Source organism: Mus caroli, unplaced genomic scaffold, assembly GCF_978045245.1.
Source record: "Mus caroli unplaced genomic scaffold, Mus_caroli_1 scaffold_6, whole genome shotgun sequence".
Lineage (NCBI taxonomy): Eukaryota > Metazoa > Chordata > Mammalia > Rodentia > Muridae > Mus > Mus caroli.
This window is the reverse complement of record NW_028227261.1, coordinates 31,459,042-31,569,553: the sequence shown is the minus strand read 5'-3', so window position 1 is coordinate 31,569,553 and position 110,512 is coordinate 31,459,042. Positions and strand designations below refer to the sequence as shown.

The 110,512-nt window shown below is 47.0% G+C and overlaps 4 protein-coding genes and 1 pseudogene across 19 annotated transcripts in view; 1 reads left to right on the top strand and 4 right to left on the bottom strand.

Annotated features, from left to right (window-relative positions):
* Positions 1–8,976: 8,976 nt before the first annotated feature.
* Eva1b (eva-1 homolog B) lies at positions 8,977–10,477 on the top strand. 2 transcript variants are annotated; one of them, XM_021161188.3, is made up of 3 exons: positions 8,977–9,227; positions 9,484–9,645; positions 9,838–10,477. In XM_021161188.3, the coding sequence occupies exons 2-3, from the start codon at positions 9,579–9,581 to the stop codon at positions 10,263–10,265; spliced, it is 495 nt and encodes a 164-aa protein (XP_021016847.1). In that variant the 5' UTR covers positions 8,977–9,227; positions 9,484–9,578; the 3' UTR covers positions 10,266–10,477. The 2 variants fall into 2 exon arrangements, with proteins under 2 accessions (XP_021016847.1, XP_021016846.1); XM_021161187.3 differs by having other exon boundaries at positions 9,051–9,227; positions 9,551–9,645.
* Positions 10,478–11,190: 713 nt separating this feature from the next.
* Positions 11,191–24,125, bottom strand: Mnmip1 (manchette microtubule inner protein 1). 2 transcript variants are annotated; one of them, XM_029475999.2, is made up of 16 exons: positions 24,056–24,125; positions 23,794–23,951; positions 23,630–23,693; positions 23,281–23,399; positions 23,004–23,094; positions 22,796–22,851; positions 22,561–22,606; positions 22,349–22,449; positions 22,161–22,247; positions 21,334–21,376; positions 12,927–13,020; positions 12,792–12,844; positions 12,610–12,704; positions 11,610–12,454; positions 11,459–11,516; positions 11,191–11,381 (listed from the first exon to the last, which is right to left on the bottom strand). In XM_029475999.2, the coding sequence occupies exons 1-16, from the start codon at positions 24,057–24,059 to the stop codon at positions 11,310–11,312; spliced, it is 1,986 nt and encodes a 661-aa protein (XP_029331859.1). In that variant the 5' UTR covers positions 24,060–24,125; the 3' UTR covers positions 11,191–11,309. The 2 variants fall into 2 exon arrangements, with proteins under 2 accessions (XP_029331859.1, XP_021015548.1); XM_021159889.2 differs by lacking the exons at positions 23,004–23,094; positions 23,630–23,693; positions 23,794–23,951; positions 24,056–24,125 and having other exon boundaries at positions 23,281–23,491.
* An 800-nt stretch (positions 24,126–24,925) lies between these two features.
* Thrap3 (thyroid hormone receptor associated protein 3) lies at positions 24,926–64,127 on the bottom strand. Of its 7 annotated transcripts, XM_085838958.1 has the most exons (13): positions 63,245–63,536; positions 62,965–63,079; positions 55,670–55,758; positions 47,310–47,463; positions 40,717–41,619; positions 38,679–39,374; positions 36,989–37,161; positions 36,146–36,257; positions 34,078–34,162; positions 32,310–32,497; positions 28,264–28,459; positions 27,728–27,871; positions 24,926–26,437 (listed from the first exon to the last, which is right to left on the bottom strand). In XM_085838958.1, the coding sequence occupies exons 4-13, from the start codon at positions 47,444–47,446 to the stop codon at positions 26,216–26,218; spliced, it is 2,856 nt and encodes a 951-aa protein (XP_085695084.1). In that variant the 5' UTR covers positions 47,447–47,463; positions 55,670–55,758; positions 62,965–63,079; positions 63,245–63,536; the 3' UTR covers positions 24,926–26,215. The 7 variants fall into 7 exon arrangements, with proteins under 7 accessions (XP_085695084.1, XP_085695081.1, XP_085695087.1 ...); XM_085838955.1 differs by lacking the exons at positions 62,965–63,079; positions 63,245–63,536 and adding an exon at positions 64,010–64,113; XM_085838961.1 differs by lacking the exons at positions 62,965–63,079; positions 63,245–63,536 and adding an exon at positions 64,010–64,113 and having other exon boundaries at positions 39,192–39,374.
* Positions 62,630–62,724, bottom strand: LOC115030908 (U6 spliceosomal RNA; annotated as a pseudogene).
* A 32,884-nt stretch (positions 64,128–97,011) lies between the features above and the next one.
* Map7d1 (MAP7 domain containing 1) overlaps positions 97,012–110,512 on the bottom strand; it is a 24,423-nt gene continuing 10,922 nt past the window's right edge. The window contains exons 2-18 of one of the 8 annotated variants that reach the window (XM_021160763.3): positions 107,080–107,430; positions 106,838–106,906; positions 105,773–105,936; positions 105,087–105,201; positions 103,610–103,720; positions 102,240–102,362; positions 101,980–102,143; positions 101,664–101,803; positions 99,621–99,949; positions 99,177–99,372; positions 98,952–99,090; positions 98,747–98,851; positions 98,431–98,484; positions 98,203–98,245; positions 98,014–98,104; positions 97,706–97,899; positions 97,012–97,604 (exon numbers count right to left, since the gene is read on the bottom strand). In XM_021160763.3, coding sequence (XP_021016422.1) covers positions 97,594–97,604; positions 97,706–97,899; positions 98,014–98,104; positions 98,203–98,245; positions 98,431–98,484; positions 98,747–98,851; positions 98,952–99,090; positions 99,177–99,372; positions 99,621–99,949; positions 101,664–101,803; positions 101,980–102,143; positions 102,240–102,362; positions 103,610–103,720; positions 105,087–105,201; positions 105,773–105,936; positions 106,838–106,906; positions 107,080–107,430 — 2,399 coding nt within the window. In that variant the 3' untranslated portion in view covers positions 97,012–97,593. Of the gene's footprint in view, positions 97,605–97,705; positions 97,900–98,013; positions 98,105–98,202; positions 98,246–98,430; positions 98,485–98,746; positions 98,852–98,951; positions 99,091–99,176; positions 99,373–99,620; positions 99,950–101,663; positions 101,804–101,979; positions 102,363–103,609; positions 103,721–105,086; positions 105,202–105,772; positions 105,937–106,837; positions 106,907–107,079; positions 107,431–110,512 lie in introns of all 8 variants that reach the window. The other 7 variants (XM_085838953.1, XM_021160761.3, XM_021160762.3 and 4 more) reach the window with 7 other exon arrangements.

Genomic DNA, 110,512 nt, shown 5'->3' with positions numbered 1-110,512 from the left:
CAGAAGAGGGCATCAGATCCCATTATTGAACTCAGGACCTCTGGAAGAGCAGTCAGTGCGCTTAAAAGCTGAGCCAGCCCCAGCCATCGTAATCTTGTTAGGTTTTTTGTTGCTATAAAAAAGACCGCCGGGCGTGGTGGCGCACGCCTTTAATCCCAGCACTCGGGAGGCAGAGGCAGGCGGATTTCTGAGTTCGGGGCCAGCCTGGTCTACAGAGTGAGTTCCAGGACAGCCAGGGCTATACAGAGAAACCCTGTCTCGAAAAACCAAAAAAAAAAAAAAAAAAAAAAGACCATGGGGTGGGGGTGGGGGGGAGTGTATTGGGGACTTTTTGGATGGCATTGGAAATGTAATTGAGGAAAATACCTAATTAAAAAAAAAAAATTGCCGGGCGTGGTGGCGCATGCCTTTAATCCCAGCACTCAGGAGGCAGAGGCAGGCGGATTTCTGAGTTCGAGGCCAGCCTGGTCTACAAAGTGAGTGCCAGGACAGCCAGGGCTACACAGAGAAACCCTGTCTCGAAAAACCAAAAAAAAAAAAAAAAAAGACCATGACTGGCCTGGCGTGGTGGCCCATGCCTTTAATCCCAGCACTCGAGGCAGAGGCAGGAGGATTTCTGAGTTCGAGGCCAGCCTGGTCTACAGAGTGAGTTCCAGGACAGCCAAGGCTACACAGAGAAACCCTGTCTCGAAAAAACAAAAAAAGAAAAAAAGACCATGACCAAAGCAACTTGGGGACAAGGGGGTATTATTTTTACCCATCACCAAGGGAAGTCACGGCAGGAACCTGGAGGCAGTCTGATGGAGACATTTTCTCAGTTGAGGCTCTTCAGATGGCTCCAACTTTTGTCAAGTCAACAACAACCTAACCAGTGTAACCGGCCCCTTGTCAGCTTGGCACAAAAAGACATCACAAACCATAACCTCTGTTGTTTATCTCCAGAATCTCAAGCTAACATAATCCATACTTGGTTGGTTTTGTTGCTTGTTTTGTTATTTCAAAACAGAGTCTACCCCTGTATGTAGGTCTGCTCTCCTGGAACTCTCTATGGAGACTGATCTAGCCTTGAGCCCACAGAGGTCTGCCTGCCTCTCCTTCCCACATGCAGGGATGAAAGGCATGGATACCCATACCTGGCTGTTGTTTTTGAGACAGTTTCACTATGGAGCCCTAGCTGTCTTGGAACACACAGAGAATCACCTAATCTGCCTCCTGCGTGCTAGGTCTAAAGACTTGAGCCACCACACCTAACCCAACTGTACAGCAGGGTCTTTTTGTTGTTTTTTGTTTGTTTGTTTCTGAGACAGGGATTCTCTGTGTAGCCCTGGCTGTCCTGGAACTCACTTTGTAGACCAGGCTGGCCTTGAACTCAGAAATCTGCCTGCCTCTGCCTCCCGAGTGCTGGGATTAATGGCGTGCACCACCACTGCCCGGCCAGTGTTTTTGTTTTGTTTTGTCTTGTTTTGTTTTTAAGTCCTACAGTCTTTGCAATTTTCAAGAGTTTTAAAAGTTCATCTCTTTAAAATATCCATTTCTTTTTTAAATGCCCTAAGTCTCTGTGAACTGTGGGCTCCTGTAAAAATCAAAAATAAATACTTGATTACTCCTAGAAAGAGGAGCAAGGGCGTAGTCATGGTCAAATAAACAGAAACCAAAAACCAGACATTCAATGATTACTACCTCAAATCCACTCACGATCCTGAAGGGCCCTGGTAGCTCCATTCCCCAGCAGGATACACAGCTTGTCTGACAGGTTCAGGCCGCTCCACTACACATCTGCTATCCTTGGTGAGTGTCCCCATGATCCTGGTATCTCCAGTATGCTGTGGGGGGGTCTCCTCAGGCTCCACCTTCACCACCACCCCCAACTCTATTCAGGGACTATGATCCTGTCACACAGTGCCAAGGCTCAGCATCTAGGACCCCTTCAATTCTGGGGTCCTCACTGTAACGGAAGCTGAATGCTTGCCAATGGCCTTGCCTGGCCTTGCTCAGGCCAAGCCTCAGCTGCGCTTCATGACCACTACCTCATTCCTTCAGAGCCATACCACCTGAGAGACCCTTCCACATTACCAAGTTCAGCCTCCATTGTGAAGTACAGCCCTGGGTTCCTCTGGACCACAGTTCTGGCGGGCTGACCCTGAGGTAACCTTCCCAGAAGGTCTTGCCTCAGTGACACCAATTTCCTCTTAATCACAGCTGCTTCCCCAGCTCTGACTGAGCGACATCAACTGTCTTAGTAAAACAAAGGTTTCAAATAGGTGGTTCTCTTCTCTTGTTAACTGTGGCTGATTCTTCAGCTCTGGCTGACCAGAAACCACAGATTCCTAGTTCAAAACAGCCCACAAGCCGGGCGTGGTGACGCACGCCTAAAGGTGTAATCCCAGCACTCGGGAGGCAGAGGCAGGCAGATTTCTGAGTTCGAGGCCAGCCTGGTCTATAAAGTGAGTTCCAGGACAGCCAGGGCTACACAAAGAACCCCTGTCTCAAAAAACAAACAAGGGGCTGGAGAGATGGCTCAGTGGGTAAGAGCACCCGACTGTTCTTCCGAAGGTCCAGAGTTCAAATCCCAGCAACCACATGGTGGCTCACAACCATCCGTAACGAGATCTGGTGCCCTCTTCTGGAGTGTCTGAAGACAGCTACAGTGTACTTACATAAAATAAATAAATAAATCTTAAAAAAAAAACAAAAAAAACAAAAAAAAAAAAAAAAACAAAACAGCCCACGAAGAGCCCCAATGTTAGGAACTCTCAAATCTCCCTCTAAAACATCGCACGCTGGGCCTCTGTTGTCTGCATTGCCTTCAGTACTACCTTCCGAGTTCCTAAGCCTGAACGCTCAACAGCGTTTCCAGTTCGGCGTTCTGAAACCCTTCACAATCGTCCCTGTATAACATGGGCAGGTCTGTCACAGCAGTACCTACTAGCCTGGCACCAATTTCTCTCCTACGTTGCTTTCCATTGCTGTGATAAAGGCCATGACCAAAGGCAAAATGGGCCCTGGGGGTGTGGGGGAAGGGAAAATTGGCTTACACATTCTGCTCATAATCTGCCCCGAAGGAGGATATGAACATGGAGGCAGCCGCTGAAGCTAAGGCTTTGGAGGAATGCTGCTCACTGCCTTGCTTCCCTCTGGCACCCTCAGATTGCTTTAAAGCCCACAGTAGATTGGGCCCTTCCACACAAATCTTCAATTAAGAAAATGTTAAAAAAAAAAAACCAAAAAACAAAAAAGAGAGAGAGAAAGAAAATGTCCTACTGGCCAGGCTGCTAGGCAGATTTTTCCACCTGAGGGTTCTCTCTTCGAGGATTGCCTCCAGCTTGTGCGAGATCGACAGAAAACTAAGCAACAAGTGTGATACACACCTGCATGCATTCTCAGGTGGGTGAGGCAGGAGGATTGTCACAAGTTCCAGGCTAGTGTGATTTACACAACAAACTATGCCAGTCTGGGCCACATAGTGAGAGACACTGTCTTAAAAATAGGACGGCGGCTGGAGAGATGGCTCAGTGGTTAAGAGCACTGACTGTTCTTCCAAAGGTCCTGAGTTCAATTCCCAGCAACCACATGGTGGCTCACAACCATCTGTAATGGGATCTGATGCCCTCTTCTGGTGTGTCTGAAGACAGCTACAGTGGACTCATACACATTAAATAAATAAATAAATAAATAAATAAATAAATAAATAAATCTTTAAAACAAAAAACAAACAAACAAACAAAACAAGGAGAGGGCAGTGAGATCGTGCCAGGTAAAGGTGCACATGAGAAAAAGGGAAGACCACGCTCACCAAAGGCCTCTGACTTCACTCCACTGCATGTGTGCATGCACACATACCAATATGTAATTTAAATAACAGAAACAGCAGGCCCGGTGGAACAGGTTTGAGGTCTTAGCTGTGTGTAGGGTGCTGAGGCAGAAGGAGCTCAAGCTAAGCTTGGGGCACCTAGTGAAAGTGTCTCAAAGTAAGAGTAAAGGGTGGGGCTGGAGAGATGGCTCAAAGGCTAAGTGCACTGACTGCTCTTCTAGAGGTCCTGAGTTCAATTCCCAGCAACCACATGGTGACTCACAACCAACTATAATGAGATCTGGTGCTCTCTTCTGGCTTGCAGGAATACAAGGGTGGCTTGCAGCTATGCTCAGTTGTGGAATGCCTGCCTAAGAGGCCCCAGTACTGAAAAAAATAACAGAATTCATATGTGCACCCACTTTCCTGATCAGAACCATGGATGCGCTCTGGTCCCTGTCTTAGTTAGGGTTCCCATTTGCCGAGAGAGACACCATGACCGAGGCAACTCTTTTTTTTTTTTCTCCAAGGCAACTCTTTTTTTTTTTTAAAGATTTATTTATTTATTATATGTAAGTACACTGTAGCTGTCTTCAGACACTCCAGAAGAGGGCGCCAGATCTCATTACGGATGGTTGTTAGCCACCATGTGGTTGCTGGGATTTGGACTCTGGACCTTTGGAAGAACAGTCGGGTGCTCTTACCCACTGAGCTATCTCACCAGCCCCCAAGGCAACTCTTATAAAGGACAACATTTAATTGGGGGTTCCAGGCAGGTAGGAGGAGGGTCTCAAAGCCCACCCCCACAGTGACACACTTTCTTCAACAAGGACACCCCTGGGCCAAGCATATTCAAACCACCACTTGAAGTGCAGAGGCCTAAGTTCTCCTCTGCTTACCCTCACCCAGTCCCCGCTGCTGCAGCCTCCCCTAACACTTTTCCTGTTATATTCTCCCCTCAAAGCCTTCAGTCCATGTCCACTGCTCTTCTGGAACTCTTCCTGGCTCCTGCTCACCATCCACCCATATGTTCAGTTAGTGACTACTCAAATGTCACAATAAATGTTGGTCAGATCCTTTTTCTGTTGTAACCACTGTGGAGTAGCAGGTGGTGTTTGTCCCAATTGGGTGTTGCCGTTAGCATTTAGAGAGTAGGGGCCAGGGACCCCAGACAACCCATAAGCAGGCACATTCTACATCCTGCACAACAAAGATTAGAAAGGATTTATCAGAGTCTGGAATCTAACTCCATTTCATAGGCAAACTGAAGGGATTTGGGTCTACATGGTACATGGTGAATTTTCTGAGATTTGTTTGTTTGTTTGTTTTTCTGTTTTTTTGTTTGTTTGTTTTTGAGACAGGGTTTCTCTGTATAGCCCTGGCTGTCCTGGAACTCACTCTGTAGACCAGGCTGGCCTCGAACTCAGAAATCCACCTGCCTCTGCTTCCCAAGTACTGAGATTAAAGGCGTGCGCCACCACCGCTCAGCTTGTTTTGTTTTTTGAGACAGGCTTTTTCTCTGTATAACAATCCTTGCTGTCCTGGAACTCATTTTGTAGACCAGGTTGGCATCAAACTCACAGAGATCCACCTGCTTCTGCCTCCTACAAGCTGGAATGGTGTGCCACCAGGGCCAGCTGTTTCCTGGGACTGTTCACTGCTGTGTTACGTGGATGGAATTTGTACTTCATGTTGTTCTGAGCTTTACCAATCACAGCACACATCACCCTTACTGTGGTGTTCTAGCATCAGTCACACATGACTCTCACCTTCCTGGCAATGAGCCGCAGATACATGCAATTTCTATATCATAGGACAAAATGACACATTTTACTTAGATGTGAAAGTTGGTACTGGCTAAGTTTCATTTCCAGAGCATGAATAGCAAGCACAGTGGGACACACCAAGAAAGGCAGCTGAGTGGGTTTTTTTTTTTCATAACAAACTCCTCTATGGGACTCTGACTCTACAGAAGTTCAAATCCAGGCCCTACTACTTGTACCTCTGTGAGCCTAAAAGCAAAATGCTAAGCCTCATTCTCCTCTGTCAAATGGGAGCCACATTACAAACTACACAGGGAATGCCTGGAACAGAAGGCAGTTCATATTTGTTACAATTACACTTACCCGAGCAAATTTTACCTGGGACCCCCTTCTTAGCCAGTGTACTAGTGCTGGGGTCATGGGGACACTGAGAGACTTGACAAGCCACAGGAGGCCCTTTTCCCTTCTGGCTAAGCCAGGGCCCTGAGGCCTCTTCCAGTCTGGATCTCTCAAACCCACCCGCCCCCATCCCCCGCTGTGACCTGCCAAGACCTGCCTTTCCTGTTTCCTCCCTGGGCCTTTCCAAGATGACCAATTCCTGATCTCACACACAGGAGGACAGAGATGGGCCAGCCAAAGGACAAGTGGCCAGGCATGCAGAGGAGCCCTGGTGGAACAAGCAGAGATCTGCAGGTGGATGCAGGATGCAGACTGTGGATGAGAGTCCAGCCACCAGCAAGAAACAAGAGGCTGGACAAAACTATAGCTGGCAGGTGCAGGCAGCTGGCCACAGTGGACAGTCATCTCAGCCGAAGAAGACTTTAGGGTACCTTCTCCAGAACTTTGAATAGTTCTCTGCTTCTGAGTCATCAGGGCCACGGAGTCACTTCTCATGCTTAGCCACGAGCAGCCGGCTGAAGAAGGTAGCACTCTATTAGTGCGCGTCTGTCTGCATAGTCCAGTACTCTGCATATTCCCTTTGTCTCAGCCTGTCTCCCCGAGCATGGGTCCCATCAGATCCAGAGGTGGACACAGAGATGTTAGGTTGGCGATGCAGACTGCATGGTGAAATCCCATCTCAAACCCCACAGGATAGTCATGCGGACGTCACAGAGAACAGGAATGTGCCACACAAAGTCAGGTTCGGTCTCCTCACTACATACAGTTGTACAAGCTAAACCGCAGCACACAGTAATATTTAAGTGGCTGGCAGGCCATGTTTGTCAACACATTCCCAGTACTAGTTATTCTGTATGTGTTTAAGTCACACATGCCTTGGAGGGACAGGGCTGGCCATGTTCACCCACAGGCATCACTGATGATGTTGAAATGTTGACCTTGCCTGGGTATTGATTCTGGTACCTCTCAGCCTGCTAGAACCCAGAGGGTCCCATCCTTGCTCCTGCCTGGTTTTCCTCTCATCTTGCTGGTCTGCTGTAGAGGAGATCCCTTAATGTATGGGTTCAGGGGCTGAGGCTTTAGACAGACTCCCTTCTCCCTGTTCTCTGGAACTGGGTGACCCACCTATTTCCAGGATGCTAATCTCATCTTGTCTAGCCTGCCTGGAAAACTATCTTCCCTCAAAACTATGTCCACACAGCAACTCCCTTCAGACTACCAGCTCCTCCTCCTCCTCCTTCACCACCATCACCACCACCCCATACCACTCCTTTCCTGAATATTTGCAACACTGTTCTCTCTTCTTCCACTCATTTGTTTGTTTTGTTTTGTTTTGAGACAGGAAGGGATTTGGGTCTACATGGTGCATGGTGAATTTTCTGAGATTTTTTTGTAGACCAGGCTGGCCTCCACCTCAGAAATCCACCTGCCTCTGCCTCCCAAGTTCTGGGATTCAAAGGCGTGCACCACCACTGCCAGGCCCTCTGCTTCCACTCTTGCCCTGCTGTGGCCAAGCCTGTCTTTCCAATGTGTGGCGTGGGGAAGGACACTCCCTAATGTAAGCCTCCAGGGGTTTATCAATTCACTGCCAATGAAATCCAAGATCCTTAGTGATCTGCAAATCCTGTGTGGTCTCCGATCATCAATTACTTTCCCCTCGAACCTCTCGTGCTAGCTCCATCTCTGCAAGCCAGAAACGCCACCCATGCTCCCATCCTACCCTTTGATCCTGCCTTAGACAAGCTCCCCGAGATCCTGGTATGGCTGCCCTCTCCTCAGGACTGAGCTCTTACCTGGGGCGTCTCTGTGAGAGTTACCCAAGATGTTCTCCATCACATTAATGCATTCCACTACTTTCATGACACCTCACAGCCCCTTGAAGATGCCTGCCTCCCAAGGGCTTGTAACCTCTGACCTCTGCAATTCCAATTCCTTTTTTTTTTTTTTTTTTTTTGGTTTTTGGTTTTTCGAGACAGGGTTTCTCTGTATAGCCCTGGCTGTCCTGGAACTTATCCCACACTAAAATGCTGAGGCAGCATTATATGCAAATAGGTAAGTACGCATGGGCCAACGCATGCTTACAAAGCAGACTAAACACAAAAATACCCAGGTCTCAGCCAGCTTGGTCCTTTCTCCATCTCCTCTTGACCCCTACTTGAACCCAGGCGGGCTTGGGGGAGTCGGGGTCTGCAGCTTGAACAGGGAAGGGGTTAATGGCCTCCAGGCTTCAGGCAGCGCCTACAGCTATGCCTGCAATTTCCTCTGGCCATTCTTTTCCCTCCTCCTTCCCAAGATTCCCGCCAAGAAGGCCTCCCCCTCACCCCAGCTCCAGCGTAGGGAGGGGAAGGGGGTTGGCCAGGAGAGTAAGCAGAAAGAAGAGGCCAGCTGCAGATCCCCCCCAAGCGCACTTCTGTCCCAGCCTTGAGCCCAGGTGGAAGCACACGTGTGACTGGGCAGGTCCGGCGAGCAAAGCAAGCGAGGCTGTTCCCTAGCGCCGAGGCCCCCGCTGGGGTCTGCAATATGCTGGGACCTGGCTCACCGCCGAGTCCGACAATCATTAACCTTGGGTGACCACAGCAGCTGGACACACTCAGCCAGGGCCCTGGGAGGAGGGGCTGAGAGATCCCTTCTCCGAGGAAAACCAATAAGGACGCGGGGGTGCCGGCTGCCTCTACTAGGTCTAGGAAGGGCTAGAAGGATGAAGGAGTTTGGACCCGCCCCATCCCAGGAGGAGCCATGCACAGGAAAGTAGTTTGGAGCCTGCGCGCTAGAGTCAGAGCGTTGTGGGTTCAAATCCTGACCGTGTGGCAAAGGTCTTCAAGATCTTTGACTCAGTTTACTTCATTTGCAAATTGGAGATTTAATGGTAGCCACATTCCAGGGTTGGCAGGCTTAAATGAAGGGATGTCTACGGGGAGCGGGAGGGGGGGTAACCTGCGGCCAGGGGCCCCAGGCCCCAGGGATGTTTAGTAACTAATGTTGTTGTTAGTACTGGCGGGGGCGGACCCTGTGAGCGCCCTCCCCAGCGGCTTCCTGTAGGGGAGCAGGGGCCGCCCCCTCTCCCCTTCCTCCAGGCGCTCTTCCTCCCGCCTCTCCTCCCCGCCCCGCCCCGTCCCTCCTCTTTCCTCGGAGGAAACTTTCCGCCGGCTGGTCGGTCGCGGTGTCCGGCCGCACCGCCGTGCGAACCTGGTAAGGCGGACGGGGCGGCCCGGCCTGGGTGTATGCGGCCACCGGGGAGACGCCACTGCCGGGGCGAAGCTGCGGGACGCTGACGGGTGAGCGAGCCGGGCCGGCCGAGGCCCCGCGGGTGGAGGGGTGCAGGAGGGAGGTGGAAGGGGAGCCCGAGGCACCGCCTCGCCCTTCCTGCGCTGGGCCTCGCCTGGGGACCCCACGAGGGGGCGGAGCGTGTGCGCCCTCTCCGCCGCTCCCGGGGATGGAGAGGCGTCTGCGGGGGGACGAGGACTAGCAGAGTCCAGATCTGCGATCCAGTGAGGCGAACCGCTCCCTCCCCCCAACCCCCCACCACCCCAGGGTGGAGGAGCTACGCGAGGAGCGAGCGCCTTGGGCTCTGGAGGACCTGACCTGGGTGACCTCGCAGGCTGACAGGCGAGCTGCATCCCAGCAGCATGGATGCCCCGAGAAGGGACATGGAGCTACTCAGCAACAGCCTGGCAGCCTATGCGCACATCAGAGGTGAGGGCCAGGCCTGGGGGCACGGAGCCCGTCCATCATAACCCAGGCAGCCCTCCACTCCCAGCTGCTCACCCTCAGTCCTTGCAGCCCTTCCGTTCCTTGCCCCAAGACTAGCTAAACCCTGGATCTCTCCCATATGGGACGACTCTAGCCTGTCAGGGCCCCCTGTGACCTCCGCTCCCTGCTCCCTAGCTAACCCTGAGAGCTTCGGCCTCTACTTCGTGCTTGGCGTCTGCTTCGGCCTGCTGCTGACCCTATGCCTGCTGGTCATCAGCATCTCCTGCGCGCCTCGCTCGCGACCCCGGACCCCTGCTCCGCGCCGGGACCCCCGGAGCAGCACCCTAGAGCCGGAAGACGAGGACGACGAGGAAGATGAGGACACCATGACGAGGCTGGGTCCTGATGACACGCTGCAGGGCCAGGAGCTGTCCACAGAACCCGACGGGCCCCTTAACGTCAATGTCTTCACGTCAGCAGAGGAGCTAGAGCGGGCACAGCGGCTGGAGGAGCGTGAACGAATCCTGCGGGAGATCTGGCGCACTGGGCAGCCAGACCTGCTGGGCAGCGGCACGCTTGGGCCCGGAGCCACGGCCACGCTGGGACGAATGCACTATTACTGACACCCGGCCCCTCAGCGTGGGGCCAGAGTACTGGATATGGGACTGCCTCAGGGCCTTCAAAAAACTGCCTCTGCCCCCAACTCTCTTTGGTGCTATTGGGCGTCACATCGCTGCCTGCTAAGCACTCTTCATAGGGCAGGTGTGGGTGGGAAAAAAATGCCAGCTCCCACCTTCTCCCGATAATAATGACCAATGAAAGGTAGTCTCGGCGACTCAGTCTCTCACTGGTTACTACTGCTTTCAGCAGGCCCCCAGGCTCCAGCCCTGCTGCAGGGGAGTTCCGGGGCTGTGGGAGTAGCGGATTGCACCCCCTCTGGGGGTGCACCCAGTGCATGCTTGTGATCACTTCACAGATCAAAGGAACAGACCCAGACACGCCTCTTGCACACAGGGCGGATACTATGAGCATTCCTCACAAATACGGTAGCCGGTGGCTGGAACCAGGAGGTGTTTGGACAAATGTCACCTAGTCCCCTGCCCCTATGACCTGCCCTGGGATCTCATCATTGCAATCACAGGGAGTCCTAAGGCTCCAACTTTGATGCAAATTCTATTAGACTTAGTGACTGAGCAGATACTTCTAGGCCAGAAATCATTCCAAGTAACTGGGCACAGGAGTCCCTTTGCTCAGAGGCTAATTGGGAGGAGCTGGGCCCAGAGACGGCTGGCTCCACCCCTTTAGCACACAGCTGGCTCCCTGAATCCAGCCCAGAGTCCAGGTCCCTCCACCCTGCCTCTAGCATAGGGCTGGCCTCCGAAGGAGACTACCCCCGCCCCCAACCATCCGGTGGATAAAAATAGCCTTGCACAGGCCTTGAGAATGGTAATGGGAGCCACATGTTGGCCAGATGTGCCCGAGAGAGACTGCCAGGAATGCAGAAGGCGGTGTGCTGGCTGGCCCCGCCCCCCAAGGACCAGGCTGGTCTGAGTGTTCAGAGTTTTTTACTTCCATGGAGTTTGTCAAAGTTGTGTGCAAGGACCGGGGTGGCCCAAGCAGGATAGATGTCCCTCCAGGTTGGGTTGAGGTTCGGCCTGAACCTGCTCTCATTCTGTCTGTGTTTCCGTCTGTGTCTCTGCGTGTTTGAAGGATTTCCGGTTTCTCTGCATCATCTGAACCTAGGTGGGAGAGGGTCATCATGGACCAGGGCCTCCAGCTACTTCCCTCCTCCCTCCTGCGTCCCCATTCCACCCACCTCCGGCGACAGGAGCGCCTCAGTCTTCAGCTCCTCCCGGACATCCCCCATCTTCTGTCTGTGTACAGGGGGTTCAGGGTGAAACGCCGGACCCTTCCCTCCCTCTCCCGCCCCGCCCCGCCCCACTCCGAGTTAGTTACTGCCCACTTACTCCAGCTTCAACTCCAGAAGCTCCAGCCGGCTCCTTAGCAACCCCACCTCTTCCTTTAACGATTCCAACACATCCATGCTGTCATTCTTGCTCTTGGGAGAGGTTAGTGGGGCCAAGGGATGAAGTGTGGGAGCTTCTTCAGGGCCTGGCATCTGCTCGATAGTGTGTGGCACTTGGGGGATGGGGGTTGACTCTTTGGGAAGCACCTGCTTTTGGGGACCCGCCCTTTCAGAAGGCAGCTTTTTGGGGAGTGCCTTGTTTAGGGTCCTCTCATCTTTGGCTAGTGGCTCCTCAAAAAAATTGGCCTCCTCCATGGCAGACACATCCTCAGCCTTGGACTGGGCTGGGAAGGAGCCGTTCACCTGTCTCAGGCAACAGCAGGAGTCAGGTGGTGGGGAGGACTCTCCTGGCACCTGGATGTCATTTGAGGGTGCAGGAGACTCAGGCCTCTGTGTGGATCCTCCCTGAGGCAAGTGCTGGCACTGACTGTTGTCTCTAGAAGGCTCCTTTTTAAAAATCATGTGCTCTGGAGTCAAGATCTTTACTAATGCAGGGGCAGTGTCCTCATGGAGGACCATCTTCAGGTCAAGGGCTTCATCCTTAGCTGGCTTATTCCCAGAAAGGGTGCTCTCTGGAGTGCCAGCCTTGTCCAGAGTGGTATCCTCTGTAGCAGGAATTTTGTCAGAATCTGGGTATTTCTTTGGAATGGGGTCCTTTGGAATGGAGTCTTTGTCAGGAGCCGGGATCTTCTCTGGGTCAAGGACCTTATCTGGAAGTCGAGACTTCTCTGGAGTCGGGGTTTTACTCCTGGAGGGACCCTTTCCTGGGCTTTTCTGTTCATCCTCCTGTGGTGATGGTGGGATGGGGTCTCGGTTGGAAGCTGGGTTCCCCGGAGGAGCTTCCTTGTTCCCTTGGGGTCTTTCACCCTTCCACCACACACCTGTGGGAGCCATCTCCTCCCAGGAATGCCCTCTCCCACGGAGCTGGCCCCTCCCCTCACCTGACTGGATGCAGAGTGCTCTTGGGAAGCCTGGGTTCTGGATCCCTTTCTCCCAGGCTGCCTGGGTCCCCCATTGAGGCAGCTGCCATTGAAGCCTATGAGAGAAGAGCTTCGGGTACCCACGCTCATCTCTATCCCTCAACACGACCACCCAACCTTCCACTTGGATAGGAAGCCCTTACCAGAGTTCCGGGAGGGGCGTTTCTGGCTGTCTCCACTGGGTGTTGAAAGTGTCCTGGAACACAGGAGCAACTTGTGAGTCGGGCAGGAGGAGTGTCTCTGCCTCTCCTCCAGCCTCAATGCCCCATCCTCCTTACTTGGCTCTGCCTGGTGCAGAGGCTGCTGCTGCCAGCTTCTTTACAGTAGGTAGAGATGATTTAGGCATGAGTTTCTTTGTTTCCTTAATAGGAGCTGAGAAGAGAAAAAGGAGTTGTGTCCATCTGTCCAAGTCCCTGGCTGTGTGTCTCTGTCTCGTGCCGTGCACAGAAGACTCAATTGGTGATGATTTCTACCAGGCTTGGGAGATCACCTTTAGGGAACTGCGAAGCACCCCATCCGAACACAGCAGGCAGCAGGAGAGGCTGTGTGTGCGGGAGAGAGCACTCTGTGGACAGGCTTTAATTCAGTGTTTGAAGTTTAGTCCTTATTTTTTTATGGATCACCAACAATCCCCATATCTGCAACAAAGCTGTTTTTCCCTAAGACAGGGTCTCACAATGTAGCTCTGCCATTCTGGAACTCACTATGTAGACCAGGGTGGCCTCTCTCCACCTGCCTCTGTCTCCCAAGTGCCCCTTAGGAGTAAAGCCTGCACCACTGCACCCAGCCTGAATCCCCACTTTTTGATCGCACTTCAGCCTCTCTTGCCGTCTCACGCCTTTTTAAATGATCTCACCCAGTTTCATCATCATCAGTAAACCAACAACGATGCCCAGCCACCGTGGCCACTGAGACCTCAGTCATGTTCAGCTGCCCTCTCGCCAGTCATTTCAAAGGATGACGAGATTACACTCAGTCTCAAGAACAGAAACCAAGCTCCTCCTGGAGAGCCACCAGCAGCTACACCGTGGCATCCAGATGCAGGTTCCAGCTTCCCAGACCCTGCTCCCCCACCCCCCCACCACACAGCCTTCCCCATTTCTATTGTTCTCAAGTCCCACTTTGCAAGGATAAGACAAGTCTCACTTTTCTCAATCCTTGTACTTCTAAAAAATTCAGCAAGAGGGCTAGGTAGATGGCTCAGGGGATAAGGGTACCACTTACAATTCTAGAGGACCTGGGTTCAAGTCTCATCACCCACGTGGCAGCGAGCCACTGTGGGTTTGCCACTGAAATCCGTGGATTGCTCTTGCAGAGGATACAAGTTCAATACCCAGCACCGACCTAAGGGGAGGGGCATCTTCTAACCTCCAGCACTCTAGCACTAGGGTGATTCAAGGCCTCATGGGTACCAGTATCACACAAAATATACCAAGAAAACGTGTTGTGTGCACACATGCATGCGCATATATGTATAGGAATGGTTGCTTTTTAGCTTCCACACTCCCCCAGAGAGGATCTCTACATAGCCCTGGCTGTTCTAGAACTGTGTAGATGAGGCTGGCTTCAAAGTCACAGAGATCCACCTTCTTATGCTTCTTAAGTGTTGGGATTAAAGGTGTGTGTACCACACCCACATATACATACACACACACATACATATATATATATATATATATATACACACACACACAGAGATATACATATATGTACACATATACACACACAGATATAGATATCAAACAGGGTCTCATTATAGCTACCCAGGTTGGGCTCAGGTGGCCTCCTAAGTAGTAACTATTGGTGTAACCACCATGGTCAGCAACAGTGGACTTTTTTTTTCCTTTTTCTTTTTAAGACTGGGTTTCTCTGTGTATCCCTGGTTGTCCTGGAACTCACTCTGTAGACCAGGCTGGCCCTCAAACTCAAAAGAGATCCATCTGCCTCTACCTCCTGAGTGCTGGGATTAAAAGTGTGTGCCACCACTCAGCAATTTTTAACTTAGTAACGTGCTAAATATCTGTGTGTATGCTGATGTGCATACATGGGAATTTATTTGCCTAGGTGTGGAGGGCAGAGGACAACTGGGGGAAGTCATTTCTGTCCTTCCTCCGAGTGAGTAATGGAGATTAAAGCCAAGGCCATCAGCCTAGGTAAGCCATCTTCCCAGCCCTGCAGTGTACAGTCCTAAGTGAGATGATCTGGATTCGGTAACCCCAGCCCCTGGAGGTAGAGCTAGTTCGAATGTTGGGAATTCAAGGCCAGCCGGGCTATGCTGTAACACCTTGTCTCAAAATAAGTATTCAAAAAATCCCAAACAAAATGGTCAGAGCAGGCCACATAAAGGTGACAATGACGTTAGTAGGAGCTCTGAAGGCAGCCACACACACAGTGGCATCCGCATTGGCAGACAAAGTCATTCCATACATGCATACACACTGACATAAGTCCACTGACGGCAAGCTCTTATAAGTACAGGCTCCGATCGCCAGCTTTGTTTCTTGCTACTGGCGTAAGAACTCGGGCAGGGGAACTCTGTACCACAGTGCCTTCATCTGCGAGACCTGGAGACCTGCATACATGCAGTATACAGCGGTGTGTTGAGGCCTGAGTGACCCAACACCTATGTGCCCAGCTGCCTGCCATGCAGAACTCAATATAGTTAACCCTGAATGCTGCTGCTTATTATTTGACTAAGGGCTCTGTAGGGCCCTCCCACTAGGCAGCAATCATATACTCCTTGGGATGATTTTCCTAAAAGAGGAAAAGAGGCTAGGAGAGGGTCTGGAGACATGGCTCAGGAGTTAAGAGCACTGGCTGCTCTTCCAAAGGATCTGAGTTTGATTCCCAGCACCCACATGACAGCTCACAACCATCTGTAATTCCACTTTTTTTTTTTAAAGATTTATTTATTTATTATATATAAGTACACTGTAGCTGTCTTCAGACACTCCAGAAGAGGGCGCCAGATCTCGTTGTGGATGGTTGTGAGCCACCATGTGGTTGCTGGGATTTGAACTCTGGACCTTCGGAAGAGCAGTCGGGTGCTCTTACCCACTGAGCCATCTCACCAGCCCTGTAATTCCACTTCTAAGGGATCCAACACCCTCTTCTGGCCTCATGTACCAGACACAAACATGGTGCAAAGATATACACGCAAAGAAAACACTTGCAAAATAAAATCATTGAAGCAATTAAAAAAAGGACAGTAGACATGCACAGATAGAGCTGGGTGCCTTTAACTCCAGCACTCAGGAGGCAGAGGCAGGGGGATCTCGGAGGTCGAGGTCACCCTGGTCTACAGAGCGAGTCCCAAAACAACCAGAGCTACATATTGAGACCCTGTCATGAAAAAAAAAAAAGTCCATAAATAGAGGAGGAAGGCCAGAGAGTGGCATCCTGCTTTCGTTTCTGTCACTGTGACAAATGCCTTGATAAAGAACACAAGCAACGGGGGAAGGGCTTGTTCAGTTTCCCATTCCAGGTTACAGTTTATTACTGCGAGGAAGTTAAAGCAGGAAACGTCAATCTGCAGACAAGAGCAGAGAGAAAATAAACACACAGATCCTTCTTGCTGTCAGCCAGCTCTGTTCTTAGGCTGTTCCCAGCTCCCATGCCTAGGAACAGCGTTACCCACAATGCACTGGGTCTTTCTATGTTAATTAACAGTGAAGACCCAGCACAGGTAGGAAAATGGGTAACTCTGCTCGGGCTCCTGAGCTTGGGGCCAGTGATGTGGGGCAGGGTCCCAGGTTCTGCTCCCTCCGCTTAACAACACAGGCTGCAAGCTCAGTCACCCCGTGTCACCTTTCCTTGAGATGGCCAGGTGGCTGGGAGGAGTTGGTGTCCTCTGGTTGCTGGCAGAAACAAAATCAAATCCTACTGGAAGCCTTTCTTTCCTAAGGCCTACAAGGTTCCCACAGCTAAGCTGAAGTCATAAGCTCAAAGGAAGGAGACACACACACAGAGGCAGCCCACCGTGAGCAGAGGCACACACACAGAGCAGAGCACACACACAGAGCAGAGCACACACACAGAGGCAGCCTACACAGTCCACAGGCCCAGCTCAACACACACTGAAATCATCGGAGGGGCCGTCAGGAAGAGCCATCAAAGCAAAGCAAACAAAGAGACTGACTACAGAAGACAGCATTCCTGGAAAAATACACAGTGCAAGCCCATGACCTGCTTGTGTATAGACAGATTTATGCACACATCATACGCATTAAACATTAGAGTAAACATTACAGCTAGAAGCTAGAGAGAGAATTACTAAATGAGAAGTCAGGGAGCAGGAAGGCTGGGGGGCAGGGGCAGGGAAGGGGAAGATGGCAGACATTCGAACCAATATTCTCAGTGAAGTAGTACCTAAGTCCTCTCCCAGAAAGGCAGCTAAGAGGAAAAGACAAGAAGAACATATCCGTGTTCCAGACACCATCCAGGGCATAACTGGAGAAGAGTCTGAGCTTGATATTCCTCCCTATGAATGCATCCCTTCCCCTGGCTTGGTCCACAGAATGGATATGCAGTGCAAGGTGGGGGTGGGGGTGGGGCGTGAGAAACAGCAACTTCACAGCAGCAAAGGCAGCCACTCATGTGACACCCCAAACACAGCCAACACAAGAGTAGAAATATGGTACACTTCACCGGAACACAAAACTCTATGCATCAAAGGACAGCTTTAACAAAGGATGACGAGGGGCTGGAGAGATGGCTCTGCAGTTACAAGCACCAGCAGCGGCTGCTCTGCCAGAGGAAAAGGCTTCAATTCCCAGCATCTCCGTGGTGGCTCACAATCACCTGTAACTCCAGTTGCAGGGGGAAATCCAACGCCCTCTTGTGGCCTCCAGCGGTACTGCATGCATGTGCTGCGCAGATATACAGACACATTACCAGCACGCTGGGAGGCAGAGGCAGGAGGATCTCTGTGAATTCGAGGCCAGCCTGGAATAGAGCAAGTTCCAGGACAGCCAGGGCTACATAGTGAGGCCCTGTCTCAGAAGAAGAATGACAATAAAATGAAAAGACATTTCACTGGCTAGGAAAGTTTTACACGATGATCAATGTATTTATCACAGTCACCATCACATCACCACCATTATCATCACCATCATCACCTTTGGTGTTCTGGGGGTTGAAGCTAAGGCCTGCCTCATGCTTGCCAGGCATGGGCTCTATCACACGGCTATAGGTCCAGCTACCGTCTCATCTAGAACATAAAGAACTCCTGTACCTCAGTAGTAAAGAACACCGTCCAACTGGACAGAGGCAGAAAACATGGAAAACTTTCTGACACCTCTTAAGCTCCAAAGGAGCACAAAGCAAAACCACAATATGCCCTCCCACCTGCCTGCCTGGTTCTAATGAAGGCATTAACAAGTACCAGGAGATAGTGGGGAATCTAAGATCTTCATGCACTGCTGGGGGAAGGCAGGAGGACCATGAGTTCAAGGCTATCCTGGCCTCTGTGAGACCCTGTCTCAAAGATTCAAAGACTAGAGATGTAGCTCAGTGTCAGAGCACTTGTTAAGCATGTGCAAAGACCCTCTTAGCCAGGTGGTGATAGCACACACCTTTAATCCCAGCACTCGGGAGGCAGAGGTTAGATCTCTACAAATTGAGTTCCAGGTCAGCCAGGGCTACATAAAGAAATCCTGTGTCCAGAGGGAACAAAAGTTGGACAGTCTATCACCTCTCTGTTTTCTGGCTATGATCAGGTGCGACACTGAACACTCAGGGCTGGGGAGCTAGGACACTGGTTAAGAGCACTGGCTGGCCGGGCGGTGGTGGCGCACGCCTTTAATCCCAGCACTTGGGAGGCAGAGGCAGGCGGATTTCTGAGTTCGAGGCCAGCCTGGTCTACAAAGTGAGTTCCAGGACAGCCAGGGCTATACAGAGAAACCCTGTCTCGAAAAACCAAAAAAAAAAAAAAAAAAAAAAAAAAAAAGAGCACTGGCTGTCCTTCTAGAGGACCAGGTACAGTTTCTAGTATACACATAGTGGTTCACAACCATCTGTAACTACAGTAGCAGGGGATCTGATGCCCTCTTATGGCCTCTGTGGGCACTGCATGCATGTGTCACACAGACATACATTTGGTGTAAATAAAACTAAGTATTGAGTCATGTTTTCAAATACTAGATAATGGCCATTTAGGGTAATCGTCCCAACTTATAAAAATCTTACCTTATAAATTTTTTTTCTATCCAAGAATTCTATTTTACTTGATATCCTTTGGTCTTGCTTATTAAACAATAGCTTTGTATTGCTAATATTGAGATAAATATTCAAAGTTTATTATATGTGGAAGCAAAGACTATCAAGGAGATACTCTGTTCAGAGTCCTTGGATGTGGACTTTGACGTCTTTTACAAAGCTTCTCGGCGCTTGTCCTTTATCCAGGAGTCTGACAGAACAAACAGCTAACTAACTATAGTGGCCTTATCAAGTTCTACAGAGCTCTGGCTGATACGTGGTCCAGCCAGTTGTACAGCTGCATGTAGCTCATGTTCATACCGATGGAAACATCACATCAATGTCCTTGCAGAGGACCCAGGCTTGGGTTCCAGCACCAACATACTGTCTTAAGCTCCAGTGGATCTAGTACCCTTTTTGGCTACCAAAAGGACCAGGTACACAGGTGACACAGACATACATGAGGTAAGACATTCATACACATAAAATAAAAACAGGTAAGCCTACAAAAGAAAGTTTCTGTCATGTAACTGTCTCTTAATGTTCCCCACAAAGTTGCACAGTTATTACCCCCTGTGTTCTAGATCTTTGCCAACTATTACGTTTTACCATGACCCCTTAGATGAATCCTCTTCTGAGACAATCTAACTGCTGCTCACCCTTCGGTCAGCCTTAAAGCGTTAACGGAGGGCGACTCCCAAACTCCTGTATGTCATTTGGGTGACCTCTAAAAGAGGGCTGGACATTGTTTTGGGGCCTAGAACTGAAACGGCTAGACAGCCTTGTAGACATCAGTTAACAGAGCAACATGTCTGGAAAGAGCCGCAGAGGGTGTTCCACTCAGCTTCAGCTCCCTGGCTGCTACAGTGTGACATCTGGGCCCTCCTCCCGCAAGGATGCTGCATCCACACCAGCAAACCCTAACTGGTATAAGATGGAGCCCAGAGACAGGGACCAGGACAAATTCAACCACAAGCTTCCTCCTGTGTGTGGGCTTCTGATTTCTCCCCTCCTTCAACTCTCCCTTTGAATTCCTTGTTATTCTCATCCTGTGCTTTTACCCTTTTTTTAAAAAGATTTATTTATTTATTTATTTATTTATTTATTTATTTATTTATTTATTTATTATGTAAGTACACTGTAGCTGTCTTCAGACACTCCAGAAGAGGGCATGAGATTTCATTATGGATGGTTGTGAGCCACCATGTGGTTGCTGGGATTTGAACTCAGAACCCTCAGAAGAGCAGTCAGCGCTCTTAACCACTGAGCCATCTTGCCAGCCCTACCCTATCTTTTAAAGGTTTTACTCACTGGCTTTTACCCTATGCCCAAACTTCTATGTGAACTCCCCAAAGAGCTCTCTGCAACAGCTCCATTTGTTCCCAACACAGCTGCAAAAAATATACAGCATCTAAAAAATCTGGGCAGAAACTCTGGCTGACAGGGACCTTCATCCCTTTCCCCTCCGGCCAGATACAGTTCTCTCCATTTATCTCTTGGAAGCTCTCTGCTACCGGTGAGAGCCCATTTGGGTGCAGCAGTCCTGGCGATGGGACCTGCCCCCGTCACTCTGAATCCATTCCATGCCCACTTCCTAAGAACTGCTCTGTCTCCCCCACCTCAGCTCCTCCCGTCCTCAACAGTGCCAGAAAATCTCTCAGTCCCACTCTGTAACCGACCGCTCTGCTTCTGGCTCCCTGAGAGTCATTTTCCAAGTCTCTTCAGAAACACAGTCTGGCAGTTGCCCAATTCGTCAAAGCTGATGAGCAAGCTAAGATTCTCCTGCTGCCATAAGACCAGAGGACCGACGCCCCTCTTCAGTGGACCCAGACTACCCCCTCCGACAAAGACCCTTGCTGTGGATGAACATGGTCCTGGGATCTGGAGAAATGGCTCATTGGTTAAGAGCACAGATCCAGAGGACCTGGGTTCAATTCCTAGTACCTACATGGCAGCCTAACACCCTTATACAGACGCACATACAGTCAAAACCACCAATGCACATAAAACTAAAAATAAATGATGAAATATGCCCTGTGGTCCTGCATAATCTCTTTCTCTCTACCTTCCGTCTTTCCACAGCTGCCTTTAAATAATCTAACAACAGCAAGCAGCTTCCTCACCTAGCCATCTCTTCACCCTAGAATTTATCCTTAGGGACTTCAAATCTGGAGCTCAGTGGTAGAGCAATTGCCTTCTTTGTGCAAAGCTCTGGGTTTGATCCTTGACGTCACCACTGCCACCACCAGGCATACCCCCAGGGACTCTGTGACAGTCACAATCCCAAGAGCCCTACGGCATATGAACTTGATCTGACTCACATAGGACTCACACAGTTCTTACAAGGGCCTTTGCCTTGACCTTTCCCTCCCCCAGAGGAAGATCCTATGGTGTATTGGACCACTTGGGGACTACAAGTGTTTATGTTCAACTAGAAATGATGGATCGCCCATAGAACAGCCCCTCCACCCCATGCTCCCAGGCACCCACCTGATTCCCGAGAAATAATTTTCCGAGGGATCAGCTTCCTGATCTACATAAAAAAAGAAATATTAGACTCCAAGGACAAGTCCCACCAGTTCTAAGTCCAGTCTCATCTTAGGGGTGACCCTCTAGCTGGGTCCAAGGAGTTCCATAACCCCTGTTTTTTTGGTGTGTGTGTGTAAAATGGGTATACTCATGTGTCCACAGGAGGTTGATATAGGAAATCTCTTTTGATCCCTCTTCTAATTCTTTTTTGTTTGTTTGTTTTACATGACATAGTTTCGCTGTGTAGCCCTGGTGGTTCTGGTACTCACTGTAGACCAGGTTGATCGTGAACTCAAGATATTCACCGTCCTCTGCCTCCTGAGTGCTAGGATTAAAGGCCACCACAGCCCACTTTCTACCAATCTCCCAATCAAACACAGCTCACCACTATGGTCTGTTTTGCTGAGACACAGAGGAGCTGTCACACCCATTTGCCATTTTTATGGGCACTAGGGCCCTGTCTGAAGAAGCACTGTAACCCGGAGCCGTATCTCCTCAGCTTATCCCTAGATGTTTTGAGAGTATTTTGTGTCCCAGCAAATCCATGATCCCCGAGTTTTCTTTTTCCTACTCTTCTGAGACAGGGTTTCTCTGTGTAACTCTGGTTCTCCTGAACTTGCTCTATAGACCAGGCTGGGCTCAAACTCAGGGATCCACTGGTCTCTGTGTCCCAAATGCTGGGTCTAAAGGCATGTACCACCATACTCGGTTTCCTGTTTTTTTTTTTTTTTTTTTTTTTTTTTAAATTGCCTTTCCTTTCTCCTCCCCATACCTGGTTCCATACTCACTGGGGGCGGTGGGATGACAAAGTTGTCAGGAAAAACTCCTCTTCTGCCTTGGCATTCTCCTTCCCACCAGCCCTTATCCTCGGTTGTCTGGTTAGGAAACAAGCCAGTGGGGGGAGGTGAGCATCGCTCAAGTTCTTCTTGCCTGGGCCCCACTCCTTACTCTTCTGTACCCCCTAATCCTCTCATACCTTTCTCAGAACTTTCACCAGGTCCCCCTTCTGCAGTGCCAGCTCATCTGGGGCCTCGGGTTGGTAGTCAAATAGGACCCTGCAGGTCTCAGGGCAGGAGACTAAAAGAAGGTCACTCTAATGTGTAGCCCTTCCCTCCGCAGCCAGTGACTCCCTCCAACAACCTAGCCAGTTCACCTCCCACATAGACCTGGTACCGAGGGAGGGCTCACCTGTCCGCAGGTAGTCTGGAGGGCTGTCATATGTCAAGTTGCTCAACTATTGGGGGCAGAGAAAGGGGGGAATGAGACGAGTGTCAAGCCATTTTAAGAATTCGCTGGGGGTTGGAGATTTAGTTCAGTGGTAGAACGCTTGCCTAGCAAGCCCAAGGCCCTGGGTTCGATCCTCAGCTCTGGGGAAAAAAAAAAAAAAGAATTCGCTGGCTGTGCCCACCATGACCCAATTTACCTTAGGAGGTCTCTGTGAATTAGGGGTAATTGGCGGCATGTCTGTATTTCCAAGGCCTGCAGAAGAAGAATCGATGGTGTTAGGGAGGTGCTAATTTAGCTAGGTCAAGGGAGTGGGCCAAAGGGGTCACAAGGTCAGGAGGGTCACTGGGAAGATCACTGAAGATTGCTGAGTCTGGTCCCAGGGGATCACAGGGTCACGGTCTCACTTGGGGGCCCACTGTCCAGCAATTCCACAAAGTTGGATGGGAAGGCTCCCAACTGCCCGTTCTTCTCTCCCAGCCACCAGCCGTCCTCAATCTGGGGAAGGGGAAGGATGCGGGAGCATCTGGTTCTGTCCAAGAGTAACTGAGGTGTCCATCCTTGGTTCTACCCAAGGACTACATCCTCCCCAGCTGCCTCCCTTCCCATTGCCCCCACCCTTACTTCACTCTCTTCTGTGTGAATAGCTCCAGCATCTCCCCAAGTCCCCCCAGGACCCCTCACCTCCTTTATCACTTCCAAAATCTCCCCAGTTTGAAGCGTCAGCTCGTCTGCCTGCTCTGGGCTGTAGTTGAAGTTCACTCTGCACCATCTTTGGGGGTCCCGAGAGTTGATGGGGTGACCTAGGCCAGACAAGCAGGGAAGCAGCTCTGAGCAGGGAGCCCCGTCTGCAGCACTGGGGAAGAGGTGGACCCCAGAACTCCCTTTAGTAGCTTCAGGCCCCGCCCTCGAGCGGAGCATTGTACTTCGAGCCAATCAGGGGGCTGCAAAATAGCCGCGGGTGCCCCACCCACAGCCGTCAGGTTCCACGCGGGCAGTGAGCCCCCACCCGCCAGCCCAGCGCTCGACTCACGGCGACGACGGCGCGGAAAGCGCGGTCTGGACTCGGTGACGCCCCGCAGGGCCTCGGGAATCTCCTGGGAAAATCACATAGGGGCGGCACTTAGCACAAGGCCCGAGGCTGAGGCCAGGGCCGCTCCTGCTCCCCCGCGCGGCCATATCCGCACCAGGCCTCACCTGCACCAGGCGCTTGGGGAAGCGACCGCGGCGGCCCCGCAACTCCCCAAGCAGCCAGCCCCGAGCGGGCCCTGCACACACCTGCCGGATCACGTCCCCCGGAGCCAGACTCAGCTCGTCCTCCGTCTGCGCTCGGTATCTGGCCAGGACCAGGACCTCTGCGGGCGGAAGCGGGCTAAGAAAGGCTGTGGGGACGTCCGTGGTCTTTGCCCTTCGGAAAGTGTCGTTTACAAGAACCCACCCCGAACCCCCACACACATACCCATGACTTTTGGGGCTCCCTGCGCAGCCTGACCGTCAGGCTGGGTATTGGGTGCTCGGAGAGCGGGCGAAGCCGCCAGGCGGTAGACTGGTTGTGGATGAGGCGGAGACTCGAGTCATAGGTCAGGATCCAGGTAGTAGGAGTGGGCGGCCTGGCTCAGCAGGTTGGGCCCCAATTCTTGAAGGAAGAGTCCAGGGTCTCAGCCCAGGGCTGGGGTAACAGCTTCCCCAAGAGCTCTACTTTAGCCAAGTCTCCCAACCTAGGCCAGACTCTATGTCTTTTATAACATTTCCTGGCCCACCCTCTTCTGGCTTGCAAGTTCTTAGCTGCAGGGGAAGGTGGAAGAGGTACATACCAGGGTGGGGCCATTCCTGGGAAAGTGGCCCCAGATGGAGATACTAGCTCCTGTCTCTGAAAAGCTATGGCGGGTATATTCCAAACTTCAAAACCCTCACTGATGAAGCTTTGACTCATTTGGGGGTCTAGTTGGATTTCTGATAACTACTGCAGATTCTCCTTGGGGAAAGGCAGCAAGAATCAACTTTTAATAAAGGCTGGCAAGAGTCTGAAGGTTAGGGTCCACCCACACTTTACCAGTTGGGCTAGGCTCACCTCTTCCTTGTGGGTTAACATACAAAGGCTGGGCCAGCTCACTGCAGCCTTGACCCCTGCCCCAGAACGAAGGAATTCAAAGTCCTGGCTTCTGGCATGGTAGTTAGGTTTGGTTCTTGGAGGAGTCAAAAACACAATGCACCGACTCCACTGAGAACAAGAGGTACTTCTTCCCAGAGACGACGACTATGGTATATTCTATGGGACCTATTAACCCAGGGTCACTCACACAAGCAACAAACACAGTCTGTTTACATCTGCCACTTCATTTATTGTTTTTATTTGCAGGAGGAGTTGAAACAAAAATTTAAGGGTGTTTTTCTCCCCTAAACATGAATCATTCAAGTAAAACCAACATAACTATTAAAATTAGCAAAGTAAAGGGAAGTATGCACAACAACCCAAGAGCGAAGGCTGGGGAGGGAGGAGGGTGCAGTCGGTGTTCAACAGATGTGCACAGGCAGTGGTTCACCTGCTGGGGACCGCCGCCCCAGAAGGCAAGCACAAGGACCCTTTAATGAGGATGCCCCCCAACATCTGAAAATGTTTCAACCCAAAACGTAAGGTTAAAGAGAAAAAAAAGGAAAAACCCAAAAACACACAACCCCACAGACCACCCAGCCATAACCACCATCCTTAATCATAGGCGTTTCTTTTCATTTTATAAAAAGATTAATAAAAAATATTGAAAAAATTATTTTCTCATCTTGTATTTGTAAAGATAATAGAATTCAGAAGTTTCTTAGAAAACCGTCCAGAAACTGCCCTCCAGTTTCCACTCCTCTTGCTGAAGACCAGCAGGACTACAAAGGTTGGGACACTGGAGCTGCTGGTGGAGAATGGGAAGCCCAGCCCAGGAGAAATTAGACAGAGCAGGGTGCATGGGGAGGCTGGGAGCAACTCCACGGGATACATGGCTGTGTAGAAAGGGGAACACGAGGTGGTCAGAAAGGCCTTAAACTCCTCCTTAACATACAAAACCCGGTTTGTACAAGATCCAAGCAGTTTGGTCCCAAACTGAGGTGAACACTTCAATTTTTATTCACATGCTTTGTTTTCTCTTAAGAGTCAAAGTTGCCCAAATTAAAATCTTTACACTAATATTACTATATATCCCCTAAAAAGAAGAAAAAGAAAAAGGATTTCTTAATAAAACTCAGGACAGGAAGAGACTGAAAACCAAATTCCCATTTAGTTCCAAATGAAATAAAGAAAACTTGGTTTCTAATTGGGGTTGGGTGGGGGTGGGGCAACAAAACCAAAACAAAGTCCAAGCATCAGCATCCTTCTCCCCACCCTGCCCACCCCACACCACCAGCAGCAGGAGCCCAGTGTGTGGTCTGATCTAGGTTCGGTGGCCACGTCCTGTCCTCTATCCAGTGAGACGGATGGCACCAGGGACACACTCTGCTGTCATGGGATGGATTCTGTGTGGCAAGTGGGTTGTGGGGTGGCGTTTTCAGGATCTTCTTGAGGCTCCTTGTTTAGCTCCACCAGCCTCTCCTAGCGCCTTTCTCCCCCGGGCAAGGGCTCCATCAAGAGCGGCCCCTACTCAGCTGAGGGCTGTAAACTGTCCTTCTCTTCTCTGTTCTCTGTCCCACTCTCATCGTCTTCTATCTCTCCCTCCTCCCCACTGAACTTGTCATGGGCCCACTTGGGGCTGGTACTGGACTTCCGGAACATGAACCGGCCTCGCCCCCGAGGAAAGGCTCCTCGGCCGCGGCCTCTGCTCATCCACTTGTCGCTGCCCTCGCCTTCCCGGTCGTCATGCTGCAAGGGAAGAAGACTGGCATTAGTGCTAGCACTCTACCCACCCACAGGCCAGAGCGCCTATGCCTCCCGCAGCCTCCTTTTCTGCTCTTCTCCCACTCAAAGCTCCCACAGGCTCAGACCGAGGAACATCCCTGCTGTACCTAAGGAACTCCAAGAACTATCGCAACAGAGCGAACACTGCACAGTGACAGAACGATACAACACTTTCAAAACGCAGGATGACCAAGAGGCATCATCTCGTTTAACCCCACCTACCCCACCACTACCATTATGTATATACTATTAGTATTTACAATACCATTGTTCAAAAGAATTTTGAAAGTTATCATACTAACGTATGAGATGGAACTGGGCCATTAGATAAAGAAGAGCTGGCAGAGACATACATGAGGTGAAGCACTTTCAAACCTCCCACCCCAGGCTGCCCTTTTGTTGTGCCTCTCTCTTCAGCTGTATTAAGGAGGCAATGTGATCACAGGAGGAAAAGCAGCCTACACCTGTAACAGCCCCAGTTCTGAGGTCTCCTCAGCAGAGATAACAAAAAGGCGAGTACTAACAACCTCATCTAATGACTAGAAACATACTTTACAGTACAAGTACCACACTCAAAACAAAAGCCAAAGTCTTAGCTCCTGAAGGTCAGCCAAGGCCGCAATGTGCCACAACAACCAGACCAGATCAGATGGGCAATGCTCCCTCAGGTGAAAAACAGAAGCAGGGAAGGGCCTTTATAGGGCCCTCCTTTCACAACAACCCCACACCTATGTCTTCTAGAAGCTTCAAACTGGCTCGGAGCAACTGGACACAACCCTCAAGAGTCACACAGGCTTGGATCTAGGCCTGCTGAATCACAACAAGGTCAAGAGTTACTGACTAGGTAACAGTCCAGAGGAGAGAGAGAAGGACCCACAACTTAGGTGAGACAAACTCTCAGCAGCATTTCATGACGGTAACCTCCTTCTCTCCTCAAACATGTCTAGAACTGCCTTTCTTATCAATCCAGTAGCAGAGGGTGACAGAGATTGTGGGTGAGTGAGGAGTCAGAGATCACAGGATAAGGACAGCAACAGTAACATTTCTTTCTTGTTTTGGAATCCATAAACACCTAGAAGAACCAAAACTGACTTAGCCCTCTGGAGAAGGGGCTACACTATACTAACACACCCACAGTGCTCTGAGCCTGTATGCAAATCTAGACACAAGGTCAGACAGACCAATTAAGGCCTTCAAATGAGCACCATGTACAAAAAGGCTTCCTGCCCTTCCTGGTTAGTCCCAGACACCTACCAAGTAATACTTCTTGCTCTTGGGCGTGTACTCTGGATCCCATTCTTCTTCCCGGCTTCTCTTTTGAAAATCATTGTTGCTGTTGTTGTTATTGTTACCAGAATAGTTCCCTCTGCCCCATCCTCTCCCTCTTGCACGAAATTGCTATAGGAATAAAAGAAGCAACAGAACAGAGACTCATGTGAGCAGTAGAATGTCCCTTGCATTTTGTTAGAACATTTTGTGACAGGGAATGGGAAGCTGGTTTTGAGTCACTAGTAATTAAACTAGTTTCTACCCAATCCTTTCTCCACTCCTCCCAAGTAGATAGTCCAGGGGGGTATACATAGCCAGATTTTCCTTCAATCAAGATCTAAGGTGCTGGGGAAAAGTCTGGGAGGGGAAGCTAAAAAGGCTTTGGAAGTGATTAGAAACAGAGAAACAAGTGAATGTAGAAGCTTAGGAAGCCAAAGAATCTACAACCAGCTAGCTCAGACCAGAGGCAAAAGAACTGGTATCCTACTAAGACTTCATTAGGATTAGGAGGAGGCCCTTACAAAGGTTCCCCGAGCTCTGCCGCCTCTTTCATTCGGACCCACGAAGTCTTTGGTCCCCAATCTGGATTTGTCGAAACCCGAGGTGCTCTCCTCCCTCTCTTCTGCCTCCTCAGGGTACTCCTCTGCTTTGTAGGAATGGGAGGACTGGGAGGAGGAGGAGGAGGACCTGGACCGGTCTCTTGCTCTGCGGTGCTTCCTACATTAAAAAAAGAAAGAAAAGCCGGGTGTGGTGACGCACGCCTTTAATCCCAGCACTCGGGAGGCAGAGGCCAGCCTGGTCTACACAGTGAGTTCCAGGACAGCCAGGGCTACACAGAGAAACCCTGTCTTGAAAAAAAAAAAAAAAAGAAAGAAAGAAGGAAAAGAAAGGAAAGGAAAGGAAAGGAAAGGAAAGGAAAGGAAAGGAAAGGAAAGGAAAGGAAAGGAAAGGAAAGGAAAAAACAAAACAAAATCAAGACTGGTCTGGCAGCCAGCCAAACTACCAAACAACCAAGTCAACACCCATCTGTTCACCCCTTTCACCCCTACCTTCCAGTAGACCTGGGGTTTCCTCCCTGTTCCCCAGTCATTTTCAGCGATACAACAGTTTCTAGACCCCTGGTAAGTATGCCTCACACGTAAAGAACACAAAACAACCATGGCCTCCACTATCAGTCTAACACATGAATCAACAGAGAAGCCAAGTAGGCCTGTGAGTCACACTGGCTGGCTCTGGTATTGCAGCAAAGCCCCTTTGTTAGTGTGTTGTCACTAATACTCAAAAGAAAAGCTGTGCTGTGGGTGGGCGGCACACGAAGGATGAAACTCCTTAGTGATAAATCGTGTATTCAGCAAAGTGACCAGAGAATTCCAAATTTCTCAATGTATAGGTGACAGAGCTGAGCAGAGCCTTGATTCCAACTGATTTCTAGTTAGCCCACTCACTCTTGTCCTAACCACCTCAGACTGAGCTCAGACAGGCTGTGCTGTTAAGCCCAGAATAGGCAGCAACTCTTTCTGGAGTGATTTCTCTTCCTCTCCCTTTATCTGGGGAAATTATAGACTAGACAAATGAGATGACGATTGTGACTCATTGTCTATACACTACAAGATGGTGCCAACCCTGCCAAAGGTAACAGAGGACTCTACTAAATGACTCTAAGGTGTCAGAAGGACCAAGCTCCCAGGTAAAGAGACCACAAAGTATTTCTCAGTTCTTCATTTATGTAAAGCACTTTGGGGCTGGAGAGTTGGCCCATCTATTAAGGGCACTTGCTTGACTCCTGGCAAGTGCCAGCTCAAAACCACCGATAATTCCAGTCCCAGGGAGCCAACACCCTTTCCTGGCTTCCTTCAGCACCAGACATACGCATGGTACATAGACATTTGAGAAAAAAACAACACTCATACACACTTTAAAAAAAAAAGGCACTTTGCCCCCTGCACTGGCTGGTTTTGTGCCAACCTGACACAAACTACAGTCATCGCAGAAAGAAGCCTCAGATGCGATCCAAATATAAGGCGTGTTCTCAATCAGTGATCAATGGGGAAAAGGCACAGCCACTGTGGGTGATGCTGTCTCTGGGCTGGTGGTCCTGGGTTCTATAAAAAGGCAGGCTGAGTAAGCCGGGGGAAGCAAGTCAGTAAGCAGCACCCTCCATGGCCTCTGCATCAGCTCTGCCTCCAGGTTCCTGCCCTGCTTGAGTTCCTGTCCCAACTTCCTCTTAGCGACGGACTATAGATCTGGAAGAATAAGCCAAATAAACCTTTTCCTCTCCAACTTGCTTTTTTGTTGTGGTGTTTCATACAAAAATAGAGACCCTTGACTAAGACATCCTCCTACTTCCTTCAGCTTCCCCTTATTTTAATATCTACTTATGAAAAGACTTACCAGTTGTTCTTCTCACGACCAGAATTTGGACCCAACCGCTCCAAAACTCAGTGCAAACTTTACTGCAAGAGTTTTGAGAAGTTAAGCCTCTCAAGAGGTCCCAATTTGAGCCAGGCAGTGGTGATGCACACCTTTCATCCCAGCACTCAAGAGACAAGAGGCAGTAAGTTCAAGACCAATCTATGAAGGCTATACAGAGAAACCCTATCCTTGAAAAACCAAACCCAAACAAAAACAAACAAGTTTTTGCCACCTGTACAGAGACAGAGTAATAAGAATAGTCATATAATCTAATCATTGTCCTTGACTCTGGCACTAAAGCATGCAGTGTCCAACAGTGTCCAAAGGAAGCCAAAAGGGTATTCATTAGCTTGCCAGGGTGGATGGTTACAGCTTGTCATATGGATGCTGGGAATCAAACAACTGCTTTTAATTGCTGACCCAACGGGGCAGGCGCGTGCTCGGGCTGGAGAGTGGCTTAGTGGTTTAAGAGCACAGCACTGGCTGCTCTTCCAGAGGTTCTGGGTTCAATTTCCAGCACCCAAATGGCAGTTCACACATGTCCTCAGCTCGAGTTCCAGGGGATCTGACACCCTCACACAAACACAGGCAGGCAAAATACAAAGGCATATTAGATAGATAGATAGATAGATAGATAGATAGAGCGAGCTGGGCAGTGGTGGCGCACACCTTTAATCCCAGCATTTGAGAGGCAGAAGAGGCAGGAGGATTTCTGAGTTTGAGGCCAGCCTGGTCTACAGAGTGAGTTCCAGGGCAGCCAGAGCTACATAGAAAAACCCTGTCTTAAAACCCACCCACTCCCCCAAAATTAAGAAAGACTGCAGAATATCTTGAGGTGTCTACTTCTGGGAGCTTGGCTCTTCTGACACCTTAGAGTGATTTGGTAGCCCCGTTACCGTTCTTTGGTAGGGCTGGCACTGCCCTATAGAAACCTGCTCAAGCAACTTATTAAAAGTTACACTGCAACTCAGGGGTAGGCGTATTTCAGAAAGAACCAGCAGAATTACCTTTTTACACTCACTCCTAAGGTTCCTGTGGGAATTCCCCCCTCGTCAGCAGTAACAATGCAGTGCACAGTTATCAACCCAACCTTGGGAGGTAAATTAAGGATCAGGCTTTGTTTAAGCCACTCTTAGCTGCTAAATAGAGAATGAAGCTAGCCTGAGACACCTGTGAGAAAAGCCTGCCAGCTTTTTGAGAAGGTAAAGGCTACGACTCTGCTCCACTGAATGAAAGGTGACCAAAGCTGTAGAACCTTCAATGGTGCACTGAAGCTGCGTGTATGTAGTTCAGCTGGAATATACTTGCCCTAGTATGTGGAGGGCGCAGGGCTTACTCTCTAGCACCATCAAAAAAAAGGTAAACAGAAATTCCATGGCACCGACATGCTATGTTGTCCGGCATAATTCAACAATGACTACTTTAAGAAATATTTGGGCCAGGCAGTGGTGGCGCACACCTTTAATCCCAGCACTTGGGAGGCAGAGGCAGGCAGATTTCTGAGTTCAAGGCCAGCCTGGTTAACAAAGTAAGTTCCAGGACAGCCATGGCTACACAGAGAAACCCTGTCTCGAAAACCCAAAACGAAAACAAAAAAAAAAAAAAAAGAGAGAAAGAAAGAAAGATTTGGAACACTTCTTTTGAACTGTCTGTGAAACTAGCTTAAAAGACATTTAACACCAACAATTCTCTCCTATCTAGTTCTAGCTGGTTAGTATTTTTATTCAACAATAATGACTCTCTAAACTATAGGAACATTGAGAAAATGTTCAATGAGAAAGGCCATGCCCATCAACTAACCTTTCCAATGCACCTCCATACCATCCTTACCAGCATTAATTTCTTGCACAAACCTTTCTTTGGACAAAGATAACATTACCTAGATATGAAGTTCTATTTGTAAGTTAGAGATCTTTTCTTTATTACGTGGTATTTAAGACAAAGCTGCTAATGCTTGTGTACCACAAGAGCCCAAAGGAACGTGTGCTCTCTCCTGTAATCTCAATACCAGAGGAGGGGCAGTTTGAGCAGTCTGTTCTACATAGTAACTTCTAAGCCAGCCAGGGTTTTGTGTTCAGACCTACAGCCACCCAAACAGTGTGCTATGGAGAGACTTTACTCCAGAATCTAGGGTAACAGGCACGGCATCACGTACTTCTGCTTCTTTGATCCTTTGTGGGTTTTCTCTGTCTTTTCAGTTGATCTTTCTCTTGAGTGGCTAGAGTCTCTGGAATCCACTGACTCTCTTGATTTACCTCGCTTAAGATCTCTCTCCTTATGTTTTTTACGACGTTCAATATCAAGGCGAAGATCAACAGGATCATCTTTGTATTTTCCCTCAGCCTGCCAAAAAGATGTCAAAATTACGGTTTTGGGATCCAGAACTGCTGACTCACTCATTCTCAATGTGGTTTCTACTAAAGGAAGCCCTGGGGAATCTAAGAGCCTCGCCTCAGCCTTGGTTTGTTGTTGTTATTGTTTTGTTTCGTTTTCCAAAAGAACAATCAAGGTGCTATCTCTTGAAAATGCTGTATGTGAATTTTACTTTGTTTCCCGTGTCCCAGTAATGACTGGCTAAGTGTTCATGCCAAGATGTCCAAATTCAGCTCTGGAAGGTGTTTTTATTAAGTTTATGTATAGGAAATGCTTACTTCTCTCTACCTAAAGCAGCTACCCATTACTGTGTGGAACTATCTTAAGGTATTTTAAGAATAAGAAAAGAAAAGCATCATTGGCCAGATCAACTCTGCAATGGCCTTTAGTAACACCTGGGAAAATTCATGAGGGCAAATGCCTAAGACAGTCTTAGAGACAGCATGCACTGGGACTGATCTAATGGAAACAAGCCCTCCCTAGCTGGAAGCTGTCTACTCTGTATTAACATCTTACATACATGAACCATAGACTTCTCAATGCAATAATATTTCATTGAAATTAATAGGAAGAATGATAGGAAGGTTTATTATCAATCCGTTTCTGAGAGGGTCTAAGCCAATAAATAGACAAATAAATGACAACAAAGAACAAATGCAGCCACCGCTCCTTGGGCCACTAGACAGCATCACTGAGAAACTGGCTGTTGGAGGCATGGAGCACAGACTTCTGCTGCTTCACTAGGGCCAGGCATGTGGAGACAGGAAAAGGGGGAGAAGACCAGAGATTGCACAAGGTGTCTCTCAACACTTTCAACAAAAAAGACAAATTTGTTTGGAAAATTTTAAAACAGCATTTAAAAAAAAAAAAAAAAGGTTTCAGCAGCACAGAACAGCCATCCTCCATCCCAAATTTCAACTGTATATATGAATGATGGTCAATAAATATTAAGATCTTAAAAATTCCATCTATTTATTTTACAGTAAGAGACTGCATGAGTTTAAACCTCTTAATAACAGTGTTATGTGCACATCATTGCAAATATAGCCAGGCCATTTTAAAGTAACAGTAATCGACAGATGATATGGTACAATGTTAGGAAAAAACAAAAAAAAGCGCACCAGCTGTTCAACACAGTCTACTGAGTTAAGATATGAATATTCCACTCTGCTCTGACATGCATGTCTTTCTGAAATCATGGTTGGAAATAGTGCATGTAGACAGTTGATTTGATAATACTTACAAGCAGAAAAATATCACAAAAAGTTTCTTCTCTCATCATGGGCACTTGTTCCAAAACGCCTCTCTTTTTTTTCTCAAGCTCACCTCAATAGACTCTGGGGTCATTTACCATATTCTAACCACTTCACAAAGGTTGTTGATACATTTTAATAAAAATTAACCCTTTGTAGTTCATTTTTAGAATTATGCCCATCCTTAAAAGAAAAACACAAACTTAAGTAGAGAGTAATTTAAACAAACACATTTCTGTCAAGTTCATGCCCAACGCACTCATTTTGTTGAAATTACTGATCAAAGCAACAGTTCACCTTGTAGCCAGGTTCCCGTGGACTTTTCAATTCCTCATGAGTCAAACCATGCTTTCTGAATGTACTGGGGGAAATGTCTATCCTCCTAAAATTAAAAATAAAGAAACTGTATACAATTCTACAGAATATTGGTTAACACTGTAGATCCTAAGGTAGGTAAAGGAGTCATAGATAAGACACAAGTACTTTTTATAGCTTATCTGTTACTATGTAGATATTCTCATTAATTCTCTCTCTCCGCTCCCAGTTTTCTGGTGTTAAGATTAAGTGTAGATGCCTAGCATGCACTTTATCACTGAATTAGACCTGTAATAAAAACATGCCCCTCACCCCACACAAAATAAGTAATTTAAAAGGTAGATAATCTCGGAATTCCAAGTCACCCTGATCTACAGAGGGAGTTCCAGGATTACTAGGGATATATAGAGAAATTGTTTCGAAAAACAAACAAACAAGTCTTCATTCATTTGTATTTGTGTGTGCCTGTGCATTCACATGCTCATCTTTAATGCACAATCCACAGCAAGTGAGGGGGTCAGAGGACAATTTATGCGAATAAGTTGGCAACATGCAGTTTTACTGGCTGAGCCAAGTTCCTTTATTTTATTTAGGGGTGGGGTGGGAGAATACTAACCTCAGAGCTTTGCACAGACCAGGCAAGCACTCTACAACTAAGCTATGATCCCCAGCACACCATTCTTGTTTTTTTTTTTTTTTTTTTTTTTTTTTTGGTTTTTCGAGACAGGGTTTCTCTGTGTAGCCTTGGCTGTCCTGGAACTCACTCTGTAGACCAGGCTGGCCTCGAACTCAGAAATCCGCCTGCCTCTGCCTCCCGAGTGCTGGGATTAAAGGCATGCGCCACCACGCCCGGCTTCTTGTTTTGTTTTTGTAACAGAATCTATGAAGTCCTACACAGCTCTCTTGTAACTCGCTATGTAGACCAGGCTGGCCTCAAACTCAAGAGATCTGCATGCCTCTGCCTCCCAGTGGTGGGATTAAAACTGTGTATTGCTATGCCCAGCCTCTGTTCCTTCCCAATAGTGCTACTAGTTTGCAAGATTAGATTTGCTTATAACCACATTGCCCTGACTACATATTTATGTTCTGCTAAACTCAAAGAGCAATTCCCTTCTTGAGAACCTGATTATTTCCATTATTTCTCTGTAAGACTGGTTCTAGGTAAGAAACTGCCCTAAGCTGACAGACCCCACCAGATGCTGTACCTAAGGATGTTTTTACAAACTTGGTCTTCCCCAGTACTAAGCTGATTGACTACTAAGGACTTACAGGTATGATCAACTTTGTTTCCTTACAAAATCTCCACGTGCAAAACAAATTCCCTAATTACCAGTTTTTTAAAAAAGACCTATTTATGTATAGGAATGCGTACACTGTAGCTGTCTTCAAACACACCAGAGGACAGCATCAGATCCCATTATAGATGGTTGTGAGCCACCATATAGTTGACGGGAATTGAATTTAGGACCTCTGCAAGAGCAGTGTTCTTTACTCCTGAGCCTTCTCTCCAGCTCGTTAATTACAAGTTTTAAACCTGCTGGACCTAACTTAAACCTCTTGAGATAAGTCAATTTTAAGCTTCTCCCTCAACCATCTTCTCCAGCAATTCCTCCTAAGTAAAATACATGAAATATGTAAAGTTGCTTAAAGAAGTCAGTATTTGGCCAGGCAGTGGTAGTGCATGCCTTTAATCCCAGCACTTGGGAGGCAGAGGCAGGCAGATTTCTGAGTTCGAGGCAGCCTGGGCTACAAAGTGAATTCCAGGACAGCCAGGGCTACACAGAGAAACTCTGTCCCAAAAAACCAAAAAAAAAAAGAAGTCAGTATTTATTCTTACTACAGGAACCTCAGGTTCACTGGGCCCAATGTGATAAGAGCCTTCAAAGCATCCTTTCCACCCTCAAATACAAATGTCCCCAAGATATTCAAGAACCCTAGAGAATATTAGCCTAAATGTGGGATCTAAAGTACGTTAGAGAACTCATCAAGGTGAGTTTAGTATCAGATGACAAGAGTTTTATCACAACCCAGTGTAAGGTTGAGGACCCACCTGTGTATCTCTGGACTTTTCTTATTTTTAGCTGCTTCCTGTTCATTTCCTCTCTTTAGGTATTTAGTAAAGCGTTCATGCAATGTCATTCCAGAGGATCCAAAGTGATGCTCTGTTAAGAATCAAAGAAATGCATTAATAGACTACCAAAGGCAGGTACAAGGTTCAACTCTCCCAAGAACCTGTAGCCACAGAGATACAACTCAAGTATTCAAACCCAAGTAAAACACTGAAAAAGAAGGAAAAGTGGCGGGTTCAGAAACAATCCAATGCTGGGTTTCTAGTTTGCTCCTGTATCTTAGGTACATGATACCAGGACAAAGACCCTGACGCTCACCTCCCTCTGGGGTACAGAACCAATTATTACTTGACTTTCACTCTAGACTGAGCCTGTAACCAGCCAAGTTCAGCTTTCTGAATCATTGCTCTTGGCAATTTCTAAACCTGCCCACCTCCATTTTCTCAGGGGACAATAGAACTTGGGAAAGAAAGGTTACTGTCCTCCCAGAGGACACACGTCTGCTTTCCAGCACCCTTCTCAGATAGCTCCAAACCGAATGTAGCGCTCACCTTCTGGCCTCCACGGGAACCGCCCATCCCAGACACATACACAGAAATAAATATAAAACAAACCTTGAAAAAGTCACTCTCCGTACTTTGTGTTGAGAATTTTGTTATCATGATAACAGATTGCTAGCATTTCAAAACACTCATCTCTATTAAAACATGGAAATTTCTCACTGAAGTCTGTTCCTTTACCTAGCCTGTAGCTTTAACGGTCCTAGAGGCTTCATTCCCTAGTCATCCTGTTTTAGAAAGACAAACAGGCAGACATCAACTCACCTTTAACATGATGAACAATGGTCACTATGTGCTGAGCAAACAATTCTGAGGGGCTACGCTGAGACTGAGCTGACTGTATGTGCTGGAAAATGGAACGGAATTCCTGCTCCTTTTTGTTGCTGTGGACTAGATCCCGACAGAGCTTTCGTTCCTGAGCCAATAAACCACTAGGTCTGAAAAACAAATCCATGGAGATTCAGTGTAACAAGAGATACAGAAAGTCAGAATTCTTTAACCGTAAAAATAGAAGCTCTAACTTTCAAGATAGCTTTTTCCCCCAATGTAAATCAAGGCTGGCTGTGAACTTGTGATTTGTTCTGCCTCAGCCTCCTGAGTGCTGGGACTGAATGAATGGTCAGCCTTTACAGGCTTGGGTGAGGGTGTAGAATGCTGGGCATCAAAGCCAGGGCCTGGTATATACTAAGTATCTGAGTCTTCCAGCACTGAACCATAGCTTCCTCTTATTTTGTGCCAGGGAGGGGAGGATGAAAATGTGTGGAATACTCAAGTAAAAGTCAGAAGACAACTTGTAGGAGTCATTTCTGTCCTTCCAGATCACCAGGCTTAGTGGATCTTGCCAGCCCCTCCTTCCTTTTTTTTTCTTTTTGAGACAGTTCCAAGGTTTGTTTTTTTTTCCTTTGTTTGTTTTTTGAGAGAGGGTTTCTGTGTAGCCTTGACTGTCCTGGAACTAGCTCTGTTGATCAAGGTGGCCTCAGACTCAAAGATCCACCTGCCTCTTCCTCCTGAGTGCTGGGATTAAAGGTGTGCAGCACCAACTGCCCGGCATTTCCAAGGAGTTTTAAGCCCACAAATGTTCCTTTTGTTCTCTACTACATTACAACTAAGAAAAGGTTGGTCCAAAATTCACTGAGAATCTTCAAGTGGGGAACTGTTAAACCTTGGTGACTGTACTTGTTTTAACACACAAAAAAAGATACTGTAAAAGACCAACTAACTTGGCTAGGAAGGTCATTCAATGAGGCAACAAAAAGCAGCAAAGAGTGGGCTGGTGAGATAGTTCAGTGGGTATAGGCAACGGCCACCAAGCCAGAGCCCATATGGCAAAAAGAAAAAACTCATTCCCACAAGATGTCCTCTGACCTTCATGTGCATGCTGTGGCATGTCTGCCCCCTCCTTGCTTCTTAAGCAGAAGGGGCAAGAGAGGAACATGTGGCTAGGACACCATTCAGGCAAGAGTTCCAACTGACTGGGTAGATAAGACTATGTCAAAAAGCAGCCAGTCTGGGCTCCACCATACTTTCCTGAAGTTAGAGGAAGAACGGAAGAGGCTGAGTCCATCAATTTGAAGTTTTCTGCTATTTAATGGTGGCAAAAATAATCAGATTCTGGTGACCCACGTCAAATGGAGACACGATTCTCAAGTGTCTTCATAGGTAAAAGAAACAATGTGGGGAGTTGACTTGGAGGGAAAACAGACCAGAATGGCCGCTCCAAGTTCCCAGACACAAAGAAAGGCAGCCAGCAAGGACTGAAAGATTCTTTACCCCAACAACGCTCAGGGGCCACCATCACTGTAAGCCATAATCATCCCTCTGCACTCCAGGGACAGACATAAAGGTACTGGCACTGACGGGTGGCAGCAAAGGAACACTTCCATCCTCAGGAAGACTGGGTAAGGAAACTATTTAGGCCTTAGAGCCCTGAGGGTCAACAAGGAGCACTCCTCACCGTGCAAGGTCCTCATCGAAGGAGTCCATCCGGACATTGACTTGGGCCTCCCGGGTAATGGAAAAGGAAGACTTCCCAGAGGAAAAGTCTCCTTTGCTTCCCAGCTTGTCACGGCTCTCAGAGGTCTTCCTTGGGGGCGGGGATGAACTTTTCTCCTGGACCGCCTTGTATGCAGTCACCCGGAAATTCTTTTCTGGCACAAAGCCCCTGTGCCCACTTTCGCTCCTCTTGGACCCTCCACGCTCCTCCTTTCGGGATCTCTCTGTGAAAGGCTCCTCCTCCAGGTCCTCTGCCTTCCTCTGCTTTTCCTTCCCTGCGTGCAGGCTCTCCCACTTGCCTGACTTCTCCTCCTCCTGGTTTTTGCTTGCACCGGCTATGACTTTAGACATAAATTTGGGCTCATCATCAAACTCGGGTTCCTTCCTTCCCTTACTTTTGTCCTTATCTTGCTCATCCATCTCCTCCTTGTGGAAGTCAGCCATCTTTTTCTCAAAGTCATCCCGAAGCTTATACCTTTTGGGCGACTGGCTGCCTCGGAAGGGCTTCTCAGAGTCCGTCTTGGGAGCAAATGGATCGGATTTCATTTTGACATCAGCATCAGAGAAGCCCCCTTTCTCCTTCAGCTTCTCCTTATCAGCATTTGTTTGTTTCTGCTCCTTATCCTTCCCATTCTCTGTCTTCTGCTCCTCCAGATACCTAGTTATAAAGACACAAGGGAGACACACAGGAGGCCTCCTAAGCGTCCTGCTCCATCACAGCACTGTTCCTGCTCTGGTTTCATAGCTATATTCCAGTTTTATCACAACTGTCTACCTGTTCTAACAATTTATGAACTCAGCATTTAAGAGTCTGTGGAACTGTGCCTTATAAAGCCCAAAAAACCAGACGAACAAGTTATTTAGGATACTGAAATTTTTTTTTTACTTACCTGCATGCAATGTGGTCTAAGGGGAAAACAACTAAAGTCTTACCCCAACTTTCACTCATTCATTTAAAATCTGCTTTCAGCAAAGCAAACAGAATGTTCAACCTTGGACTGTTTTGATTTTATACAACTCAGATTTGGAAATACAAGTCTCAAAAAGAGACTTCAAATTTGCTTCAAGTCACCTAGAAGATCTACATAATGAAACATACTGTGAACACATAAAAACAAAATAATTGTTAATGGGGGAAAGAGTACAAAGGAAGGTGGCAAAATCATTATTCTCCTAATGGAAAAAGCAGGGACTAGACTCAAACACACTCAGTTCTGGAAGGACTAAAACATATACTGCAAAGCAACCTAACTGCAGATTTTGAACATATGTAATTATGGGCAATTAATGAGCAACACTAATAAACATGGCAAAGAACCATAGGACAGCAGCACCTGAGATTCTCCTAGTGAGAGTAAAGAAGAGAAGAATGAACCTCTTGCTGAGTCTCTCTTGACTAAAACAGTTCTGACACCTTTCCTGTAACTTCTGACTTCATCCAATCTACACACAAACAATTCTTTATCAGACTCACTATGCTCCTTCCCCTCTCCCATCACAAAGTGTGGAACTTCTGCTAGGGTGTTCACCCACCTTGCGTTTGTAAATACTGGCTCTCCTGGACTAAACCTTAGCCTTTCCTATTTTGCTCATTCTCTTCAGTGTGACTCTTCTTCAGATGGACTAATGTATATCAAACATAGCAAGATGGTGGATCCTAGAAGTTTATAGCTCCAATGACCAGTCATGTTAGCAAAGAAATGTTTTATTGGTAGCTGACCCTCAAACCTCTACTATTTTCTAGCTTAGATTGGGAGAATCCAAGGCAAGTTTTTAAATGAATAAACATCACTGAAGACTAGTCTAAAGAAACTTGTATTAACATAAATATTCAGGAAAGCTAGAGTTAAGCTAAAGGCTTCCTTGGGCGATGCCTTTAATGAAGTCAAGGGATCAGGTGCTCCTTTATTACTGTTAAGCAGAGCAGTAACTCAGGCATTATCATTACAACTAAGCTGCTGGCTAGTCACCACTTGGGGATGGGGAAATGAGATACTTACCTTTTTGAATATGCTGCTCCTCCCAAAGCAGCACTCTCCTCTTTCTGAGATGAACCATATGCAGAGCCAGTTGCTGGTGGACTCTTACCCACAGGGCTCTTTTTGGATGGACTCAAAGACCCAGAGCCATGGTCGAACTGACCTTGGTGTGCTCCAGACTGATATCCAGCACCCCCTGACATAGATGAGCCCATCTGGGATGCATTAGAAAGTGGAGGACTGGGTTTTGGCACAGGGCTAGGGCGTGGTGACCTTCGCCTAACCACCACAGACTGGAGGGGGCTTTTGAGAGCTGGGCTTCTCTCCCGGGGACTCAGATCAGAAACCGAGGCCCGTGATGCAGAACCAGCGCCATAGGTGGTGGCATCTGGCCATGGCTTTGAGCTCTCAGACCCTTTTATATCTTGAGAGGTGCCTCCAGAGAATGTCTGCTCCTTAGCCTCATCTCCCTGGTTATCACCAGCTGCCTGAGATGGCCGGCTATCCTTGGAAGAGGACTTTTTCTCTTTTGTAGACTTTCGCTTAGACGACTCAACTCTGCTATGGTTGGAGGACGACCGGGAGGATGAGGAGCGTCTTGACCTGTCAGAGGATGACTTGTCAGAGTTCCTAGAATGGCTTCTGGACCGTGGTGAAGGAGACCTTCTCTTTGGGGACCGGGATCGAGAACGGCCCCGACGAGGGCTGTATGCTTGCCGGTAGTTCTGCCAATTGGAACGGTAGTTTCCATAGCCACCTCGGTTATACTGGCCCCATGGATAAAAGCCTCGGTTTCGCCCACGGAAGTAATAGGGCCTCCTGTAGCCTCTGTTGTGACCTCGGAAATCTCGATTCTGATACACTCTGGGGTGATTCCTTTCTCTGTTATGAGCTGGAGAATATGATCTGGAACGAGACCTAGAACTGCAGAGGAAGGGAATGGGGAATGTTCTTTTACACAGCATTCTCGTTAAAAAACAAACAAGCAAACAAAAAAAACTACCAACAAAAGTCAACACTGCAATTTTTACTGTTCTGTATATTTATTTTCAATTTTATTGTGAAAGCAAGGTTATAAACTTCCCCTCACTTTTGTAAACTAACAACACATAGGCACAGGACACTTAGCAGGTGGCTACTGTGTGCAGTGGGTGCAGCTAACTGAGAGAGTCTCTGGTTCCAATACTCTATCCTAGTCTCCTGGTAGATGAAGGTCTCACATATAAGATCTGAGGTGGTAAAGGCACAATTTTAACAGCTTGCTGTCAAAGAAAGATCACAGCTATTAAAAAGCTCAAAAGAATCTGCCAAAATCAGAGCAGAAAAACATGAAACACTACTTTTGTGCTAAAGACTGGAAATGGTTTAACTTAGGTCAGGTTGCTGTGGCTCAGCTTTATGATCTCACGGAAGTGCCACAAGGTGGTGCTATCTGACCATAAGGCACCCAAGCCTAGCGACAGTCACTTTCCCACAGTGTGAACACCTTTCAACTCAACCACAAGGCCGGAATTTCAATACAGAACTGTAATAGAGCCAAGGTCCACTGACAAAAACCACGAGGACTCAAGAACACAATGCTGTGGACAACCAGGAGGGAAAAAAAAAGGCCAAAGCCAGGGCCAGTGTACTGGCTGGTTCATGTCCACTTGACAAAAGGTACAATCAGAGAGGAAAGAGCCTCAATTGCGGAAAATACCTCCCTAATCCCTAAGATTAGGCTGTAGGCAAGGTTGTACTATGTAACACATTTTCTCAATTAGTGATTGATGGAGGAGGGCCTAGCCTGTTGTGGGTGGGCCCATCCCAGAGCTAGCGGTCCTGGGTTCTATAAGAAAACAGGCTGAGAAAACCATGTAGGCAGCACCCCTCCTCCATGGCCTCTGCATCAGTTCCTGCCTCCAGGTCCCTGCCCCGTGTGAGTTTCTGTCCTGATTTCTTTCAATGATGAATAGCAATGGAAGTATAAACCTTTTTGCTTCTCAACTCGCTTTTGGTCATGATGTCTCATCATAGCAATAATAACCCTAACTAAGACAGTGAAGAAGTCAAAGGTCAGGGTAGTCAAAGATAAGAACCCACATGCTGGAGAGAACCAACTCTCACAAGTTGTTCTCTGTTTCCAGATACGTGCTGTAACACACACATACACAACAATAAATATAGTAATCTTAAAAAGTGGTTTGTACAAATTCACTGAGTTCTCTCCCTTCTATCTTCCTTTTTCTTGAGGGGTGGAGGGTGCAGGGTATCTCAGGGTATCTCTGGCTGGCCGAGAATTTGCTATGCAGAATAGGATGGCCTCACACTTCCAGAGAACTGCCTGTCTCTGCCCACTGAGTGCTAGGATTAAGGACACGATGAGGTTCTTAAATACCACTTATTCTGCCAATCATAATATTAATGTTACTAGGGGGTACTAAAAAATATCTCAGGATATAAAATACCTTCAGGAACAATAGCATAATCAAAGTATATGGTACTCATGTATGGAAATCAATAACAAAATTCACTATTTTGCATTAAAGTCTAGCCAGGCACGGTAGTGCACACCTATTAATCCCAGCACTTGCAAGGTAAGGGAGTAGCATCAGGAGAAGGCAGGAATATCCCAAGCTACACAGCAAGTTTGAAGCTACTCTGGTACATGAGATATTGTCTCAATAAACAACAAAAACAACTAGGAAATAGAGAGCAGGTTCAGTGGTTAAAAGGACTTCTGCTCCTCCAGGGGACCAGAATTTGGTTCCCCACACCCACAGCCTGTCACAGCTGTAACTCCAGCTCCAGAAGATTTGATGTCTTCTAGGCTCTACAGGAGCAGGCACAAACACAAAACAAAAGCCTTCAGTCAAGCATGTTAGTAGGCACATGCGATCGTAAGTTATCTGGGAGGCCTGGGCAGGAGAGTTAAGCTAGAGGATGTCTAGGTGATTTAGCAAGACCCAGTTTGAAAACAAAATTTAGATGGGACTAGGAATATAGTTCACTGGTACAGCACTTCAGTTAAAAACATGTTCTAGGGCTGGCAAGATGGCTCAGTGGGTAAGAGCATTTGACTACTCTTCCAAAGGTCCTGAGTTCAAATCCCAGCAACCACATGGTGGCTCACAACCATCCATAACAAGATCTGACTCCCTCTTCTGGAATGTCTAAAGACAGGTACAGTGTACTTATATATAATAAATAAATTAATTAAAAAAAAACAAACAAACATGTTCTAGCTAGCAAACCTGAGTTTCTTTTTTTTTTTTTTTTGGGGGGGGGGCGCGCTCATAACCAAACATAGAACATTACATACACTCAGCAAGCACTCTCCCATGGAGCAACATTGAGCCATGTTTGCTTTAGTTTTGTTGTTGAAACAGGGTCTGACTATGCAGTCTGACTGGCTTCAAACTCAAGAGATCTACCTAACTCTGCCTCCCAAATGCTGGGACTAAAAGAGGACATGTGCCAGAATTTTAAACTGAGTTCCTGAGCTTGCCTGATAGCTCATCAGGTATCCAGGCCTGTCACTAAACATTTCAACCCAGAGGTCAATCCTGGGACACACATGAAAAGAGACTATTTTCTGACCTCACATTAACTGTGGCACTGCCTGCCTATATACATACACACAAATAAAATTAATAAGGAGTTGGAGATGACGGCAGTCAAGAGCATTTGCTCTTGAAGCAGACCTGGGTCAAAGCACTCACAGGCTAGCTCACAGCTATAGCGTGTGGTGCAGGCTAGCTCACAGCTATAGCGTGTGGTGCACACACACACACACACACTCATACGCATAAAATAAAAACAAACCTTTTAAAAAGTAGTAAAATGATAGCCCCCCTTACCTTATTCAAAGTCTTGCTTTGCTTATGACAATTCAGAGTCAAAAATATTAAGTGCTAAATTCCAAAAATAAGCAATTCTTTATTGTCCATTTATTTGTAGTGTGTATACTGGGTGTATTATGCATGCATCAGAGGTCAGAAGACAACTTGAAGTCAGTTCTCTTCTACCTTGAGGATCCCAGTGATCAAACTCATGTCTTCAGGTTGGGCACAAAATTCCTTTATCTACTAAGCCACCGTGCCAGCCTAATTCTTTAGTATTTACCACATTTTACCAGTTTTTATTATAGTAAATTTTTATTAATACTTTGCTTAATTATTCACTGCTGTCAATCTCTTTCTGTAGTTAATATAAATTAAACTTTATCATAGATGTGTATACAGGAAGAAACGTAAAACTATGTATTCGGGATCAGGCCTAGCTGGGACACCAGATACAAAGAATCTTGGAGACAGTAGCTGCCTTTAGGAAGTGCGGTTTTAAGGATCTGGTAACTAAGCAGACAGTGCCTTTAAGGAGAAGCTTAACTTCAGTTTAATCTAAACATAAAACAGAATTGGTTTTCTAATATTGTCCACTGTTCTTAAATCTATCTACACCATAAATAACAACAACTAGCAAAGAATTGCTGAATAACAGTTGCTATCTAAGCAAAATTTAAAATTTAAAAGTCAACTTACCTTCTATAATTTTCATTCAGAAACAGTAACAATTAAAAAAGGAGAGGCAGAGGCAGGCTATGAAAGGGAATCTGACCCCAGTGAAGGAAGAGATCCATCACCAGCACTAAGGAGGATGTATATATAATTCATGTTCCCATCCTTAGGCCTACTGCTGCTTCTGTTACCAATTACTAGAGTAAGGGAAGACCCTGTGGCCCCCTGCAACCAAAGCTGCAGTCACTAAGATGCAGAAGCATGAGGCTCTGCAGACTGCAAAAGACGTTATTTAAGGTCACTGAAAAGGATACAGCCTGAAATAAAGGGGAAAAAAATGAACTTTCTCCAATTCTGTAGAACTCAGTTAATTTAAAGGCATGGTTTCTCAAACTCTCAGGATACTTTCCTTATAGGAGAGGAAAAACAAAAACAACAAAAGCAAAACCATGAAACAGATATAAGCCAGAAGTAAAAAGCTGAGCATACAATGGCAAACTTAATCTGCTTCTTAAAAACAGAAGTCAGGCAACAGTCTAGTCAAAAAGCATGTTTTCTAGGGGAAAATCTTCCAGAGTTTACAATCTCCTAGGTAACAAGATAGCACACTTAAATTGGCTCTAGACCTACCCAACAAATTGCCTGTTTACGACAATGCTCCTTCATTTCTCAAGTCAATCGCCACGCCAAATGTGTAGACCAGGAGACAAGATCTGCCCAGAATTCTCGCTGTTTCAGAGTTGGTTGGCATGTTTCGATTTGGTCTGTATCAGTTCAACTGTTGTTTAGCTTTGGCTGTTCAGTCATGCTTGGCTTTGAACCACTTAATTAGCTTCCATTTACTGAATTAAATTTTAAAATGGTATCTTTCAGAACAAAATGAGCTGAAAATGAAATTTAAGTCACCTAAATCAAGACTGGCTGCTCGGCAGGCAGGACTCTGTTCCAGCCCATGGCCTTTACATTAATCTCTTGAGGGATAAATATAAAATCAGTAGTTTTCCCTTCAGTACTCACACATCCCCTTTGTCTAATCTCTGGTCTAAAATTAATTTTGAGGCTGACTTTTCACAGATTTAACTAAGATTAAACTTAATTTTTTGTTAGGAAAAGGAAGATTTTTTTACCCAATTACACATTTAATGTTTACGTACTATAGAACTACAGAAGTCATCAAGTGTAAGGATTATCTAGAAAAGGTTTAGGTTCATAAATTGTCAAGAAAAAGATTCTAGGTACTACTTATTAGAATATCTAAGAGGGAAAATGATACAGTAATACCTTGCTAGTTCAACTTGGGGGGAAAAGGAACATTACAAAGATCCCCTTGAATATTTACACTAGTGGTTCCCAAAATTCACAAGAAGAAAATTATAAGCATTAAAAGCTTTTAAAATCAATCCTTAGAAAAAAATTGAAACCTTTTAACCCAGAATTCAAGAGGCTAAAAATAAGGATCTCAAATTCAGTGCCACCCTGGACTACAGGATCTGTCATGAAAAGAACAAAACCGCCATGCTTTCAATGAATGAGAAACCTGCCTTAACAAACCATCCAAAGAAGATGCTGGGCATCTATTGGAAACATAACTGAAATGGAGAGGTTTATTGAAGGTTTGAAAACTAAATTTAAAGTATTTGTGAAAACTGAAGAAAAAAACCAATCATTTTCACATTTAGCAAAAAAAACCCTTTTGATGTTTATAACTGCCTTTCAGTTAAGATCTGTTTTGTTAAATTTAACCAACTTGTTAGTGACCAGCACATGAGATACATACCCAGGAGACCTGGTAAACCTCTAAACGTTAACACTTTAGTGGATTATGGTTTCTGCCCAATGCAATGCTGTTAACACTATTAATCCTTAGTTGTCCTTCCATTGATGATAAATACGTTTGGCATAGGCCTTTAAAATCACGTTAGTAAAAGGTAATTGGCTGTATAATTTCAACCAAGGAATTTAGACACAAATAAAATGCTCTCTTCTAAAGTGAGTGGAAGTATGGTACTGTCAAACAGCCTCGAAATCAAAGCCCATCCTACCTGCCATGTGACAGGAATCCTTCAATACCCAAACATCACAATCACCATCTCAATGTACAAAACCATACCCCCTTACCTCAGCCTGCGCTTCCTTGAACGAGAGACAGATCGGCTTCGGGACCGAGACTTTGAAAACGAACGAGACCGAGATCTGGATGCAGATCTTGAGCGAGAAGAGCGAGACCCAGACTTGGATTTGTTTGTTTTTGACATCTTGGAAGAGTTTACACCTAATGTAAGGAGGATACAGTCAAACAAATTCACAAGTTCTGCAAATACCAACTTCTCTAAGCATTGGGGGCAGTAGGGGAAGACACACAATTATTAAAAGCTAAAAAGCCCACAAAAAAACCAAAACAGCCAGACGGTGGTGGCGCACACCTTTAATCCCAGCTCTCGGGAGGCAGAGGCAGGCAGATTTCTGAGTTCGAGGCCAGCCTGGTCTAACAAAAGTGAGTTCCAGGACAGCCAGAGCTATACAGAGAAACCCTGTCTCGAAAAACCAAAAACCAAAAAAAAAAAAAAAAAAAAAAAGACTACTGCTGCTGCTCTAACAGAGGACTTACTTCAGCTTCTACCACATCTAGACCAGCCATGGCTACAAAATGAGACCCTATGTCCCCACCCACTACAAAAAAGAAAAAGACAAAGTGTCAAAAAATAAAAAAATAACTTGCATATTGTGTCTGGCTTCTATGTGGATTTCTAAGTAGCCAATCTTAGGTTGCTAGGCCTGCACTTTTCACAATCAGCACCCTCCTGGCCTCCAATATGTTTTTATGATTTATTGAATGTGCTGGAGTGCATGTCTGTATGTGTGCACTGTACATTCCTGGGTGTCAAGTGCCTTTGAAACTCATGATCTGGGAGTTATGAATATTGTGAGGAAGCCAAACTGGAATCCTTTGCAAAAACAGTAAGTGCCCCTAACCACTCAGCCATCTCTTCAACTCCTCGCTGAGATACTCATTAACAGAACCAAAGCATAAGTGGGTCATGTGATGGCACTCTTCCACTTAGCACAGCCTTTAAGATTCAGCTGTGATCTGGCATAACACAAAAAAGGAGGGAGGGAAGATGGGAACTTTCAATAGCCACACTAATGGCAATACATAGAAATTCTTGTAAAACAACAAGGTAACTGGGACATGCCTGCAGTTTTATCTCAGTCAGTTGGTAGAGTGGCTGCCTAACACATGGGAGGTCCTGGGCTCAATCTGCACCAAATAAAACGGAGTATGGTGATGTATGCTTGTTACCCAGCACTGAGAAGATCAGACAGGCAAGAGGATCAGAAATCAAGTAAAGGTCACAAAACTTGGCTTGTTCCAGAACAAGAATATAAAACTAAGACCCTATCTCCAAAAACTGAAGGGAAGAAATGGAAATAAAAAGGGAAAAACCCACCAGCCATAGAGTTAAAACAACACATTCTATTTGTGTTATTTGCCTCAGGGTAGCTGAGGCAGGAAAGCAGAGCTCAGGTGAAATTTAAACATGTTTACTATTTTCTGTTTCTCCCAAGACTGTACTCTTACTCTCCAGGGTAAAAGGAAGAGGGGAAAGGGGAAACAACAGGAGAAACAGCTGCGGCACCTCTAGGGAACACTTCAAAGACTTGAGACACACTTCTACTCAAGACTCAAGTTACAGACCTCTTTCTGACACATCTGTGATTAAATGGATGCTATTCTGTACTATTAATCATGTACAAACGTTCAATTCTAGGATCTTACAATTTATAATATACACACCTGCATCATTCTTATGGTAATTTTACTGCTTCAATTAAAAAAAAAAACCTACATGTTATAAAAACAAAATCAGAATCTATACCGTGATGGTGCATGACTTTAGCCCCAGCACTCGTGAAGCAGAAGCAGGTAGATCTCTGTATTCTGAGTGAGGAATGTGAGCTTAAGCCAAGTGCCAGCCATCCACTAATAACTGATGTTACTCTGGCCTCTTGTTTAGCTACAAACAAACAAACAAACTTTCCTTCTTTTCTTCTCCCTGAAAAATATCAACACTCATATGGGCAGGTGAAAAAAAATCTTTCTCATTGCTACAAAAGGGCAACTAAAAGCTGAAATCCCTAACTGGTACCAGGGAAGGATCTTGGCTCCCCAGATGAGAGCAATTTTCAGAAACAACTGCTTTGAAATAAGCCAAAACCTTTATTTATAGCCATTCATCTTGCTTGCATTCATCTCTCTGCTTCTGAACTACCTACTATAAACAGACCCAGAGCTCCTGCTGCTACACCTTCCCTGTTTCTGATGGTCTGTATCCCTGAGAACCATGAGCCAAGATAAAGCCATCTGCTTTCTGCAGTTGGTATTCCTTCATATTATTAAAAGTTATTCAAAAATTAAACTAGCCGGGCATGGTGGCACACGCCTTTAATCCCAGCACTCGGGGGGCAGAGGCAGGTGGATGTCTGAGTTCGAGGCCAGCCTGGTCTACATAGTGAGTTCCAGGACAGCCAGGGCTATACAGAGAAACCCTGTCTCGAAAAACCAAAACCAAACAAACAAACAAAGAACTGGAAATGGGCTGGAGGCTGACTGCTCTTCCAGAGGTCCTGAATTTGACTTCCAGCAACCACATGGTGGCTCACAACCATCTGTAATGGGATCTGATGCCCTCTTCCGTACAGTACCCATATAAAAATAAATAAATCTTAAAAAAAAAACACAAAACAAAAAACCCTTGGAAATATATTTTTCAATAAGAGTTCTTGTCTAGTATACTTAGGTCCAATGCCCTGTACTACCAAAAATAATAGTATAGCAACGTATGGTATATTTATAGAGGCCCAGCCTTATTATCTCAACATTCCCAAGACCAAGGCAAGAGGCTTGGGCAAGTTTGAGACCAATCTGAATACAGAGATTATTTTAAACACGAAAAACAAGTCAGGCAGTAGTGGCAGAACCCTTTAGTCTAGCATTTGGGAAGCAGAGGCAGGCAGATCCTGAGTTCAACGCCAGCTCGTCTACATATCTAGTTCCAGACCAGCCAAGAATAGAAATCTCCAAAACAAACCGACAAAACCTAAATTACAGGTAGGAGAGAGTGCTCAACCACTGAGAGCATATTGCTCTTGCAGAGGACCTGGGCTCAGTTTCCAGCACCCACACTAGACATCTCAACTTTACAGCTCAGGGGGATCCAATGCCTCTGATCTCCAACCACCTGTACTCCAGTATATACCCATACACAGGACACACACATAATTAAAAATAAAATACATCTAAGCATTCTTCTCATTAATTTAACCAGACTCACTGAACACTCCTGTCCTATGCATGCCTTATGTTTAAAATAAAACTGGCAAGCTACGTTCCACTGTAATTACAGGTAGAAAATTGGTTTTGGAAATTTATGACTTGTTTTGGTGAACAGTGATTAAAAACACCAGAGATCTTTTCCAAATTGCATCACTTCTTTGGAGTTTTGTTTTTGTTTTTCGAGACAGGGTTTCTCTGTGTTGCCCTACCTGTCCTGGACCTCACTCTGTAGGCCGCCCGCCTCTGCCTCTTCTTGCTGTTAATAAGGATAATACTCATCGGTTCATTGTGACACAGAATACTAATTTATTACTTCCCCAATTACAAGCAAAGATGTTTTTAGTTCCCAGCACCCTATAACGTTCTCTTCACTAGGGTATAATGATATTACTAAGGAATACAGTGATATCTCTGAAACAGAATTTTGGAGACAGATGAATAGGGGCGAGACTGAGCATCCGTAAAGCAAGCAGAGAGCAGATGATTCACTTGCAGCTCTCAGAATGAACCAACAACCTGCCGATACCATGACTTTTACAGAGCCACAGAAAATTCACTATCTCTGTACCACTTCCACAACCTTCTGGGATTTTTTTGTTTCTTTTTTTCTTCTCTTTTTTCTTTTTTTGGTTTTTCAAGACAGGTTCTTTGTTTTTTTTACATTAACTTTTCTGCCTACATATGTCTGTGCACCATGTGCATGCCTAGTGCCTGTGGAGGCCAAGATCAGAAGGAACTAGAATTACAGGTGGCAGTGAGCCACCAAGTGGGTGCTAGGAATTAAACCCAGGTTCCCTGCAAGAGCAACAAAAGCTCTAAACCAAAGTAATCTCTCCAGTCCCTGGCACCCCGTACATCTTAAATTATGTTTTGTCCTGGGGTGGCTAGAGGGCATACTTAGAAACTTCTTTGAATTTCAGAGATCTTATTTTTTTTTTATTTTTTTTTTATTTTTTTTGGTTTTTCGAGGCAGGGTTTCTCTGTGTAGCCTTGGCTGTCCTGGAACTCACTTTGTAGACCAGGCTGGCCTCGAACTCAGAAATCCGCCTGCCTCTGCCTCCCGAGTGCTGGGATTAAAGGCGTGCGCCACCACGCCCGGCCCAGAGATCTTATTTTTAATGTGATTTACTTGTTTAAGTAATAAGTGATCATATATCTTCTTATACAAAGTAAACTGCTATGTTCTTCACTGGCTAGACTGACTAGTATTACACTGAAGAAATATACTAAAAGACCTGTATTACCAAGACAGGACAAAAACACTGATGGCAGCAGTAACCCACACTGTGAATCCCAGCACTTGGGAGGCAGATGAATCACTGTGAGTTCAAGATTATCCTGGTCTACAGAGTGAGTTCCAGGACAGTCAGGGCTATACAGAGAAACCCTGTCTCAAAAAAACAAAAGGTGGTGGGGGTAGCAGGCTGGGAAGCAAAAGCAAGAAAAAAAAAGAAAGATATTCATTTACAACTTCCCTTGTAATATCCCCAGTGTAAGCAACTTGTGATATCTTCTCTCGAGAATTTACTCAAAATAAAGGGTCTACTATGATATATGATCATCTATGCAATTAATTTTTCATCAGTAGGGAAAGAGACTAACTACTGAGCTGGTAGTTTAAACAACCTCTGACTCACCCCAGAGGCTCCTCTGTCCCTCTGAGAGTGATGGTAATTTCAGTGAGTGAGCATTTTAAGTGAGTATGCATTACCATGGGGAGTATTTCCTCACTTCTAAAAAAACCTGAGCTTTTCTGATTTAACTAATGGTCTATGGTATCCTTCCAATTTTCATTATTAAACTAACTTGGCAGACAATTGTTATATGAGCCATTTAAAAAAATTCCCTGTGTATGTGCATACATGCACTTATTGCATGGGTGCCTGCAATTGTTTTCTTTTTTTGATTTTGGTTTTTCGAGACAGGGTTTCTCTGTGAAGCTCTGGCTGTCCTGGAACTCACCCTGTAGACAGGCTGGCCTTGAACTCAGAAATCTGCCTCTGCCTTCCAAGTGCTGGGATTAAAGGCGTGTGCCACCACTGCCCAGCTCTCCATGTTTTCTTAAATAAAACTAGTACTAGATTCAGGCTCAGTGGTGCAAACCCAGAAACCCAGCCTTTGGGGAGGCTAAATTGAAATATTCCAAAGGCTGGTTAGGTCATGCTGTCTACAGTATATAATCATTCCCTGAACACTGATGTACATAGCCATTCACTTCAGTGGGGTTTTATACAAAGCCTATTCACAACTGTTATTAGGAAAGGTAATATAGTAGCTTGAATGAGAATGGGCACCATAGGCAATTTGAACATTTGTTCCCCAACTGGGGGAACTATGTGGGAAAGATTAGGAATGTAAGGCCTTGTTGGAGGAAGTGTCAGATGGACTGGACTTTATGGTTGTAAAAGCCTGAGTCCTGCCCAGTGTTTGTGTCCCTCTGCTTACTGTTTGTGGATCTGGATACGAGCTCTCAGCTACTGTCCCAGTGCCATGCCGGTCTGCTTGCTTGCTTGCTACCATGATAATCATGGAATGTACTCTAAATCCTGTGGAACCTGTGAACCCCAAACTTGTTTTTTAAGTTGCATTTGTCATGGTGACTTGTCATGGCAATAGAAAAGACAATTTTACATCTTTATTTTTGTGTTTGTTTTTCCAGACAGGGTTTTTTCTTTTTTTTTTTTTAAAGATTTATTTATTTATTATATGTAAGTACACTGTAGCTGTCTTCAGACACTCCAGAAGAGGGTGTCAGATCTTGTTAGGATGGTTGTGAGCCACCATGTGGTTGCTGGGATTTGAACTCAGGACCTTTGGAAGAGCAGTCGGTGCTCTTAACCGCTAAGCCATCTCTCCAGCCCCAGACAGGGTTTTTTCTGTGTAGCCCTGGCTGTGGCTGTCCTGGAACTTTGTAGACCTGTTGGCCCTGATCTTGCTGCCTCCACCTCCCAAGCACTGGGATTAAAGGCATGCGTCTCCACATCCAGCACTCACGTTTTGTTTTTAGGACTTTCAGGGTACTGGGATTAGAGACATACGCCACCATACCTGACTACACATTTTAAAATATCAAAAGTTCACCACAGCGATTTAGAACAAGAAAAACACATAAGTATATTTATTTTTATTTTGGTTCTCTGACGCTGGGTCTAATCTATCTAGCTGAAGCTAGCCTTGAAGATCTTGATCCTGCCTACTCCCACCTCCCAAATGCTTGGATTAACAGGCATGTACTACTCTATCTGGTATGAATGTATTTTGTTACATTAATTTTTTATCACTTTGTGTATTGTTTGTAACATCTCAATCATAAACATCTTAATCTGGTCCAATTATATTTTGTCCTTATCCAATTTCTGTACCTCTGTACTGGTCTCCCCTTCCTTCCCAAGCAGGTCTTGCTTTTGTTGTAACCCTGGGGATGAAGGATCTGTATGTGCTAGATATGCGCTCTAACACTAAAATACAGGCTTAATTCCAGCAGTTTGAGTTTGTAAAGTCTTTTTCTAAGATGCATTTTGTGGGGCTTTGTTTTATTTTACTTTTGTCTGCATGTATGTATATGCACCACATGCATCTCAAATTGGAGTTACAAATAATTATGAGACCCATATGGGTCCTGGAAACCAAACCCTAGTTATCTACAAAGAACAGTAAATGCTCTTAACCACTGAGCCATCTCTCCAGCCCCAAAGCAATAGTATAAGCTCTTGGAGCTTACTTGCTACCCAACTTTCTTGTGCTTTCTTTGCTCAAGAAACCAGCACAAAAAGGTGTTCTAAAATCAAAACAAACAAATGAAAAAAAAGAGGGAGAGAAAACAAAAATACCTAGGATAATCAGGAATTGGCAAGGCATGCTGTAAAATTCTATACTCAAAACAGATTGAAGCTGGAAGATAAGAGAGTTCAAGGCCAGCTTGAACTATGAAAGATCCCATCTCAAAGAAATCAGGAGAGAAAAAGAAAACAAAAATGCATCTGGGCTTATAGATTTAGTTTCCTAGTTCTGGTTGACAAAACCAAGTTTCCCCTGCTACCTTTTTGTCGGGGGTGGGGTGGGGTGGGGTGGTGATGAGTGGTGATAGTTTGAAACCCAAACTGACCCCAGAATTTAGTCATTCTGCCTCAGCCTTCTGGGTGCTGGGTGCTAGAATTACAGGTATATATAAGCCACACCTCACTTCAATTTTTCTTTCTTTTTTTTAAAATATTTTTAATTAGGTATTTTCCTCATTTACATTTCCAATGCTATCCCAAAAGTCCCCCATGCCCTCCCCCCAATTTTTCTTTTTCTTATTTTGGGGGAAGAGGAGATTGGGTTTCCAAACCAAACTGTCCTAAAACTCACTATGTAATTCTCCTACTTTCATTTCCCAAGAACTCAGATTATCATTATAAACCTAATCAAAGACTTTTTAAATTACAGGGGTAGGCGTGGTGGTTGATGCCTTTAATTCCAGCACCCAGGAAGCAAAGGTAGACATATCTGAGTTTGAGGACAGACTGGTCTACAAAGAAATTCTAAGCAAACCAGGGCTTCACAGTGTGACACTGTCTCAAAGCAAGCAATAGCTATATAAGCTGGGGGCTAGAGAGCTGATTTAGTGCTTAAGAGTGCTTACACAAATCACGAGGGTCAGAGTTCAGATCCCAGCACCAGTATTAAGGTGAACATCCTACCTGTAATGTCAGTGTTGGGAGAAGGTGACAAAAGAATCTTTGGGGCCTAGTGGGAAAAAAAGAGCTCCACATTCAGAGACTGCGTCACAGGAACAGATCAGAATAAGACAGGAAGATACACAATGCCTTCTCCTGGCCTCCGCAGACACATGTGTACATACATATACACTTACAACACAGAATTGAGACAGAAATCCTATGGATTTAACTCCAAATAATACAACATAACTGGTGTGTGTGTGTTTTGAGACAGGGACTCACTATAAAGCCCTGGCTGGGCTGAACATAAATGTTTCTTAAAATGAGTGTATTCATTAAGATTTTTTTTACCACCAAGCATTTACCTCAGTAGAATCAATGATTCAACTTGAACTGCCTCTGAAAAACTGGGCTGGGCTGAACATAAATGTTTCTTAAAATGAGTGTATTCATTAAGATTTTTTTTACCACCAAGCATTTACCTCAGTAGAATCAATGATTCAACTTGAACTGCCTCTGAAAAACACCAGCAGCACCACTGGCTTCTTCAATTTACAGTCAGGGTATAACTCTGCAATGAGAGGAAGTGGTAAAATGGCTACTATATCTTAAAAATTCTATTATTGTTTAAAACCCACAACAAAAGTTCTACTTTAGAGGCTGGAAAGATGGTTCATTTATCAAGAGAGCTTGCTGTAGTCAGTTGTGGTACGTCTGTCTTTATTCCTAGCACCCGGGAGGAAAAGACAAACAGAACTCTAGGTTTTAGGTTAGCCTAGTCTACATAGTGAGTACCAGGATAGCCAAGGCTATAAATTGAAACTGTCTTAAAAAAAAAAAAAAAAAAATTAAATCCCTATCCCAACTGTTTAACTGTTTGCTATTGAATGGTGAGAACCTGAATTTGAATCACCAGCATGAACATAAGATCTGGGTGTGTGGAACCAGGCGTGGTGGCGCATGCCTTTAATCCCAGCACTCGGGAGGCAAGGGCAGGCGGATTTCTGAGTTCGAGGCCAGCCTGGTCTACAAAGTGAGTTCCAGGACAGCCAGAGCTATACAGAGAAACCCTGTCTCAAAAAAAAAAAAAAAAAAAAAAAAAAAAAAGTGGGAATGCAGCTCAGTAGCCAAGGATGCAAGCAGCAACAGATCCAATCTCCAACAGTTTAATAAGCAAGGTAGATATGCGTACATGCATGGCAGTAATTCCTTCACTATGGAAACAGAGACAGAAGAGATCAAAAGTTCCAGGTCTAGGCTGGTGAGATGGCTCAGAGGTTAAGAGCAAGCACTTGCTGCTCTTCCTGAAAACCCAAATTTGGTGCCCAGTTCTGACACACACACACATTATGTGGTCTGAAACAAGAAAAGTGGTTTAAAAAAAAAAAAAAAAGGGCTGGGCAGTAGTGATGCATGCCTGTAATCCCAGCACTTGGGAGGCAGAGGCAGGCGAATTTGAGTTCGAGGCCAGCCTGGTCTACAGAGTGAGTTCCAGGACAGCCAGGGCTACACAGAGAAACCCTGTCTCAGTTTCTATTATCACACACAATTCTTACCCAGAAAAATCAAAAGCCCATGTGTTGATGGCTATTCCTGGCTATCAACTTGACTACACATATAATTAACTAAAGCACAACAGCTGAGCACACCTGTGAGGGACTTTATATTTTGTATTTAGAGTATGTTGTGGCTCCAGTCACAAACAGTAGTAGCAAGTTACCAAACCATGTATGTAGGTGTGGGGAATTGAACCTGGGTCCCTCTGAAAGAGCAGTCAGTGTTCTTAACTAATGAGCCATCTCTCCAACCCAGAATTTTTTAAAACAATTAAGTCACTTAAGTTATGTAAGTGGGAAGACCCTCTTCTGATCTGATACACTTAAATACACTTTTAATCCAGATCTTTTTTCTAACCCCACCCCCCACCCCCACTCCCAAGACAGTCTCTCACTTGTAGCTGGCTATTCTGGAACCTGATCTGTAGACCAGATTGGCCTTGAACTCACAGAGATCAACATGTCTCTGTCTCCCTAGTGCTGGGAATAAGGGCCTGCACCTCCACTGCTCAGCCCTGGCTGGAAAATTATTCACTGTAATAACTAAAAATCTAAATATAGCACAGCACTAATGCATTTGAGAAGTTTTAGTGTGGCCCACTAGCCCTACTTAGTCCTCTATCAATGTAGTAAAAGTCCTTACTTCCATTTATTATTAAAGACCCAGAATGACTAATAAATGAAATGAGTTAAGTGTGTGGTTGTTTCAATTTTTTATAGTAAAGTTTCACTGAAATATTGATTTTTACAATATTTCATCCTTTTTTTCTATAATTGTCAAATGAATACCATTATTATTCTCAAAATAGACAAGGAATGAAAAAAATTTCTTCTAGAAGTTCCAAGTAATTTGTATTCAAAAGCTTATTAAAAGCCGATGAAGGTCGGTCAGTTTAATCCCAGCACAGAAGAGACAGGAGGCTCTGTTCCAGAACAGTCAAGGCTACACAGAAAAATCTGTCTCTAAATCGATGGTAAAGTGCTTGCCCTGTAAGAAGAGGAAAACCCTTTGAAGCAGTTGTAAGCAGGTGTGAGCAACCAAACACAGGTACTGAGAATCTAACCTGAGTCCTCTGCAATAATAGTGCCTGCCCTTAACCTGAGTCATCTCTCTGGTTCCTTCTTTTAGATACAGGCTTTCACGGCTTAGCTTTGACTAGCCTGGGACTCACTGTATAGCCTAAGATGGCACTGAACTCTAGAAATCCACTTACTTCTCTACCTGCAGAGTGATGGGACCAAAGGCACGGACGGACCTCTCTGATCAGCAGAATCTCATTTGTTCTCAAAGTTTTGTTTCTCAAACACCCACAACACATCAGAAAACAACTTGCAGAAGTCAGTTCTCTCCTTTCACCATCTGGGACTTGGATCAAACTCTGATCATTAGGTTCACTGGCAATAATACTGGTTAAGACTCCAAGATAGCCAGGCAGTGGTGGCGCACACCTTTAATCCCAGCACTTGGGAGGCAGAGGCAGGCGGATTTCTGAGTTCGAGGCCAGCCTGGTCTACAGAGTTCCAAGACAGCCAGGTCTACACAGAGAAACCCTGTCTCGAAAAAACAAAAAAGGTTCCAAGATACTCGTTTTATTATCTTTCCTGCTGTAGGCTGAAAGCCAAGCCTAGGTAACGCTGACTTTCTCACAATGAAATTTCCTGAATGACTTTACTAACACCCTCATCTCAGTGAACTACTCTATCAATTCTCCATAACTCAACCTTTCTACTTAAATAAAGGAAGCCAGTTATTAATCATTAGCCTCAAAAAAAATTTACTAAAAGCAAAGCAATGGCTTTCACAGATGTGTATTAATTTTTTAAAAAAAGATTTACTTATTTATTATATCTAAGTACACTGTAGCTGTCTTCAGACACTCCAGAAGAGAGCATCAGATCTCATTACAGATGGTTGTGAGCCACCATGTGGTTGCTGGGATTTGAACTCAGGACCTTTGGAAGAGCGGCCAGTGCTCTTAACCGCTGAGCCATCTCTCCAGTCCCCATGTGTATTAATTTTAAAAATAAAAATTCTCAGCATCACTTACGGAGTTATCACCACTCTGAGTTTGCCCACTTTTCTTTCATAGAAGCTAACCACTCCTCCTCCGTGTGGTCACTCACAAATGACACCATGTGACTTTCCACTCACAACCCCCTTCCTTTTGACAGTTGCCAAGTCTATAGCTTACCCGCCCAGTCATTTCTCTCATATTAATAAAGAACAGTGTAGCTGGGTAGCAGGGACTCACACCTTTAGCCCCAGGGCTCAGAAGGGTGGCAGATCTCTGAATTTGAGGCCAGCCTGCTCTGTCTACAGAGCCAGGGCTACACAGAGACTTTCTCAAAACAACAACAACAAAATTCAATTAATTCCTGGGTTTTTGTTTTGTTTTCTTTTTTTTTTTTCCTTTAAACATTACTGGAAATTGATGAGAGCCTCTAAATGCTAGGTAGGTTCTCTACATCCCAGAGCCCCTCACATTTTTTGGGTTTTTTTTTTTTGACAGTCTTGCTATGCTTGGCTACCAGGACTTAACTTCGGATTTATCCAGAGAGGCCTTAAAAGTGACCACGACCCTCAGCTTCAGAAGCCACCGGAACTAAAGACAACACCACACAGGGCAAACTCTGGTAAATCTCAGACAACCAGTCCAAACTCTTGGACTTTTCCTTTGTTTGGCCTTCTGTCTTCTGAGACAGACTAAGCTTGTAGTTACATTTCAGATGCTAGACAGAAAAAAAAAGCAAAACAAAAATGGAGACTTTGAACATAAGTCAGCTAAAAAGAGGCAAGGGTAGAAGATTATCTTTTTAAAGGCACTGCCTTCCCAAAACTCCTGCTTCAGTTCCAAAACAAAGTATTTCCGTGTTTTAGAGGACCCTCCCTTAAACAAAACAAAACACTTTCTAAAAAATGTTATCAGGCCAGCCTTTGATCCCAGCACTTAGGAAGAGCAGGCCAGTCTGTTCTACAAAGTGAGCTCTAGGAGAGCCAGGCTTTGTGGAGACCCAGTCTCAAAGGACTCAAGATATATTGTGAAAAAAAATTTTTTTCAATAAAAGAAAAAAAATTTCAGAAAACAAAATTAAGGTAAATAAATAAAGCCCAAATAAATAAATAAAAGCCACCAAGAAAATAAGGCACCAGGATTGCTTTTTTTCTGAAGTGAAGAGGTGGCTGCAGAAAGCAAAATGGTAAGTCTCTAGTAGGCCAGGTTCTCTGAACTCCTCCTGATCATGCCGGCACTTCTGCCAGGATCCAAAGCCAGCCCCATCATGCCCAGTTACAGAACATTCAGAGACCTGCATCACAGATGCAGAATGGGACAGCAAATTAAAATGCCTGCAATAAACAGACAAGCAGGATCCTGCTCCATGTCAGGGATACCCATCAGGCTATGGTGAGGGTTGAGGTCTGTAGCAACCAGGAAAAGACACGTCTCTCACATAGCTAAACTTTTTGATATATATAACTATAATGGAGACATTTCTAAAAATGTGCACATTGCATAAAAATTATACAGAGATCCTGACCGTCTTGAACTGAGTCATACTGTAATACTGTCTTGACTCTGGAGAACATAAAACTCGGTCCCTGAAGTCTATGCTATAATTCTAACCTATACCTCTATCCATTATTCTACACCAGTCAAGTGCTATCTCCAGCCTCTTCATTACCCCCTATAGTGTTTCATTACATCAAGAGTGATCTAATATATGAATCACTTCCCACGACCTAAGTCACAAATCTTTCCTCTCTTCACCTGTGCTAGTGAAAAACTCCCTTCACTAACCCACTGTACCCTCTTATACCTGTCCACCATATTTGGCTTTCTTTAAAAAAAGAAAAAGTGAACAACCAAGAAGGAAATCTAGCCGGGCGGTGGCGGCGCACGCCTTTGATCCCAGCACTCAGGAGGCAGAGGCAGGCGGATTTCTGAGTTCGAGGCCAGCCTGGTCTACAAAGTGAGTTCTAGGACAGCCAGGGCTATACAGAGAAACCATGTCTAGAAAAAAAAAAAAATATCCATTCCTGTCCGAGCACCTACTATTCCTTCCACCTGAGTATTCTCTCTTTAATACCCCACAAAACTGGTTCCTCACTTTTCTCCTTTTAAAAGAACTCTGGCCAGGCATAGTAACACTCTCTGCCCAAGCACTCAGGAGGAAGAAGCAGAGGCCAACACTGTGTACATATCAGCTGCCAGGCAGTCCTTCAACTGGTACTCATACTGGCCTTGGCTTCCTGCACTGTATTCACAGGCCTCAACACATGCTGGGACTGCCTAGGCTACCAGGCACTACTGAATCATTCACCCACTCACAGTCACATCAGTCAGTCAGTTCACTGACCCAGATACGTATGAAGCAATCCACCAAAATCTAGTATTTGACCGATAGATAGCATAATTACATTTCCTTCAATTCAGGATCTCATAATTCTCCAAAGAAGCAAGGTAGCATTTTAAAAATCTATCCAATATAAACTATATAAAAGCATGGTGACTGATGTCTTTGAGATATCATTAGGACAGACTAGTCTCAGAGATCCTGTCTCAAGGGGGTGGGGGGAGACGACTAAAATAAACTTAAGTTTGTGCTCCTCAGGCAGCCTAATACCTCTTTTGTGCAAATCTTGGACACACTCCAAGAGTTTTTTCCAAAAAATAAGCAATACAAAGCAGGTCACTTTCATTATCTATAGTTTTGGATTGTTGGAGGGAGGATCTTTACACAGGCCCAGCTGCCTAGACCAGGCTGACCTTGAACTCAGAGATCCACCTGTCTCTGTCTCTCAAATCCTGGGTAGAGCACACAGGTCTATCTAGCCCAGCTCACCATAGTTTTTCTTTCTTACTTTTGCACTAAGGAAAACCAGTATTCTAAAAAGCTCTCTATCACTGAACTACACCCCAGGAATGTGACCCATAATCTCACTAAATAATCCAAACTCCAAAGTAACCACACTTGATAGCAAAGATACATACTGCATACTGGGGCACTAACAATTACGAGCACCCCTTTCTAACGGGACTGTATTTAGTCTGCAGACTAAAATACCAATCCTACTAAGTGTGACTGTTCACCTCAGCAGTCACCAACACTCAAGAGACAGAGGCAGGAGAGGCCCTACCTACAGGCTAAATCAATCTCTAAAACTAGAGATCCTACATGGGTACTAAAAGAACTGAAAAACAAATGATACTTGTATTAAGTGTGTTCTGTTTGTGTCTCTCTGTCTCTGTGTCTGTCTGTGCCTCTCCCTCTCCCCTCCTCCAACCACCCCCCTCCTTTTTTTTTTTTTTTTTTTTTTTTGGTTTTTCGAGACAGGGTTTCTCTTTATAGCTCTGGCTGTCCTGGAGCTCACTTTGTAGACCAGGCTGGCCTCGAACTCAGAAATCCACCTGCCTCTGCCTCCCGAGTGCTGGGATTAAAGGCGTGCGCCACCACGCCCGGCTTACCACCCCCCTCCTGAGAGAAGTTCTCACTATGTAGTTCTAGCTGGCCTGGAACTCTGAAACCTGCCTACCATTGCCTCAGAGTGTTATGATTAAAGACAAGAACCACCACACCCAGCCATTCAGACATGTAGTAACCTTCAACCAGTTCTTTTTACAAAATGTAATCAAACCAGAGTGGTGGGCTCACCTTTGCCAGGCTGGAATCTTGGGCCAGCCAGACATACACAGTGAGACCCTGTCTTCAAAAAACAAAACAACACACACAAAAAACAAGTTGGGTGTAGAGGCAAAAGCCGCTCTAAGGTAGAGGTAGGAGGCTCAAGAGTTCAAGGCCAGTATCAGCTACATACAGAGTTTAGAGGCCAGCCTGGACTTGTCTTAGGCAAAAAAAAAAAAAAAAAAAAAAAAAGCAATCATGCCAAAATAGCTGCATTACTTTTTTATTTTTACTTGCGCAGGGGCCATGCTAATCTTCTCTGTATCGTTCCAATTTTAGTATATGTGCTGCCGAAGCAAGCTTGCTGCATTACTTTTTGATTCACTAAGTACTAATATTAATTCAAGATACACATCTGCAAATTAACTAAAAAACTACAAAGAACGACTTTTCTCCACAAGTTTCAAGGCACCAGCCGTCTTTAACATTTATACAAAATATATACACCTAAGCTGTCTAAATAGTAGGATTGACTACACACGGACAGTATTTCCACAAACAAAACTAGGAAAGATCTGAAAAGACAGTTTGATACATGCCTTTCGACTTAGGACCCACAATCGAAAACTCCCATACCCGGTAACAAGGGGTTAATCGTCAGTGAATTTCGTTGAATATTTACAATAATCCACTAAAGGTAGCCAGGGTTGTGCACTGCCATTTTAGAAAAAGAAAAAAAAAACTTAAGTACGTTAAAGTAAAAACTGAAATTTAAACGCAAAAGCTGATAAAGCCGTCTTTCTTGGCTCTGTCCTATAACGTCCTTGCCATATTGCTTCTATCCAATTAGCAAGCTCCTCGTTAACATAGTAATCTCACCGATGGCTTTCAACTTCTGGGCCACCAATGTTGCCGCCAACTACCGCCGCCACGCTCCATCCATTAAGAATCACAAGAGCAAAGAAAATAAAAGTTGTTTAAGTGTGGGACACAGCTGCTTCTCACCAGCAGGGCACACGCCAATCACCGAAGGAACGCAAGTCGGCCTCACTTGCAACCAAAGGAAGAAAGTGGGAACTATTTTTCCGATAGGAAGTAAACTTGGAATAGGCCTCTTTTGGCCACGAGAGGAAGAAAACAAAAGAACAAACAAGTTAAAAAAAAAAAAAAAAAAAAAACAGAAGGAAGTACTAACATTTAGTGTGTTAGCAGCCACATGGGCCCTAGAAGACAGAACCAGGCCAATGGAGTCTGGTGGGGGAAGGGCGTGCAAGAGTTCCCGGAAAAAAAAAAAATTCAAATAACGAGGTTCGTCCAAACAGGATTTGGGGAGCGGGGGGAGATGGAGTTGGTGGAAGCCGTCGTTCCCGCACACTGCACAGAAGTGTGCAAGCTGTTTCAGAGAGAAGGCGGCCGGAGCCCGGAGAACTAGGCCGGAGCGGAGGGAAGCGGAGAAGGGCGGGGAGGGGGAGGAGCCGATGGAGCAGGGCCCGCTCGGAGCAGGCCCGGGCCGAGCGCGGAGGAAGCCGCCGCACGCTAGGCCTAACCCTCGCCGGGGCCCAGCCGGCGCCCAGAAAAGAGGAAAACCCCAACACACAGAGATTAGCTGAGCTGTCCTCACTCCCATCAACTGCGTCCACTCACCTTGACCGGCCGGAGCGACTACAGCTGCAATCTCGCAACGGCACAACCGGCCCGAACCTCGCCCCCGCCCGCTAGCGCGCCCCGCGTCCCCGCTCTCCGACGACGGCGGCTACCGCCTCGCTCCGCTACCTCCTGGGAAATGTAGTCCTAGGTTTCTCTCTCCTGACTCATCGGACGTCCTCTCGAACTCTATTTCCCACAAGGCAGAGCGAGCGTTGGGCCCGCCGCTTTGCGTCACGCGCCCGAAGATCGGCGGTCACGTGGGCGGCTGCGTTGCGCCTCCGTCCCCCTCCCCCCCCCCCCCCCCCCCCCCCCGCCTGGGTGGCCTGAGGAAGAGGGAGGGAGGTGGACGGAAGGGGCCCGGGCGTTGCTGACGCCACTGCCCCCACCATTTTGGAGAGACCTCTCCGGGGGACTGAGGGAGGGCCTGAGCCCCACCCACTCGTCTTCTGCTTACATCCCCGGAAAGTCTCTAGTTTTGTGGCCACCAGGCCTCTTGGCATTCGTTCTGTGCCTTACCCTTCCCCTGCTTTCTGACCTTGAACAGATCGTTTGTGTATAAAGTGAGGCTCTTAATTTGTACCTCACAGAGTTGTTGGGAGGTCCCCGACAAAGGAAGGCACTTGATCACCCGGGATCCAGAAAACGCAACGCAAAATGGAGAAGAGTTGTTTTGATAGTGTGATCTCAGGGGACCCAGAAGTTCAGTGGATCTCTCCTACAGCCGCCTCCTGTCCCATTTAATGGCAATAACAGCCCAAAGAGGTTTTTAGTTTGGGGAATTTTTTTCATGAGAAGCGGGGGTTCTAGACAGGGTTCTAGGTATTCCTGTCTGCCCTGAAATACTCTAAGTAGAGCAGGCTGGCCTCAAACTTGGCCCAGAGTTTGTTTTTGTTTTTTTGTTTTTTTTGGTTTTTCGAGACAGGGTTTCTCTGTATAGCCCTGGCTGTCCTGGAGCTCACTTTGTAGACCAGGCTCGCCTCAAACTCAGAAATCTGCCTGCCTCCGCCTCCCGGGTGCTGGGATTAAAGGCGTGCGCCACCACGCCCGGCTCCCCAGAGAAGTTTTTTAAGAGCATTGGCCCAGGAAGTATATTAGTACCTATGGAACCACAAATGTCCTGGAAAGTGAAACCCTGGGATTTGTGTTTTCTCCCTTTTTTTTTTAAAAAAAAAAAACTTTAATTTTTAGAAGAGAATCTCCCTTTGTATGCCAAGCTGTCCTGGAAATCACCGGGTAGCACAGGGCCGTCCGCTAAACTCAAGGCAGCCTTTCCGTCTCAGCCTCATGACTGCTGAGATTACAGACACATGACTAAGGTTTTACAGCAGATTGGTTTTCTCTGCACTTGCTTGCCTTAGTGAATCCTGCACATGTAAGCGTTCAAACGTCACCTTTTCTGTCATGCATTTACGAGCTACTGTACTGTTGTATCTATTGAAAATGTTCCTGTTCAGATGGAAGGGTATCCAGGGATTCGGAAAGCCCAGGAACCGCTAAGCTCTGAGAGGAAGCTTCTTCAGCAGAGGCGGTGCAGCTCGGGACCTGCTGCAACCTCAGCCCTGACCTTTCTTCTCTTCATTGCTTCTTTTCTTCTTAGCTTCTTCCAGTGAGAAAGCCATACCAGGCAGCAAATCTCATAAAACAGATTTACTGGGAGGGTTCTGGGTACAGAACAAAGATTCGAAGAGTGGCTGTTTCTGCTCCTGGAAGTGGACAGCAGGCAAGTGAACAAAGGACAGGGGTTATATATAGGATTTATTCGGAGCGGGGCTTTTCAGGGCATGCAGAGATTTCCGGAGTAAGGGTTGGTGGAATTTCAAGTCCTGAACTTGGGGAGCTCAGGGATTGGTGGCTTTTCCCCCGCCCTTTTTCCTGTATTGCGCCCATGGATTAGGACGGGAAGACCTTCCCAGCTGCAGGCAGCTTTGACCTGCCGGACTACTTACGGATGCTGGAGACTTGATGCCCCAGCTGTGGTGGTACTTTGTGACGGCTGAGGTGGGAAAGCAGTTGCCGCCATTTAGACAGTTCCTTAGGTGTGCTCCTCAGGGACTACACCTATAATTACTAAGGCACCCGTTTTGTCAGTGACCATGTGAGAAACAGACTGTGAGCTCTTTGAGAACAGATGTTAGGCTTGGTCTGGCATTAAATGCTAAATTCTGTACCCCAAGATCTGGTTGTCCCGAGGCGAGCCCGTTCTCATGCACATCAGCTTTTGTCATGCACACCAACACCAATAGCAGCACCGGAGCAACCCCAGCAGAGATGAATCTTAATGAATTTCTCCACATACCAGGCCAAAGCAGACAAAATACACATCGGTAACCTTCTCTCACGAGAGAAAAGTCGCCAAGCTCAACCCAATCTGTAAGCTCTCTGGCCTCAGTAGTATTCTTCTACGTAATTCATACTTCCCCACTTACTGAGGCATTTCCTGTGAGCTGCATACTCTGTAATTCCTCTTGAGACGTTCCGTTTCGATTTAAACTTCAGTTCGCAGCTTTTCTGGGTGTCTACTACATGCCATGCCTAGTGCAAAATACTGCAAACACACTGATAAGCTAGGTGAGCACCAGCTGCCTCTTCACTGGCCCAGAAACTGTCGCAGGGGTCTGGTCCTCACCCTCTCTTCTCATCCAGTCTCGCCAAGTCCCGTCTCTCCTCCACTGATCCGGTGTGTTCAGAACGCCTTTACATCCATTGATGTGATTAGCTGTTTAACTCTCATTTCTAAATGTCTGGGAGCTAACGTGCTTCCTGACTTCCCACAGGAATGTCAAGCTTAGCCTGTCTATAACTAAACTTTCCTTGCCTTCTCTAGAGCACTTTCTAATGAATTTGATGTGATGTGTGTGTCTCCATCCTATGGTTGGTTGACTGATTGTTTTTTGTTTGCTTGGTTGGTTGGTTGGTTAGTTGAATAGTTTGGGTTTTTCAAGACAGGGTTTCTCAGTGTAGCCCTGGAACTCACTCTGTAGCCTAGGCTGGCCTCAGACTTAGCTATCCACCTGCCTCTACCTCACAAGTTCTCACCCGGCTCTGAGCATCCTTTACTCGACTTTGAGCTCATCTCAGAGAACAATTTATCACTCCTTTTAAGCAGACATTTATTTACAGATACACTGATGCCACAGGTCAGAGAACAACCTGCCAGAGTCAGAGTCCTGTGTCTCCTTCTGTCCTGTGGTTCCAGGGATCAAACTCAGGTCACCAAGCTTGGCAGCAAGCACCTTTACTCATTAAGCCATCTCCCAGCTCCTATTCCTCTTCTCCAAATTTTTAAAAAATCCTGTTTACTTTTGTGTGGGGGTATTTTGCCTCCTCCATATCTGTCTGTCTGCGCACCATGGGCATGCAGCGCCTGAGGATGCTGGAGGGGCAGTGGGATCCCCTGGTCTGGGAGTTGAAGCTGGGTTCTCTGGAAGTATAGCCAGTGATCTTAACCACTGAGCTATCTCACCAGTTCCACCTCTCTTTTAAAGGCAGGGTTTCAAGGAAGGGATGTAACTCAGTTGGTACAAAGCCTATCATACATAAAGCTGATTTCAGTCTCTAGTACCTCAGAATCCTGAGCGTGGCTGTTCATACTCTGGAGGTAGATAATAGTGACAATTTTGGAATATTTTGGTCTCCTTAAAAAACACAGAAATAAGCCGGGCGTGGTGGCGCACGCCTTTAATCCCAGCACTCGGGAGGCAGAGGCAGGCGGATTTCCGAGTTCGAGGCCAGCCTGGTCTACAAAGTGAGTTCCAGGACAGCCAGGGCTACACAGAGAAACCCTGTCTCGAAAAACCAAAAAAAAAAAAAAAAAAAAAAAAAAAAAAAAAAAAAAAAACACAGAAATAAGCCAGACAATGGTGGCACACGCCTTTAATCCCAGCACTTGGGAGGCAGAGGCAGGTGGATTTCTGAGTTCCAGGACAGCCAGGACTACACAGAACTACACTGAGAAACCCTGTCTTGAAAAACTAAAAAAAAAAAAAAAAATTATAAGAACGTGTTTTCTTTTAATCCCAGGTGTGGAGATCTGGGGCCACTTTGACCTGTCTGCACCAGCTGACCCTGATTTGCCTCATTCTCTAGTGGAAGCATGGTTTCGCAAGCTGCAGATAATTTCTGCAAATATTTGTTGTTTGGAATTCTGGGAACTTTTCAGAGGATATATATAAATCCTACCCTGGTAGTTGGGCTTGGTGGTTGCTGGTCGGTTAGGTCATTGGTTGCAGTTTGTTAGTAGCCATGGTCAAAGAAGAAACAAAAAGAAAGAAATTAGATCCAGCGATTCTTCTAAGTCCTCTCTCCCTCAATCCTTGTTTCTCTTTTATCTATGATAGGGGATGAGACTGGGGGAGGGGGTAAAAGGTGAGACAGTAAAAGAACCCACAAAGTAGGAGAACCAGCTACAGGCAGAGTTAGAGGCAGGAAGACCAGAAGAAAGTCAAGGTCATCCTGTTACAAGGTGAGTCTGAGGAGTCTGGGGCCACAAGAGACCCTGTCGCAAAATAAAAAAAATAAAATGAAATGAAAAGTTTTCCTATGTAGTCTAGGCTGAGCTGTATCTCAGAATTCACCTGAATGCTGGGATTACAGGGTTGCACTGGGACATCCAGTTCTATTAATTTCTTCAACAAGTATCATATCATAGGGTTTCTATTGCTGTAATAAAACGCCATGACCAGCTGGGCAGTGGTGGCACACGCCTTTAATCCCAGCACTTGGGAAGCAGAGGCAGGCAGATTTCTGAGTTCGAGGCCAGCCTGGTCTACAGAGTGAGTTCCAGGACAGCCAGGGCTACACAGAGAAACCCGGTCTTGAAAAACAAAAAACAAAAAAACAAAACAGTCCCCCCCCCCCCGCACACCCCCCCCCCATGACCAAAACAACCTAAGGAGGAAAGGGTTTCTTTCATCTTACCATCTTACACCTCTTGTCACATCTTATCAGTGAGGGAAGTCAGCATAGGGCCTCAAGCAGTACTGAGATCAGGAGGTAGGGCCTGAGATCAGGAAGAGGTAGGGCCTGAAGCTCAGAAGCCAAGGCTTGAAGCTCAGGGCAACTGCTGTTTACTGACTTGCTCCCAGTGGCTCACATGCCCCTGCTTTCTGACAGCCCTGGGACAAGAGTGATTACCCAGAGGGTAGCATTGTCCTCAGTGAGCTGGGCCCTTTCACATCGATCACCAACAAGATGAGCTAAAGGTTTCCTCCTCCCGATTGACCCTGACTTATTTAACATAAGGGGACAAACATAGTCCTGGAGTATGTTATGTTGACCCTGGAGTACAAAGGCTACGCCTCTTTTTTTTCTTTTTTTATAGTTTTTTTAAAAAGATTTATTTATTGATTATATGTAAGTACACTGTAGCTGTCTTCAGACACCCCAGAAGAGGGAGTCAGATCTCGTTGCGGATGGTTGTGAGCCACCATGTGGTTGCTGGGAATTGAACTCAGGAGCAGTCAGTGCTCCTAACCTCTGAGCCATCTCTCCAGCCCTTTTAAATGAATTGTTTTTGTTGTTTTGTTTGTTTGTTTGTTTTTGTTTTTTGATACAGGGTTTCTCTGTATAGCCCTGGCTGTCCTAGAACTCACTCTGTAGACCAGGCTGGCCTCGAACTCAGAAATCTGCCTGCCTCTGCCTCCCGAGTGCTGGGATTAAAGGCATGCTCCACCACACCTGGCTTAAATGATTATTTTAAAGAAAGGTTTTCCAAGTCACTGTGTGAATATAAAACACATTTCTGTCTCTTGGAAGTATCAGCAATTTGAATAATAAAACCCTGCAGATTAAATTTTTTTTTAGATTCATTTATTTATTATATGTAAGTACACTGTAGCTGTCTTCAGACACCCCAGAAGAGGGCATCAGATCTCATTATGGATGGTTGTGAGCCACCATGTGGTTGCTGGGATTTGAACTCAGGACCTTCGGAAGAACAGTCAGTGCTGTTAACCGCTGAGCCATCTCTCCAGCCCCTTAATAATTTTTATTATATATTTTATCGCTCAGATGAACATTCTTAGGATTCCTATAATAGAGAAATTGATGTTTTAATAAGAAATTGTGGGGGGTGGGTATGGGGGACTTTTGGGATAGCATTGAAAATGTAAACAAGGAAAATACCTAATTAAAAAAAAATAAGAAAATGTGCTAAACTTTGAACAAAATGAAACAAAGAAATCCTGTCCCTTTTCTCTAAGAGCTGACTTCCAACCTGGCAGAGAATATTAAGAATCCTGTCGCCGGGCGTGGTGGTGCATGCCTTTAATCCCAGCACTCGGGAGGCAGAGGCAGGCGGATTTCTGAGTTCGAGGCCAGCCTGGTCTACAAAGTGAGTTCCAGGACGGCCAGGGCTACACAGAGAAACCCTGTCTCGAAAAACCAAAAAAAAAAAAAAAAAAAAAAAAAAAGAATCCTGTCAAGGTGGGCTGGTGAGATGGCTCAGTGGTTAAGAGCTCTGACTGCTCTTCCAGAGGTTCTGAGGTCAAATCCCAGCAACCACATGGTGGCTCACAACCATCTGTGATAGGATCTGATGCCCTCTTCTGGTGTGTCTGAAGACAGCTATAATGTACTCATAAGTAAAAGAAATCTTTAAAAAAAGAAAAAAGAAAAGAATCCTATCACAGCTTGGCAATGGTAGCACATATCTTTTTTTTTTTTTTTTTTTTTTTTTTTTTTTTAGTCTTTTTGAGACAGGGTTTCTCTGTGTAGCCCTGGCTGTCCTGGAACTCACTTTGTAGACCAGGCTGGCCTCGAACTCAAGAACTCAGAAATCCGCCTGCCTCAGCCTCCCGAGTGCTGGGCAGTAGCACACATCTTTAATTTCAGCACTCGGGAGGCAGAGGCAGGCAGGTTTCTGTGAGTTCAAGGCTAGCTTGGTCTACAGAGCAAGTTTCAGCACAGCCAGAGCTACACAGAAAAACCATGTCTCAAAACCTAATAGTTGAGTTCCAGGCCAGCCTGGTCTACAAGTGAGTTCCAGGACAGCCAGGGCTACACAGAGAAACCCAGTCTCGAAAGAACAAAACAAAAACAAACCAAAACCCTAATTGTAGTAGTAATGAGAATGATAATAATAATAATAGTAGTAATGAAATCCTATTACAAGTATAACTGCTACTCTGTAAGTGAAATATGGGAAATGATATGCCTTGGTAGCATAGAACAGTGACCACATGCAGGCTACAAGGCAACTCTAGCCCATCTTCTGTTTCATTCAGCAATAACTTAAGATGGCTTTTACGTTTTTAAGTAGCTTGAGAAGACTCAAAAGAATATGTCATGGCAGGCTGGGGAGGTGGCTCAGTGGTTAGAAGTGCTAGCCATCCAAGCATGAGACCTGAGTTTCAATCTCATAACCCACCTACATGCCAAGTGAGCGTAGCACTCACCTGTGATTCCTTGGAACAAGCTGGCTAGGCAAACTAGCTTTTTCTTTAACCTCTGGGGTCAGTTGAGAGGTTCTGCCTCAATAAATCAAAGGGACTATAAATCAAGGGGACTATGATTGAAGCAGACCCTGAGGTGGCTCAGTAGAAAAACGTGGCTCAGGTCAGCCACTCTGACAGTGAAAGACCAAACCTGACAACCTGAGTTAATCCCCAAGACCTACAATTTAGAAGGAGAAATGCTGGTGTAACATTTTTGTACAGTGTGTGGAGGTGTCTTTCTGGCCTTCCTCATTGCCTAAGTCATTCTCTGATTGGCGATTTTTATAAAAAAAATTTATTTATTTTATGTATGTGAGTACACTGTCCCTCTCTTAAGACACTCCAGAAGAGGGCATTGAACACCATTACAGATGATTGTGAACCACCATGTAGTTGCTGAAAATTAAACTCAGGACCTCTGGAAGAACAGCCAATGTTGTTTGTTTGTTTTTTGGTTTTGGTTTGTTTGTTTGTTTTTGGGTTTTCAAGACAGGGTTTCTCTGTATAGCCCTGGCTGTCCTGGAACTCACTCTGTAGACCAGGCTGGTCTTGAACTCAGAAATCTGCCTGCCTCTGCCTCCCAAATGCTGGGATTAAAGGCATGCGCCACCACTGCCCGGCCAACAGCCAGTGTTCTTAACCTCTGAGCCATCTCTCCAGCCTTATGATTGGCTTAAATAAAGAGCTGACAGTATCTGTGTGACTGAAGACATCTGAAAACCAGCTGCTCCTGAAACTAAAGTTAGAGACCACTGTGAGCCACCGTGTGGGTGCTGGGCATTCATACCATGCCCTCTGCAAGAACAACAAGCGCTCTTAAGCACTGAGCCACCACTCCAACCTGAAACAAAAATGTTTTTAAAGAATACTAGTTCAGGGCTGGCGAGATGGCTCAGCGGGTAAGAGCACTGACTGCCCGACAGTGGTGGCGCACGCCTTTAATCCCAGCACTCGGGAGGCAGAGGCAGGTGGATTTCTGAGTTTGAGGCCAGCCTGGTCTACAAAGTGAGTTCCAGGACAGCCAGGGCTATACAGAGATACCCTGTCTCGAAAAACTAAAAAAAAAAAAAAAAAAAAAAAAGGAAAAATAAAAAGGAAGAAATGCCAATAATATACAAAAAAAAAAAAAAAAAAAAAAAGCACTGACTGCTCTTCCAAAGGTCCTGAGTTCAAGTCCCAGCAACCACATGGTGGTTCACAACCATCCATAATGAGATCTGACGCCCTCTTCTGGAATGTCTGAAGACAGCTAGAGTGTACTTACATATAATAATAAATAAATCTTTAAAAAAAGAATACTAGTTTTTGGCCAGGTATGATGGTACATACCTTTAGTCCCAGCACTTAGGAGACAGAGGCAGGCAGATTTCTGGGTTCTAGGCCAGCCTGCTCTACAGAGTGGGATCTGGGGCTGTTGGGAGTTTGATTTATGCTTACATGGAAATCCACTGCAGGTCCCTGCCAGCAATTGGTTTTTTGATGGGTCAATAAAGAGTCAATGGCCAATGGCTGGACAGGGGGACAGAGGTGAGACTTTTAGGATTCCTGGGCAAGAAACACAGAGGAGAGAAGGAGCAGAAGTGCCATGACAGGGACCAGAGTGATCAGACTTAAGAGCCCTCTGAGCTGGAAGAATCAGGGACGCAGCCCCAGGAGCCACTCCCCCTATTGGGTCTGGGGTAGCCGAGATGAAATACAGATTTAGCAAATATTAACTCAGGAATATCAGCGGGAAGTGTTAGCAATGAAGAGGTTCAAGAATAGCCCAGCCACTGAGCTAGTAAGGCATATTAAAGCTGTGTGTGTGTGTGTGTGTGTGTGTGTGTGTGTGTGTGTGTGTTTCATTTGTGAATTCAGAGCTCTTGGGTAGGTGTAGAGCCTGCCCCCCCCCCACCTGCCAGGAGCATAGACTGACTTTTAAATATTTACCACAACACAAGATAGCAAGCAGGATTACACAGGAAAACTCTGTCTTGAAAAAAGAACAATAACAAAAAATTTCAGGAGGCCAAGAAAGAACGATTCAGTGATTAATAGTGGTTATTATTGTTCTGGAGTATGAAGGTTGGGGTCCCAGCAGCCACACTGGGTGGCTTATAGATGCATATAATTCTGATGTCCTCTTCTGGCCTCCCCTGGCACCCACTCATACATATCTTACACTCGCGCAAATATATACAAATATAAGTCTTTGAAAAAGGAGACTTAAACTATCCATGTTACTTTTTTTTTAAGGTTTATTTTATTTATATGAGTACACTGTAGCTGTCTTCAGAAGAGAGCATCAGATCCCATTACAGATGGTTGTGAGCCACCACGTGGTTGCTGCGAATTGAACTCAGGACCTCTGGAAGAGCAGTCAGTGCTCTTGACCACTGAGCCATCTCTCTAGCCTCATGTTACTTTTTTTAAAGGAATTATTGCATGGCTGGCAGTGGTAATGCCAGCTATCAAGAGGCAGATTTGGGCAAATCTCTGCAACTTGAGGCTAGCCTGGTCTACGAAGTGAGCTGCAGGACAGCCAGGGCTATGTTAGAGAGACCCTGTCAATAAATAAATAAATAAATAAATAGCCACCATCCATGTATTTGCTTGTGTGTGTCTATGGCCGTGAAGAGTCAAGGACTTACCAAAGGTTCTATGGTCTGCAAAGCCTACAATATTGACCTGTTGGTACCTTACAGAAAAGACTTACTGGTTCTTGGTGTAGAATATGCAGGTCCTATCATAGGCTTGCAGCTCAGGAAACATCTTGCCAGCATGTGCACACACACACACACACACACGCGCACACACACACACACACACACACACACACACACACACGCACACACACACGCACACACACATGATCTCTCAGCAGAAGGTGGCTGTAACTTGCATTCTGGTCTCCTTGATGTGGGTATGTTTTCTCCTTCCTGCCTGGGGGTAGGGACTGAGGTTGCTGAAGGCTCAGGGGTTGCCTGGCAAAACCAGAAGGTTGCTAGGCACTAGAAGACATCTACCAGCCAGGGCTATTGTTTACCAAGACCAGGCTCCAGGAGACTCTGAGCTGGATTATTCCAGAGCCACACAGGGCTTCCAGATGGGGAGGGTATTAAATGAAGAAACCTGAGAAAACCAGCATGAGTCCAGCTTTCTTTGCCTCTATCTCTGCCCTTGAGTCACGGGGCAGTGCTTAGTTATCCACAAAAGAAACCGTTCTCTCTCCAAAGGGAGTAAGGTATGGTTTATTCTGGAATCAAATATGACTATGGATGGGGAAATTCTATGTTACAAGAATTAACAACAAAATTAACTGTGTTAACAGTTTGAAGTTTTTATAGTAGCAGAAGAAAGTAAGTTGTAGCCGGGCGTGGTGGCACACGCCTTTAATCCCAGCACTCGGGAGGCAGAGGCAGGCGGATTTCTGAGTTCGAGGCCAGCCTGGTCTACAAAGTGAGTGCCAGGACAGCCAGGGCTACACAGAGAAACCCTGTCTCGAAAAAAAAAAAAAAAAAAAAAAAAAAAAAAAAAAAAAAGAAAGTAAGTTGTAAATCAATAGATTTTTGAAATATATTGATGGAGCCCCAGCAGTGATGGTGGACACCTTTAATCCCAGCACTGCTGAGGCAGAGGCAGGTGGATCTCTGTGAGTTCAAGTTCAGCCTGGTGCACAAAGTGAGGTCCAGGACAGCTAGGGCTACACAGAGAAACCCTGTTTTAAAACAAACAAAAGAAAACAAAAAATCAAATACATTGGTGGAAATATTAAATATGCAGTTACAGAAAAACAGGGACATGTCAGCTATAGAGCTCGGATGCTATCTGATGACATCATTAGCCTTTTAATCAGTGAAAAGAAGGGCTTCGTTAGGTTGATACATTTCTAACTGTTTTATCTGTTAGTCACAGGATATCAATTAGGTCAAACATAGAGGTGAGCAAGGAAAGGCTACTTAAGAGACTAAAGACAGCCCAAGGTAATTGAGTTAGACCCGGACCTGCAACATTCCAACCCTCATCAATGGTTGAAGTTTTTCATCAGTTATAATCAGCCATGTAGAAGTTTCAGAGGAAGGAGCAGCTTCCTTCTGAGAGCGATAGATACTCAAGGCTCCCTCTGACATCTTCCAGGACCTCTGGTGGGCTTCTGGGTGTTGCTGTTTGCAGGAGGAAGTGGGCGCCCAGGCACTGAGACTGGTCGCCTTGGGAGTCACAGCAAACGAACATGGACATCAGGCACATATTTGGTGCACAGACATACATGCAGGCACGTGAAATAAAACTAAGTATTTTGGAAAAACTAAGGATCCGAAGAGATGGCTCAGTGATTAAGAGCTGCTGTTGCACTTGCAGAGGACCTAGATTAGATTCCCACCACCCCCATGTGGCTCATACCATCTATAACTCCAGACCTAGGGGACCCAGTGCCCTCTTCCGATCTCCAAGGGCTCTGGGCATGCATGCACATGGAACATACTAGACACGCAAGCAAAACACTCATAGAAATAATAAAATAAATCTAAAAAAAAAATGTAGCTGGGCTGTGGTGGGGCACACCTTTAATCCTAGCACTTGGGAGGCAGAGACAGTTGGCTCTCTGAGTTCGAGGCCAGCCTGGTCTATAGAGGGAGTTCCTGTTGGCCATGGCTACTTAGGACAACTCAGTCTCAAAAACCACCAAAACAAATAAAAAGATGGAGACTAGGCCAAGTAGATCTAGAAGGATGGAGCTGGCTGACAATTACGGCCCTCCCCCCAAATAGTTTAGGCTGGATAACTGCAGGGATGGCTATATTCTGTGTTTCAGAGGAATGGAGGGATGTAACAAATGCTGGGTTCCTGGACCTTGTATGACTGTTGTCCTGTTTCACAAGTGAGAAAACTAAGATTCAAAAAGAAAAGTCGGGCTGGTGAGATGGCTCTGTGGGTAAGAGCACCGGACTGCTTTTCCGAAGGTCCGAAGTTCAAATCCCAGCAACCACATGGTGGCTCACAACCACCCGTAATGAGATATCTGACTCCCTCTTCTGGAGTGTCTGAAGACAGCTACAGTGTACTTACATGTAATAAATAAACAAATCTTTAAAAAAAAAAAAAAAAAAAACGAAAGAAAGAAAAGTCACTTGCCTAAAGCCACACAGCTAAAAACAACCAACAGAAGATGGGAGTGTAGATCTTGAGGGGGGGTGGGGTACTTGTCTATCTAGCATGCTTATGGCTCTTGGCTCAATCTGTCTGTCTTTGCTTGTTTGTTTTTTCTTTTTCTTTTTTTCTTTTGGTTTTTCAAGACAGGGTTTCTCTGTATAGCCCTGACTGTTCTGGAACTCACTCTGTAGACTAGGCTGGCCTCGAACTCAGAAATCTGTCTGCCTCTGCCTCCCAGGTGCTGGGATTAAAGGTGTGCGCCACTATACCCAGCTGCTCAATCTCTAGTAGAAAAAAGGACAAGGATGAGCAGAAAGAAAGGCTATGACAGAAACGCAGATCTGACACCAAAACTGAAATAGACTTATAATAATCATTAAAGTAGATCCAGAGATGATAACCTCTGGTGCACCCCTTCTTACTTACTTTACTATTTTTATTTGGTTTTGGTTCTAAGACAGTATGATTATACTGTTTGTTTGGTGTGTGTGTGTGTGTGTGTGTGTGTGTGTGTGTGTGTGAGCATGCGTATAAGCATGCACACGCATAACAATATACCATGTGTGTGCACCCCCATGGAAGCCAGAAGAAGGTGTTGCCTCTCCTGGAGCTGGAGTTCCCAGTGGCTGCCATTCCAAGATGGATGCTGGGTACTGGACTCCGGTCCTGTATGGAGGTTGAGAACAACTCACAGGCGTCCAGAAGCTTGAAAGCAGGCTATCTCAACGACCTCCTTTATTTCCCTATTATCAGTTAGTATCATAGTTTGAGACAGGGTCTCCTAATGCAGCCCAGGCTGGCCTTGAACCCAGGATCTTCCTTCCTCAGCCACCTGTGTTAGCATTTTGTCTAGGCTCCATCCCACAGTTACCTGGCAACAGCCAGGTTTGCCTGACTCACTGTAAAAGGGGCTGCTCTGCGGCCCCTCCTCTCTTGCTCTTGCCTTCTTGCTCTCACTCTGTCCTCTCACTCCTTCCCCCTCCCTCCCCATTCCTCTCCCCACACTCTCTCCATGTGCTCATGGCCAGTCTCTTCTCTCTCTCTCTCTCTCTCTCTCTCTCTCTCCCTGCCTTTCTCTCCCTCTTGCCTTTCTCTCAACTCCACTCCCCAATGCCCTGAATAAACTCTATTCTATACTATATGGCTGGTCCCTGAGGGGCAAGGGATGCCTCAGCATGGGCCTACAGAGGCAGCCCCCCCCCCACCTGACTGCACATCCACCAAACATGTTCCTTCTCTCCTTACCTTTTTATGAAACACAACAATCTGAGTGCTGGGATTCTAGGTGTGTACCACTAGCCTGGAACTGTCAGAGCTCTTAAGGCTGTTCACACATTGGTGCTGTGAACCCTATAGAATACTGTACTGTGTTCATCTCTCCCCAACCCCACCTATAGTAATTTCAGGCTGATAGTTTGACACTGGTCATAAGAACTGGAGAATACTGCAAACCTTGTTCCTTTGGAAAGCAGCCCCCCTCCATGTCATCTGTGAGCAGCTACCAGCACACCAGAGAGCTCCAAAACCTCAATGGGCCTGGGTTTCCCAGCAGAGAGTTTCCAGTAGACTGAGCTGACTAAGACTGGCTGAAGAGGGGCTGGTGAGATGGCTCAGTGGGTAAGAGCACCCGACTGCTCTTCCGAAGGTCCAGGGTTCGAATCCCAGCAACCACATGGTGGCTCACAACCATCCGTAATGAGATCTGACGCCCTCTTCTGGTGTGTCTGAAGACAGCTACAGTGTACTTACATATAATAATAAATAAATAAATCTTAAAAAAAAAAAAAAGACTGGCTGAAGAAAACGACGCTCGCTGACTACAACCTTCTCGTTCTCTTCTGTCTGACCCTAGTGTTGGGAATACAGGCTTGTGTCGCCACACCCAGACACGAAGTGTCTCTTACATCTAATGTCATGGAATAAAATGTGTGCTTTCAAGGCATGGTAAGATACACCTGCAACCGTAGCTCTTGGAAGGCAGAGGCAGCATGGCTGCTTTAAGTTTGTGGCCAGCTTGATCCACACTGTAAATTCTAAGCCATCCAGGGCTACATAGTAAGACTTTTTCCTCAAAAAACAAGCCAACAAACAAAATAGATGTACGTTGCTCTAAGTACCCTGTACACACACCCCAGGCCTCATCTTTCTTCTCTCAAAGAGCATGCCCTAGTACATCACAGAACACACCATTATACTTTCTAGATGGAATGAAAATAGATGTTTCAGGCAAGGTGGTGGTGGTACGTGTCTCTAAGCCCAGCACTGGAGAGGCAGAGGCAGGCAGCTTGATGAGTTCAAAGCCAACTTGCTTCCTTGAACACTCCCGGTACTGGAGAGGTAGAGACAGGCAGATTTGAGGTAGAGACAGGCAGATTTCTGTGAGTTTGAGGCCAGTCTGGTCTACAGGGTGCGTTCCAGGATAGCTACAGAAACCCTCCCTTGAAAAACCAAAAAGTTGCGCCGGGCGTGGTGGCGCACGCCTTTAATCCCAGCACTCGGGAGGCAGAGGCAGGCGGATTTCTGAGTTCAAGGCCAGCCTGGTCTACAAAGTGAGCTCCAGGACAGCCAGAGCTATAAAGAGAAACCCTGTCTCGAAAAACCAAAAAAAAAAAAAAAAAAAAAAAAAGAAAAACCAAAAAGTAGCGGGGCAGTGATGGCACATGACTTTAATCCCAGCACTAGGGAGGCAGAGGCAGGCAGATTTCTGAGTTCAAAGCCAGCCTGGTTTACAGAGTGAGTTCCAGGACAGCCAGGGCTACACAGAGAAACCCTGTCTCGAAAAACAACAATAACAACAACAACAAAAAGTGTGTGTGTGTGTGTGTGTGTGCATGTTATGTATATCTTGTTTCAAAGTCAACAGGACCAGGAAACACTCTAGGATCTTAGAGAACACGAGGCCAAGAGCTGCTGAGCTGTGTTTACTGAGCCTTCACCCCAGCAACAGTATCTATTTCTCTCTGTAGGCTTTCCGACTCTGATTTATTCTCTGTCCTGCTTCTTTGGTCCACGTCTTTGGTGACATCCTTGTTTGTCCCATTTCTCACTCTGAGTCTTGCTGTCTGCTCTGGTAGGATCCTTGTGTTCTGAGAGCAGCCCTTGCCTTGGGCATGCGCACTCCTCAGCCACAGGAGCTGCTCCAGCCACCTCTGCCTGGGAACTGGGCCAACTGATAGGCAAAGGGGGTGGTTAAAGACAGGGAACCCAGAAGTTCTCCACTCTTCCCCACCACCCCATCTTTCCCTAACTGTGAGGGGCCTCTGAGAGGCCTGGAGCGCTAGACAGGCTTTCAATCCCAGGACCCTAAGTCTATGTGTCTAACCTTCCGTGCCCTCTCCACCTCACCATTGATCGCACGGGCACACGCGCGCGCGCACACGCACCCACACGCCCACGCACACACACCAGCTCCCTAAATTTGTCCTCTAGGCTGGTCCAATAGCTATTATAAAACAACTGAGGCCAGGTGTGGTGGCGCACGCCTTTAATCCCAGCACTCGGGAGGCAGAGGCAGGTGGATTTCTGAGTTCGAGGCCAGCCTGGTCTACAAAGTGAGTTCCAGGACAGCCAGGGCTATACAGAGAAACCCTGTCTCGAAAAACCAAAACAAAAACCAAAAAAAAAAAAAAAAAAAAAAAAAACCCCAAAAAACAAAAACAACTGAGGACTAGGCAGCTGCTCCATTTTGGCCCCATCCGGGGTACCAACTGACACAAAACTCATAAGACCTGAATCCTGTGACCTCTGCCTGGGTCTAGTTTTCAGAACCCAGAGTGCAGCCTCCAGAGCCAGGACATGGTTTCAAATATTGAATCCCAGGATTTATGCCCAGCCTAATGACCAGTTCCTGTGAGCAGGGCCAGGCCTTCAGAGCTGCCTGCTCCATCCCTCCCAGACCTCTTGCCTCACAACCCCTAGCAGCTTAGGCTACTGTGTGCTAGGCTAGTGTGGTCCAGGGGCAAGTATTCAGCAAGGTCAGGTCCTGCAACTGGCACTGTACACATTCCACGACTAAGCTATACCCTAGCTCCTAAGGACTTCTGAAGTTTGATCTTATTCAAATGAAAAAGGTAAAAAGAGGGGAAAGGGCTAGTGAGGTAAACAGAGAAGGGTGAAGACTGAGGCCTGGGCATTGCTGGGTTGCTGGGTAATATGGAGGATGCTAGCTAGGTCTATCTGGCTTGATGTCAAGAGAGCAGCAAATTATTATTATTATTATTATTTTGAGATGGGAATTTCACTGTGTACCCCTTTTATGACCCAGAATTTACAGTCTAGACTGGGTTGGCCTCAATCTCACAGAGATCAGCCTGCCTTTGCCTCCCCAGTTCTGAGATTAAAGGCAGAAACCACTATGCTCAGTTTAGAGTCCTTAAGTACAGTATATCTCAGCCCATGGTGGTACATGTCTATCTCAACACTTGAGAAGCTTGAAAATGTAAAGGTCAGGGCCAGGCTGGAGAGATGGCTCAGTGGTTAAGAGCACTGACTGCTCTTCCAGAGGTCCTGAGTTCAATTCCCAGCAACCACAACCATCTGTAATGGGATCTGATGCCCTCTTCTGGTGTGTGTGAAGACAGCTATAATGTACTCATATACATTAAAGAAAGATAGAAAATAAGATTTATTTGTTTTATGTAACTACACTGTCACTGTCACTGTCTTTAGACACACCAGAAGAGGGCATTGGATCCCCATTACAGATGGTTGTGAGCCACCATGTGGGTGCTGGGAATTGAACTCAGGACCTCTGGAAGAGCAGTCAGTGCTCTTAACCACTGACCCATCTCTCCAGCCCCAAATAAATAAATCCTTAAATAAATAAGTAAATAATAAAGTTCAAGGCCAGCCTGAGGTAAGAACCTCTGTTAAGAAAGAAAGAGAGAGAGGGAGAGGGAGAGGGAGAGGAGGAAGAAAGAAAGGAAGAGAGAAAGAAAGAAAGCCTGCCAAGGCATGGTAACCCACATCTTTTATTTTGGCACTTTGGTAGGAGAAAGAGACAGGTAGATCTCTTTGAGATTGAGGCTAGCCTGGTCTACAAAGCACGTTTGAGGCTAGCTAGAGCAGTCTAAATTGGCCTTGAATTTGAAATTTTCCTGAAGATTCTCCGGCCTTCTGAACACCAGGACTGGATCTGTGCACCGGCATGGTGGCCTGGGGCCCTTAGTTTAACGGGTTTAGTTTGGCAGCCCTCCTGAGGAACGAGCAATCCTTTCCCATGGTTCCTGGTCTTTTTTTTTTTTTTTCTGGTGGCTATAGGTGGGGACACAGGGAACATATCTGACACTGCTCACAATGAGGTAAGGACAACCTTAGAGGATCTTTTTATTTTATTTTATTTTATTTTTCTCACTTAAATCTTTAAATTTTTGTCTGTTTTTCAGGACGGGGTTTCTGTGTGTATTCCTGACAGTCCAGGACACTCTTTGTAGACCAGGCTGGCCTCAAACTCACAGAGAGAGATCTGCTTGCCTCTGCAATTTTTAAATTTTAAGCTTATGGGTATTGCACCAATGTCTATATACTACATGCATGCAGTACCTGAAGGAGGCAGAAGAGGGCAGTAGATCCTCTGGAACAGGCGTTTCAGACAATGTAAGCTGCCATGTAGATGCTGGGATTCGAACTCAGGTTCCCTAGAAGAGTAACCAGGGCTCTTAACTTTCTAGCCCTCATTTGATGTGTGTGTGTGTGTGTGTGTGTGTGTGTGTGTGTGTGTGTGCTGTTTATGGAGTCCAAGCTCTGCATTCACCTTTCTGGGTGAAAACTCAGGGATAGAACTCAGATCGTTGGTCTTCATGGCTCATCTGTGGGTTCTAAGGACTGAGCTTGGGTTGTCCCCGGCTAGAGCTGTGACCTGCTGAATGCTCTCCCTAAACTGCAGTAGTTTAACTTTGTAGGTTACCATTAGAGCAGTTTGGTATCGATGGTTCTAGGGGTGAAACTTGGAAACTTGCTTGCTGCAGCTCCATTCCTATCTTCCTGTCTCCAGCCCGTCCACTTCTCTTCCATGGTGGAGTCTATCTCTCCTTCCCACAGTCAGTTTTCTGCAGTTTCTTATCATGAGGGAGAGGATGCAAGCTTCCTAACTTAACAGGACACAGAGCCCTGGGCGCATGACCCCTGTCTCGCTTCTAGCATACAAGACAACATCTTCCCCTTTCACCATGCATGGTGGAAACAGCCTCTGATTTTCCCAGGCTCTTCAGTCTCTTCTGGTTTCCTATGTGTTGCTCATGTTTCTCGCCTGTCCTTTATTGCACAGAACCTACTGCATGCCAGCCCTGGGATGGGCAGGACGCTGTGGGTTGCCCAGCTGGAGCATTTCTGCCACTATGACTCACGCTCTGGCAGGAGAGCATTGCTGGGCAAACAGTGACAAGGAGATGCTTGTCCTAGGGTGATCCAGAACCCTGGTAAAAGGGACCCTCTGGGAAAAAGGGTGAGTTAAGATTTGAACCAACAGGGGCTGGAGACATGGCTCAGTGGTTAAGAGCATTGACTGCTCTTTCAAAGGTCCTGAGTTCAATTCCCAGCAACCACATGGTGGCTCACAACCATCTGTAATGGGATCTGATGCTCTCTTCTGGTGTGTCTGAAGATAACTACAGTGTACTCATAGACATCAAATACATAAATAAATACTTTTTAAAAAAAAAAAAAGATTTGAACCAACAACCAGGGACCAGGCAGTAGTGTCCCCGGCACAGGGGCAGATTGTCAAAGGCTCTGAGACTCGGAGGGGAGTCTTCGTGTGCTTGTGAGGTACGTGTGTGTGTGTGTGTGTGTGTGTGTGTGTGTGCAGACATGTGCATAGCACATGTGACAGTCAGACCTTCCTTGTATGTCTTACCATAAGAACAATAGGGTTTTAGATGGGTACTCTGCTGTGTCCAGCCTTTATATGGATTCCAGGGATTTGAACTTTGGTGTCTGATGCTTTGGGGGCAAGTACTTTACCCACTGAGCTATCACCGCAGCCCCTGTACAGAGATCTTGAGCGCAGCATGGTAGAAACACACGGGAGAGAGTATAAGAACCATAGGTGAAGCCCGGCGTGGTGGCGCACGCCTTTGATCCCAGCACTCGGGAGGCAGAGGCAGGCGGATTTCTGAGTTTGAGGCCAGCCTGGTCTACAAAGTGAGTTCCAGGACAGCCAGGACTATACAGAGAAACCCGGTCTCGAAAAAACCAAAAAAAAAAAAAAAAGAACCACAGGTGAGAAAAAAAATTTCAAGTCAAAATGTCCCACCCATAGGGAGGAGCCAGCCAGTAGCTAACCTTAGGGAAGAAGTATAAACTGGGGGTTATTTTTTGAGGGAGAGGCAGAGTCTCACTGTGTAGCCCTGATTGGCCTGAAACTCACTTTGAGACCAGGCTGGCCTTGAACTCACGGAGATCCTTCTGGCTCTGTCTACTGACTGCTGGGACTATAGATGTGGACCACCACATCTGGCTGGTCTAGAGGTTCTTATTGGGCAACCACAAGCACAGTGATGACACTATGATTCTATTTGTGGGCTGGAGAGACAGCTCAGCAGATAAAAATGCTTGCTGAGTAAGCCTGATGCCCTCCATTTGATCCTCAGGACCCAGGTAAAGAGGAGGAGAAAGAAATTACAAAGTTGTCTCCTGCCCTCCAGGAATATATCTTGGCAGATGTGAATTCTTTTTTTGGGGGGGGGGTGAGACAGGGTTTCTCTGTATAGACCTGGCTGTCCTGAAACTCACTTTTGTAGACCAGGCTGGCCTCGAACTCAGAAATCTGCCTGCCTCTGCCTCCCAAGTGCTGGGATTAAATGTGTGCACCACCACCGCCGGCCAGATGTGAATTCTTATGCGTGTGCAGCACACACACATGCACACAAAGTAATAAATATTTTTTCTTTCTTTGTTTGTTTTGAGATAAAGTTTCTCTGTATAGCCCTGGCTGTCCTGGAACTCACTTTGTAGACCAGGCTGACCTTGAACTCACATACATTCACCTGCCTCTGCCTTGCTGCAACTAAAGGTGTGCTACACCATCCTAGCTTAGTAAATAACTTTTTTAAATTTTTAAAATTTTTTTTATTTTTTATTTTATTTTTTATTTTATTTATTTATTTATTTATTTATTTATTTATTTATTTATTTATTTTTGGTTTTTCGAGACAGGGTTTCTCTTTATAGCTCTGGCTGTCCTGGAGCTCACTTTGTAGACCAGTAAATAACTTTTTTTTAAAAAAAGGTTTATTTATTTTATATATGTGAGCACACTGTAGCTGTCTTCAGATGCACCAGAAGAGGGCGTCAGATTCCATTACAGATGGTTGTGAACCACCATGTGGTTGCTCGGAATTGAACTCAGGACCTCTGGAAGAGCAATCAGTGCTCTTAACCACTGAGCCATCTCTCCAGCCCCATAAATAACTTTTTTTTCCTTCTTTCTTCCCAACCCCACTCACTCCGGCCCAAAGATTGATTGATTGATTGATTGATTGATTGATTGATTATAAGTACACTGTTGCTATCTTTGGACACGCCAGAAGGGGGAGTCAGATCTCATTATAGAGAGTTGTGCAAGGACTCAAAGACACTTGGGTACCCACACTCACACCAGCAAGCACCCTTCTCAGCAGCCAAAAAGGGGAATAGTCTTGTCCACAGAGGAAAGGGAGGACAAGAGGTTACCTCATGCTGAAAAGCCTTAAACAGGAAGGGCATTCCAACATAAGTTACCATAGGACAGTGTGCATATGTGTCCCAAGTGAAATTAGCTAGTCGTGAGATGTTATGAGTCTATTTATCTGAGGTGACAGAGTTACCAGGCATGATGGCACACCTGCCTCTGCCTCCCCAGTGCTGGGATTAAAGGCGTGCGCCACCACGCCTGGCTGGATTTTTTTGAAAGATTTATTTATTATATGTAAGTACACTGTAGCTGTCTTCAGACACTCCAGAAGAGGGAGTCAGATCTCATTACAGATGGTTGTGAGCCACCATGTGGTTGCTGGGATTTGAACTCCAGACTTTTGGAAAAGCAGTCGGGTGCTCTTACCCACTGAGCCATCTCACCAGCCCCGACATAAGTGGATTTAAAGGTTGAAGGTAATCTAGGCTGCATGGAGAGACTTCAGCTTTTTAAAACAGTTCCTCAAACACTTCTGGTCACAGGACTCAGGAGGCAGAGGAAGCCAATCTCTGAGTCTGAAGCTGGCTTGGTCTACAGCGAGAATTCTAGGATAGTCAGAATTACATAGAGAAACCCTCTCTCAAAATGTCATAATTAATTAATTAAAACAAAGATACTATTACCCATTTATTTTTAGACAAGTTTTTCTTTCTTTTTCTTTTGTTGGTCATTGTTGTTTTTAGGGGTTTTTTTGTTTTTGTTTTTGTTTTCAGGCTGGCCTCAAACTTCCAGATATCCGCCTGCCTCTGCCTTCCAAGTGCTGGGACTACAGATGTGCACCATCACAGTCCGGCTTAGACCAGTCTTAGCCCAAGCTGGCCTCAGATTTACAGATGTAGCAGAGGATGGACTCAAGCGCTGAGATTATAAGCGTGTATTAATCACCATGCATCACCATGTCTGTAGTAGTGGCGATCAAACCTGCGGTTTCCCAAGCCCTCGTTCTACCAAGCAAGCTACTTCCCAAGCTCCACTCAATATCAAGCCAGTCACACTCTTGTCTACCCAAAGTAATAGAGAGTTGAATAAATATTTTTAGTGGAGGAATATGGGAAGATTGGATGGTGGTCAAGATTGCACAACCATATGCCATTGAATATACATTTAAAAATAATGCAGCCGGGCGTGGTGGCGCACGCCTTTAATCCCAGCACTCGGGAGGCAGAGACAGGCGGATTTCTGAGTTCGAGGCCAGCCTGGTCTACAAAGTGAGTGCCAGGACAGCCAGGGCTACACAGAGAAACCCTGTCTCGAAAAACCAAAAAAAAAAAAATAAAATAAATAAATAAATAAAAATAAAAATAAAAATAATGCAAATGAAGCCGGGTGGTGGTGGCACGTACCTTTAATCCCAGCACTTGGGAGGCAGAGGCAGGTGGATTTCTGAGTTCGAGGCCAGCCTGATCTACAGAGTGAGTTCCAGGACAGCCAGGACTACACAGAGAAACCCTGTCTCAAAAAATAGAAACAAAACAAAACAAGCCTTTATAAACTGACATTTGCCTATGTGCCAACATCTGTCTTCTCTCTGTCCAGAAGCAGTCCTTTGTCTGACTGTGAGTTCCCTGCCTCCCCATATCTTTTCCCCTTTTCCCTCTTCCCTAAAGGTCTCCTGTCTTTATCCTTTATCCCTGTTTTCTGCTCCTCCTGGGCAAATAAATCTCCTTCCTGCTGAGAACTTGGTCTTAGGCTGCCTTGAGCTGACTCCTGGGTTCCCTACAAGAAAGATCAGAGGTTAGAGGTCATTCCTGGCCATACAATGAGTTCAAACCCAACCTGGTCTACAGGAGAACCTGTCTGAAACAAACAAACAAACAAACACACACATTTGAAGTGTTGCATTTGAAGTGATACCCAGGACCTCGTGCTAGGCAAACACAGCTAATCTGCATTCCAGTCTGAGAATTTACCTTTTTGTTTTTGATGGCTCGAGGCCAGCCTGGTCTACAGAGTTAGTTCCAGGACAGCCAGGGCTACACAGAGAAACCCTGTCTTGAAAAACCAAAAAAAAAAAAAAAAAAAAAAAAAAAAAAGGACCTAACTCAGATTATGTTTCTTTCTTTCTTTCTTTTTATTTATTTATTTATTTAGTTTTTTAGTTTTTTAAGACTGGGCTGTCCTGGAACTCAATCTGTAGACCAGGCTGCCCTCGAACTCAGAAATCCACCTGCCTCTGCCTCCCAAGTGCTGGGATCAAAGGCGTAGGCCACCACGGCCCAGCTCAGATTCTGTTTCAAACAAAGCAGCCGAGGGCTTGGGATGCAGCTCAGTTGTAGACCATCCATCTGTCTAGTGCTCACACCGTCCCACGGCCCTGGGCAAATCCCTAGCTCTGCATAAACCTAAGCAAAACGAGGGTCAGAAACTGATTAGAGGCAGGGCCACTTGCGTTCGAATCAGGTGTCTGCATTCCACCTCTGGGACACACGCGGTGGCTGGGGAGAGCTGACTCTGCAAAGTTGTTCTCTGCGTTCCACTTGAAGGCTGTGCGTGATACGCTCACTCAAGAGCACACACATTTGGGGGCTGGTGAGATGGCTCAGTGGGTAAGAGCACTGACTGCTCTTCCAAAGGTCCTGAGTTCAAATCCCAGAAACCACACAGTGGCTCACAACCACCTGTAATGAGATCTGATGCCGTCTTCTGGTGTGTCTGGAGACAACTACAGTGTGCTTTCATATAAGAATAAATAAATCCTTAAAAAAAAAAAAGATAAAAGGAACGTGATTTTTGCTTTGTGGAATTTTTGTTTGTTTATTTTTGGTTTGGTTTGGGTTGTTTTTTTTTTTTTTTTTTTTTTTTTGACATAGGGTCTAAGGAACTTGGCTGTGTATGCCAGGCTGACCTCAAACTCACACACAGCTGCCTGCCTCTGCCTCTTTAGTGCTGGGATTAAAGGTGTGCACCTCCACCCTCCGCTTACATAAGTACTTTTTAAAAGTGACCTTAGTGGGAGCATGTGAGGTGGTGTGGCTCAGTGAGAGTGCTTCCTCTTGCAAAAAGCTCTGGGTTTGATCCCGAGCATCAAAAAAGAAAATAGCAGTTTGTACATCCAAACAAAAACATCTCACCTTATGCTTCCTACTCTATTTCTTTATTTTTTGACTAAAAATAAATGTATTCTAGTGTATTGGTGTTTTGCCTGTATGCCTGTGCCTGGTACCTGTGGAGGCCAGAAAGAGGCAGCAGAGTTCCAGCCGCTATGTGGGTGATGGGAATTGACCCCAGGGCCTCTGGAAGAGCTTCTAAACTTTTTTTTTTTTCCCCCCCGAGGTAGGAATTTGAGACAGGATTTCTCTTTGTAGCCCTGGTTCTTCTAGAACTCACTATGTAGACCAAACTGGCCTCAAACTCAGAGATCTACCTGCCTCTGCCTCCTGTGTCCTGGGATTAACGGCATGAGCCACCGCATCTAGCCTACCTAAAACTTTTAGTTTTATTTAGTATGTTACGGTTGAACTGCAGTAACACATCAGTAAATTTTAAACTAATCCAAGTGTCACAAGACATGTAGAATCAAAACAGGCTAACTCTTACTGCCCCATGCCGTCCCTGTTCACTCTGAAATGGCTGTTTAACCCTTAGGAACCCGTCTTGTCCTAGAGATGGAAAGGTTAGGTGAGCTCTCAGAGCTTGATGACACGGAACTACCGTGGGGTTATTTGTAAAGCCTTGTGGCAGTCTGGGGGAGATGGCTCAGCCGCGACGAGTGTTTTCTGTCTGAGCCCGGGGGCCTGAGTGCGTCCTCGGCTCCCATGCAAAAAGACAGGCATGACAGTACTGACTAATTACTCCGGCCCAGAGGTGGGGAAGCAGAGACTAATAGAGTCCTCTGGCCAGCCACTCAATAGCCTAAGGCAGGCTCCACATTAAAGAGTCCTAGCTCCCAGCCTAGACTTCTGACCCTCAGCCCTGCAGGCACAATTGAGAATACACATGCATAACAGAAACACACACACACACACACACACACACACACCCGTGCACCCATTTCTAGAGCCATTTAGAACTCAGAACAATAAAAAATCTTTTTAGATAAAAGTAGTTTTATCTTATTTATCTTATTTATTTACTTACTTACTTAGAGACAGTTCCATATAGCCTAAACTGGCTGCCTGATCCTCTTGCTTCTACCTCCTGAATGTTGGGGTTACATGTGTGTGTACCACAATCATTTTATTTGGTGATGGGTACCAAATCCAATATTTCATGTGTACTAGGCAAACACTCTACCAACTGAGCTATACCCTTAGCACTTAGAAAGATATTTTAAAACTGCCCTTGCGGGCTGGAGAGATGGCTCAGTGGTTAAGAAAACTGCCTGCACTTACAGAGGTCCTGAGTTCAAATCCCAGCAACCACATGGTGGCTCACAACCATAATGAGATCTGACGCCCTCTTCTGGTGTGGTGGTGGTGTCGCATGCCTTCTATTCCAGTACTCAGGGGGTAGAGGCAGGTGGATCTCTATGTTCAAGGCCAGTCTGGTGTCAACAGTTCCAGGACAGCCAGAGCTACCCAGAGAAACCCTGTCTCAAAAGATGAACGAAACAAAACAAACAAAAACCAAACAATGCTGGGCAGTGGTGGCGCATGCCTGTAATCACTTAAAGTGCAGCACTTGGGAGGCAGAGGCAGGTGAATTTCTGAGTTTGAGGCCAGCCTTGTCTACAGAGTGAGTTCCAGGACAGCCAGGGCTACACAGAGAAACCCTGTCTTGAAAAACCAAACCAAACCAAAACAAAACAAAAACAAAAAACAAAAACAAAAAACCCAAACCAACAACAACAAAATACCCACCCCCCCAAGAAAACCAAAAAACAGACAACAACCCTGACACTGCTTAACATGCTACTTCAAGGAAATCATCAAAAAAGAAAAGCAACATTTATTTTTATATATGTTCTTTTCTATAAAATATTTGTGTGTGTTTATGAGTATACACCTGAGGAGGCCAGAGGTATCCTGTGGAGCCAGACTTACTAGCAATAATGAGGTGTGGTTTTTTTTATTTTAGGTTTTTTTTTTTAAGATTTATTTATTTATTATATGTAAGTACACTGTAGCTGTCTTCAGATGCACCAGAAGAAGGCATATGATCTCATTACAGATGGTTATGAGCCACTATGTGGTTGCTGGGAATTGAGCTCAGGACCTCTGGAAGCCCAGTTCAAGGTGGTTTTTTAAAAATATAATTTATTGGCCTGGAGAGATGGCTCAGCAGTTAAGAGCACTGACTGCTCTTCCGAAGGTTCTGAGTTCAAATCCCAGCAACCACATGGTGGCTCATAACCATCCATAACGAGATCTGACGCCCTCTTCTGGTGTGTCTGAAGACAGCTACAGTGTACTTACATATAATAAATAAATAAGTCTTTAAAATATATATATATATATATAATTTTTATATTCATTGGTGTTTTGCCTGCATGTATGTCTGTGTGTAAGGGTGTCAGAAGCCCTGAAAGTGGAGTTACAGACAGTTGTAAGCTGTCATGTGGGTGCTGGGAATTGAACCCAGGTCCTCTGAAAGAGCAGCCCATGGTTTTAACCACTGAGCCACCTCTCCAGCCCCTTGTGTGTGTGCTCAAGCACTCACACATCATATGCTTTTATCACCCACACCCAGGGCTGACTTTGCCGGGGATCTTATTCTTGGGAGGTACCTCCTAGCAATTTTGGATCTGTCCTGAAAACTGTGGACCAGAACTGGCTGGCTGGAGCTGCCTCCAGGAAACTGTGAAGCTATCACCCAAGGTACAGGCCTACGACCTTGTAATTTGGGAAGTAAAGGTGGTAGAATCGCCTTCTTGGGCTCCAATAGGAGGACTCCCGTGACAATCTCCTCTCTTGTATCTGCATAACTATTTTTCTTTTCCATCCTAGAATACTTCTTGCCCAGGTCTTCCACAGGTGCTACAATAACAGATTGACGCTCAATGCCGTAGTCAATTGGGACATCATAGTATGTCTGCCCCAAAGCGGAGTGATTTCGGGAACGGTGGGTAATACAGAGGGGTTGAGGATGTCATGATCTCCAAAGCCGAGGACAGGCTTCATGACTAACAAGGACACACGCGGTCCAGGAGGGCCTGGAACTCACTCGAGCAGCAGAGGCTCATCTTGCACCCTTTACTTCCCAAATTACGAGGTTGAAGGCGTGTACCATCACACTCAGACTGACTGTCAACATTTCTATATGTTAGCTCAACGATACGATGGCTTCACTCCATCCCAAAGCCCCAGTCTGCAGGTGAGGAAATAGAAGCTTACAAAATCAGGGTACCAGTCTAAAATATCCTGGCAAAAAGCTGGGAGGCCAGTGTCCGTTCTTCCATCTGTACATGCTCATTTGACCACCAGGGGGAGCCAGATGCCCGTTAATGGAGAGGTCGGGGTATCTGCCAAGGGGTTAGTCACCGCGAATGCTCTTTTGAGTCCTCTTTTCAGGGGACTAGCGAGCCTAGGGTAACTTGGTACAGGAAGAGTGTGTAGGGGTTGAGGGAGGTGTTGTAAGAAAGCCAAGGTTCAGGAACCTTGGCGGCTGGAGGAGGAGCCAAGAACGTTTTGTGGCCTCCTGGCTCTGCCTTTTCTGACCCTGTTGGGAAAAGCGCAGCATTAGGGAAAAGGAGGTTTCTCTGGATGGGTTGGGCCCCTGCCGCCACCTCCCATCTCCTCAGAGACGCTCGGAGCCTTGAATAGACCGGACATTCCTAAGTTTTCTGGCAAGGAAACCAGGAAATCAGACCTTGAGCCAGCCTCCTTTCAGGTCCAGCCAGTTCATTGGAAGCAGCCTTTGCCCCAGGACTTCCCGGAAAAGGCCCACTGTGCCAGGGGAGCCACCCTCGGGCTTATGCCTCTAAGATGTACCGCTGCGCTGTCCACTCTCCCTGGCTATGGGTTAAACCCATCTCCTGACCTCAAGTCCTGTACAGTGAGTGAATGGTTCTCTGTGTGACACTTCTGTGGGTCTCCTTAAGTCATTTCCACCGTTCCTTCTACACGAATACCAGTGTTTGTGGGATTGGACCTAGAAGGTTTGGAATTGTCGTTGATCTTTTTTCCATTTCCCATGACCAAATGAGCTTTTCTGCGTACTCTGTCCATCTCTTGGTTTCCACCACGCAGTGAGCCAAGTCCCCAGCATCTCGTCACTAGGACCCATTTCTACAGCAAGTTCCACTGCGGCTCTTTCTTCAATACCTTTTCCAGGTGACAGTCTTGATAACCTGGTTATATCCCCTACCAGCTGAACCTGTCCCAGTAGCTCCCTTACCGCTCCCTTTATTAAATAAGTTATTGTTATTTGTGTGTGCGTTGGGGGTGGGGAGACACACATGGGGAAGTCAGTTGCAACTTTGTAGAGTTTATTCTTTCCCTGTACTTTTAGAGGGGTTCCTGGGTTCAGCGATGAGTCATCCTGCTGTCCCCACCTCCTGGGGTTTTGTTTATTACTTTTTGGGTTCTTTAAACAGAGTCTCACTAAGTAGTCAGAGCTGGTTTAAAGTTCGCGATTCTTCTGCCTGAATGACTAGTGCTGGGATTGTGGCATCACGGGTATGAACCACCCCACGGAGCTTCCAGTGTGCTTGCAATAAACATTAGATTCCGCGGTGGCAGGGTTCCTGAATGAGCTGGTCCTTCCTATCTCTGTGAGACCCAAACCCCCTCATTTTCTATGGTTCATCTACCCAGCCCCATTCACTACAGGCCTTTGTAGAGTTGCCTCTACCTGAAATCCCAAACCTTTGCACTAGGAACTCTTGGGGGATCTCAGCTCCAGCTCCTTTCTCAGGGATGCCCTGCTTCATCTCCATGACTGGGTCAGATCCCTTACTCGTTTTTCTAATGCCACACACTTAGCTGCTTCAGGGCTACCAAGGCTGTAATTATGTATTTGTTTGAAATACTGCTTAGTTATTAATGAACCTCTATTAAGTTAAGAACTACATCAAGTTTTGCCCACTTAAAAACAATCTCAGGGGCAGGTGAGGTGACTGGGTAGACAAAATGGTGGGGTCCAAATTTAAATGTTTGCAAGATGGGTACTTTACAAACAGCACCATCTCCCCAGCTCAGCGTATCTGGTTTGTTTGGTTTAGTTTTTCCAGACAGGGTTTCTCTGTGCCTTGGCTGTCCTGGAACCCAATCTGTAGACCAGGCTGGCCTTGAATGCATAGAGATCAACCTGTCTCTCCATCCCGACTAAAGATGTGTGCCAGCCGGGTGTGGTGGCGCACGCCTTTAATCCCAGCACTCGGGAGGCAGAGGCAGGTGGATTTCTGAGTTCGAGGCCAGCCTGGTCTACAAAGTGAGCTCCAGGACAGCCAGGGCTATACAGAGAAACCCTGTCTCGTAAAAAAAAAAAAAAAAAAAAAAAAAAAGATGTGTGCCACCACTGCCCAGTTGCTTTTAGGTTTTTTTGTTTGTTTTTTTTCCCCCCAGACAGGGTTTTACTGTGTAGCTGTAGTTGGCCTGAACTCCCTCTGTAGACCAGGCTAGTCTTGAACTCAGAGGTCCACCTGCTCTGCCTCTGAGTGCTAGAATTAAAGCACACTGGTCTAATAACTTGTTCCTTCAACAACTGACTATATTGGTTACCCACTTTCTCTTCTTCTCCTTTTTTTCTTTAAAGATTTATGTATTTAATACACACACACACATTGTAGGCTGTACAGATGGTAGTGAGCCATCATGTGGTTGCTGGGATCTGAACTCAGGACCTTCTGAAGAGCAGTCAGTGCTCTTAACTGCGGAGCCATTTCTCCAGCCCCCACCCATTTTCTTTTCATCCAGGTCAGATCTGTGCCTTTTTTTTTTTTTTTTTTTTTTTTTTTTTGGTTTTTCGAGACAGGGTTTCTCTGTATAGCTCTGGCTGTCCTGGAACTCACTTTGTAGACCAGGCTGGCCTCGAACTCAGAAATCCGCCTGCCTCTGCCTCCCGAGTGCTGGGATTAAAGGCGTGCGCCACCACGCCCGGCTGCCATTTTTTTTTTTTTTGTCTGAACCTTGGTGACCCCTTCTTGCCTCCTGGTGTATAATCAACCCCTATTGAACAGTTTCCCCCTCAGAAGTCCAAGAGTATTCTACTGAATCTCTAATCTTATGTCGCCATCCCTACTTAACAGCCTTCAGTGGTTCCTCAGAGTCCTGAGAATAAAAACCTAAGTTCGTAAGCATAGCTTTCCAAGGCCTTACACCTATGTGGTTCCCCTCATAGCAAGCTCCTTTTATTTATTTATTTATTTATTTATTTATTTATTTAAAGTTTTTTTTTCGAGACAGGGTTTCTCTGTGTAGCCCTGGCTGTCCTGGAACTCTGTAGATCAGGGTGGCCTTGAACTCAGAAATTCGCCTGCCTCTGCCTCCCAAGTGCTGGTATTAAAGGCCTGCACCATCATGCCAGGCTGAGCAAGCTCCTTCTTAAGGATTGGGTCTAACTCAATAGAGTACCTGTTCTGCTGGGCAGTGGGTACTGCTTTCATAGGAAAACCCCAGACCCCGTCCATCATATTTATGCTCGTATGGATACAGGCACGCAGCTGTTTCCCACACAGCCCTATGCTTGCCTAGAGAGCCAGCTTTCTCCTTTCCACCTTGCTGACCTTGCCAGTCAACACCCAGCCCCCCAGGTGAAAGCCACCTGGCCTAGCTTGCTAACCTGCTGGACTCCTGGGGGCACGCCCTGCTGCTCTGAGCTCTCACAGCACTGACCCCACGGTGTACTTTCATCTTTGTTTGTGTGGTCTGATTAATGTCCACCTCCTGCCGTTTCAGGAAGCTCAGAGCCTCTGGGCTTGGTTTCTGCTTAACCACTGTATCCCTCTGGCGCTTAGCAGGTGCTCCACAATTTACTGACTGAACAAATGAATAAACGCTTTCCTAAGCGTACTCAAGAGGACACTGCCTTCCAGGGAGATGCTAGTGCTTCTGCCTCAGCTGGGGGGCTGGGAAGGGCATGTGAAGAACTTCCATTGTGGCCCAGAATGGCTAACCCCTTCCTGGCCTCCCCAGCCATGCCATGCCATGCCTGTGACTTATACCCTGCATCCTGCCCATCTCCCCAGCCCTCTGTCACTACTCTCTGGAACACTCCTTCAGGCACCCATAAAACACCTCGCATGCTGACTCCTGCTTGCTTGAACTTCTCCCTAGGTGGCCATGCCAGCTCTGACCTTTTACGCCTCCCTCCCCCAGTTTCCTAAGTGCTAGGATAAAGGCCAGGCCAACGGGCCCACAACTCCTTTTTAGTTTCTCAAAAGGGAAGCAAACTCACATATTTATTTTACGCGTCCCCAGACAAGTTAGAAGCTTTGAACCCACATTGAAAATTCAGTTTGCATTCATTGGCTTAGACAGTAAGGGAAATCGCTAGGAGATGGGTTTGCTTTAGAATGTTTTGGCTTTGAACTTATTAGTGTGTGCATGGTGTATGTGTGGGCACATGGAGGTCTGAGGATAACTCTGGAGTCAGTTCTCTCCTCCGGCAGCTTGTACGGCAAGTCCCTTCACCAGCCGGAAATAGGCCTGCTTTAGGTTTTATGGTTGCTTAATTAGGTGGTTGGTGTTCAAAGACTCAGATTTCTGGGACTGTGGCTCAGTGTTAGAAGACTTGCCTGACGTGCATGCAAGATGCCCCAGATCCAATCCCCAGTACTGAAAAATGAATGAAAGAAAGAAAGAAAGAGAAAACCCCCACACTCCCAGCATCTGCAGACTTAGGCTCTCAATGCGCCATCTCTGCTTCGGCTTTGTTGTCAGGCTGGTTAGTAGGGTGTGAGCTTTCCCACCCCAGAAGCAGGGCTTCTCTCATGGTGCTACTGTGTGGCAAATAACCACACAAGAGCAATTTAAAATTTGTCTCACTTTTTAAAGGCAGCTGAACTAGCTGTTTCTAGCTGTAGGTGTTCCATGAGGTGAGGGTCACACTGTGGGCCAGGCCTAAGGTCATCTGAAGGCTGGACTGAGTCTCAACTGCTGGCAGAGGCTTCAGTGTCTGGGTATACAGGTCTCTTAAAAGGACTCTGATTTTTACCCAGCCTGAGTGACTCAAGATCAGGAAGGCAACCGAGACAGAGGCCTTGGCTTATTGAAACGCCATTCTTTCTGCTGTATTCTATTGGCTACTCCGGCCAACCTAGTTACAGCTTGGGAGGAGACTGCAAGAGTGTGAGACAGGGGATGCTGGGGGGGGGGGGTCACTTCAAACCTATCTGTCACACAGGGTTCCTTTATAAAACTCTCCGGGAGACTTCTCTTCACACCTGCTGGCTGGAACTGTCACATGCACATGCAAGCCTATCCACGACCCACAGGGCCATCATTTTTGGGTCACCGCAGTCATGATTCACTGGCCAGAGGTGGGCTAGGTGCCACCTTTGCTGAGGTGAGTTGGTACTGGGAAAGAACTTGGGTACCTGGAGAGGACAGGGTTGTAGTGAACAGGAGTAAGGGGCAGAGGGATGCTGAGCAGAAAGCCCAGCTTCTGTGATGCTCGCTGTCTGGGTAGAAACTCCACACACACAGAGGCTGTGTCTTTCCCTACTTCTGTACTTCTAGGTTACGCACAGCAATTAATATCTGTTGAGGAAATAAAGGAAGGGATTCATAACTAAACTAAAAAAACACAGCACAGGGAGGCCAGGACTGCTACACCAATCAGGGTATAGAAGCCTCCAGCCCTAGGCTCCTGAAGGTCTCAGAGCTCAGGTCACCTACTTGTACCTCTCTCCACCTCTCCCTCCCCCAGATCCAGGGACACGCAGGTTTGGCAGAATTTTTCTCCCTTTATTTCCGGAGAAGTTTGATCAGATGTAATAACACTGATTCCAGGTGAGGACAGGGGACATCACCCCTGAAGCAACCAGTATTGTGTGGCCCAAGGTGCCCCTCCATTCCCAGACCTGGGTTCCCCCTCGGTTACAGTTAAATAGAGGAAGATTTGCCCAGGGAGACTTGGGAAGAGGGTCTGCCTCCTGTACCCGCCTCCTCCACGTAGCACAAGCTATTTACAGTATTCACATCCACTGTACCCCAGCAAACCAAGGCAAATACTACAAGTGGTCCTTCCCCAGGGGGAAGGCCAGAGAGGCTATGAGTGTGTGTGTGTGTATGGGGAAGATGGGTGTCCGAGCGTGTAAGCACACGGATGTACTGAGGGGCAGTCAGTCCCGCTTTCAGCCAAAGACATCACCAGTCTGTAAGGTGCGGATTAAATACAAAGAGGAACTCTGCCCCCAGGGGTCCACCAGGCCACTTCCATCTTTGTTCTGTCTCTTTCTCTTCCAGACACCCACGAGCTGATATGGAGGAACCTTCACAGCTGCACCTCGGTCCAAGGCAATTTGCTTAAAGAACTTCTAAGGGAAGGGAGAAGGATAAAGGTCAGGCCCGGGGAGTCCCAGGCAGGGATGGGTGGGATGCAGCTGGGTGCCAGAACCAGGGTCCCTAGAGTCCCCACCTGTGACCTGTGGAGGCTGCACCACTGCTTTCTTGAGGAAGGCTTCTGCCTCTGCAAATGGGAGGAGCCCCTCTGCTGCGCGACCCAGACTCTTGTCCCCAGCCGTTCCCTTTGGGGAGAAGCCGTTCTCCTGGTGCGCTGGGAGAGGCTGCAGGCCATTTACCAGGGACCCTGGCATCTCCTTGCTTGGCAGGCTGTGGATGTAGGGGTTCAGGGTTAGCACCTCACCTCCCTGGGAAGCCCAGAGGAGTCCACAGCTCCAGCCTGCAGCTGCCGGCCTAGGAGTCCCTGGGATTGGGAGCTGGTACCTCCACTGTGGCTCCTGGGGGGCCAGCTCCTCTTTCTGCATAGAATCCTTCTGTAGCCCAGAGGGCCGAGTCTCTACAGCTTTCACAGGGTCTATCGCGGCAAAGAAATGGCCATCAGTTAGGGGCTGTTGAAGGGTGGGACTGGAGCACAGGGGTGACCAGGGCAAAGGAAATGCGTGGTGGCTTTACCTGGGCTGGAATTGTTAGCTGCGGTCTCCTTTGCATCCTGCTTCTGGTTTGAAAAGGAAGAGCTATCAGGTGCCAGGGCTATGTGGTCCCGTTTACCTTGGTACTGAATTCCCTTTTGGCCCAGACACTGAAGAGCCTCCCCCACTGCATCCTTCCTTGGCTTTGGAGGCTTCACTGCAGCCTCCTTTCTTCACCCCAACTCCCGCTCCCCAACCTGAGAATCCTGACCTTGGTTTCAGCGGCTTCTGACTTCCGAGTCCTCTTCATTATCTCCTCCAGCCGCTGTTGGAGGAGGCCCCACATCAGTTAGGCTCAAACCCAGACCTAGTCCTCAACTTCCCACCCGCTGGCCCTATTCTAGAGCTCAGTTCCCTCCCAACCCACACCCGTCCTTCCTTATCCCGTCCTTCCTTATCCCGTCTTCTACAAATCCAAGCCTGGGCCCCACTGGTTCACAGGTACAATTAATTTCCAAGAACTGGAGCTGGAGCCAGGCCCCGCCCCGGCCAGGCCCCGCCCCCCAGATCCCATCTGCCCTGGACACCTTTCTTCGCTCTTGTCTCTCCTGTTCCTCCTTCTGAAAGTGCTTTTCCCGCTCCTGGCGCTGGCGCTCAGCTTCTTCCCGGGACCGAGCTTCGGCTTCCTCTTTCTGCCAAAGGCCTCCATAAGTTTCGGGCTCTCTGCTTCAGCCTTCCCTCCCAGGCATGCCCACCGATTGCCAGCCAAGATCTGCCCGCCCGCCTGGGCACCTGCTTCTGCAGTCGCTCCTGCTCCTCCTGCTCAGCCTGCGCCTTCTCTCGAGCCTCCTGCTCCTCCCGTCTCCGGGCCTCGGCCTCACGTTCAGCCCGGGCTTCAGCCTCCCGGGCCAGCTGCTCCTCTCGCATTCGCCTGGAGGACCCAGGAAACTCAAGTTTGGTCTGCGCCTCTTCTTCAGGCGCTCTAGGGACCCTCACAGTCCCCGAGGTCACACTTACTTGTCCCTTTCAGCCTGCAGCTTCCGCTCCTGTTCTTCGCGTTCCCTCTGTTCCCGAGCCTGGCGACGCTTCTCAGCCAGGAGCCGCGTTGCTTCCTCTCGGTCTGTGGTGCCCGCCATGGGTTTGCTAGGGGTCACCGAGGGAGCAGCGGTAGGAGGGGCAGTCGGAGCAGCTGGGACAGCTGGGACAGCAGTGTCTGGAGGAAGATGCAAGACCAGGAGTTAACACACACCAGTACAGGCCCCTCCATCAGCCCTGTACGCCCCCATGCTTTCAGGACTTCAGCTATGCAAGCATTCAATTCAATTGCTGCCATCACGGGTTTCGGAGACCTGGGAGGAGATCCCTCTTCCCGTCCCTTGTGACCAGGGTCTGTTGGTCCACTTCCCGGACATAGAAAAAGATGGCACATCTCTGCCCTGCCCACCCTCACTTCCTGTGTACCTGCAGGGATCTGTGTTGAGGATTGCTCCTTCTGAGGCTGGGCTGGGGTGGGCGAGGGCACCGGTGAGGGCACTGGTGAGGCTGGGACAGCTGGCTCCTTCTCCTCAGAGGCTCTATTTTTGCGGTGGTTTTTGTCCTCAGGCCCCGACGGGCTGGGGCTCTCTTTTGCCTCCTCCTTCCTCCGAACCCGCCCCTTGGGTGATGCAGTGGTGCCGCGGGGGGATGGTGGCTTTGGAGGAAGGGCATGGCCTGGTCCTGGGCTGGGGCAGGGGGAGGCAGGTCTGTGCCAGGTTGTAGAGGGAGAGGATGGCCGGGCCTTGGACTTAGGGCTAAGAGAGAAGAAAAGGGTTAGAAGCAAGGCAGAGCACCTGGGCAGGCACTCCCCTCCCCCAACATGCCACTTCTTTGGGGAAGTGTTCCCTTAAAAAAAAAATTAATATCGTGTGGAGAGCGTAGTGTGCATGTGTGAGCATGCGTGTGAAAGCAACTTCGTGGAAGTGCTTCTTTCTTCCCATCTTTCCATGGATTCCAGGGATTTAACTCAGGGTACAAGGCGTGCACAGCAAAGGTTTGCTTACTGGGCCTCAGTCTCCCGCATGCTGCCTGCTGCACGCAGGCTGGGTTGTATCCCACCTCACCACTCAGTGTTACCACTTCCTCTTGGTGCGTATATCTCGGCTTGCAATTACAAATTCACTACTGAGAGATTTTGATTAACACCCGCCTTCCCCACAGCATGTACACTTGGTAGAGCAAACACTAGGCCTGGTTTAGCCTACCAAAGTATTTTCAGCACCTAGAGCACCTGGTCAGTTGTTTACTTAGATTCTGAGTTTTAGGGAAAGTGTGTGTGGTGGGGGAGGGGGCAGGAAGAGGGAGAAAAGGAAAAAGAAAAAGTGAAAGATAGGGTTTGTGGCTAGCCCAGGCTACACAATTAGTTCAAGGGCATCCTGGGCTACAAAGGAGATCCTGCCTCCTAAAAGCAAAACAAACAACAAAACAAGAGGCTCTGTTGAAATGTTTGTGTAGACATGTTTCTCAGTTGGTAGCATGCTGACTGAGCCAGCACACAGTCCCCTAATGCCAGGACTTGCAGGAGGAAGAGACAGAAGGACCATAAACCGAGCTCATCACTGGCTATTGAGCTCATCACTGGCTATCAAGCTAATTACAGGCCAGTCTAGGATGTTAAGATACTTATACTCAACAAAAAAAAGGGCCAGAAGCCGGGCATGGTGGCGCATGCCTTTAATCCCAGCACTCGGGAGGCAGAGGCAGGCAGATTTCTGAGTTCGAGGCCAGCCTGGTCTACAAGTGAGCTCCAGGACAGCCAGAGCTATAAAGAGAAACCCTGTCTCGAAAAACCAAAAAAAAAAAAAAAAAAAAAAAAAAAGGGCCAGTGAGTGAGATGGCTCGGCAAGCAAAGGTTCTTGCCACCAAGCCTGACAACCTGAGTTCAATCCCTGGACCTCCATGGTAGAGTGAGAGCTGATTCCCCTGACCTACGCATGCACACACACTGAGAAAGTACGGTGACACAGGTCTGCTGTAACCCCAGCAACTATGAGGACCACAGGTTCAGGGCTGGGCAACTTAGTGAAAAGGGGCGGAGCCAGGGTGGCACAGGACTTAATCCTAGCACTTGGGAGGCAGAGGCAGTCAGATCACTGTGAGTTCCAGGCTAGCCTGGTCCTCAGCTAGAGTTCAAGGGCAGCCACGGGTACACAGAGAAATCCTGTCTTGAAAAACCAAAGACAAAATACTGAAAGGACTGGGTATATAGCTTAGTGATGAGGGTGCTTGCCTAGCGTGTGGGAGGCCCGGGAATCTATTTCTAGTCCTAAGCTCATGTAGGTAAGAATATGGTGAGGGCTCAGGAGTTGGAGACTGTCTCAAAGGAAAAAAAAATTAAGAAAAAGAGAAACGGAGAGACAAGAACACGGAAAAACCTGCTCTTATTAAAAAGTACTTGGGAATGATTGACAGAGTGAAAGTCCAGGTGAGGTGGGAGCCCCGCCCACCTGAGCTCAGCGCCCCGCCCACCTGAGCTCAGCGCTGGTGGAGAGCCGAGGTCTGATAGACGCTGGCAGCGACTGGCGCTTCTTGAGGTTCCGTTCGCGGGCCAGGGCGCTCTTTTCCTTCTCGTTTTCCCGCTCCTTGTCCTTCTTCTCCTTTTTCTGCACCTGGAGGCGAAGGATGGAAGCGAGGAGGAGGAGGAGGAGGAGGGGGAGAGGGAGGGGGAGGAGGAAGAGAAGGAGGAGGAGGAGGAGGAGGAGGAGAAGGAGGAGAAGGATAGGTTAACAGCGCCCGCACTCCAGCCTAGAGGCAACCTGTTCCCACCTTAGCTGTGGCCACTCACCGGCGCGGCTTCCAGCCGGCGGCGCGCCAACGCGGGGCTGCCACCGGCGCCGGGCTTGCGCCGCTCTGGGCGCTCCCCGGACGGGGTGCAGCGGTGCGCGCTCCGAGGGGCGCTACAAGGCGTCAGGGGGCTGGCGGAGGCCGAGCGCGGGCACACTGGCACGGCTGCAGAGGGATGAGTGCGGTCGGGGTGTGGCCCGGGCCCGAGGCTGGCCCCTGCCCGGGCCCTCGTGGGGCGTCTCCCAGGGCCGCTGCCCCTACCCTGGTCCCTGCCGTTGCGGGGCAGTGTGACCGCGCTGCGACTCCGAGCCAGGAAGGAGAGGGTGGGCGTCATCAGACGATCCACAATGCTGCTCTCCCATGCGCTCAGCTGCAGGCTGCGATCTGGGGGAGAATACCAGAAAGAGCAGGTCAACGCAAGAGGCACAGGTGGTGGAGACGAGGCACCGAACCCACGATGAGCCCAAGGACTCTCAAGAGGACTGTTACCCCCACCCCAAGTCACGCGGGGTCACGCTTATTTTTTTTTCCTAAGATCTGGTGCTCCTTTTGCAGACACAGGCAACAACACACTGAGCGAGGGACTGGGAATATATCTCAGAGGTAGAGCGCTTGGCTGTCATGCAAGAGGCCCTAGGTTCAATTCCCAACACCAAAGAAGAAAAAAATAAACCTCCCTAGGCCAACACCCTGCATCCACTTTAGGAGTGCCTCCTACCAGTCTCCCCAGGTGAGAGGGCTCAAAACTGAGAGCAAAGGAAGGAGCCATAATAGGATCTAGGGAAGACCCAACTGCCCTCTCCCAGGTCCCACAGTAGGGCCTGCCTCTCCTGTTTTCATCATGCTGGCCTGCGGGAGGCATGCTTCTTAGATTTGGGGCAGTGAGGGTCCTTGTGCTCCTCCAACCAGCCATTAGGAGTGTGAGACAGAGGCAGCTAGAGGGCCTGGTTGCCCTAGGCCACCCCGCTCTGTCCCTTCAGCTGCTGGGTTATTTTTAAGCTTTAGTCAGGTGGGGTTGGTACAGCAGCTGATTTGGTTGCTAGGCAACAGAGCAACCAAATAAAAGCTGGAGAAACTTTATAAATAACTTTAACCATGGTTCTTTCATATGTAAGCACCGGGGCATGGTGGGAACGCAGGAGCTGTGCCACCTTGGTTGGTCCCAACTTTGGACCCAGCCAAGGCCAAAGCAGGTGCTCTAAAGGCAGAGATGGCAGGGTTGCATGGCCCTCCAGGGTGGAGCCAGAATACCCTCACCCAGTATCCAGGCTAGCCTGACAGATGGGGGCAAAGCCACCTGTCTAAGGTTGGCCCAGGCCAGCTAGCTGTGGTTAGAGAGAAAGCTGGTTGCCTGTTACCACCCCAGCCCCTAGCCTAACCTCCTGAGGCCCCTGCCAGGCTTTCTGTCCTCTAGGCCATTGTCCTTTGTCTCTCCTACAGGACACTGCTATGTCCTGGGAGGGTCCAGACCCAAATGCTGGCTCCCCTAAAGGGCACAGAGCCCTGGGTGGAATAGAGCAGGGCTGGACCTGAAGTCATAGGGAGGGCTCCAGGGATGAGTATTCTTGCTGAGCTCTGGAGGGGGCTGGCTACAAGGGGCTCTGGAGGGGGAAGGCTGAGCCTTCTCTTACTTCTACTGGGGGAGTTCCAGAGCGTGGCAGAGGACTTTGAGAGCCGCTTGTTGATTATAGAGTCCACGTGTTTGGGCAGGTTTACTGCCGACACGGAGCACCTGCTCCCACCTGGAGGGGAAAAGACACACGGCATTAGGGCCGGGCCAGACGGGAGCCAGGGGGGGCACTGAGGCCTTCCATGCAGGATGCTCTGAGGGCAGGGTGGGAGAGGAAGGAGCGGGCAGGCTAGGATGGGGAAGAGGCTCGATTTGGCCCTGGGAGAGGGAGGGGACAAGGGAGATGATCAGAAACAACCTTGATTGAGGAAGCCAATGGAAAAGGAGCAGAGGGAAGAAATGGTGGGAAACTAGAACTACAGCCTTCTTGGCCAGACCAAAGGAAGCCATTGCCTAGGGCTGGGTGCTGCACCCCTCCCCACAGCCACCCGACATCGGCACTTGCTGACACTGCCCAGCCAAGGCGCTATGGATACAACACCCACATACTGGCACAATGCAAAAAATGCTCCTAAACAGAAGACCTACACAGCTCACGGCTACTTGCACAAATCCACATACCCACATGTTTATCCAGACACACAGAGACAAAGACATGCAAACACAGGCATACACGGTGTCGGATGCATGCACACATGTATGTAGACATGCACAGAGAAACATGAAGTAACCTAACGTGACAGTTGATGACCGCTTACCACGGGCCTGACACTGTGCTGGGTACCACATGCATGTCACCTCACTTGGTCCTCCAAACATCTGCCTACAACCTTGGAGGCAAGCAGTGCTGGGATTCCCCCCATTTCACACATGAAGAGAGTGAGGTTTGAGAAGTTAAAGTTCACACAAGGTTGAAGCTAAGTCTGACTTAGGAGTCCTCACTGAGGTATGCAATTCCAAAACACAGCCTCATAGAGTGGGCTACACAAGACATCTATGAGCACACACGGCAGGCGAGATCCATGAAATACAGAACCTTGTCCTTGTATAAAGACAGCCAAGCACAGTGGAATATACATGCCAGGAAGGAAGCAGACCAAAATCCAGAATGTACCTATTAAGAAAACTCAGACAAAAAAAAAAACTACCTTCCAAAACAGAGGATGGCAGTTCTTTTTAAGTACCAGGTCTGCAGGGCATTAAAGTCATATCAATATATGGCTTTATATATCATATATATTTTTATATATCATCAATGAACAGTAACTGACAGGAGCGAAGCATTTAGCAACTCCTAAGATGACAGAGGTTTGAGGAGCAAACCGAGTTGAGAGAATCCATTTCTGGTTTGATAGTGGAAGGCCTTAGGAAAGGATGATCTGGCTTACAGACCATTCCAGAAGACACAAGTCACACGAAGCAAGACACACCTGCTGCAGGGAGTAGCGAACGACCGACTGCCTTGTGTATAGTGTTCCTGTCCGCAGCCCTGCCCACCTACCCACCCGCCCGTCCGCCAGCGCTTCCAGCCCACTCACTGGTCTTACGTCCAGGGGAGCTGTGGTGCAGGGCCCCTGCCCAGGACCAGCGCTGTTGCCGGATCTCAGCCCACGTCTTCTTCACTGACCGCTGGATTGCTGCTTCATAGCGCTCCTGGGGGCCAATGGGAAAAAGGTCTGGGCTCAGGATCAGCCACCATACCTGGAGAAAGTCCTCCCCAATCCTAAGCAATTCCTGACTCACTACAGGCAACCAAAGTTCCTGACTTGGCTGTGATTCAAGCCTATGTGTGATAGATCCCTATCCGAGTTCTTGGAGAGCTTTTTTTTTTTCCCCGTGGGCTTGAGTCACTTCCTGGGTGTATGAGTTGCTTCTCTGAGGATGGGTGGGACTCTTCTTTGCCTGGGATTCCTGGGCAGGGTCATGTCTCCCTAGGACTGAGGGTCCTGATCTTGGTGCTTTCATTTCCTTCTTGGCTGAGGCTACCAGACAGGACTGGACTATCTATCGTGTCTTTCAAAGCCTCAGAGGTGCTCAAACTAGGTTCTATCTACATGATGGATGTGTCACAAGCACATGTGGTAGCAAATGCATCTGTACGGACATTGTCACACAGGGACAGAGTCACGGAGCATGCAGTTGAGGTTCCTAGAACACACGGGGACATGTGTGGGTGTAGAAGTGTGCTACACTAGACCTGAAGACCTGTGGGGACTGACCGTACCTTGTTTTTCTCAAGCTTCTGCCTCTGCCGCTCCTCCAGGGCAGCCCGGCGCTGTTCGGCTTTAAGCCGCTGCTCCTCCAGCCGTCGGCGGCGCTCCTGGAGTTGCTTTTCCCGGAGCGCCTTGGCTTTTTCCTCCTTCTCCAACCACACTGCCTTCTTGGCCGCTAAGGTGGGAATGGGGGGGCATGACCTGAGGGGTTCTGCGGCAGGCCTGGGCCAGAAGATGCTCCCAGCGGCAGTCGGCTACCTCAGACCTGGGCCGTCCCCTTCCCTGCCTGTCTCTGTGAAGAAGCCTCCACTCTCAAGATATCCCGTTCTTATTTCAGAGTTGGGCCTAAGGAAATGTCTCCCACACTGGCTGGATGATAAATGAATTCACCAGTGTGACACCCCATCCCACCCCACCCCTGTACATGATCCAGAGGCCAACTGGACAGTTTCAACATATAGTATATGGTGGTAAAGAACAGTGGTTCTCAACTTTCCTGTTGGTGAGACACCTCATGTTGTGGTGACCCCCCCAACCATAAAATTATTTCATTCCTACTTCATAATTATACTTTTGCTACTCTCATGAATCATAACATAAATATCTGATATACAGGATATTTATTGATATTCAGCAATTGGATATTGATTTTTTTGTTTGTTTGTTTTTTTCGAGACAGGGTTTCTCTGTGTAGCTCTGGCTGTCCTGGAACTCACTTTGTAGACCAGGCTGGCCTTGAACTCAGAAATCCGCCTGCCTCTGCCTCCCAAGTGCTGGGATTAAAGGCGTGCGCCACCACGCCCGGCTACAATTGGATATTGAGATCACTGGTTCAGAGCATCACTGGTTCAGAGCATGGATATTAGGTAAGATACAGGGTGTCTGGGTCTGAATCTCAGCTGCTCACTGGCTCTTAGGCAAGTGATGTCATCTTTTCCGACCCGATTCTTCCTCAAAATGTGCTGAGTGGACTAAGTGAGATCAGCACACACATGGTATTCCAGAAGGGTCTGCACTATTTATTCTCGGCAGGCTGGGGAATGGTGAAGAGCCGATAACGCCACGCAAACACTCACCCAGGTACTTGGCCCGCTCTTCTCGGCGCTCTTTGGCAAGCTTGTGTCTCTCTCCTGCCTTCTTTACATCTAAGCAGAGGGAAGGACAGAGTCAAAAGGTCTCCTGGGGAAACTGGCTTCAGGCTTTCCTTTCAGGCCTCACCCCACCCCACCTTCCCGTCCTCGTCCTCATCCTCACTGAAAGGAGGACTCCACCCGTGAGCAAACCACAGGGTCTGACATTGATGACAGGGGTCACACACCTTGCTTGGCAGGAGGGCTGTCAGAGGCTGGCACTGTGGTGGGGGATGGTTGGCTGCTTCTTCGAGAAGGCTTGGCCTCCCGTGGTCCTGTGGCTATGGGGGTGGGTCCCCTGCTCTTGGCTTCTGAGGACTGGCATTCTTCCTGTGGGGGAGCTGGCTGAGGTGAGAGCTGCCCTGTGGGATTCCCTGGTTCCAGTGGGAGCTGCTTAGGATTCGTGGCAGTCTTCAGGGCAGGAGGTGTGTCTGGGGGAGTGTCAGGAACCAAGGCTGACATTGGTGTTGGCGGCGGAGGAGGGGAAGGGTCACCTTCCGGAGATGGTCTTGGCTCTTGGGGGATCCTGGCTAACACAGCTGAAAGATCAGTGCAAGAAAGAAGGGAGGGTCAGAGTTCACACATGTATTGTCAGTTCACACAGCAATCTGCCCTGTCCAGTGGATTCATTCATTCAATCATTCATTCATTCATTCATTCATTCACGGATATTCTATTCATGTGCCAGGCCTCATATATTCCAGATATTAATGGCATAATGGTGAGAGAAAGAGTCAGGATTCCTGTCTCTAGGGAGCTCAGCCTCCAGGAGGGCAGACACATGGCTGCAGGGGGGAAGAGCAACATACAGCATAGCTCAGCTGACATGGTCAACCTGAACACCAACAAGTGTCACTGAGCTGCTATCAGAAGGGTGAGCTGGAGTTGGCAGAGCAAGGAAAGCGGCTGGCAGGGGAGAGCTGGCTGCCAAGGGGCAGACGGAGCACAGCGTGTTGGAAAAACAGAGAACCAGTTTATAGCACCAAATGGGCCTCTCTTTCTCTTTCCTTTTTAAACAGAATTACATTTATTCACTTATGTGTATGTGGGTGTGGGTATGCATGAGGGGACATGCCATGGCGTGTGTGGAGGTTGGAGAACTTGTGAGAGTTGGCTTTCTCCTTCCACCCTGTGGATCCTGGGGACGGAACTCAGGTGACCAGGCTCTGAGGCTGGTGCTCTACCCACTGAGCCATCTTGTTGCCCATCCACCCTCTCTGCCTCGGGGCACACTCTCCAACCCAAAGTCTGGTTCACAGAGTGGACCAGGGCTGGGCACACAGGGCCAGCCAAGAGGAAGGGCAAGGGCCTGTGGGATATTTGCACTGCCACAGTCATCAGTGGGGTACACAGCCAGCTATAGATATGTCTATCTGGGGCTGGTGAGATGGCTCAGTGGGTAAGAGCACCCGACTGCTCTTCCAAAGGTCCAGAGTTCAAATCCCAGCAACCACATGGTGGCTAACAACCATCCGTAACGAGATATGTCTATCTGCAACCTTTTCTTCCTACTCAGCCTCAGATTTATTCCTTAAAGCTATGAAGATCTGAGGCTGGAGAGATGGCTCAGTGGTTAAGAGCACTTGCTGCTCTTGCAGAGGGCCTGGGTTCAGTTCCCACAACTCATATGGTGGCTCACAACCATCTCTAATGCAGTCCCAGGGATCTGATGACCTCTCTGGCCTCTAAAGCCACCAGGTACCCATGTAGTACACATACATAGACAAGATACTCACACACATAAAAATAAATCTTTAAAAAAAAAAGGAAAGGAATAAGGTATGAATATCGGAGCTGGGCAGTGGGCAATGGTGGCACACACCTTTAATGCCAGCAATCAGGAGGCAGAGGCAGGTGGATCTCTGTGAGTTTGAGGTCAGCCTGGTTTATAGAGCAAATTCCAGGACAGCCAGGGTTACTCAGAGAAAACCTGTCTCCAAAACAAAACCAAATAACCAACCAAACAAAAAACCCCGCCGATATGAATCTTGCTAAACATTGTGGTGGCGTACACCTGTAATATTAGGAAAGCTAAGACAGGAGGACTGCGATGAGTTCAAGGCCAGCTTGACTACATAATTAGTTTGAAGTAAGCCTGTGTTAAATTCACACACAAATGCATGGTGGCACAGAATTGTAACTCCAGCACTTGGAAGGCTGAGGGAGAAGTGTTGCAAACAGGCCAGCCTAGCTACACAACAAACTGTAGACCAGCCTGCCTCAGAAAGAGAACTTATTATTTTGCACCCCCACCCCCCCGGAGCTGAGTACCGAACCCAGGGTTTTGCGCTTGCTAGACAAGCACTCTACCACTGAGCTAAATCCCCAACCCCATAAGAGAACTTGTTAAATGTTACACCAGAGGACAGGTAAAAAACATGTTAGCCCTGTTCTAATTTTCACCATCTCAAGACAGAGGGGAAGGCTTTCCACATGCCAAACCTCAGTTTTCCCGTGTGTGAAATGGGTCCAAGGAACCCAGTCAAGTCAAGCCTACTCCCGTCTCTCTGTAGGTCTTATGTCCCCTCCAGCTCTCCCAGAGAGAACTGTTCTCAGATTGAACCCTTACATCATCTGCAGGGACCCTCAGGCCACTCAGAGAATGAGGACACAGTACCAACAGATGGGGACAGGCAGTATCACAGGACCCCTGCCACACAAAGTCCTCTGTTCTGGAGTTCTGGCTCTCAGGACGGGTAAACTCCTCATTCCTGGGACAAATGTTTGCAGGGAGGAGACACCCCAGGGAACTGACTTTGGGATTTTAGATATCTTTATCTAGGAGGTAGGCATCTAATGGCTTGGGCTCAAAGCCAGCCGATACAAGCATGGATCCTGGCTCTCCCGAAGACTGAGTGACTCTGAACTGTTGTCAACCTGCTGTGTGCTACAGCTGCTCTTCTATAAAGCATGGCTACTACTTAGGTCACAGCATTGTGAGATTAGCCACTGAGATTACACATGCATGAAAAAAAAAAATATATATATATTGAGACTGGGTCTCTATGTAGCCCTGGCTGTCTTGGAACTTGCTAGCTATGTAAACCAGACTGTCCCCAAACTTACAGAGATCCTCCTGCCTCTGTCTCCTAAGTGCTAAGACTAAAAGCATATACCACCTTCAATATTCATTAATATTCATGTTTTACTGAGTGCTTCCTACATGGAAAGCTATTCTCTCTTTACATGACCTGTTCTAACCTCACTGTTTATGAAGAAGATGTTAACATCTCTTTCACAAAGACAGAGAAAGCAAAGCAAAGCACAGACTAGGGAGAGTCTTTTGTTTCCTTTGAGACAGGGACTCTCTCTCACTAGGAGGTCTCGCCTGGCCCAATGAGACCTCCTGTCCTCTGGCCTCCTGTTTTTCCATGCTAGGATTCTAAGCATGTGCTACCACATCCAACTTTGAGATCTTGTGGCTAGTAAGGGACCCAATGTGGATTTGAACCCAGGGTCACTGGCAGAGCCTAGGCCAGCAGTTCTCAACCTATGGGTTGTAATGCCCACAGGGGTCACATATCAGATATTTACAGTACGATTCATAACTAGCACAATTACAGCTATGACGTAGCAATGAAATCATTTTATGCTGGGGGGGGGGGCGAGTTACCACAACAT

What these genes read in the sequence shown, in the direction of transcription:
- Eva1b (XM_021161188.3), top strand. Translation starts at nt 9,579, where the DNA reads ATGGATGCCCCGAGAAGGGACATGGAGCTACTCAGCAACAGCCTGGCA. An exon ending in AGCCTATGCGCACATCAGAG is followed by an intron (nt 9,646 to 9,837) that starts GTGAGGGCCAGG and finishes CCTGCTCCCTAG; the next exon opens with CTAACCCTGAGAGCTTCGGC.
- Thrap3 (XM_085838956.1), bottom strand. Translation starts at nt 47,446, where the DNA reads ATGTCAAAAACAAACAAATCCAAGTCTGGGTCTCGCTCTTCTCGCTCA. An exon ending in TTCGATGAGGACCTTGCACG is followed by an intron (nt 37,162 to 38,678) that starts GTGAGGAGTGCT and finishes TTTGTTTTTCAG; the next exon opens with ACCTAGTGGTTTATTGGCTC. An exon ending in GCAGAGCTCGGGGAACCTTT is followed by an intron (nt 27,872 to 28,263) that starts GTAAGGGCCTCC and finishes TTATTCCTATAG; the next exon opens with CAATTTCGTGCAAGAGGGAG.
- Mnmip1 (XM_029475999.2), bottom strand. An exon ending in TGGTGAAAGTTCTGAGAAAG is followed by an intron (nt 22,248 to 22,348) that starts GTATGAGAGGAT and finishes TTTCCTAACCAG; the next exon opens with ACAACCGAGGATAAGGGCTG. An exon ending in CTTCTGGAGTTGAAGCTGGA is followed by an intron (nt 11,517 to 11,609) that starts GTAAGTGGGCAG and finishes CCCTGTACACAG; the next exon opens with ACAGAAGATGGGGGATGTCC.